Source organism: Cryptomeria japonica, chromosome 2, assembly GCF_030272615.1.
Source record: "Cryptomeria japonica chromosome 2, Sugi_1.0, whole genome shotgun sequence".
NCBI classification, from domain to species: domain Eukaryota; kingdom Viridiplantae; phylum Streptophyta; class Pinopsida; order Cupressales; family Cupressaceae; genus Cryptomeria; species Cryptomeria japonica.
Genome location: NC_081406.1, coordinates 275,858,454 through 276,002,632, shown reverse-complemented (window position 1 = coordinate 276,002,632; position 144,179 = coordinate 275,858,454). Strand labels below are relative to the sequence as shown.

Here is a 144,179-nt window from a genome sequence, read left to right as displayed (position 1 = left end):
AAGTCACCTGGTTGAATAAGGGACAACATGTGTTGGTAAATGAGCAAGTCTGAGTAGATTTCCACATTGGGGGATATGTAGATAGGATCCTATGTGACATCCTTCCTATGGATGCTTGCCACCTATTGTTTGGGTAGACCATGGCAATTTGACCAAAAAGCACAGCATGATGGGGAAAGAAACTCCTATTCTTTTAAGAAAGATGGATTAAGCTATCAGATTCAATCCCTCATTGAATAAGGAGAGAGCAGCAACAAAGTACCTAACATCTTGTTAGTGAATGAGAAAGAGTTCATAAAAACACTAGAAGAGGGTGAGGGAGTAGGATTTGCAAACATAGTGAAGCCTAAGGAAGAAAAGGTAGAAAAGAAAGTTGAGATACCATATGAGGTGCAGCAAATCCTTGATAACTTCAATCAAATAATCAGTGATGGTACACCTACAGCCTTACCACCTCCTAGGGCCATTAGCCATTAAATTGACTTCATACCTGGAGCCTCTTTGCCCAATAAGGTAGCCTACAAGATGACCTATGACCAAAACAAAGAGGTAGCAAGACAAATACAAGAACTCTTAGACCAAGGGCTGATTAGGAAAAGCATTAGTCCTTGTGCAGTACCTACAGTGTCAGCACCTAAGAAGGGTGGAACATGGAGACTTTGTATAGATTCCAGAGCCATAAACAAGATCACCATCAAATACAGATTTCCCATACCCGGGATAGAGGACTTGATGGATTGTTTGGGGGGTGCACAGTATTTTAGTAAGATTGATTTGAAGAGTGGCTACCATCAGATAAGAATCAAAGAGGGGGATGAGTGGAAGACAGCTTTCAAAACAAATGAGGGACTCTATGAGTGGCTAGTCATGCCTTTTGGACTCTCTAATGCTCCCAGCACATTCATGAGGCTCATGAATGAAGTTTTGCATAATTTCATTGGCAAATTTGTTGTAGTGTATTTAGATGATACTCTTATTTTCAGCAAGACTAAGGAAGAGCACTTACAGCATTTAGCCAATGTTTTGAAATAGTTATTTGATGAACAGCTAACCATTTATCTTGAAAAATGTGATTTTATGAAGCAAGAATTGGTCTATCTTGGTTTTGTTGTATCAGGAGGAAAACTGAAAATGGATCACTCAAAAGTGGCAGCAATAACCAGTTGGCTAACTCCTAAGACATCCAGTGATGTCAGAAGCTTCCATGGTTTGGCACAGTTTTACAGGAAATTCATCAGGGGATTCAGCGAGATTTGTGCTCCAATGTTGGACACCATAAAAGGGGGTGTAAAGGTAAAGTTTCAATGGTCAAGTGCAGCCAATAAGGGGTTTGAATTACTAAAAACTAAAGTAGCTACTCAACCAGTGCTCATTTTACCCAGTTTTGATAAGCTTTTTACTATTGAATGTGATGCTAGTAATATTGCAGTAGGAGATGTTTAAAGTCAAGAAAATAGACCAGTTGCATTCTTTAGTGAGAAATTGAATGATGCAAAGAAAAAGTACTCATCCTATGATTTAGAACTTTATGCATTAGTACAAGCACTTAGGAAATGGAGACACTATCTTCTTCCTAAAGAGTTTGTTGTATACACAGATAATCAAGCACTCAATTTCTTGAACTCACAGGATAAATTGAATCATAGGCATGTTAAATGGGTAGAATACTTGCAAGCTTACACTTTTACTCTTAAGCACAAGAAGGGTCAGTTGAATAAAGTAGCAGATGCTTTGAGTAGAAGGTTGTTAAATATTCATGCGATTCAAGTTCAGAGCATTGGTATTGATAGTTTCAAAGACATGCATCCTACTGATAATGATTTTGTTGAAGCTTATAAAGTTTGTCGAGATTTTGAGAATAACTTCCATGGTGCATATGCTGATTTCACTTTGCAAGATGGTTTGTTATTCAAGGGTGGATAGTTGTGTGTTCCAAAGGGTTCTATGAGAGAGAACTGTGTAGGGGGAAAAGCGAGACTAGGTTAACATGTCCTAATCCTACCCTTTGACACACATTACGGAATACGAAAGAGCCTAGAGGTATCACACAATTGGCTACTTCTTTTTGTGAAAGAGAGATCCATGGGCTACCTATTAGGGTTTCTATTCCTTTGTTGTAATTGAAAGATAAAATGATGCAAGTTCAATTCCTAACCTCAAAGTGCAAGTATGAACTAATAACAAAATTGCAGAATTGAAGTTAAACAGTGAAAAGCTGCAAACACAAGGACAAGACCAGAATGCAGATGCGTACCCAGAGTTAAAATCTGAGTGAAAATGTTCAGGACGAGGGCGCGGGCGCCACTGTCCTGATTTTGCTCCCGAAACTGCACCTGAAACTGCTATTTTGCAACCTGGAAAACTGTCGGAAATGTTGTCTGGCAGAAGGACCAGGGCACCCAGCGCCCCTGTCCCAGGGACCAGGGTGCCTAGCGCCCCTGTCCTAGCAGGACCAGGGCACCCCACGCCCCTGTCCTGGTCTTTTTCTCTGAAATCTAGTGTATGGTTCGGTCTCCGTCTGCTTCTTCCGGATCTGCAACTTGCAGCGTCGTCTTAATCCCGAAATCTGCACTTATATCTGAAAAGGTGTTTTGGGCGGCTATATAGGGTTTTGCCTTAGTCAAACCCCCACTTTGGTGATTTCCACCTCCACGAATAGCCAAGTTGTATTGTAAAAGTAATGTGTGTGCAGACCATGTGTGTGTGCAAGATCCTAAAATGCAAGTAAGCAAACTAGAGCAACCTAGAAAGTAAACCCTAATTGCTTGTAAATGATAATGTAAATGCTCCAAATCAAGATGTAAAGAGATCTAAAGAATGAATACAAGTGATATAATGAGGCTTATGCAAAGACATGAAAACAACATGAAATCATACCCAACCCCAAGGGAGGGGTACAAGCCAATCTTCAGTCAGTGATCCCTTATTGCTCTTCAATGCCTTCAAAGCCCTAAATGGATGAATGAAATTAATGAATGCTTGATAGATGGATGTTGAATGTTGTTGAAATCTTCAAAGATCTGCTCTTTCGCTGCATAGAAGGTCCCTGAAACCAAAATCTGGATCCTTTCAACTGAAGAAAGAGAGCTCTTATATATGAACCCTAGGTCTTAATTTCAACTCTAGGCCGAGTTAGAGATTGAATCTCCCGCCAATTTCTTGGGGTTAAGCTTTATTTTATGATTGGATCGCGCTCCTAAAATTTTGGGAAAAATGTCCGGGACCGTGTGCACTCCGGGCGCCATGGTCCTGACAACTTTTCACCAAATTTTTAGGGTCGTCGGATATGATGATTTTAGAGAGAATCCCGAAGTTACAGGTGATTTCGAGATGTTTTGACCCCCGAAATCAAGCCCCCAAGTTCAAAATAGGACCTAATTAGGGTTTTTGATTAAATGATGTATTGGAGGAATAAAATGAAAGGGGCACACTTTAATGAAAAGGCCCAACTTTATGGTGTGGAAGATGATGAAATAGAACCTTAGACCTAATTAATTTGATTAATTAAGTGCTAAAGGAGAAATGCAATGCAAAATGCCAAATGCGCCAAGGCGGGTGCTAAACTAGATGTGAAATTGTACTGCTTTAGCAAGTGCGTACAATTTACGACGCTACAAGAACCTCATTCAAGAGAAGCACAATGGGTGCTTAAGTGGACATTTTGGTCTCAACAAGACCTTAGAACTGGTTCAAAGGTTCTATTATTGGCCTAAAATGTAGAGAGACATCAAGAGGTATGTTGAGCAGTGCTTGGTATGCCAAAAAGCAAAAGGTAATTTCTCTAATGCTAGTTTATATCAGCCTCTTCCCATTCCATGTAGGCCTTGGGATTGCATTAGCATGGATTTTGTAGTAGGGTTACCTATGACTCAAGCAGCATTTGATAGCATCTGTGTAGTAGTTGATAGATTCAGCAATATGGCTCACTTTATTCCTAGTAAGACAACACATGATGCCAATCATATTGCTTATTTGTTTTTCAAAGAAGTTGTTAGAATTCATGGTTTGCCTACTAGCATTGTTTCAGATAGGGATGTTAAGTTTCTTGGTCATTTCTGGAAAACATTGTGGAAGAGATTGGGTACTAATCTCTCTTTTGGTTCAACTTATCATCCACAAACTAATGGCCAAACAAAAGTTGTGAATAGGTCTCTTGGAAACATGCATGGTGCTTGACAAAGGAATATGGGCAGAGTTGGGATCAGCTCATTCATCAAGCAGAATATGCCTACAATGACAATGTTAACCGGTCTATATGTAAAAGTCCATTTGAAGTAGTTTATGGTATGCATCCAAGGGGTATAATGGAGTTTAGGGATATCACTAACTTGCAGCATAAGAGTGGAACAGCATATGACATGGCTCACTCCATGAAGGAGGTTCATGAGCAAGTGAGACAAGCTCTCCAAGATACCTCTCAAAAAGTCAAGGCAAGAGTGGATGCTACAAAGAGAGATGTTCAGTTTGCCATAGGTGATGTGATGGTTCATTTGAATAAGGCAAGGCTGCAAAAGGGAGTTCCAAGCAAGCTTTAGATGAGGAGGATAGGCCCTTGCAAGATCTTGGCAAGTATAGGTCTAATGCTTACAAAATTGATTTGCCTACTAATGTTTCTTTGTCCCCCATTTTTAATGTTGCAGATCTGATTTCTTTCAAAGGGAAGCCACCTAAGGAGTCTCAAAGAGTTTTAGATGTTCCAAATCCCTTTCTGATCTATCTCTCCCTTCTCTTTCTTTTCCCCAAGCTGAACAGGTTCTAGACTCCAGAATTCTCAAAAACACAAGGAATCACACCTACATGGAGCATCTCATCAAATGGAAGGATTAGCCTACCTCAAAGGCCACTTGGGTACCCAAAGATGACTTTCAAAAAGTTGGCATTTCTTCTTCTTTTCTACCTCAAGGAGTCACATGACTTCTTTGTTTTGGGGGGAGTATGGTGCAGGAGCACCTAGTTGAGTAAAACTCTCATTTTTGAGTATTTAATGCTTTTATGTTTGTAAAGTCTTATTTTAGGTTGATTTTGTTGTTTTAGGTTGTTTTGGGTCACGTTTAGTGGTTTTGATCTCATTTTGGGCTCTAGAGATCAAGTTTTTCCTTTTAGGCCTTGAGTTGACAATTTTTGGCAAATATGTGAAAAATTGCCAAAAAGGTCTCCTAATGTCTTCAAGAGCATTGAAACATGATGGTTTAGTTTTTTTAAGCATTTCTAAGTTTTTTAGGCAAGTTGATAAGGCTAGGTTGTCAAAAATGCCTTTGTGAGCAAGAAAAGTTGTCATTTGGCTTGAAAAGTTGTCAAAATTATCGTTTTCTTGCAAACTGAAGTTATTGAAGCCTCATGTCTGTACTAGGGCTTTAAAACCAACTGGAGAAACTATATAAGGCCTCCCTTTTCCTTGGAAAGGGTTGGTGATTGTATTTACAAGTGAAACTTAATAGAAATCATGCTTTTTTGGCTTTTATGACTGTTTTTCCTTCCTTTTGAAGAGCAGTTCGTACTGTAGCTGTGCAAATCCGTACTGTACCTTTTTGGAAGTTGAAATTTTGATGTAATAAAGCTTCCTATGTAATTTTTTCATTGGTTTTTCATTTGCAAGGTGTTTGTACAAAAATATTTGTAAACTGGGAACCTGTTGCCCTGCCAGGGGTTTGGAGTTGTAAAATGCATCAACTTGATTGATCCAGGTTTGGGATCCCTCCAATGGATTCTTCCAAGTTAATTCATGTGTATATACTATACATATCTTTCATTTTGTGCCAGAGAGGTGTTTGGAATATGCAATTGAGTGAATACTAGGCAAATGTTTGTCATTTGGCTAGTAGCTTGAACAAAACTCAAAGTTTGCACTCAAAAATAATTTGGGTGAGCAAATGAATGTGACAAGGGCCTGGCAATTTGGCCAAGGGAATTGAGTATCCTCTTGGATGGCTAGGTTACCTTGTCCTTACTTAAATCTTTCTTATTTTGTAATCAAACAGTGAGTTCACTGTTTTCATGAATTGTATATGACAAAATGTCCATGGAATGCTTGAAGAGCATAATCCAAGCCTTGAATCTTGAAGGCAACATATTAGGAGGTGTGTTACATGTTTGAAGACCTCATTGAGGTGTTTTCCCAATTCCAAATTCTTCATTCTTGCAGGTCCCAAAGTGCAAATGCTGTTGACCGGTAAAAGGCAGAAAAAGGACAGTGATAGGGCAATTTACTGTTTTCTCACGTGCTTGCTGAGTGTTTGGCATTTTGAATGTAGGGAAGAAATAGAGGAAGGTTCCTTGTGATGTGGCAGAGATCCTAAGCCATTGTGGAGGATTGAAGAGTGGATTTGGAAGGACTTTCCAAAACTACTTGCTCCAAACCCTACCAAACCCTCCAAATATGCCACAAAAGGTGGACGGTCCTAAATTTGCACAAATAGTGGGTTAAACCTTGAAAATCGTTGAGAATAGACCTCCCTAAAATCATTCAAAACAATCTCCTAGGTGGAAATGCCCATCATTGGGGCTAGGTGAGGAAAAAAGGGCCAATTAGGCCTCCACAGGCTAGTAGCCCATTGTTGCATAACACACAAAAAGGACTATTTTTTTGTCAAATGCATGAACCCGATGGAAAAATGAAACTTGGGGCTTATGAAACATAATGAGAACAATCCAAGTAGTCCAACAAGTGTTACTTGGGACCCTTAGATAGTGTGCAGCCTCATCGGGGGGTAGGTGATCTTTGTTAGTGAATTTGAGCAAGCCAAGGGTTAAAGACCTCAAACAAAATTGTGAGCATTCAAAGGTGAGCAATACCACACTGCCCCTGCATTTCCATTTGGAAGACCCCTAGTTCACTCTAAAACCTAAGGTTGAAGGCCCTAAGAGCCAAGCATGAGGAAGTTAAGTTGGAAGGAACAAGCATTTTGAGTAGATATGTGGATGGGCGAGAGTCATCACCAAAAAGGGAGTTTATTAGGCAAGTAAACCATGGAGTACTTGGCATTACAACAACAAGATGGATTGATTAGTCATACACAACAAACTCTACAAGTCTTTGGCTAATAAATTGACCCTTATTGAACAAAATTAGCCTTGTGAGCACTTTCCTAACAAGCTCCCTACCAATCATTAGTCCTTGTGAATTACCTACAGTGTTGGCACCTAGGAAGGGTGGAACATGGAGACTTTGTATAGATTCTAGAGCCATAAACAAGATCACCATCAGATACAAATTTCCCATAGGATTTGATGGATTGTTTGGGGGGTGCACAGTATTTCAGTAAGATTGACTTGAAAAGTGGTTACCATCAGATAAGAATCAAAGAGGGTGATGAGTGGAAGATAGGTTTCAAAATGAATGAGGGTCTTTATGAGTGGCTTGTCATGCCATTTGGACTCTCTAATGCTCCTAGCACATTCATGAGACTCATGAATGAAGTTTTACATGATTTCATTGGCAAGTTTGTTGTTGTGTATTTAGATGATATTCTTATTTTCAATAAGACTAAGGAAGAGAATTTGAAGCATTTAGCTATTGTTTTGAGACAATTATGTGATGAACAGCTAACCATTAATCTAGAAAAATGTGATTTCTTGAAGCAAGAATTGGTCTATCTTGGTTTTGTTGTATCAGGAGGCAATCTGAAAATGGATCAATCTAAAGTTGCAGCAATAACCGGTTAGCCAACTCCTAGGACAGCCAGTGATGTCAGAAGCTTCCATGGTTTGGCACAATTTTACAAAAAATTCATCAAGGGATTCAGTGAGATTTGTGATCCAATCTTAGACACCATCAAAGGGGGTGTAAAGGTAAACTTTTAGTGGACAGATGCAGCCAATAAGGGGTTTGAATTATTGAAAACTAAAGTAGCTACTCAATCAGTGCTCATTTTACCCAGTTTTGATGAATTGTTTACTATTGAATGTGATGCTATTAATATTGATGTAGGAATTGTTTTAAGTCAGGAAAATAGACCAGTTGCATTCTTTAGTGAGAAGTTGAATGATGCCAAGAAAAAGTACTCCTCCTATGATTTAGAACTTTATGCATTAGTACAGGCACTTAGGAAATGGAGACACTATTTTCTTCCTAAAGAATTTGTTGTATACACAGATAATCAGGCACTAAGTTTCTTAAACTCACAGGATAAACTGAATCATAGGCATGTTAAATGGGTAGAATACTTGCAAGCTTACACTTTTACTCTTAAGCATAAGAAGGGTCAGTTGAATAAAGTAGCAGACGCTTTGAGTAGAAGGTTGTTAACTATTCATGAGATTAAAGTTCAAAGCATTGGTATTGATAGTTTTAAAGAGATGTATCCTATTGATGATGATTTTGCTGAAGCTTTTAAATTTTGTCAAGATTTTGAGAATAATTTCCATGGTGCATATGCTGATTTCACTTTGCAAGATGGTTTTTTATTCAGGGGTGGACAGCTATGTGTTCCAAAAGGTTCTATGAGGGAGAACCTCATTCAGGAGAAGCACAATGGGTGCTTAAGTGGACATTTCGGTCTCAACAAGACCTTAGAGCTAGTTCAAAGGTTCTATTATTGGCCTAAGATGCAAAAAGACATCAGGAGGTATGTTGAGAAGTGTTTGGTATGTCAAAAGGCAAAAGGTAATTCCTCCAATGTTGGTTTATATCATCCTCTTCCCATTCCACATAGGCCTTGGGATTGCATTAGCATGGATTTTGTGGTAGGATTACCTAGAACTCAAGCAAGATTTGATAGCATGTTTGTAGTAGTTGACAGATTTAGCAAAATGGCTCATTTTATTCCTTGCAAGGCAACACATGATGCAAGTCATATTGCTTACTTATTTTTCAAAGAAATTGTTAGAATACATGGTTTGCCTACTAGCATTGTTTCAAATAGGGATGTTAAGTTTCTTGGTCATTTCTGGAAAATATTGTGGAAGAGATTGGGTACTAATCTCTCTTTTGGTTCAACTTATCATCCACAAATTGATGGCCAAACCGAAGTTGTGAACAGGTCTCTTGGAAACATGCTTAGGTGCTTGACAAAGGAATATGGGCAGAGTTGGGATCAGCTCATTCATCAAGCAGAATATGCCTACAATGATAGTGTCAACCGGTCTACAAGTAAAATCCCTTTTAAAGTTGTTTATGGTATGCATCCAAGGGGTATAATGGAGTTGAGGGATATCACTAACTTGCAGCCTAAGAGTGGAACAGTAGATGACATGGCTCAATCCATGAAGGAGGTTCATGAGCAAGTGAGAAAAGCTCTTCAAGATACCTCCCAAAAAGTCAAGGCAAGAGTGGATGCTACAAAGAGAGATGTTCAGTTTTCCATAGGTGATTATGTGATGGTTCATTTGAACAAAGAAAGGCTAAAAAAGGGAGTTCCAAGCAAACTTCAGATGAGGAGAATAGGCCCTTGCAAAATATTGGCTAACTATGGGACTAATGCTTACAAAGTTGATTTGCCTACTGATGTTTCTTTGTCTACCATTTTTAATGCTGTAGATTTGATTGCTTTTAAAAGGGCAGCCACCTAAGGACATTCAAAGAGTTTCAAATGTTGCACAATCCCTTTCTGATCTATCTCTCCCTTCTCTTTCTATTCCCCAAGCAGAACAGGTTCTAGACTCCAGGATTCTCAAAAAGACAAGGAATCACACCTACATAGAGCATCTAATCAAATGGAAGGATAAGCCTATCTCAGAGGCCACATGGATACCTGAAGCTGACTTTCATAATTTCTACATCTCTTCTTCTTTGCTGCCTCAAGGAGTCACATGACTTCTTTGTTTTGGGGGGAGTGTGGTGCAGGAGCACCTAGTTGAGCAAAACTCTCCTTTTTGATTAATTTGTGATTTCATGTTTGTAATGTCTTGTGTCAAGTTTATAATATTTTTTTAGGTTGTTTTCTATCATTTTTAGTGGTTTTGATCTCATTTTGGGTTCAAGAGGTCAAGTTTTGCCTTTCAGGCTTTGAGTTGACATTTTTTGGCAAAAATGTGCAAAATTACCAAAAAGGTCTTCTAATGCTTTCCAAAGCATTGAAACATGTTTGATAAGTGTTTTTAAGCATGCCTAAGTTTTTTGGACAAGTTGATAAGGTTAGATTGTCAAAAATGTCTTTTGGAGCAAGAAATGTTGTCATTTGGGCTTGTAAAAGTTGTCATTTTTTTTACTTTTCTTGCAAAATGAAGTTGTGGAAGCCTCATGTCCATACTGGGCTTGATAAATAACTTTTTGGACTATAAAAAGACCTCTCTTTTCCTTGAAGAAGGTTGGTGATTGTACGAGCAATATTTTCTTAATAAAAATCATGACATTTTGGCTTTATTCACTGTTTTTTTCTCATTTGGTGTAACAGTCCATACTGTAGCTTCATAGTCCATATTGTACCTTTTGAAAGTGTGCATAGTAGTTATACAATTCTCTCCAAGTGATTGTAGTACCGGTTTCCTTTGGCATTTTGTTTGTACAAAATTATTTTACTTTTCTGTGCTCACTGCCCTATCAAGGGTTTGAAGTTCCAAAATGCCACCACTTGACTAATCCAGGTTTGGGATCCCACAATATGGATTTGGTCAAGTTGGTACTCATTTATATAATTTACATATGCTTTACTTTATGCCAAAATTGTGTTTGGAAGGACTTGAGTGAATACTATGCAAGTATTGATTACTCGGCTAGTAGCATGTTCAAAAACTCAAGATTTGCACCCAACGGTAATTTGGAGTGAACAAATGTATGAGGCAGAGGTCTGGACATATGGCCAAGGGTGTTCAACATCACCTTGGTTTGTTAGAGTATCTTTTTCCTATTAAACATTATCACTTTGTAAACAAAATAGTGAGTTCACTATTTTTGTGAATTGTATTTGTCAAATGCTCATGGAATGCTTCAAAAGCATCATCCAAGCCTTGTAACTGAGAAGGAAATGTAATAGGAAGATTCTCTAGTTTTTTTAAGACCTCATTTAGTTATATTTCCAATTCAAACTCTTCATTATGCAGGTCCAAAGAGGTGGCAACAGCTGATTGGTAAAAGGCAGCATTTTGACAGTGACAGTGGTATTCTACTTCCTTTCTCAGAGGTGTGCCAAGTTTTTGGCATTATGTTTGTAGGGAAGTAATAGGGGAAGGTTTTATTTGGTGTGGTAGAAGTCCTAAGCTAGTTTGGAGGCTTGATTAGTGGGGTTGGGAAGATTTCTCTATGTTCTTTGGTCTAAACCCTACCAAACCCTACAATTATGCCACAAATAGTGGACAATCCCCATTTTGCACTAACAGTGGCCTAAACCATGAAGATGCACTAGCATATACCTTAAAAATACCATCCAAATCAATTTTGTTGGAGGAGAGACCCATCGTAGAGCAGGACAAGCAAAAAATAATCAATTACCCCTCCTCGGCTAGTAGCCTTTTGACTGCATAACACACACTTTACAAGAACCCGATTGCAAGGAGGACTTTGGGTCTTAATAAACTTCATGATATCTTCACAAAACAATGAAATAAGCAACATATAGGCCCTTGGATAGTGTGTAGTCCCTTTTTGAGGTTTTGACCCTTGCTTGGTGTATTGAGCAAGCCAAGTCTATGGGCCTAAAACTAAGTTTGGTTGTCAAACTTGAACAAAACCTTGCTGCCCCTACATGTCCATATTGAAGACTCCTAATGCACTCTGAAACAAAGGTTTGAATGCAAAAAGAACAGGGTTTGAGAATGTGTAGATGGGTGGAGTGAGAAATTGGAGTGGGTTTGAGCATGGGTGTGAGCTATCACCAAAAAGGGAGGTTGTTGGTGAAGACTTGTAGAGAGACCTGACTATTGCAACCAATCTTGATATTGGCCAACATAAGGAGCAGACATAAACAATACTTTTGTTTCCTTTTATAACTTCTTGACCAAAATTGGCCTTTTGAGCACTTACCTAGCAATCTCCCTATCACCAGGGTTTCAAGACTTCAAATTGTAGAAATCCTTTGGGAGTAGACTTTAGTCTATCTCCTTCTGATTTCTTACTAACAAGTGTCATGAATTTGAGATGTCATATTAGGTGTATATAATTGGAAAGTTCCAAACTGTGATATAAAAGTAACAAAAAAATAAAAAGAAGTAGGAAACAAGGATCTCAGCGATATACAAAGGCTATCAAAATATTGGATGGAACAAGCCCAAATAGGTCTTAAACAATAGAAAAAAAATACAAACAAGGGAAGTGGATCAATTAAAACCAAGCTTCCAAACAAGACAATAGATGAGAGAGAGAGAGAGAGAGGACTACCAACATCCCATTTAAACAATCCCAAGTCAAGAGAGAGTTGACCTTTCATTCACAACACAAGTATGAATTTGGGAAGAAGAATAAGGAAGACCTTTCCTCCTATGAATAGTAATGAAATCAATACCATCATCCAAAGGCTCATTACAAGGGTAAGCATGAGGAGAATCCTCACAAAGGGGTTGTCAACACATGAAGAGAGAGAATCCACATGCTTATGATAATGTGTATCAAGGATGGTTCTCCCTGATGAGTCCAACACCACGATAAGAACAGTAAGGAGGGTTTGAAACCAAGGGCATGTCAATATGAAAGGAGAGAAGAAAATTTTTCACAATAGGGTCCAAGATAAGAGTCACACCAAAAGCAAGAGACATGTCATCAGCCTAGGAGGAATGATCTGATGAATCATCAAGAGTATGGATAGTTAATGGTCATCATTAGCATCCCCCTACAATGTAGCAAAGCCCTTACAACATGTTGCCCCCATATTTGGCATACCTAAAATTTGAATTTCAAATTGGTCCCAATGTTGAATGAAGGCCCAAATATGTGTCTATGCATAATAAGTGAGCACGTGATCCAAGGTCCTTACCAGTCAGAATATGAAAAATGGATGAATTTTGGAAATTACCAAGAATTGAGGGAAATCATTTGATAGGAAGGTTCTAAGTGTCATTTTGTATCATGTAGTCAACTTTCTCTTGAACCCAGTTCATATTTTACTATACATTAATCCTTCAAAATTTGGTGTCTATCGCCTAGAAATGATTAAAATGTCTCATTTTAGGATTCATCATGAGGATTAAATTATTTTGTTGGCTCTTTTCCCTACCATCGACGCGTGTTTCAAATTTCAGGATCTAAATCCCTACCATTTTGAAGATATGGTCATTTTTCTCAAGCTTGAGCACTAAATTTAAAATATTTAAATTATTTTTCAAATAAATAATTTAATATTTTAGATTATTTTAATATTTTGTTCATTTGAGGGAAAAAGTTGTCTAAAAATGTCATTTTCACTTCTCCTTTATTCTCCTCTGTGTTCGATGGTTTCTGGAGGTCAAGGTCATAGTCTTTGAAAGAAATAGTTGAAGATGCTCCATTTTTGAGCATTTTTAACCCATAATCATAAACTTTGAAAAAAAAAGGTTAGGAATGCTCTGTTTTCGAGCATTCTTAACCCATATTTATAACCTCTCACAAAAAGGTTAGGAATGATCCAAAATGGAGCATCTCTAACCTTATTTCCTAACCTTATGGGTCCGCTTTGTCAAGAAGGTTAGGAATGCTCTATTCTGGAGCATTCTTAACCTCCTCCATAAGAGTTATAAAAAAAATGCTTCAAACAGTCAATATGGACATTCATCAAAAAGATTTAAATGGCAGAGAGATTTCATTAGTTGTTGTCATTGCACTTTCTCTAGGAGAGGTTGATATGCATATCGTGGATATGGGAGGTTTGGTAAAAAACATCAATAGTTGATACTTGTTGAATAGAATGCACAGGCAAATCACAAAAAATGGAAGGAGCTGATTGCTAAAAGTACAAACAATGCACGTGATTTATTTGACAAAATTGTTTGAAGACGAGTTCAAGCTAGCAGAAAGTGAAACCATGGAAAAAAAATACCTAAAATCTTTGACAGAATGCATATTATAGAATGTGTGATGTGGAAGCATATAGTGACATGTGAATTTTTAGATTGAATGCCTCATTTAAATGTCATCTCAATGATTGGAATATAATGATTGTTTGATATGCGCAGACAAAATTGGAGGAATTGTCTTGTGAGTGTAAGAATGAGGTATTTCCATAGTCAAAGAAAAATAAAATTATTTATCAGCCACCGTAGTGCAGAGTTAGCAATTGCATCTGGCTTATTCCCATCATTTTGAACACCGACAATGTTATTGCAGAGATTATTAGTAATGCTAAATGAAACCGTCTAAAAATGATGCTTGTTGCACTATATAAGATGACCGATATATGGATGTCAATCATATGATATCGATGGGAGACCTTTGTCAGATATTATAGACATGCACACAAAATGTGAAAGAATAGATAATACACATGCCATGTTTGATGAATGAAGATTGTGGAAGCATCGCTAATACACATGCACGTGAACTGTTTGTAGAAATATAGAATATGGAATTATAGACAATGCCCATGAAGTGTTTGACAAAATACAGTGCTGCAAAATGTGGAAGCATAGACAAGGCACGCTAACAGTTTGACAGAATGCATCCAAGAGATGTCATCTCAACGAGTCAAATACAATGATTATGGGAGCACAAAATGAATTTTTGAAGTGGCTTTAGATGCTTTCAAACCAATGCAAGGAGCAATTTAAACTACCATCTCCCTAGAAAGCCAAAATAAGCATGAGTATTCATCAGAGCACAAAGAATAGAAGAAATTTGTTGACTTTCACTGGTGCAATAGCCATAAGAGACATGTACGTGAATAATGAGAGCATGACCAGCTTACATGCTAGTTCAAAGAGATCTCATCTCAGCGAATGCAATATTTGCAGAGAATATGCACAAAATAGATTTAACGACATCGCTGTCATTGTCACTGCACATGCAAAACATGGAAGTACTAATAAGTTTTCAGAAAAATTGACAAAAATGTCTCAAAGAAGTGTCCTCTCAAAGAATGAAATGAAAGGATTGAAGAACGTGCACAAAATGGATCGCACAAGGAAACTCTCAAAATTTAGTGGTGAATAAATATCTCTTTGTCAAGATGGTGGGAATGCATAAGAGATGGTTAAGCATGCAAATCTTCCAAGTAATTAAACTTTGACTTCATCTAGTTGAATTGAAAATCACTTTGTATTTATTCTGGAAGGCTTAGCAAGTTTGATGGACCACAACTCACTATTTAAGGGTGTGAGTGTGAGAAAATTTGGTTATGTCCAAACTCTTTTATGATGGTTAAAGATTATCCTTATAGATGAGTCATATCATGATGCAAATTTTAATGTACTAGCATTCCAACTTGTAAATTATGGCGCCTTCAAGAAAAGAATGAGAAGAACAAGCTCAAAGTCTCTAGAAACTACAATGTAAGTGGAAGTTGCGAAACCTAATGAATATTCAAGAGATTGTGTTGGTGAGTTTAATTTGAAGCATGATTAGATCCAAAACTCTAGTGAGAAGCCAAAATAAATGAACTTCATTAATGCATTGGTTCCAAAGGCGTAGATGTTTCAGTATGCAGCTACACTCCACAGTGTAAGTAGAGAGTTGATGATGAAAAAGTTACGAAGATAAAGATGCAGATGAAGACATGGAGGTTACCTCAGAAAAATCGACAATGAGTTATTTCTTCAATGTAATGGGTTTGAGATTCTTTTTTTTTTGTAAAAAGTGACTTATGTCACTTATTGTAACCAAAGGTTAGAAAGTTGACTTCTTCTGCAAATAAAAGTGGAAGTTGCTAACTCGTTGAAATTTACGCAAAAAATAGTTAGTTACTAACCCAGGATTGAAGTTGGTTATAAGGTAGTTACTTCTAGGACATTATAAAGGGTGGAAGGATAGATTGTAAAGGAGACTTTTTACAGAGGAGAAAACTCTGCTGGAATTCTAGGAGAAACTTGTAATGACATTTTGATTTGCACTATGTATAGAAAGTATTTTGGACTTGTATATTTCCAGAAGGATAATCAAGAATACGTCTTAGTTCATGTGTTCTAAATGTATTCATGTGTTATCATTGCTGATTTCTTGTATGTCAAATTGGTAGTCTTTTTATGCATATGTGATTTGTACAATTGATGTGATGAAGCACAAGCAACCTTTGGTATCTCAGTTTGAATGTGTTGAAGTGTCTTATCTCTCCATATGTTGAGCTTTGTCATTCTTCTTTATCATCATCTCATGGCTAAGCATATTACCTTATAAACTCCCCTTGTAATTTGTTGCTAATGTTGAGAAATCTCAATTGATGGTTGTATGTCTATTGTTGGGGTTTCTATCTTTATTTCTTTTTAGTTTTATGTTTTCTCCTTTATGTACTTTCAGGTTAAAAGTACACAATAATCCTAAATACCCCTATCATATGAGGGAGTTGCCCCTCTCAAATGCAGAGGAAGATTGTGGTTTCACTTCAATCTCTCCAACTGTTGGAACGTTTGTCACTGCTCATCAGGCAAACAGGGTCAGTTTCAAATAAACGACCGCACTGACAAATTTGTTTACCAATAGATTTCTTGGCGACTCTACTAGGGAGAGAAATACCAGTGTGCTTTGTTCCTCAGAATTTGTAAGGTACCTTCTTCAGAATGAAGGTTGGCGACTCTATCTGAAAGATCGAATTTAGAACAATGGTTTGGTACAAAGGAAAGTTGGAAAGTGACAGTGAAAGTGATGATGAAGACTATGTATATCAAAAGAAGAAAGTTCCTGATGAGCCCATACAAGTTGAATTCCTGAAGAACTTTTATGGTGGCATGTAATTTACTCTTGATAAGATTCATCCCGCTTTATGTCAAGTGTTACAAGATATTGAAGAAAATGATAGAAACGAGATCGATTTTCTTGCTTGTGATCATTTACCCAAGTCAACAATCAAGAAAGATGAAGACAAAAGTGATCTTTCTCCTGAACCAATTGCTCAACAGAATCAAAGTCTTGATAATCCCGAACAAGTCAACTTCTTGAAAAGTTTCTACTGTGGAAAGAAACTTGATTCTCATAAAATTAATCCTTCTTTACTCCAGACCCTGCAAAAGATTGAGGAAAAATATGGAAGAGAGAACCAAATTTTTGCTCATGATTGTATTCTTGAATCAACAATGGATAATAATGTCAATGCTCATTCTCCTCCACCTATTTCTCAACAAAATTAGATTATCAATGATTCACATATCAAGTTTTTGAAAAGCTTCTATGGAAATAGGAAACTTGATTTTGACAAAGTGCATCCTTCTCTGCTTCAAACATTACAAAAGATTGAACAAAAAGATGAGAATGAGAATCTTTTTCTCATTGATATGAATTCCTGTGAGAAAAGTAATGAAAGGGGCTTATTCGAATGTGTATATGCAGAAGAAGATAAATTCGCATCTACTTGTAAAGATACATGTCAAGAGAAAGATCTAAAGGTGAGTAAGATAGAGAAATAAAATTGCATCGGAAAAAGTCATGACCACTCTGAAGATTGTCATAGCAAAGAAAAAGTCTTCTATCAACTTGAAAACAAATATCTTGAAGATGATGAATCAAATTATTTTCAGACATGCATGCAGCCCAAGCTTGAAGAAGATGATGAAGAAAGAGCATCCCAAGATGAATCCCTTATAGTCTTCATTCCAACTTGGTGTCTCAATTCTTCTCATTCATCCATCACTAACAATTGAAGATGAAAACTTTTTCGAGGAAATGAAAGGTATGATACCTAATGGACAATATTGTACGGATGTGACCAATGGAGAAGCAACCCTATGTAAAATTTTGCAGACATATTCTTTATCTTCAACAATGGAGAATTTTACTGAATTTCTAGATCAGTCTCGAGTGAAAGAAGATGAACCATCAAGCATCCACTCTTTATCATACATGTCACCTGAGTATGAAGTTTTTAAATTCTATGAAGAGTGTGATGAAGAGGAATCATTGGGACAAGAGAACACAAAAGTAATACAGATGTCTATGAGCGGGTTGAAGATGAAATCTATGTATGTATATCAACAAATGTCCCTATCTTGATGGAATCACAATCTAAGTCTTATGGAACATTCGAGGTTCAAAGCAATCCTCCTTTTGAATCTTTAGATCAAGAAGACACCCCTATCAAAGAGGATAGCTTTGGGAACTGTACCAAGAATGCAGAGATAAATGAGGTAATGGATGATCTAATGAAGGAAGCTAATGAAGTTAATTCTCATAATGAAAGTATTCCAGATTGGTGTTTGAAGGCTTCAAATGATGACTTCTCCTATGGTGAAAGTGTGTGCCTCAATCCTTTATTTTCAAATGAGTGTATTTCTAAAGGTGATTTTCAAGTTGATATTCAAGAACGGGATTCGATGAATGTGTCAACTCAAGTTTCTTCACATTATAGATTATATGAAGGTTGTCCAATTCGTTGATTAATTTATTGCAAACCAGACTATCAGAGGGATCTTCAGATAGAGGATATAGGTATGCTTGAGAATATTCCACAAATTGCCAATAATGTTCAAAGTGGTACCCAAATATCTTTCAAGAGAGCCTGCAGATTTATGATGAGAGATGGTTGTTTGGTTCATTTCTCAAAGATATTTCTCATCTTATACATGTTGATCTTGCAAACCTGTTGAGATTACAGGAGTCACAGGGATGTTTGTCACTGTTCCGCAAAGGTGTCTATTTCTCTCAGCCCGTGAATGGTTTTGTATGATAATCGTGGAGAGCTTTGAGGTGGGCTTTGTCTACCATGTACATACTTTAGTTGGAGTCTTGTTGTGTTTGTCCCATTTTTGTTTTGTGTATGTTTTCTCCATCTTTTCCCTATGTTGTTTCCTCTTTTACTCTATTGCCCAATGAATAGTGTACTACCCTGCGAACCAGAGATTTTGGGTTCATCCTACGTCCTTTGCAGTCCTTGTCCCTAATCAAAGCCAATTGTTGCCCCCATATTTTGTATACCTAAAATTTGAATTTCAAATTGGTCCCAATGTTGAATGAAGGCCCAAATATGTGTCTATGCGTAATAAATGAGAACGTGATCCAAGGTCCTTACTAGTCAGAATATGAAAAATGGATGAATTTTGGAAATTACCAAGAATTGAGGGAAATAATTTGATAGGCGAGTTATAAGCATCATTTTGTATCATGTAGTCAACTTTCGCTTGAACCCAATTCATATTTTACTATATATTAATCCTTCAAATTTTGGTGTTTGTCACCTAGAAATGATTAAAATCTCTCATTTTAGGATTCGTCATGAGGATTAAATGATTTTTTTGGCTCTTTTCCCTACCATCAATGCGTGTTTAAAATTTGAGGATCTAACTCCCTACCATTTGGAAGATATGGTCATTTTTCTCAAGCCTAAGCATTAAATTTAAAACATCTAAATTATTTTTCAAATAAATAATTTAATAATTTAGATTATTTTAATATTTTGGTCATTTGAGGGAAAAAGTTGTCTAAAAATGTCATTTTCATTTCTCCTTTATTCTCCTCTATGGTCAATGGTTTCTGGAGGTCAAGGTCATAGTCTTTGAAAGAAATGGATGAAGATGCTCCATTTTCAAGCATTATTAACCCATAATCATAACCTCTGAGAAAAAAATAGTTAGGAATGCTCTGTTTTCGAGTATTCTTAACCCGTATTTATAACCTCTCACAAAAAGGTTAGGAATGCTCCAAAATGGAGCATCTCTAACCTTATTTCCTAACCTTGTGGGCCCACTTTGTCAAAAAGGTTAGAAATGCTTCGTTCTGGAGCACTCTTAATGTCCATAAGAGTTATTAAAAAAATGCTTCAAACAGCAGTATGGACATTCATCAAAAAGCTTTAAATGACAGAGAGATTTCATTAGTTGTTGTCATTACACTTGCTCTCGGAGAGGTTGATATGCATGCTGTGGATATGGGATGTTTGGTAAAAAACATCAACAGTTGATACTTGTTGAATAGAATGCATAGGCAAATCGCAGAAAATGGAAGGAGATGATTGCTAAAAGTACAGACAATGCACGTGATTTGTTTGACAAAATTGTTTGAAGAGGAGCTCAAGCTAGCATAAAGTGAAGCCATGGAAAAAAATACCTGAATTCTTTGACAGATTGCATATTATAGAACGTGTGATGTGGAAGAATATAGTGACATGTGAATTGTTTGAATGAATGTCTCATTTAAATGCCATCTCAATGATTGGAATATAATGATTGTTTAATATGTGTAGGCAAAATTGGAAGAATTGGTTTGTGAGTGTAAGAATGAGGTATTTCCATATTCAAAGAAAAATAAAATTATTTATCGACCACCGTAATGCAGAGTTAGCAATTGCATCTGGCTTATTCCCATCATTTTGAATATCGACAATGTTATTGCAGAGATTATTAGCGATGCTAAATGAAACTGTCTAAAAATGATGCTTGTTGCACTATATAAGATGACCGATATATGGACGTCGATCATAGCATATCAATTGGAGACTTTTGTCAGATATTATAGACATGCACACAAAATGTGAAAGCATAGATAATACACATGCCATGTTTGCAAAATGAAGATTGTGGAAGCATCGCTAATACACATGCATGTGAACTATTTGTAGAAATGCAGAATATGGAATTATAGACAATGCCCATGAAGTGTTTGACAAAATACGGTGTTGCAGAACGCAGAAGCATAGACAAGGCACGCTAACAGTTTGACAGAATGCATCCAAGAAATGTCATCTCAACGAGACGAATACAATAATTATGGGAGCACAAAATGAATTTTTGAAGTGGCTTTAAATGCTTTCAAACCAATGCAAGGAGCAATTTAAACTACCATCTCCCTAGAAAGCCAAAATAAGCATGAGTATTCATGAAAGCACAAAGAATAGAAGAAATTTATTGACTTTCACTGGTGCAATAGCCATAAGAGACATGTACACGAAATATGAGAGCATAACTAAGGCACGTGACCAGCTTACATGCTAGTTCAAAGAGATGTCATCTCAGCAAATACAATATTTGCAGAGAATATGAACAAAATAGATTTAATGGCATCGCTGCAGTTGTCACTGCACATGCAAAATGTGGAAGTACTAATAAGGTTTCAGTAAAAAAAAAATTGACAAAAATGTCTCAAAGAAGTGTCCTCTCAAAGAATGAAACGAAAGGATTGAAGAACGTGTACAGAATGGATCGCACATGGAAACTCTCAAAATTTATTGGTGAATAAATATCTCTTTGTCAAGATGGTGGGAATGCATAAGAGATGGTTAAGCATACAAATCTTCTGAATAATTAAAGTTTGACTTCATCTAGTTGAATTGAAAATCACTTTGTATTTATTCTGGAAGGCTTAGCAAGTTTGATGGACCACAACTCACTATTTAAGGGTGTGAGTGTGAGAAAATTTGGTTATGTCCAAACTCTTTTATGATGGTTAAAGATTATCCTTATAGATGAGTCATATCATGATGCAAATTTCAATGTACTATCATTCCAACTTGTAAATTATGGCGCTTTCAAGAAAAGAATGAGAAGGACAAGCTCAAAGTCTCTAGAAACTACAATGTAAGTGGAAGTTGTGACACCTAATGAATATTCAAGAGATTGTGTTGGTGAGTTTAATTTGAAGCATGATTAAATCCAAAACTTTAGTGAGAAGCCAATATGAATGAACTTCATTAATGCATTGGTTCCAAAGGCATAGATGTTTCAGTATGCAGCTACACTCCGCAATGTAAGCAGAGAGTTGATAATGAAAAAGTTACGAAGATAAAGATGTAGATGAAGACATGGAGGTCACCTCGGCAAAATCAACAACGAGTTATTTCTTCAATGTAATGGGTTTGAGATTCTTTTTTTTTGTAAAAAGTGACTTATGTCACTTATTGTAACCAAAGGTTAGAAAGTTGACTTCTTCTGTACATAAAAGTGTAAGTTGCTGACTCATTGAAATTTACGCAGAAACTAGTTAGTTACTAACCCAGGATTGAAGTTGGTTATAAGGTAGTTACTTATAGGACATTATAAAGGGTGGAAGGATAGATTGTAAAGGAGACTTTTTACAGAGGGGAAAACTTTGTTGGAATTCTAGGAGAAACTTGTAATGACATTTTGATTTGCACTATGTATAGAAATGATTTTGGACTTGTATATTTCCAAAAAGATAATGAAGAATACGTCTTAGTTTGTGTGTTCTAAATTTATTCATGTGTTATCATTGCTGATTTCTCGTATGTCAAATTGGTAGTCTTTTTATACATATGTGATTTGATGATGCACAAGCAACCTTTGGTATCTCAGTTTGAATGTGTTGAAGTATCTTATCTCTCTGTATGTTGAGATTTGTCTTTCTTCTTTATCATGATCTCATGGCTAAGAATATTACCTTATAAACTCCCCTTGTAATTTTTTGCTAATATTGAGAAATCTCAGTTGATGGTCGTATGTCTTTTGTTGGGGTTTCTATCTTTATTTCTTTTTAGTTTTATGTTTTCTCCTTTATGTACTTTCAGGTTAAAAGTACACAAAAATCCTAAATACCCCTATCATACAAGGGAGTTGCCCCTCTGAAACACAGAGGAAGATTGCGGTTTCACTTCAATCTCTCCAACTGTTGGAACGTTTGTCACTGCTCATCGGGCAAACAAGGTCAGTTTCAGATAAACGACCGCAGTGACAAATCTGTTTACCAACACAACCCAAGGGAGAAAAATCCATAGTTAGGTGATCAATGGAGAAGCACTAAGTACATCTAAAGGGGAGGCCCTCATAATCTAGAGGTTGAGCCAAAGGCCTATCCCCAACCGTCAAAACCACACTCATGAAGGGGCTTGGAGATGTCAATATCCACTCAAATGCAAGAAAATGTGGAGTATCCCATGAATGAAGTATTCTAGTCAACTTTCAAGAAGTGACCAATATAGTCATAACTGGCCTCTTAACAAGAAGGATCAAAAAACTTTAGAAGGAGGTTCAAAAGTCTCACATCATTGGACACACATTTAGTAGCTCAATAAGTGCATAAATGAGGTTGACCAAGGCTTAACAATAAAAATAGCATAGGGGAAGAGCTCAATCTTACCTACCACAAGAGGCTTGCATGAATATAACACCTATTTGTTAAGATCAAGAAGAGAAGGTCAAATATTGGAGAACTTGCATACCAAACTCCTATGTTGGTTGAAGTCCTCATTTTCCACCATATGTAGACCAGAAACCACCACTGGGGATGATTTGGCACAATTAAAAGCATAATTTTTATTCCTCAAATGGTGAGAAACTCTAAACCAACATCCTTAGCAAAGTTGTGTTCATTAACAATAGAATTCAACACCAGTAAAAACATCAACACCACTAGAAACAACAGTAGTAGATTGTGCACCAATAACAGCAACAAAAGAACCAGCAGTTGCACTAAAAACATGAAGCACACTTGCAGCAAAACAAACAATAATTGTACATGAAAAAAAGTCAAACAACATAATAGTTGATGTAGTAACAAGAAGAACACCCACAATGAACAAAACCTAGTAGCAGATGAAACAATGTCAAACAGTGCAGCAACAATAGATGTAGAGGAACCATTGATCTCTATGACATATAACAAATGAGTGATAGTAGAAGAGAGAGTAGGAGCAAGAGAGACCATTTCAAAACGTATTCAATGAATTTTATTCTCTTTATATGAGGTATATGTTTGCACAATTTTTAAGGCAAATATTAACAGAAAAATAACATTTTTTTATGACAATCTCTAAAAAGTATTGGCAAGCAATGAGATGATATATTATTCTCATGTTTGTCATTGAGGGTGGACTATCTAAAAACATTATGTGTGATAATTAATTGCACATATATCTTTTTTATTTGTTATTATTCTTTTTTTCTAATAAATATAGTCTTTGGATGTAGGCATGTAATAGTAAGTTGTAGGAAAATGTAATGTATTTATAAGAGCTTATTGACATAGTGGGCTACTATTGTAGGAAGGATTTCTACCATAAGAATTTGAAGGTAAGATATATATAATGACATAATTTAGATTTATTTGAATATTTTTGGAAAAATATGTTTAATGATAAATAGGTGTATTTGTTGTTCTATTGTAAATCTTTACATATGGAGGTAAAGCATTGTATGTTTTATAGTAGATTTTGTCAAATGAACTATATAACTAAAATATTTGAAATTTCCACATATTAACATTCAAAACATGTGCCTAGATACAAACTATGTTGAATATTATTTTTACTTTCCATTGTTTTAGGTCTACCTTATAGACCAATCATAGAGATATTCCATTGTTCTAGATATCCCTAAAGAGAGGTCTAGAAGGTGAAGTCAACATGTAAGGAAGAAAAAGGAATTGATCTACTATCATGTTGCAACAATGTCTTTGAATGATTCTAGGCTTTAAATGACAAATTGATTTAGTTGTTGAAATGTATATAACATAAGCATGTTTATTATTTGCCCAAAACTGATATTTTAAAATACAAAAAAAAATTATTAGTTTTCATGCAATTCTAAGAGTGTAAGGAGTGAAGGGGTTTTCCGAGTAATGTGCTCCAACTTTGTTTGTATAAAGTACCCAAGGAACCTTTAAATATGGATTCTACGATTTCTTTAAGAAATATTACTCAAATATTGCAAGAGCAAGGAATGTTACAAAGCACTATGCATTGATCTAGCAAGAGGATTAGCTTTTGTAGAGGTTATTATTAATTATTCTTGTTATCCTTTTGAGGTAGTAAAAGTGAGTGCAAACACAACTTGTATTTTCTAAAAGCTTATCTAATGGCATCCCAAAATTAGATAGAAAAAAATGAAGGTTATAAGCAGTCCTACAAATCACTAATAAAATGGTTCTTGTTTAGCTTAACTTGGAAAGTTTCAACTATAATATGAATATATTATTCCAACTTGAAGAGGCCATTTGGGGGTAGTCTTACATTGAAGGACTTTGAAATCTTCTTAATTGCAAGAATTTTGTCTTCTTGTGTAACAATGCCTCTTATGGATTATATTCAAGTTAAAGTTGTTTCATTGCTATCATCTCCTTTGAAGTCTTTAAAGTTTATGGATAACATGAGCTAGAAGAACAAATAAATATATTTTTGATTAAGTGAAAAGCAGGTTTTGAAGGGGCCCCGAAACCCTTTACATCAGATTAAAAAATAGATAAAGCATTGAAAGCCCAGCTAGAAAGAACAAAAAAAAAAAAAAATTAGGGACTGCCCCTAAAGACAGCAAGCAGCCCATTTAAAGAAAGGGCTAGTAAAACCAGCCCAAACAACCAACTACAAGGGCCCTCAAGATTTGCAATTGGCCTTGTGGGAACGAAGAGTCATATCAAACGAAGGATTGGACATCTTTGAATGCTTCCCCTTTATAGTAATCCATCCTTCTTCAACTTTAGTTGCCGCAACTGACCAATCCGTAGGGCCCAGCACTAATCTTTTCAGACTGAAAAAGGAGTGTCAGAAGAGGGGGCAACAACCGATGCAGGCACATGACAACCAGCAGGTGGAGCAAAATTTGTGCCAACACACGATGAAGCAACTGGCAAGGTAAGAGATAGCAATCTATTTTCAGTAGAGGGGATAACAGCAACCTGTACTACATCATCATTAACCTTAGAAGAACCCTTAGTGGCAACCGAAGAATCTTTCATTGTCAATAAAGAATCCGAACCAGCTAAAGAAGAAACCCCAGCATCTAAAGATTCTTTAGAAGTGTCCAGAGATTTCCTAACCATCTAATGCTAGCGAGAGGACCCTGACCACCATGAGGCCACATAATTTTTCTTCTCAAGCCCACAATTCTCAATCGCATGACCAGTTTTGAGGCATCGACAACACCTGAAAGGAATACCCTCATAATCCAAGGTTTGGACCCAGCTACCAAAAGAGGAGTTAATGGCGATCTCTGCTGGCAGACCCTTAGAAACATCTAGCTCAACCAGAATGTGAGCAAAAGTAGTATGATAAAGCCCATAGGAATCATTATCCACCATAATGGAGCTCCCAATAGCATCACCAATTTCCTCAAAGAGAGAATCAGCCCATAAGTGTAGAGGAAGGTAAGGGAGCCTTACCCAGACTAGAATTTTGTTGAACTTCTCTGAAAGGGGATTAAAATCAGAGTGCCAAGGTTTGGCCAAGAGCGGCATATTATCTTTCTCATAGAAAAAACTCACACAGAATTTTTCTTCTATCATTAGCATTCTCAAATTTAGCAACACAAAAACCTTTAGCCATAGGGAATATGTGAACTGTACCAGAAATGAGGGATCCCAGTGCTAGGAAATCCATTTATGCAACTTCGAGAGGCTAGGCCAAATACCCTTGAATCTACAGATAGCACTATGCTTCATGAAGACCTTCATATTGTTCTATATTTCATGTTCAGACTCCTTATTCGAATTAACAGAGACAGCATAGGAGAGAGGGATAAACCCTCTCCCAACCCCTCTGCATGAAGAAGAAGAGGGAACCCTATCAGATTTTCGAGTAGAGTCAGGGCAAGGGCCCCCATCGGCCACCAACGCCCAGGAAGGACCATTGGTAGCGGCCCGATCCGAGCCTGTGGGGAGATCATCAGCAAGGGAACGTGGAAGGGAGCAGGCAGGAGAACCAGCCATTTGCTGAGATTTCAAAATCTCCATCACGCGCGCAAGTTACCTGTAGGTGTTTAAATGTTGTTAGTTGAAATGCTTCTATAGAACAAATAAATATGTTGCATATTTTTAAGTTTAAACATTATTCCATTATTTTTCTTATCTCACCAATTTTTTATGTAGGTTGTAGTTTATAAAGGGCATTGGACCACTATGGGATCACTAAATTCCTTGTATTTTTTTCTTTTTCCTTAGTGTCTTTTATAGCTTAGCATGTTGCATTCTTCTTATATTCACAATTCACTTGTAAGCTCTATTATTTTTCTCTAATATGTGTGTCCTATGGTATAATAGAGTGAACTCATTAATAGCCCAATATTAATAATTTTCCTATGACAAACTAGCAAAGATAATACATGTGAATCAAGTATAATTGTTCTAATACTTATTTTCATCAACTATTCCCTAATCACTCACATAAATCTTAATAGTCCATAAGAATGTGTCAAATATAAGTTAAAATAAATAATTTGCTAGTTTTAATTCTCAATCCAAATCTAAAGTAGTAGGATATCAAATAGGTTACACGTTGATTATTCTATTGAATTGGAATGCTTGAAACATTAATATAATGTTGATTTCATTCATTATAGATGAATTCACTCTTAAGGTTATCATCTTACCTTTTCTTTTTTTGCATCGAGAAGTTTTCATTTACTTTTACAGACTCTTTGGACTTTATAATTTAAACAATTATAGAATTAATATTCTAACGAAATGGCATGGTTAAAACATTAGAATGAATTTATGCCCCTTTCACTTTCATTGCGAAATAATGTAATATTAGGGGCATTGGCTTACCTATAACAAGGGAAAAAATCAAACTTTTTGACTTTTCCTAATGTAGATTATCTTTAATTGCATGGATAATTATTATGTAAATTGGTGTGATTATATAAATTTTCTTGAGAAATTAATAAAATAAATGATATTTGTTTTTTAAAAAGTATTGCTTAATTATTTAATTATAATATATAGATTCTCGTTACAAATTCTATGATAAAGTTTGCATCCATTAAAAACATGGTGAGTTGTTGTACAAGCACATTATCCCTACACCAAAGCTAAATGTAGTACCCAATTTTAAATAGGTGTGAGTTTTATAGTAGAATATAATGATGGAATATTATGTGCTATCGAGATGAGTGTATAAGATCATGACAAATCAAATAATATCCTTATTAAAATACACTTCAATAATTTTATTATAAAATTGAGCAAGTTATTGAATGAGTTGTCTATACAATCTAGAGGAAAAAAAATTAATAAAAGTTGTAGAGAATTGAAAGAAAAAAAATTAATAAAAGTTGTAGAGAATTGAAAGAAGTTTGCGGACTTTGTTTTCAAAATTGAAGTTTAACATGAAAAAAAAATAGATATTTCAAGGTGGTGCTAAAAATACTTGAAAAAAATAAAGAATAGATATAATTTTAATCAAGACAAGTATGAACAAAAAAAAATTAAAAATTTTATAAATAAAAAATACGCAAACAAAAGTGACAGATTTTTGTGAAATAACTTTATAAATAAATAGAAGAGTCAATCTTTATGAGGGTCCAACCGCTCAACTATGAGGGCATCCCCTTCAGATGTCGAAATTGCTTCCAGACTAGGCATGTCGTTGCACAGTGTGAGTCGGATAAAAAGGAGAAAAGATTTGTTTCTTGGTGGAAGGGTGCCTCTTCTGAACACTACTTTGTTCGAAAGAAAAGCTTCTCCCAAGTGGTTGCTCAAGTTCCTCGGGCCGATGATGGTGATGGTAATGCGCCTCTGGCTGCTGCCTCTGTTGTGGCCCTTGTAAATGGAAGTTTTGCTTCGCCTCAGGTGTGTGTGGATGCTTCTTGTGGTGGTGGCATCTCGGCTGATCGGTTGAAGGATGTAGGATGCTCTTCAATGGTGGTTGACCTTCCCGCTTCCCGGATTGCTACTGGATATTTGTCTGTTCCTTCTGATTCTCAGATTTCTATTGTCCCTACCTCTCTGGATGATGCCATTGTTCCTCATTTTGGTGGGAGGTCCTCTATTCTGGACCCGTCTTCTTGGCAAAGCATTGCTACTAGGGTTGAGGAGGGATGGATTACTGTTAAAAGTAAGAAATCTAAATCGTCCCAGTCCTCTTTTGATATGACCCTTCGCTCCCACAAGTGTAGATCAAATCCTTGATTCGTCCTGGTTAAGTTGGGGTTGCTTGTTGGTCATTGGCTTTTGCAGCCCATTGTTTCTTGTTGGGGATCCTTCTTGCATTGTCCCCCATCTTTTGTATGGTTTTACCCTGTCTCATTTTTGTATTGTATCGTTGGGTGGACTTTAAGGTTTATCTTAAGGTTCGGGTTTTAGGTCCTTCCAAAACCTGTTTTGTAAAGGGTTTCAGGTCCCTTCAAAACTTGTTTTCCCTTAATCAAAAACTTTATAAATAAATAATTATTTATTATTATTAACTATTTTTCTTAAATATTAAGAAAAGACCAACGTATTTAAAAAATCATATACTAATAAACCCTATAGAATGCGATGCATTTTTCAAACTCATTGTTTCTCCTTTTAAGCCATCAATTTTAATTTTTTAATGTTGAATGTTGATTTATAATAGAATTTTTATTGGTTTATCATTGAACTTGTAATTGTACTTTTATTACAATGAAATATAATGTTTCTTCTTATTCTATTATGTAGATCATTTGCTAGTGAAATTTTATAACAATGGAATCTAAAGTGTGAAATATTTTTGGATCTATTTTGAACCCAACATGTTAGTAATCTATTATTGTTTTCTTTCAAAATTAATTTTGATTTAATCATACTAATTATGATTGATACTCTTTTACAATGAGTTCTTTGTGAAGAATGTTTATTATAATAAAAGAAAAAAAAATTCAATTTGGTATGAATATATTAAAATTCTCAATGTAAACATATAATTGAATTGAATTTTTAATAGCAATAACTAGTTTATCTATTATTTTAACTGATGGACTTTCTAATCTTCAAGTTTTTCTTTAATAAATATTAGGTAACTTCACAAGCAACCTCTAATACGATAAAGATTAAAAGATATTTTTATCTAGACTTATTTTAAATAACGTTTAAGAAACAAAACTTGGGCCACTATCAAGTATATCCAAAAGATCCAAATCATATTTTAAGCTACATCATACTTGTTTTGGAATAATCTTACGACATTTACTTGAAATATATAGCATTTTATCATGATAAAGAGAATTAGAACATTTATTTTTATCTTTCAAGAATTCTTACATGGAATTATACTATTTTTAGAAAAGTTTATATTAAAAATTTATAAAAGCTAAATGTATACCAAAAACAAAGCTATACATTCACAACGTTTTATGCTAGCATTAACAATGACTATCCAAAAGAAAAATTTGTCAAGATAACAACAAATACCAAGCATTTATAAGAAGATCGAAGAATAATTGATTATGTGAACCTCATCTATCCATAATACTTTACTAATACCTAGTATTAATATGTAATTGTCTTTTTTTCTTTCCTAATCACAAATCTTGCCCCAAGGCTCACTGTATGTGGTTTTGATGATGTCTTTATTGAGATGTATAAGCTTTTGATTTAAATTGTATATGATTTTTTGCTCAATGTTTGTCTTGTTAAATTTGTAAAGCAGTCTTGTCTTGTTGGATTAACCAACATTTAGTCAAACTATTCTTCTATCATATGGGCAACAGAATATCAAATAAAAGAAGAATTGACTTGTTTGCAACATTTGAAGAATGATGGTGCTTGTTCAAGTTTAAGAGGAACATATTCACACTTACACATATTTACTTTAAAATCACAATAGGTCAATGCAATACATGTACTCATTTACCTTTTCATTTACAAATGCAACAGAATTTTTTCTGCCTATGCAATATGAAGTAAAACTATATTCATATGCCCTTGTCTTTTAGAATGTTCATTTTCCCTAATATTTTCCACTATAATTTTCAGTATTTACTAACAATTGCACCTTGGTGTGCAATGGGTATGCCAAAGAGGGGTGGAATATCAATTAGGAAAAATTTTGGTCTATTTTTTGCATACAATTGTGTAGTACATGAGCTCAATTAGTAGGTTATTTAACAAATGACATTGTTTGTGCAACAATGGTATCAATGAAGAAGTGATTGATTCAAATCAATTATGCATCCACTTGCTTCATATCAATTATGTATCCACTTAAAGGTATCTAAACAAAACTGCAACAAAATTTATGAATCAGATAGATAATTAGGTTGCATTATCAATAGGCTCATGTTGTGTTTAGGAGAGAGAGAGAGAGAGAGAGAGAGAGAGAGAGAGAGAGAGAGAGAGAGAGAGAGAGAGAGAGAGAGAGAGAGAGAGAAGGGAAGAGAAAAACAAAGATAGACATATATGGGAAAAGAAACGGGGAGAGGAGTAGACAAATAGATAGATAGGAGAGAGAGAGAGAGAGAGAGAGAGAGAGAGAGAGAGAGAGAGAGAGGGTTCAATCTTGTTAAAGGTTTGGTTTCAATTTGCTATAGGGTTTGGGTTTAATTTCCTATAGGACCAAGGTTCAATTCAATTTATGATTCAACTTGGTTTAAAGTCAACATTAAATTTGTGTTAAGGTTCAATATGATTTAATCAAGTAGGGTTTATTTTTGTTTAGTATTAAGGAAAGGTTGAATTTTATTTAATGTTTATTTAAATATTAAAATATATTTTTTACATTATTTAAATTTATTATATTATAGTATTATATTTTTAAATTCTATTGCCACGTTAATATTATAAAAAATTTAATAGATATAATTACTTAGTAATTATTGTATTTAATTATGATATAATATAAAGTAAATTACATATAAAATTGCATTGGATATATACAACCATGATAAATGTTTATTTAATCAATTAAAAACCATTAATTATTATTTTATATAACTTCTCTCATTTATTCATAAAAGATTTATATAATACAAAAATGAAATCTTCTCTATTTTTTTTAAATAATTTTTATTATTATATTCATATTTATAAGTATAGAAGATTTTTAATATTTTATATAATTTCTCTCATTTATTCATAAAAGATTCTGTATAATAGAAAAAAAAAACTTTTCTAGATTTTTCTTAAATAATTATTTAAGTATAGAAGATATTTTTGATTTAATATTAATTTATTTCAAGTAACTAAATTATAGAAACATTATGGAATTGTGAATTAAAATATAAAGGCAACAAATAAAAATTTATTTATAAATATCTAAATACACTGTTGACATAATCTTAATTTATATAAAGTAATTAAATTATATAAACATCATGGAATTGAGGATTCAATATAAAGACCACAAATAGATATTTCAAGTTAATAATTTTGTTACTATATTAAATTTTATAAATATGAAAAGATTTTTAATAAAATCATAATTTATGAGTTTTGCTTGATTTCCCTATAAGAAATTAACAAAAAAAAAAAAGGTGACATAAAAATACCAAAATAATGAATGGTCATGAGATTTTGAATCATATTGCGCATTCCTATATCAATTGTAATCGTTAATTTCAAAAGTTAGACAATTGTGCCATAGGGAACGCATTCGACGTAATTAAAAGTTTATTATAAACACAATTATCCCCAAAAAAAATATTGTTAGCTTTATGAACTCCATGTTTACTAGAGTAATGATTTAACTCCAAACTAAACAAGAATTGGCATGGGTATGTAAATTTAACCTATTATATTTATAATTTTACGTGAACAATTTTAATTTAATAAAAAAAATTATTTTATAATATTTATGATCAAATTTTATGAATGATACACACAAGATCAATGATAATTGATAATTAATAATTTCACTTGATAAGTGAACAATACTAAGGCCCAATTCAAATTGGCAAATCATAGATGTAGTAATTTGAATATCAGTTATTCACCCATCATAGTAACTAATTTGAATATCACTTGTTCACCCATCATAGTAACTGAAAATTGCAATCCATTTCAAATTGAAGTTAAGATATTCATAGTAACAACTAGAATTTCATTCTACAAGTGACAAACATCAAGATAACAAAACTAAATTGCCAAAAAAATTATTCATAATTGTTCTTTCTTTCAAAATTAAATTGCCAAAAAAAATTATTCATAATTGTTCTTTCTTTCAACAGGAAGCCTAAAAATCAAAGTCATTATCATTTATAATTGCATATCTAGAAAACTCCTCATCATTGGAACTATTGGAAGGAAATTGATTTGTTTCCTCCAATCTCATTTGCACATCTTGGTCATCATCAATATTTTGTGTCTCCTCAATCTCACCATTTGGTTGGGCTCCACTTATGTGTCTTGCGATCAATCAAACACAAGGCATTATGCACTAAAAGAATCTTTTATGTTCTTGCAAAGGTTAAGTTCATTCCTCTTTAAAGAGTGGAAAAAACTATGGGGACCTCTCAATGGTAGAGAAACTAGAAACCTATGAGAGAAGATAAATGACTAGTTTGCATAATGATTGTAGAGGTTCATACATTGCATGTGTGCCAAAGCGTCCTTATTAATTCTTGTCAAAACCTTGTAGTCATCTCATTCTATGAACTTCGTCTACTAACTCTTATCATTGAAGCTTCATCTTAACTATATATGCTTTTTCAAGACCATGTGGTCGGTTGTCACCTTATAATTATTAATAGAATTTACCAAGTCTTCCCACATACCATTATAGATTCAAAACATATGCAACCGTATGCAAAGGTGTGTTCAACTCCTCCCACCTTTTTTGGATGATGGGGTGAATATGCTCATTATACACCCCTAGTGTGACGTCTCTCTCATTAATGAAAACCTTTATTTGGCCAAGAATGCTATCAATGTAATCATAAATGTCCCCAAGGATAGCACTATTAAAATCCCCAAATCTAATGATGGTGAAAATAGGTTGCATGAAATATGTGACGTATATCACACCAAAAAAAAAATCATTGATCATAGTCTTCACCCTCTTCCTCTACTCAATCTAACTATGAAAATAGGTTGCATAAAACTTGTGATGTATATCACATTCAACCAAAAAATATAATTGATCAAAGTCTCCTTTACCCTCTTCTCTACTCAACCTAAAACCTGCCTATTCGACTCTTATGTCATAACCTTAAGTTGTACTCGCTCTTGCAAACCAAGCATCCTCTCTAGTAGAACGAAATAGGAAGCAAATCGAGTCTCAACTAGTTTGAAGAATTGTTGATTTGCAAAGGTCTAAAACAATGTCAATAAGATGTGGTGATTGCAAAGGAATATTTGTACCTTCCCATCATCCTTCTCTACTTACTTCACCAAGTCAATGTTCATAGCATAAGCAAAACAAGAGGTCCATTAGATGTGCATGCATGTATTATTGTATTAGTAAAAATATGCATACTTTTGAGGACTAGCCTCCTCAATCACTTCTCTCAAGATCTAAAATTAAAACTTAGAATCCTTGAATTTTCTTCAGCAATCAATTGTCTACAAGAAGCCCACCAATGATGAAATATAATATTAACAAGTGAAATTCCCAAAGGGGGGGAGCACACAACCCCAACAATAGCCCTATGAGTACAAAAGCCATTACCAATAGGCCCAAGCCCTGGACCACTGAAAACATGGGAAGAAACCCCTTGACTCCATGTGAGCACTCCAACCAAAAGAAGCCAACTCAACAGGGTCATAGAACCTAAGCGACCACCCCAACACATGCACAAGTGTTAGAACAAGTGCCATAGAGGGTAGAAGGTTTAAAATCAACGCATGCAAAGGTGAGCGGGCATCGTTAGAAGCAAGAGAGGAAGACACCGCAATTCATATGCAACAAATACTATATTTTGGTGTGTTAACACCAAGATAAGCAACTCTCCATGGTTAACACGCTAGAGAGTGACCACATGAGGTTTGAACCTTGCTTACTAACTCTATAGGCAAGAAGTCCGACCATTTCACCAAGGGGTCTCTGCTAAGTTTTTGGTGTGTTAACACAAAGGTAAGCAATTTTTATTGTTGACATGGTAGAGAGCAACCCCATGAAGTTTGAACCTTGGTTGTTGACTCTAAAGTTATGAAGCCCCATCATTTCACCAAGGGGTCTCCCCCATGATGTAGTATTTGTTAATAGTGTCAAATCCATTCTATTTAATATTCCATGATTACAATATTTATGGAAAGGCATTTGCTACCACTATCAGATCCTATGTATGTGTACATGTATGTAAATATATTTGTGTATGTACGCATACACACTCGTGTATTTGTCTTTATGTGCGTACATATATAAACACATATATAATGTGCATAAAAAAATATAACTTCTAATGAACTTTGCCCATCCAAAGACTTTTTGAATCATTAAATAGCCTTTACTAGTTTTCAAAGGCAGATTTCTAGCAGTCTTCGAGTGTATCGAATTAGTTGGGTAGCCTTCCTTGTAAACGTCTCTTTTTTTACTTTATTTTTAGAGGGTATATGTTGTAGCATTTGTTACTAGTGCCAAATTTGTTCCATTTATTATTCTCTGTTTAAAATATATATGGCAAAGCATTTGCTAACACTATCAAGTCCACTCAATTTGTCACTCTATTTTTACAAGGTACGACATAACTTGCACCACGACTATGAAGTTCATTGAGTTTATTAGGTTGTTTTCTTTATTGCGTAGGCTTAGCTACATGCTTATAAATTGAGCACATGGTTAAGCCTACCCAATAAGTTAGACTATCCAATAAAATAGTAGTTATGAAATTGATGTTACACATGGTTAAACCTAGCCAATAAGGAGATGACCCAATAAACTCAACGGACTATATGAGGCAAGGGGGTGTTAATCCTACATAATCAATTTGATGGACTTCAAATATATGACCCAATAAGCTCAATTGACTATATGTGTGTGCGTGCGTGTCTGTGTGTGGGGCAAGGGGGTGTTAATCCTACTTGATAAACTTTGGACTTCAAATATATGACCCAATAAGCTCAATTAACTATATGCATGTGTTTGTGTGTTAATCCTACAGAATAAACTTGGACTTCAAATATATGACCCAATAAGCTCAATTGACTGTGTATATGTGTGGGTGTGTGTGTGTGTGTGCATGTGCGTCGCGCGTGTATGCGTGCGCGCGCTACGCGTGTGCGTGTGCATGAGCACGCTGCGCATGTGTGTGGTTGTGTATGGTTATACAATTAATACCACACATGGCCAAACCTAGCCAATAAAGAAGACAAGCCAATAAAATCAATGGATTGTGTGTGTATTAGTTATCTAGCTATTAACTTTATTTAACCAATAAACCAAACTTGAAAAACACTAGATTAATATTTTGCAAGCTGAATCATTTTAGTACTTATGTCTTATTTTCAATAAAAGCACTAGCCTCAACTCCACCTCAACCAACATTATGCTTTACAAGCTTATTTAATTACTAATTTTATTATATTTTCTAAGAATCAGACTTGAGCATGAAGTTGACACGTCTAAAACTAGACTAGACATTTAAAATGAAACAATAATTAACAACTAGAACATTTTTAAACATGTCCAATAAAATTAAATATCTACTATTTCAATTAAAATTAAGACTATATTAAAAAGCACTGCAGGAGAGGATCCACTCGTTGAGCATATTCCAATAGTTGTGATGCAATTTGTTGATTTAGTGTCCAATATTTTTAATAATATTGCACTAGCAGTTGCAAATTTAAAACTGTTGGTGTTGATCATAAGTACTCATAATTGAGTGAACTGTATTCCTTAGATCTAAAAAACAACAAATCATGTGATTCCACATCAGCACACCGATAAAATGTGACTAAGTGCACAACCACTAGTCTAACTTTTTGGGGGGCTTTTTAAACAACTCAACAAAAAGGATGTTAATGGGACATCATATTTGATGATGTAGACCTGAAACCTCGGTTATAAGCAGAGGACTTACCAAGAAAGCTGCTGTAAAAAATTGGTAATATTTTGAAATTGCCATATAGGATATTGAGAGGTGCAAAGTTAACATGCTCAGCTATCCTCTCCCCCAGGTGACGGCAACTTTTTAAAGGCATAGTTAGAAAATGAACATTTATACATCAACAACCCACTGCCACCATGCAAGTTACTGCTCCATGCTTTGTCAAGGATCTCCCATTACAAATGAAAACATGGGTTTGAATTGTGATCCACTGGTGGATGCTAATTATAAACATATAGCATAGTCTATAAAACAACCCAGTAAATAAGAATGAATAAATACCTTTTCCGCCAGAAATGAACTTTATTTTTACAACAAATTAACTAAACATGCACATGGGTAATAAACCTCAATGTAGCCATTCAACCTAGAATTTTGAAAATCTCTCTCAAGAATGTGTAACAAAATCTCTACTTATCTTAAATGTTACCATTCTGAACCTTAAGCATACCGGCATCAATGAGTGGCTGAAGCTCAGGTTTTGCCTTCTTTCTCACTTTCCTGTCTGCACTGTTCATGAGAGCAGAAACAACCTTTGCACTACAAAGACCAAATAAAATATAAGATGAGATCATTTTATTGTCTTTCCAATGCATTCATCTGACTACATATATCATTTAAATATGAATTATAGATGTGATTTTGAGCATAATCCTCACCTGTGACCTTGAGCCCACATCTTACACTTGCCCTTTAAGGCAACATCCCATAAAATAGATGCAAATGAGGGAGCATCAATGCCGTCGGGCACATGGGATTCCATAATTAACTTGCGTATTGTCCTGCTGGAATGGTATTGTATGAACACATGCTCATCAGCTTGCACTCCATCATTTACTACATGCTCATCAGCTTGCACTCCATCATTTACTTGAGGCAAAGCACCCACATCTGCTATAGCTCTGTGTAAAGAGGTCACAAAACCAGCAGCTTCCTTCCATAGAATACTTTCAGCACCACCAGTTGCTATCTGTGATCATAGATTTTACCCATTACTAATTAACTGTTGATTTTCAACGTAGATGTAAAACAACTTGAAACTACCAGCTATGCCTGTAGATTTAGCTCATTAACAGATAAAAGTTGAAGGAGGGGAACATTACAGTGCAACAGAAGATAATAACTCTAATTTTATAAATTTCCATCTTAAAAATGTTAAAAAAACATGAAGTATTCAATTAGGCAGTGATAAAGAGGAGTAACAAATGAATCCTTAAAATGTTAGTCAAATATTCTTTGTTGCACAATAATAAATAAAAAGGTAAACATTTTTTGTACTGTATCATGCTTTGGAGATCATAATTAGTGTAGTACAAAATGTTGATAGTCTCTGACTACAAAAGCAAAACTAGATGATAAATAACTCCTGTCTAGAAAAAATACTCACCAAATGACAATGAGATCTGAGTAGAGGGGTAACAAGTACTCTTCAGGTGTTCTCTGCTTGTACTAACAAAATCAACTTGCCTGCTACTAGTTATTATCACATAACCATTGGCATAACCAGTTTTACCAAGCCAAGAAAGACCTAATTAGGATGAATCGTAATTGGCTTAAAAGTTTAAAACAACAAGAAGAATGGTTTTTAGCAAGTGCAAATCACCCGCCATCATGGAGGGTCTTACAAGACCTAAGAATGGTGGTTACACCTACACAGTGGTCATCTATGGCAGAAAAAAAAGGATACATTTCTAAAATGGGCATACTGAAAGGTAGTACAAGCAAAGAGGACAATCTGAACATATGCATCAATCATTCAAGAGCGACACGGCTGTCCAGGGAAGAGGGGATTGTTTGAAAACTGCAGTTTCTTTCACCTGAGGCATACTATTGGTTATTTGAGAATCTAGTGAAACGGTATATATTGTTCCGTGAGGAACCATCTGAGAACATTTTCTGGTCATCTAGGGTTGTTTTGGGACAAGATAAAGGACTTTTTGTTGCCAAGTCTGTTTCAGCCTACCAAGCAACCTTCTAGTTATCTGAGTGCATCATTTCGTCATGCTAACTGTATGAGGGAGATTTTGCTAACTAATTTTCGGACTTCCAAACCACAAGCAAAGGCTAACCTTGCCAGTCAAATTTTAGCATTTGGAAAAAGACTTTGACAAAATGAAGTCTTCATATTTCACATTATTGTAAGAATTTTTCCTTTGTGCCATGGGACCTTGTTTCATACCACTATTTTTGGAGGCATTTAATCTTCTTTTTCCTCTCTTCACCTTTCATCCATTTCATAAATCTAGGGTGCCACTTCAAAAAGATAGAGGAACCAGAACCAACATATAATTCTTTGTTGGCATGATTTTTTCAATGAGTGCAGAGCATTTTTATTTTTCATAATTATGCCATTTTGTTTGTATTCCCACTTTGTTCCATAACAATTTATAGAGGGAAAACATGGTTACATTGCTGCAGCAGAGAAAACATTTTAGAAATTCGTCACATGTTCGCCTGGGTTTATCCCATATAAACCCACAGTGATTTTGAAAAACTCTGCTGGAACCCACTGCAAACCAAATCCGGACCCTGAACCCAAGCCAGACCAGACCGGGACCCGAGCTCAGCAGGGGCTGAACCAATAACATAGAAGAAACGTCTTCTTGATAGCCTTGTGTGGAGGATGAATGTTAAGTGTCAATGATAGGGGAAGTTGATTCCTCAGACTTGTCGCTTCATGCAATGATCACATCATGAATGTCAAATTCCAAAAGCCATAGTCTTTGACCCCATCAAGACCAAGCTTGAAAAACTCGGATTTTGCAATAACTCGGCAAGGCCAAAAAAATTTAAAAACTCGGGACTCGCCAAAACTCGGCAAAAAACTCGGCAAAACTCGGCAACTTTATCGAACATTTGAAAATACATTTTTTTTTTATATATAATTCAAAAACACACATTTACACCAAATTTGTATAACATATATGATTTCCATGATATATAAATCAAATTTTTTTGGTAATACATAGCAACAAATGCAAGTATCATAGCATAAACCAAAAACCAAGTGCAACATATGTATAAGAGTTCAATACATATCAACGTATCATAGTGACAGTCTCATAGAGTTATAGAGTCATAGACCACAAAACAAGAACCTCTGAAATTCTGATTACATATCAAGTTCAAAGTTTGGTATCAATGAAAATAAGAAATCATAAATTGCGTCTACGACTAAAGCTCAAAACAGATTGTGGCCGCTGGGTGGGTGGTGCTGAAGTAGTGGCAACATCCTCAACACTAACAGGTGCCTCTGCTGCATGATCAACCTCCTGCTCCTCCTCACGTGCTGCCACTTCCGCATCCCATTCCTCTCCTGCCCTCTCCAACTCACTCAGCTGCTCATTAGTAAGGAATGGATCCAAATCATTATCAACATCATCAGGAGAAGCAACCCATTCTGCTGCATATGGATCAATGTCATCCAAGTCAAGTGCTTCATGTGAATCTTGCCCTAGCACCTTCTTCTCATGTAATCGAATGTTGTACCGCACATAGACAAGATCATTCAAGCGTTGTTGAGTCAACCTATTGCGCTTTTTTGTGTGGATGTTCTCAAAAACACTCCAGTTGCGCTCACAACCAGAAGCACTACAAGGCTGTGATAATATGCGGATGGCAAGCTTTTGAAGATTAGGCGTTGTGGCACCATAATCTTCCCACCACAAATCTGCAAGGATACAAAATGTGATTTATAACTTGTAAAGATTTCAATAATCTTAAAGAGAGAAATAAATGGTAAAAATTAAACATATGTTTTTTTTTACCTGGTCGTAAGGTGGCTCTCCTACGTTTGCAATCAGGTGAAGAAAACAATTCCCCTAAAGCCTTCTTATAACTCTGCAACTCATCAAGTATCAGGTCTCAAAGGATCTCATCATCAACTAATCTCCGAATGCATGTGTCAAGGCCAATTCTAACCTCTGCATCTGCTCTGAAACTCGGAGAGTAAAAAAACTTGGGATTCAAGAAGTAGGCAGCAGCATGAATATGTTGGTGGAGTTGATGGTTCCACCTCCGATCAATTATGCGCCATATGGGTTCATACTTGGTCTTGTTTGACCCATACAAGTGTTGAATCGCCTCTTTGGCCTTATCCATGGCCTCATATAGATACCCCATGGAGTTATGATCCCCATCCACCATTCGTAGCACCCTCACCAACGGTTCCGACACCTAGATATAAAAAATCTAACAAAATCAGCAGATTGAAATATTAGAAAATTAAATAATAAATCAACAATTAAAGTTTCAAAACTTACATTGATGATCTCCTCCACTATCTTGGCAAAATTAGTATCAAAAATGGCAATCACAACCTTCTCTGCTTCAGGCTTTGTAGCATAAGGACTCCCCAACCATCTTTCACTCACGAACATCCGCTTCAGGTTGGGCAATGTAGCAAGTATGCTCTGCAAGGTGAGGAAATTGGTAGCAAAGCGTGTGACCCCCGACCGCACAAGATCCTTACCTTCAGTGTGCTCTCTCATAAGATTCAGGACCCATGTGTGATTGTAGATGTATTTGGTGATATTCCTTCCATCTTCAACCACTTTCTTTACCCAACTTAGTTTCCCTATGTCCTCAAGGAGCAAGTCAAGACAATGGGCAGCACAAGGGCTCCAAAATAATGTCGGATGTCTAGCCATTAGAAGTTTGCCGGCTGCCACATATGCAGCTGCATTATCAGTCACAACTTGGATGACATTCTGCACTCCCACATCCATCACCACTTCATCCAACATGTTGCACAAGGTCTCCGCATTCTTCACTTCATTGGAGGCATCAATTGATTTTAAAAATACTAACTGTCCTCCTGAAGCAACTAGAAAGTTGATGAGTGTCCTGTTCCTACCATCTGTCCATCCATCAGAAAGAATGGTGCAGCCATTCTTTTCCCAAATAGTCCTTTGCTCTTCCACTAATGCATGAGTGTTTTAGACCTCATCCTGCAATAACGGTCCACTTACCTCGTAACGGCTTGGGGATTTGAACCCCTTACTTGCCACAGTCAATGCGGTGACCAATTGGTCCCAAGATGGACTAGAAATAGCATTGAACGGAACATCGTTGTAGATAAAAAAATCTAGCACACGCCACCTTGGCTTGTTGGTGAGCCTCTTTATTCCATGCAGTGCCAAGCAATCCAGGTTGTGCACCAGGAGTGTTACATGGAATAAAGAAGTTTTCCATGTTGCTGTCCAAAGTTCCCTTTGCTCGTATCCGTGGCCCAAGGGAAGAACTAGATGTCCCCACATCTGTATGTGACCCCATGGAACTCAAATCTGCCCTTGGGGCTGCCATTGCCTCTGCTGTTCTCTTTTTTGTTGCCTTCCTTTGATCATATGCTTCAAGCGTTGCTATTGCATCTCTCGTAGCCTCTTCAGTACATTCCGTACAGCTTGTGGTATCTCGGCATTGAATTTTTGCAAGGTGATATTTGAACCTATTAATGCCACCTTTTACAATTTTTTTGCAATGGTTGCAAAAAACATCTCCTCGTTTTGGACCTGGTCTCCCATGTTTCCAACAAGGGTCTCTCTTTTTGCCACCAACTTTAACTGTAGAAGCTGAATCCATTTTCTTTCAAAAAGATGTGGAAAAGAACCTAGCAAAAGAGAGGCAACATTTAGAGATAAATAACATTGTTACCAAAAAAAATCACAAACATCCAAAAATTACAATGACTGTATAACTGTATTTTATTTACAGTCATCTATTAATAGATGACTCTCTAAAATTAAAATTTTTAATTGGTTGTGTATTTTTTTAAGTTTTTAACTTCAAATTTAAATTTAAATGAAATACTTTAATAGACATTGACATTACACAGTTGACAGTCATTTCAAATGACTATGAGTATTTCACAATTGACTGTGTAATACACAGTCATTAATTACAATGTACATTAATGATTAATGTATTACACAATCATCAGTCATTTGAAAATGACTATGTATTACACAGTCATTTCAAAATTTGAAAATGACTGTGTATTACATAGTCATCAGTCATTTGAAAATGACTGTGTATTACACAGTCATCAGTCATTTGAAATTTTGAAATGACTGTAATGACTGTGTATTACACAGTCATTTGAAAATGACTGTGTAATACACAGTCATTTCTCATTTGAAATGACTGTAATGACTGTGTATTACACAGTCATTTGGAAATGACTGTGTATTACACAGTCATTTCAAATGACTGATGACTGTGTAATACACAGTCATTTGAAAATGAATGTGTATTACACAGTCATTTGAAATGACTGTGACTGTGTAATGATGACTGTGTAATACACAATCATTTGAAATGACTGTGACTGTGTAATACACAATCATTTGAAAATTTGAAATGACTGTGTATTACACAGTCATTTGAAAATTGAAATGACTGTGACTGTGTAATACACTGTGACTGTGTAATGATGATTGTGTAATACACAGTCATTTGAAAATTTGAAATGACTGTGTATTACACAGTCATTTGAAAATTGAAATGACTGTGATTGTGTAATGATGACTGTGTAATACACAGTCATTTGAAAATTTGAAATGACTGTGTATTACACAGTCATTTGAAATGACTGTGACTGTGTAATACACAGTCATTTTCAAATGACTGTGTATTACACAGTCATTTCAAATGACTGATGACTGTGTAATACACAGTCATTTGAAATGACTGTAAATTGTAATTACTAATGATTGTGTATTACACAGTCATTTGAAATGACTAAGACTGTGTAATACACAGTCATTTTCAAATGACTGTGTATTACTAATGATTGTGTATTACACAGTCATTTGAAATGACTGTGACTGTGTAATACACAGTCATTTGAAATGACTAAGACTGTGTAATACACAGTCATTTTCAAATGACTGTGTATTACACAGTCTTAGTCATTCGAAATAAAACAATACAAAAAGATACCTGGTCGTGCGTGCAAATGCAAACAATACAGTCATTTTGACTATGTAATACACAGTCATTTCAAATGACTGTGTATTACACAGTCAAAATGACTATGTATTCGAAATAAAACAATACAAAAAGATACCTGGTCGTGCGTGCAAATGCAAACAATACAGTCATTTTGACTGTGTAATACACAGTCATTTCAAATGACTGTGTATTACACAGTCAAAATGACTGTGTATTCGAAATAAAACAATACAAAAAGGTACCTGGTCGTGCATGCAAATGCAAACCCTATGCAAATCGCGTGGCGTTTTTTGCCTTCCGGAGTCGCGCGAGCCGCGAAATGGAATAAAGACTTCGGTTTTTTTTTTTGCCTGCGACTTAAGTCGCGTTTTTCTCGCATTTTGTGCCGCGTTTCGGGCGGGTTTTGGCCATTAACGGCAATTATTTGCCAAAAAAATCGCGGCGAGTATATAAAAAAATCGCCCCGAGTATTTCCGCGATTAACTCGCGCGGCATTATGGATCGCGATTACTCGCGAGTTTTTGAATTGCTCGCCGAGTTTTGCAAGCTTGATCAAGATAACCCACAACAATGCAATGCTTGATTTGTGGTTACTTACTTTGCACTTTTCTGTAGATATGTGGGCCCAAGATCAAGATCCAAAAAACATTTCATGCTTAACTAACAATTATGAACACTCCAAGCATTTGATTGAAGCAATGCCTTTAAGGCTTTGCATGAAGTGTGATTTTGTATGTAGTTACCACAATTGACTGCCTCAACCCAGTACAATGTGAAGGGTTTACTTATAGATGTCTTTGTTTTATTGTCCTATTTTCTTGAAGCCTTCGTGTTGCAAGAGAATTCAGGCCTGCAGGGAATCATGTGTCAACAAAAAATCATTTCCTTGTCTATAGTGGTTCATAGCCAATTCTAAAGTGGTTCATAGCCAAGTGATGACTCCATCTTGAAGAAAGGCTGAATGGGTGTTCACATTTCAAATTTAGCGAAGATCCAAGTTATATCAAGTTATACAATTGCAGAATTCTGCCGAATAACAAGAAATGTGGAACTTTCCTAATTTCTTGGATGCCCCGATATTCCCACTAGATCCATGTTCTGGCAGACCTTTCTTATGCATCAAGATATATCTTATTTACCCTTGAATTTCCACCAATGTCCCTATCTAACCTGATTTTTCCACTAAAATGTCAAAAGTGGAACTTTCCTACACTTCAAGACATATACTGAACCCCTCTAAACTTCTGCCAGCATCCTCAAAGGAGAGTCAATAATGATGATGAGGCAATAAAGACAGTCAAACTTGCCAAGGAATCGCTACCTCATACAACCTTTTGCAGACGGGATCTACAGTCATAGGGCAGCAAAACATTTTTTTGTGGGTGCTTTGACCATTCAAATAGCCAGGTCACCAATGTGGTGTTTAAATATTGAGTTTCTATCTGCTGCTGCATGTAATTGTTTTGAGAATAAATTCTTGTAGAGCAGTATATTGAATGAAAGGAAAACTATCTGTGCAGTACATGCAATGAATTTCGTATATTTAAGTTGATATAGAAATTTCAATTTGTGGAATCAATGTTAAGATCACTGTTAGTCAAACTCTTTCAAATAAATTGCAAAAACGTAAACAGAACAGTAGACATGTAAAGTGTTTCAGAAAATGCCTGTTAAGCTTGTGTAAATTGCAAATTTGCTTAAAAATTTCCAAGTAGGTTTCTTACGAATGTGGATCAGAAAGGCATGAATACCAATGCATGTGAGGAGGCATTTATGAATGTAAACTGTGAAGCATTGTAATGCTTTGTACTCCTGTATAGTGACTTATTTACAATTAAATAAAGGATACTTCATTATTGTTTTTGAAATGTCATATTGCTACCTGATTCAGTAGTTTCTTGTAAACCCCTGAAACTTGACTTGCATTAAGTGGTAACAAAGCCTAGTCATGTCCTTGAGACTATGGAAGTGTTGAGAATAGGATCCTAAGGATATTGTAGGGAGATTGAAGAGCGAAGAACCTGCTACTGCAGAGGACCTGAGAACACATGGCATGCAGGGGCAGAAGGCCAATCCTGAGAGTTGGAGACATGGCATTTGTGGTAATGTTGAAGAGAATAAAAGCTAAATTACATGCTATGGAAAGAGCACAACGTAGAGGAATAACTCTAGAGGATGCGAGCGATGATGAAGAAGAAGTCCGTGAAGAAGCAAAAGAAATAGGAGATGAACATTGAAAAGAGGTTTCTAAGTGCCATGACCAGAATCGCCAACAAACCCTACATGGACTCCCCATCCTATAATAGCAACCTAGATCCAGAGGAATCAATTGATTGGATTTCAGAGATGGACAAGTATTTTGACTTGGAATCCATTGAGGATCCGAAGAGGGTAAAGCTTGCAGCTACAAAGCTGAAGGGACATGCATCTTTATGGTGGGGCAGAGGAAAGAAAAGGAGAAAACCAAAACCTGGGAGAGAATGGTCACAAAAGTGAAATAAAAGTTCTTACCAGCAGACCACCAAATTAACATGTTCAAAACGTTGGAAAACCTCAAAGAGGAGAAAAGTGTGCAAGAGTATACAGAGGAGTTATACAGACTAAACATCAGAGCTGGACACATTGAAGATGATGCTGAGAAGGTCTCCACGTATGTCAATGGCTTACATTTTTCAAGATGAGATTTGCATGGTAGGAATTAACAGTGTAGAAGAAGCCTATCAATTTGTATTGAAGGCAAAATAAAAGATACCTAGAAAACAAAATAGTTCTAGAGGAAAAGGCCAATCCTCAAGAGGTAGAGAACAATCCAATTTTGGATGCGGTTATCTGGATAAGCAAGGAGAAGCAAGTACTTCTCAAACTAGGACCCAAGGAGGTAGAAGAAGGGATGATTACTCCAAAGCACAGGAAATTTTGGAAGAGGGAGAGGATTTAGTGGAACATGTTTCCAGTGTGGATAGATTGGACATAAAAGAGTGTGGCTTCACCAAGATGTGAAGAACCTGAAGATCCTCATCCTTGATGTTGAGAAAAGTTCTTCTAAAACCAAAGGAAGTGCTAAGAGTGATGGTATGATGAAAGAATAAGAATCCGGTTAACTACTGAGAGGGGGGGGTGAATCAGTAGATAGAAAAACTGATACTAACTTCAACAATCTCAAAATCAATCTCTCAAAGTAAACTTAGAACTATCAATGCAATATCACTGTCAAGATAAAAACTCTCAAGATAAACCGGTTGACTGTTACACCAAACTAACAATAAACAACTTCAAACTCATAAACATCCAAATGTTTTTGCTGACATAAGTAAAACTTCATTTCACAATGCTTCCGGTTATCATGACTTATCAAAGTGGATTAAGTAGTTAAGGAAATAAACCATAAGAACATAACCACAAAAACATTCACCACTTGACACAATATTTTTGACGTGGAAACCCAAATGGGAAAAACCACAGTGAGATGAGACTCACAAGATAACTATCTGAACTCTTATGAAGTTTGCCATTTTAGGAGCCTAGCCTATTAAAACTTTACAAAAGTCCTGTTAAGAACAGATCCTATTAGGGACCACCCGGTTAAGGGATTGACTATAATGCCTTGTTAGAAGCAATACCCTGTAAGGAGTAACCTAGGTAGAGGATTTGAATAGCACCAAGCTTGTTAGAACTTACCCGATTAGGGGATTTCAATCTACTGTATTGTTAGAAAACAACAGGAGTTTGCTGATCTGTTTGAATAGCACTACACTTGCTTGTTGAGATCCTTTTCATGCTTCTATCTGCCTTTACTCAAACTGCAAATACATCATCCAGTTCGGCAACCACACACTCAACTAAAACTTTGTCAACTCTGAAACTAAACTACTCATCAACCTTATAAACAAACCAATTAGGTCGGTAACACAACAAAAACCTAATTCTCTCATAGAGATTACAAACAGGTCAGTTCAAGTATGACCGTTGGATTACATAGCAATCTATGCACATCAATCAAGAAAGCCTCAACCACTCCTTGATCACCGCTCCATCGAACTCAGTAACTCATCACACGCTTTGCATTACATGCAATTGTGTGGGGGAAAAAGTGACACTAAGCAAACATGCCCTAATCTCACTTTCAATCACACACTTGTGGAATACGAAAGAGCCTAGAGGTATCACACAATTGGCTACTTCTTTTTGTGGAAGAGAGAGCCACGGGCTACCTATTAGGATTTCTATTCCTTTGTTGCAAATGATAAATAGAATGATGCAAGTTCAACTATTAACCTTAAAGTGTAAGTATGAACTAGTAACTAGATTGCAAGATTGAGATTAAGTGATGAAAAGCTGTAAACACAAGGATAAAAGGAGAATGCAGATGTGTACCTGGGGTTAAAATATGAGTGGAAATGTTCGGGACGGGGGCGCGAGCGCCACTGTCCTGATTCTGCACCTGAAACTGTTGTTTTGCAACCTGAAAAGCTGTCAGAAAAATGCTGAAACTGCTATCTGATAGAAGGACCAAGGCGCCCAGCGCCCCTGTCCTGGCAAGACCAGGGCGCCCCATGCCCCTGTCCTGGTCTTTTTCTCTGCAATTTGGTGTGTTGTTCCGTCTCAGTCCGCTTCCGTCGGATCTGCAACTTGCGGCGTCGTCCGAATCCCGAAACCTGCACTTATATCTGAAAAGGTATGGTGGGAGGCTATATAGGGTTTTGCCTTAGTCAAACCCCCGCTTTGGTGGTTTCCACCTCCACGAATAGCCAAGTTGTATTGTAAAAGTAGTGTGTGCAGACCTTGTGTGTGTGCAAGATCCTAAAATGCAAGTAAGCAAACTAGAGCAACCTAGAAAGTAAACCCTAATTGCTTGTAAGTAAACCCTAATTGCTTGTACATGATAATGTAAGTGCTCCAAATCAAGATGTAAAGAGATCTAAAGCATAAAGACAAGTGATATAATGAGGCTTATGCAAAGACATGAAAACAACATGAAATCATACCCAACCCCAAGGGAGGGGTACAATCCAATCTTCAGTCGGTGATCCCCTATTGCTCTTCAATATCTTCAAAGCCCTAAATGGATGAATGAAATTGATGAATACTTGATGGATGGATGTTGAAAGTTGTTGAAGTCTTCAAAGATCTGCTCTTTCGCTGCATAGAAGGCCCTTGAAACCAAAAATCTCCTCCTTTCAAATGAAGAAAGAGAGCTCTTATATATGAAACCCTAGGTCTTAATTTCAACTTTTGGCCGACCTAGAGATTGAATCTCCCGCCAATATCTTGGGGTTAAGCTTTATTTTATGATTGGATCGCGCTCCTAAAATTTCGGGAAAAATGTCGGGGACCGTGTGCACTCCGAGCGCCATGGTCCTCTCCGGACGCCATGGTCCTGACAACTTTTCACCAAATTTTCAGGGCCGTCGAATATGATGATTTTAGAGAGAATCCTGAAGTTACAGCTGATTTTGAGATGTTTTGACCCCCGAAATCAAGCCCCCAAGTTCAAAATAGGACCTGATTAGGGTTTTTGATTAAATGATGTATTAGAGGAATAAAATGAAAGGGGCACACTTTAATGTAAAGGGCCCAACTTTATGATATGGAAGATGATGAAATAGGACCTTAGACCTAATTACTTTAATTAAGTGCTAAAGGGGAAATGCAATGAAAAATGAAAAATGCGCCAAGGCGGGTGCTAAACTAGGTGTGAAATTGTACCACCCTAGCAAGTGCGTACAATTTACGATGCTACAGCAATATACTTTCTCATTCCCTAGACAAAGACCGTTTCATCAATGCGCCAAAATCACTTTGAAACTCTCTTCATACAGTAATCATACGTGTCATAATCATTACCGCTCATCATCAGATCATAAACCAATATAACCAATTTACCAAACTTAATCGGTTAGGGTTTATCAAACCAACAGGTAGGGTTTGCCGGTTCAACTCTTCAATACATAGCAATATCGGTTCACTCCACAAATTCTTCCTACCAGTTACAGTTTCCTTCACTAGGTCTTCCTACCGGTTACAAAACATCATTACAACAATATCATTACCGATTAATTGACATCAATGACAACATAACATATCATTAATGCAATCTTCATGCAAATGCCAACAATCTCCCCCTTTGGCATTGATGGCAATACAAATATTAATACCATTGATTGTTCTGATTGTGAATAGGAATCCTGGTTTACATTACCAAGTATTCACCTTGTCTTCAGCTTGTCTCCCTTCTATCTGTCAACCATACAAATCACATAGTTCTTCTCCCCCTTTGACAGCAATGCCAAATTGAAAGTAAAACATGCAATGTCAAATTTCACTATTCAGGATCAACAACCTGCAACTTGATGCTCCCCCTGTGGAATAAATCCACTTCTACACCAATCCTGCTGTAAAATTCTGCAAGTAGCTCTGGGACTGATGTAATCTACATCATGCTCAACTAACCTCATGAAGGGGTACAACCCCTAGCTGACTTCTAAGATACTCAAAAGTAGTCTTAGGCAAAGGTTTAGTAAAGATATATGCAAGCTGCTCCTTGGTAAAAACATGCTCCAAGATCACATCTTTACTCTGCACTTTTTCCCTTAAGAAATGATACTTCAATTCAATACGCTTGGTTCGTGCATGCAAAACAGGGTTCTTGGAAATATTTATGGCACTTGTATTATCAAATAAGATCTTTACAGGTTCTGAAATCTTCATCTTTAAACCTTCCAAAATGTGCCTCATCCAGAAAGCTTGGGTACAGTTCATGTAAGATGCAACATACTCAGCTTCAGTAGTAGATTGTGATGTACAACTTTGCTTCTTACTACTCCATGAAACAAGTCTTCCTCCAAGAAAAAATACTCCACCGGTTGTGCTTTTCCTGTCATCAACATTCCCTACCAAATCTGCATCTGTGTACACCTTCAAGTCAAAGTTTCTTCCATATGGATACCATAGTCCATAGTCAACAGTACCTTTCAAATATCTAAAAATCCTCTTAGTTGCTATCAAATGTGTTTCCTTAGGATTCTTCTGGAATCTAGCAACTAGGCCAACTGCATGAGCTATATCCGGTCTGTTGTGAACAACATAGTGCAATTTTCCAATCATTGACCAGTATTCCTTCTCATCAACAGATGTGGATTCATCTTCCTTAGACAACTTACAACATGTAACCATTTGTGTCCCAACTGGTTTACAGTCACTCATACCAAATGTCTTCAAAACCTCTTTCACATAGTTAAACTATGTGATGAAAATACCATTCTTCATTTGTTGTATTTGCAAGCCTATGAAAAATTTTATTTCTCCCACTAGAGACATTTCGTACTCATTTTTCACTTCATCTGCAAAATCATTACTCATGTCATCATTACCTCCAAATATGATATCATCTACAAAAACTTCATTCAGCAGTATTTTATCTCCTTCAGATTTGAGATATATGTTGTTATCTTCACTGGTTCTCATAAAACCTATCTTCATCAAGATGTGTATGAAGCCTTTCATACCATGCTCTTGGTGCCTACTTTAATCCATATAAAGTCTTATGCAATCTCCATACCATGTCTTTCTCATCAGTCAGAGCATAACCATTTGGCTGCTCAATGTGTACTTCTTCCAGTATCCCATTCAAAAATGTTGACTTAACATCCATCTAGTATACCTTGAATTTCTTATGTGCTGCAAATGCAAGTAAAGTTCTGACACCTTCCAATCTTGCCACTGGTGCAAAAGTCTCACCATAATCTTCTCCTTCCTCTTGTACATAACCTTTGCAAACCAACCTAGCTTTGTTCCGAACTACAACACCCTCTTCATTCAACTTGTTCCTGAATACCCACTTAGTACCTATCACATTTTTATTTACCCGTCAGGGTACTAGGGTCCAAGTGTTGTTTTTCTCAATTTGATCTAGTTCCTCCTCCATAGCTTTAACCCAATAATCATCACCAAATGCTTCCTTAGCAGTTCTTGGTTCAATAATGGAGATCATGCAAGACTTCTCTCTGATTCTTCTTCTGGTAAGTACTCCAGCATCCTTATCTCCAATAATCTGCTCAGGATTGTGATTGAGTCTCACATATCTCGGAATAAAATGATCATTATCTTCAGGTTCATCTTCTTCATTATCATTATCTTCTTCTGAATTTATCTATTCCAGTTGAATTGGTACATCAGTATTTGCTTTACCGGTTTTAGGTTTCACAGTTTCTGGTTCCAAAAACAAAATGCAAGGATCTTCATCCTTTTTCTCCAAAAAGGTTTCCTCTGAGACTTCAAGATATTCATCCACTCGAACATCAGCACTCTCAGTAATTCTCTGTGTCAGGTTGTTAAAACACTTGTAGGCCTTCCTCTTGGTGGAATAACCAAGAAATATACCTTCATCACTTTTAGCCTCAAATTTGCTAACATAATCACCTCTCTTAAAAAAACATTTGCTACCAAATATCTTGAAATAACTAACATTAGGCGATCTTCCATACCAGTATTCAAAAGGGAATCTTGTCCTTACCTCTCTTTACCAGAATCCGATTCATACTGTAAACAATTGTGCTGACAGCTTCTCTCCAAAAAGTTTTCGCTACACCTTGTATCAACATCGTCCTAGCAGCTTCAACAACTGACCGGTTGTTTCTCTCTGCGATACCATTCTGTTGTGGTGTCCTCAGTGCAGAAAGTTGTTGTTTGATACCATTTTCTTCACAATATTTAGTGAATTCCTCAGAAGTAAATTCACTGCCTTGATCAATCCTCAAACACTTTATCTTCTTGCCACTCTCCTTCTCAGCTAAGGCCCTGAATGCCTTGAACTTACTGAAAGCTTCAGTCTTATCATTCAAGAATGTGACCACATCATCCTTGAGCAATCATCAATGAAGATCATAAAGTATCTGTCACCTTGAATACTTTTTGTCCTTGTTGGTCCACAAAGATTTGTATGAACCAAGTCTAACAGATGTTCCACTGAAAAAGATTTGCTCTTGAATGTTGAGGATGTCATCTTTCCCAACTGACATTCTTTACATAGAGCATTAACCGGTTTGTCCAACTGAGGCAAACCTCTCACTGTCTTGGACTTACTCACTTTAACAATGTTATCAAAGTTTATATGACAAAATCTCCTATGCCAAAGCCAACTATCATCTATCTTTGCAATTAAACAGTTGTTGACTTTAGGATTAAGGTGAAACAGGTTACCTTTAGTTTGCTTCCCGATTGCAATCAGTTCACCTTTGCTCCCATAGATTTTGCACATACCATTCTTAATATCCAATGGGTATCCTCTGTCATTGAGTTGTGTCACACTCAAAAGATTGTGCTTTAAACCTTCAACCCAATAGACATCATTTGCACTGCTCTTTCCATTAAGAGAAATAGTTCCCTTACCTTTAACCATGCAGGGTGAGTCATTACCAAATCTTACAACTCCGCCATCAAATTCCTTCAAAGAAATAAATTTGCTCCGATCACCGATCATGTGATGTGAACAACCACTATCAATGATCCAATCATCAGAGTTATCCATTCGAGATACTAATGCCTTCTGATCAAATATCTCCTCTTTAATGGCTACATACACAATATCTTCATTAGCATCACCATCAGATTCCTCATCAGTGATACCACCATCAACAGCAATAAGACAATCTCTTTTGCCTTTACCCTTATACTTCTTGAATTTCTCTCATTTGTGCTCATTATCACCATTAGGACAGTTAGCAGCTATGTGTCCAATCTTGTTGCATACAAAACATTTCAAAGGTAATTTACCTCTATATTTACCAGTACCTCTGGGCAACCACTTGGCCAACAATGCTTCAAGCTCAACTAAATTGTCTTCATCATCAGCTTCTCTGCTGGATCTAGATTCATAATTGTGACTAACATCTCTACTTTTTCTCACAAATGGGTTAGAAACAGAAGCTCTAAATGCAGACTCAGATTTCTGTACACTACCATCATAACCATTTAATTCAAAAGCAGTAAGCTTGCCAATGATGGAGTCAAGGGTTACCTTAGTTTTGTCAATAGACTTTAGCTCCCGAATGGCTGCAACTCGGATAGCGTAGACCGGTAGCAGGGTTCTCAGTACCTTACTGATCACTGTGGCATCTTCCACTTTACCTCCTGCACTCTTAATTTCACTGACTATCTCTTTTATCCTTTGACCATACTGCTGGATATTCTCACCTTCAGCCATCCGAATGTCATCAAACTTTCCTCTTAGACTCTCTTCTTTAGCAATCTTAACATGTTCATCACCGCTATAAATCTCTTCAAGTTTTTTCCATATATCATATGCAGTCTCTAGACCATGAACATCTACATACTCTGCATTAGACAAAGAACTGATAATAGCCTCTAATGCTTGATTGTTTTCTTGTTGCTCTTTCTTCTGATCATCAGTCATAGTCCCACTAGGTGCAACATATTGAACAACAATGTTCCCAGTATTGATTTCCAAGACACTTGATATAAATTTTCATTCTATCACTCCATATCCTGTAGTTCTCTCTATTAAACTTTGGACCTTCCTTCTTCATCATGTTCTACAAGATCTTTACCTCAAGTTGTTAGGCTTAGACCTTAGAGGACCTGATTTGCTCTCATAGCAATTGATGGTATGATGAAAGAATAAGAATCCGGTCAACTACTAAGAGGGGGGGGTGAATCAATAGATAGAAAAATTGATACTAACTTCACCAATCTCAAAATCAGTCTCTCAAAGTAAACTTAGAACTATCAATGCAATATCACTATCAAGATAAAAACTCTCAAGATAAACCGGTTGACTGTTACACCAAACTAACAGTAAACAACTTCAAACTCATAGACGTCCAATTGCTTTTGTTGACATAAGTAAAACTTCATTTCACAACGCTTCTGGTTATCATGACTTATCAAAGTGGATTAAGTAGTTAAGCAAATCAACCATAAGAACATAACCACAAAAACATTCACCACTTGACACTATTTTTGACGTGGAAACCCAAATGGAGAAAACCACGGTGAGATGAGACTCACAAGATAGCTATCTAAACTCTTCTGAAGTTCGCCCTGTTAGGAGCCTAGCCTGTTAAAGTTTTACAAAAGTCCTGTTAACAACAGATCCTGTTAAGGACCACCCGGTTAAGGGATTGACTATAATGCCTTGTTAGAAGCAATACCCTGTAAGGAGTAACCTCAGTAGAGGATTGGAATAGCACCAAGCTTATTAGGGCTTACCCGGTTAGAGGATTTCAATCTGCTGTAATTGTTAGAAAACAACAGGAGTTTTCTGATATGTTTGAATAACACTACACTTGCTTGTTCAGATCCTTTTCATGTTCCTATCTGCCTTTACTCAAACTGCAGATACATCATCCGGTTCGGCAACCACACACTCAACTAAAACTTTGCCAACTCTGAAACTAAACTACTCATCGACCTTATAAACAAATCAATTAGGTCGGTAACACAACAAAAACCTAATTCTCTCATAGAGAGAACAAACAAGTCAGTTCAAGTATGACCATTGGATTACATACCAATCTCTGCACATCAATCAAGAAAGCCTCAACCGCTCCTTGATCACCGCTCCATCGAACTCAATAACTCATCACGCGCTTTGCATTACATGCAATATACTTGCTCATTCCCTAGACAAAAACCGTTTCATCAACGCACCAAAATCACTTTGAAACTCTCTTCATACAGTAATCATACGTGTCATAATCATTACCGCTCATCATCAGATCATAAACCAATATAACCAATTGACCAAACTTAATCGGTTAGGGTTTATCAAACCAACAGGTAGGGTTTACCGGTTCAACTCTTCAATACATAGCAATACCGGTTCACTCCACAAATTCTTCCTACCGGTTACAGTTTCCTTCACTAGCTCTTCCTACCGGTTACAAAACATCATTACAACAATATCAACAATATTATTACCGATTAATTGACATCAATGACAACATAGCATATCATTAATGCAATCTTCATGCAAATGCCAACAAAGAGAACCAAAAGAGAGAATTAATTTGTTTAGAACCAAACGTAAGTTTGGAGGGAAATGTTGCAGAGTCGTTGTAGATAGTGGCAACATTGACAATTTAGTGTTAGAAAAGATGGTGAATAAACTGAAGTTGAAAAGGCTGAAACATCCAACTCCCTGCAAGATTTCCTGGCTACAAAAGGGAGATCAGTTGTTGGTAAGTGACCAATGCCTGGTTAATTTTCATACAGGTATTTATAAAGATGAGATAATATGAGAAATAATGCCAATGGATGTATGCCACCTTCTATCAGGCAGACCTTGGCACTATGATAGGCAAGCCATTCATGCTGGCAAGGCTAACTGTTATAACATAAAAAGGGATGGGAGAGAATATGTTTTGAATACAGTGAAGGATAAAGATGAGGAGGTAGAGAAAACTAAAAGAGTTTGCTTAGTTACTAGAAAACAAATCTTGAAAGGTACCAGCAAAAGGAAGATATGTTTTTCTTTCTTACCTAGACCTGTAAAGGTTAGGACAGTTGAGAAAGGGGAAGAAGTTTCCCTAGAGGTCCAAGAAATCTAGGATAAATTCGCTGAGATCCTGATGAAAGACTCGCCTGATGGATTATCACTAATAAGGAGCATAATTCATTGCATGGACTTGATACTGACTGCCAGCCTACCAAACAAGGCACCATACAAAATGACAGCCATTGAGAATGAAGAGGTAAACAAGCAAGTGCAAGATTTACTAGATAAGGGGCACATCAAAAAGAGTCTGAGTCCATGTGTTATACATGTTGTATCAGCACCAAAGAAAGATGGAGAATGAAGAATCTGCACTAATTCAAGAGCTATAAACAAGATTATTCATTAAGTATAAGTTTCCATTACCCCAAATGTGTGACTTGATGGATTGTTTGAGTGGAGCAAAGTACTTCTCTAAAATTGACTTGAAGAGTGGTTACCAATACCATCAAATCAGGACTAGAGAAGGTGATGAATGGAAAACAGCATTCAAGACCAAGGATGGATTATATCAAAGGCTGGTAATTCCATTTGGATTGATAAATGCGCCTAGCACTTTCATGAGATTAATGAATTAGATGTTGAATCCTTTCCTTGGCAAATTTGTTATTGTTTATTTGGATGCTAACTTATCTTTTAATAAAACAATAAAGGACACCTATTGCACATAAGCGTAGTATTCCAAAGGTTGAAAGAGGAAAAATATTGGTGAACCTAGACCTCATCTTGGATTCCGGAGGGGAATTTTTATCCACTTGAAACTTCACCCTGGCTGTGAGATATCTGCAAAACAATCAAACAAACTTAAGTCGAATTCTATACTTCTAGGCATAGTTTGTGAGTTTGGTGGCTAAGTAATATGTGGTTTTTACTTTCTTTTCAACACTTAGTCACAAAATGGGATTTTCCATATTTAATTATTCTGAAAATCTCTTGAAAATCACAATACTTAGGAAACTTAAGGTCTGATCCATTCAAACTCCTTTGAAAAGCAGAAAATAAGAAAGAGAAGAAGGGAGATCTGTTTCTTTTTATTCCTTCTCTTTAGAACTTTGAAGAAAAATCGGGTTGAAACCCTAATATTCTGCCTATGAAATCAACTATCACCTTCGAAGAATGAAGAAGAATGGGAAAATCAGAAGTTAATCACAGAAAATCAATGGGTTTATTCTCCAAACAGTCAAAACTCTTCAACACTCTGAGTTGAAATTTGTTGAAAAATGGTTGATAACTCAGAAATCTTCTGCAAAACACTACCAATCCTGCAAAATTCCTTCAAAACTTACTCTCAACCTGCAGAAGCCTTTCAAATTCAATCTCAACTTGCTCAGAAAGTTCGAACTTTATGTGTAAAAATGAGAGAATGAATAAGGTATTTGTATAAGAGTTCGAATTTCATATTTGGAAACACAATATCTTCTCCACAAATTTGTTTCTTTCAGTCTTTGCATGTTTCTATTTTCATGCTTAGTTCCTTGGTCATCATTCCTAAACTCGGAATCTTATCTTGCAACTTCAAATGCAACTTTCTAATTCGATTTTCAGTCCCAAACTCGAACTGATCTGCAGCATATCCTTCAAAAAAACTTTCTATTTTTGGCTCAAGTTCGAACTTCATGAAGATTGTGATGACACTGTTGAGTTATATTCTTTAACTTTCAAATCCTGGCAAGCGTCTTCCTTGGGCGGACTTTGTTTGACTTGTTTCAACCTCCATCAAAGATAGGGCGGACTTGAAGAGAGTTGGGAACCTTTCCCAAGGCGGACTTCAATTGCTCCTCTCCTTCTCCTCCTTGCACATGGCAGACTTTGTTTGACTTTCTTTCTCCATCATGGGGCAGACTTTTCTCTTCATGTGACCAAGGTAAGGGCAGACTTCATTAAGTTTACGCACCATACATCAAGGCGGACTTCATCTCACTCAAAGCAAGGTGGACTTTGTCTCATGCAAGGCGGACTTCATTTCTTGCTTGCACTTCAAAACCTTTCCATTTAGGGCGGACTTTATCATCCTTTAGGAACCATAGTCCTTGACCAAGGGCGGACCTTTTTACTTCCTTGCACCTCTACTCTCCACTCATGGCAGACTTTGTTCAACTTGGGAACCTTGGAGGGCGGACTTCATGGAGCTTGTGCACCTTTCTTCATGAGCGGGGAAGACCTTATCAACTTCTTGTACTTCAGCTTGTAGGGGAAGGGCGGACTTTGCTGAAGTTAGGCACCATAGACCTGCAGGTTAGGCAGACTTTCTTGATGTCATGCACCTTGATTTGAAGGAGGGCGGACTTCATGAAGATCAGGAAAAACTTGAAATCTCCATAACTTGTGTAAATTTTACCGGATTATCTTGAAATTTGAAAACTATACTTCATTCATCCATCGAATTCCTCAGGGTCCCTAAAATTACAGAGATTAGCTTTTTGGGTCAAAACTTGGATTTTAGAAGGAATTTGTCGATCATTTTAGTGTATCTCAGTGTCAACAGTGCAAACCCTAGATCCACTTTCTAAAAATAGAAAAAGCAAGGTTCCCTAAAAAATAGGAAAACTTTGCTTTTTCAAGCCATTTCGAAGATCATGCGCAAAATGCCAAAAACGAAACTTCCTAAAAAATAGGAAAAAAGCAAAAAAGCAAAACTTTCTAAAAGTTGTCCAAATTAGCTCAAATCAATTGCGATCTTCGTCCTTTGGGCTTTCTAGACACAATGACGATGTCTAGACTCTATTCTAACCGTGGCTTGCACACACTGACTCGTAATGTTCAAAACTCACGCCACTCAAAACTAACAAACTTGGCAATACTGATGCAAGAAGGTCACAAGGCGCTAACAAGACCCCTAGAAAGCAGGAAAAAGGGAGGGTCCCCATTTGCAATGGGGCGATGTGTGAAAAAGGTCTCAACAATTCTAAAGTGATATTTTTTGCAATCTTTTAAATCTTTGAAGTGGGATAAAATCAATTGAGCATTTCTAATCACACAAATTCAGTGGAGCTGTGCTATGGCCAAAAATTCAAAATTATTTACAAGGTTAAGTTATCCAACAAGTTTCATTAGTTTCTATCAAAAGTACACTATCATTTTGTAATATTTGCTTATTGAGTGACCTTGATATATCAGATCATGTAATGGACAGATTGATTAAGGACCCATAAGTTATTATGACGCGGTATCATTGGGATATGTGTTGGGACTACATTATGCACCATTGCTATTCAAGGCATGAGGCCAACCTATCCTTGTAAATTCCTAGGATCAGTAAATGTCACCTAGTTATACTCAAGGTGTATACCTCTTTGATCCACAACTTAAATATAGGAGAAGGCATCAAGTCTTTTGACTGCATTTGACATATTCAGCAGCAGGTTGATGTAAGAAGTGTCATGATAAACATCATGTGCTTCATCAGTTTTAGGTGTATGACATAAGTATGGTTGTATCTTCAAAAGGAGCAGCTTAAGTGTCCAAATAGAAAGCTCAAACCTTCAGGAATTGAGCCATACACCATCATAATACAAGTGGGTGAGAATGCATTTAAATTTGACATCCTACCTCAGGTTTCACCTAGTGTTCAATTTAAAACTCTTCTGCCCATGCCTTCCACCACTCCTGAACCCATCAAGTGTTAATTAGAATTTGTACAGCACATGGTTGATTCCCATCCATGCAACATCAGTGACTGGTGATCAGATTATTAATAGTAGAAACAAAAATCAAAGCAGACTCCACTCTTTTAAGTGGTTAAGGCATGGCGAAAGTGGTTTACTCGAAATAAAATTCAACAAAATTCCTCCACTTGGTACAAAAATTGGATACAATGGGGCCCATTGTTTCTAAAGGAAACAAATTATCCAGGGAGTAATTCAAGTCATCCAAATGGCAATGCCAATCAAAAGATTCAAAACTCAAAATTTTCAAAAATCCAATTTCTTTGATATTTTCTTTGTTTTCTTGTTGTGTATTTTCATGAATTAAGTGTTGATGGGTGGTTTGTAACCACACCAACACAAAATAAAGTTTTCCAACGGTCACTTTACCCTCTCTTGATCAAAGTCCAATGTATGCTAAGATAGCGACAAGTTCATACAATTGACTCCAAGGTTCCGATTATGCAATCAATGTGAACTCAGTTGGCTTGATGTGAAACACTGGTAATCCAAGGGGGGGGACTTATGCACACTTAAAGAAGATTCAGGCAGCGTTTAGGAAAACTACTCTAAATCTAAGAACTCAATAGATAGCAATGATTTGGGTGAGATCTACCATACTTCACTTCACCACTAGAAGAGAACTACATGAAGCGGGTGCAATCTTCAAAGGTTGTGTTTAAAAGATTTTAAACCATTGATGAACACCATCAAAGAACAATGTCCATCCCACGATTTAGATTAAGCGCACACATTAAATAGCTCAGTCCAACCTTGCACTGTTGATAAAAAATCATCTATCAACAAAAGGTATGAGCAAGCGATCTTCACCTTAAAACACTGCAATCAACCTTGTTCATCTAAATGCTTAAAATAAATCTAAGTGAGGAAAGTGAAACCATGCAAGCTAAAAAATTATACAAGTGTATACCATCAGAGAACAATATATCACCATTTATTACTTCAATAGCTTATCGCAACAATTTCACACCATCTCCCCCCTTTACAAATGAAGGGGTGACCCCATTTTATAGGCCTCCAAGACGAAAATGGACGGCCTACATTACAAACCGATCAACGGCTAAGATTAAACATGCAAAACCTCATTAGGGTTTGACCAAAAGATTCCAAGTTCATGACGCCACATAGTGGAAAAATACATTAATGATGCATCATGCCCATTATTAATTAATTGCTCTTTTCTTAAAATGGCACCCATAATGCATTAAATACCTCTTACATTCAAAAATCGCCCACTATGTAATAAATGCACCATCACCTCCAAATTCGCCCAACATGCAAATGACCCACCATCTCCTCATGGCGATTGCCATACAATGAATTAGTTGCCACTTAGCCAAACATTCTAGCAACGAATGCGCCACCATGACATCATGTGATCAAAAGACTCTTGTCCAAAATTGGACGACCATTATCTCGTTCATTAATGGCAAATGCAATGAATCTACTGATGACGGCCTCCAACTCTCCTACGGAGACACTTGACACATTCTCCAGCTTGAATTTTGGGCTTGTGCTTCACCCTGGCAACCATCCTAATCTTGTTGTATGGGTCAAAGAATGACCTTGCCGTATGGAATGTCAAGTGATAGAATAATAGTTCCTCTTCTAACTTTTCTGCCGCTACAAACGTCATACACATTTTTGTGTAATCTCCTACGATAATTGGAAATTCAATTGATAGCTTCTTCTTCTTCTTTTTGATTTTATCATAGGCGATCAACTACCTTGTCACCTCCAGTAGCACCATCTTATTCGTTGGATACCTTGGCAACCTATACGGCTGATTAGAAAACCCTTGGACCCAATGTAAGTGAATTTTGGTAACTGTATATACCAAGCTCCATACTTTATCAGCTTTCTAGCCTCCTGCAACAACCTTGTATGGAATCCACCTTGTAACAATCTAGTTAAATGCATGGTGAAGGTGTCGCTTACCAACTTGAAAGAAGTAGTGTTGTACAAGTGCAACTATGGATAGCACTCGTGAACCTTCAATTGGCCTAGTCCACATCCCATAGGTCACTTTCCTAGCAAGCCATTGAATTTCCCCATTCTTGCCAGCGAATAGATGACATATGAACTCATATAAAAAGATCGGGTCTACTTCTGCTTCAAATTCTTCAACTGTTCATGCAAGTTGTGACTAGTCAACCTTGCCCAATCTACAATTCCATCGCCTTCCATTACTTAACTAATGAAGAAAAACACCCAAGGTTCAAAGAAGAAGGCTTGTTGACATCCCATGATCCTACTCAGCATCAGCACAGGGTCGGCATACTCCTGCTTGAAGTCTATGCTAGTATTTTGCTTTGGCATCTTGGAAATGTGTCGCTTTGCTTTCTACATCCAAACTTCATTAATTATTCCAGCACATCTTTCAATGCCAGCATCAAATATCATTGTAGCTCTCTCTTTGGTTCTGTAAGTCATGGATTGGTATGCCGGAATTCCAAATGTCTCTCTGTTGACGTGTCTAAAGTCATATCGCTACAACTCTATCCGACCAACGCAAAATAGAATGATCTTGCTGAGTATCCTATCCTCTCTTGTATAAGGAAGCCCTAATGCTTCTTTTAATCAATCAAAGGGGATAACCTCAAAGTTCCAAATGTCAGTTCTTGACTGCGGGATAACCCAACGGTCGATGTGTTTTGCTGGGAGCACAAGGGGCTTTACGTTTGCAACAAGCTAGTCTGCATCCTACGATGTTGTGATTCTCAAGCTGCGAAATAAAAGCGAAAGAGAAGGGTTTAGGGATCCTAAGGACAGTGATAAGAATGACTAGTGTAGCAGGTAGACATATTTCCATTAACAGATTCTTGTTTCGCCAGAGACACCCTCACAACTAGACAAGAATAGTGCAATCTCCAAGGGATGAAGGATTTTCAGACCGGAGACACTCATTTAGGCACCCTATTCTAGCGCAGCCTAAGACGAAGACCTGCAGTTGAACTAAGCACAATTTGGGTTCAGACTAACCATGCACGATGACCTACAATCAGCAGGCCCCCAATGGTATGAACCTGAAATGCATCAAATACCCCTCCACATTTTGCCATTAAAATTGTTGAACTCTAATTAACCAACTGAAGGGAAACCATGCAAACAGATGAAAACAAAGACAACAAACACCATGATTCAATGTTCATATATTTGCTTCAGCTGCCATTACAACAATTTCTGCAGCAGTTCTATGCTACTCCTAATTTGAAAATTGCAACTACTTCTAACTCCTAAAATCTAACTAGAATCTAACTATCTAACAATAATCTAACCCTTTACAAAAGAAAGACCTCTGCCTTTTATAGATTTTACAAACTAAACCAGAGGCCAGGATTGACTACATCCAAGGGCTGCAATCTGCCTTCTAAAAAGTTTGGCAGCTTTAACCCACGCCCACTCAATTCTCAGTTATCCACCCAACCATAATTCCAACTACCTACAACTGTTTGGGTTTAATTCGGCCAATTTGGCAGCTAGACATAACTATCCACAACTAACCTGTTTCCCCTTTGTTTCAAAATATCTTGAACGGGACCCACAGGCAGCTTTACATTAAACAATCTCAGTTTTCAAAACTGAATTTCTGGAATTAAATCCAGTTGTGCATTTCTGAGAATGCATACACTTGTAGCATTCAGAGTGTTCTTTGTCTTCAATCTCGTTGGTGGACTTCAGCTTGTTGTCCGGTGGTGGCGCGTTTCTCCGTACTTCATTGCTTCGACCTTGAGCTCTGTGGTGTGTTCTACATTCTCGCTTTCGGCTTTAATCGCGATTAGCTATCCTTGACGTTTCAGGCTTTCTCGTGGTTCTTCCCGACGACGCCTTCGACCTATAAATAATCAATTTCCACTCCGGATTAACCATTTTTTAAAAATTAAATAAATTAATTTAACAAAAAAATTTAAATCTAAATGATGTCGGGCTTCTTCATTTTTAAACGCCTGATCCTTTGAAATGCAATCGACTACATTGGAAGGAATGTGCGATTTTGGAGAGTCGGTACTTGACGACTTTGAAGAGATTTCGTTCTGAGTTTAAATGTCCTCCTTTCATCACTTCGGGCAAAATAGGTGAAATTCGAGATTTATTTTAAATCACAATGTTTGCCCATTGCCAATTTCAGGTCGTAGAGGCCTTTTGCAAGATTTCGACTTTCAAGTTAAAGGCTCTCCTTTTGAATTTCGGGCCTAAGGAGCCTTTTGAGAGACTTTAATTTAAATGCCTAACTTGCTTGTTTAACGAAATTCGGCCATTTAGGAGGTTTTGCGTGATTTTAGCTTGCCCCTTTCAACTGAGGAATTTCGGGCTATTTGTCTAAAATGAGCGATTTATTCATGTTTTGCCTTTAGTCTTAAAAACTTCGGGCTTTTTGGCCATTTTGCACTAAAATGTGTGATTTTCCCTTTGACTTCAAGTGCCCCCTTAAGTGAAATTCAGGCCTTTGATTGAAAATGTGCGAGTTTTACGCTTTGCTTCATTTAGCTTCAAATGCCCCCCTCTATGGTCTAAAACTCGGGAGTTTAATGAGAATGTGTGAATCCTAGCTTAGACGCCCTTTAAGTTTGGAAAAAATTTCGGCCATTCCAACCATAACGAGCAAATTTGGTCTTTAGACTAAAACGCCTAACTTGACTTGCAAATGCGATTTTGTTTTACGAAGTTTAACACCCCATATCATTGAATGAATTTCGGGCCTTATAGGAGAAATGCGTGACTTTGGGCTTTGCCCTTGAATCGAACTTCGAGCATTTAGGCTTAGATTCGCTATTTTCTATCAAGTTGCCTTGCGATTTTACATTTTCCGCCAATGAGGTTATTTTGCGAGCTTATCACTTTTAGTCTTTTCACCTTTGATATCTTTGCTCAGTTTTGGCCTATGAAACCTATATGGCGCGATTTTGAACTTAACGTCCTTTTCTTGTTTTCGACCTTTGAGGTGAAATGGCGAACTTCTTTCATTTTCGTTCAAATGCCCTTTCATGGCAATTTCGGGCTAATTGATGATTTTTGAGGTCTTTGTGTTTTTCGACCCTAGAGGCCGATTTGAGAGTTTTTAAGTAGTTTTTCGGCCTAAATGGCCAGAATGTGCAATTTTCTCCCTTTCGGCCCACTACTCCATTTTGAGAGATTTTCGCCAAAACCACCCTTTGCAAGAAATTCGGGCCTTCGGGAGGAATTGCACGATTTGGGGTTGCTTGTAGACCTCGCGATTTTCACCTTAAATGCAAGTTCGATGTTTTGGTTACAAATGTGAGAATCACGATTTGCGGAAAGAAGAGAAAGTCTAAGTTTCTCATTTCGCATTGGCACTTTGACTGGAAGATTTTGGACTCCTGCCCTTTGGCACCCATCTTGGTATATTTTGAGGAGTCCTCAAAATCTAATTTCACTAAACTCGGCTTACAAAGATCATCGACAAAAAGGTGGGTTTCATTTTGCCGAGATTGACCTTCGTGATTGTTTTCGGCAAACAATGGGGCAATTTCATGGATTTTTGCAGCTTTTGCAAATGCAATTTCAAACATGGGCCTTCTTCTCTCCTTCCTTCACGCAAGGCGAACACAGCAGGGGTCCCCTATCACAGAGATGGGGTGGGGTGTGTGATATGCACAACACTCTCCAATTGCTTCAGCTGTCAAGTTGGCTAGGAGCTTGCCATCCGATGCCAAAATTGCTCTTCTCTCAGCATCATAATGCTTTTCACATTCCATGATCAGCTCCGGGCATTGGATGGCTAGAGGGAAACAGATGGCCGCAACAATCCTGCTCTTGACAACCCTAGTAGCAATGGTTGATGGAGCACGTCTAGCCATTCCAAAAACTCTATTTCGGAATTCTCCCAACTGGAAAGTCCCTAAGTTTGTGTCATTGATTTCCTTCCACTTTGAAATAATCTTTGATTCTGGAAGGAATCCTTTTAGTTCATTCTTGATTTGTTGCAACTTTGTTGGATTCTGCCATTCCTACAAAACAAAATAAATAACATTAAAATCATCATAAAGGGATTTAAAAAAATCGATGAAGAAAGAATTCCAGCCTGTGAATTCCAATCTTGGAATAAAATAAAACCTCCAATAACCAGAACTTCTGGAAAAAATAATAAATTCTTCGCTTATGACTTTTCTCCACATCTCTCTAACTTCAACTTTCTCCAATAACCGTTGTGAGAAATGAATTCCAATTCTCCATTTAAATAGAATTCTTCCACTAAGCTGCTAAGTTGGCGAAGGGTTAAAATTGGCAAGTGCGTTGATTTTTTTTAATCATGTGTCATGTTTCCTTTGACAACTCGCCATGCAAATGGGTCCCGCCATCAATGTGGAGTTCAAAAAATGGAAATTTCTAAAAACTCTTGAGTTGTCATAAATGCAGAATATTCACTTTGCATGTCGCCAACTCATTAATTGCTAAAAATCTTTCCATTTTGGTCACACAAAAGATATCTTGAACGATTTTTTTCCTTAAGAGAAATTTATCGATTTTCTCCACTTGTACAGAAATCCTGTTCATCTAGAATTTCAGGAGAGAGAAAATTCTTGTAGAGAGAATTTTTATCTTGAAGGAGTTTTTTCCATGTTCTTGTGCACATCTTGCTCTAAAGGAGATTTTTTAGTCGATCAATCACTTTTCCAACTTTTGAGGAATTTATCCCATCTTTCCTTACCCTGACTTGGCACCCATTCCTCATTTGATATGCACTTTGGATCAGGATGAAGGAATTTGACAAACATAGAAATTCTTCTTTGCCTTAGACATTTTTACTCATCATCTAGATTTCTTTGCCATTTTTGAAATGAAGAGGATTTTTCGTTCCTTTGAAGATTTTTCGTGTTTTTTCCACTTTAGGAAAGAACTCTATACTTAGCCACTTTTTCTAATCACTTGTCTGCTTTTTAAACCTTCCGGATTCTAACATGGATTTTCAAGAATGCTCTGCCTTCAGTGTCCTGACCACTACCTGAGATGGACCTGCCAAATATAGACTTACTAAAAATAGACGTATTTCAAAACATCAAATTAGGGCAAATTGGGACAGGGTGACACTTAGTAAAAATAAAAACTACTAATAATAGTAAGTTTGATTTTTGGCAAAATTAGGCCACTCCGGAATGCAGTGAAACTTACTAAAACTAGTAAGTGCTCAAAATTCGCTCAAATTTCACTGGTAGCTTCCTTGAAGAGTCCTGACTTCATTGCAACACTCTGATTTTCCAAAACCCTAAGGAAATGACCTCAAATCTAAGTATGAAGGGCAAAACCCTAAAATAGACAAAACAGGCTCCAAACTTGGTCAAATTTGCTCAAAACACTTGCAAACCAAGAAGACCGAAGGGATTGATGTGAAAAGACCCAAACAACCAAAACCAAAAGACCAAGAGGACCTAAAAAGTAGGGGGTCCCCATGGGGTGATGTGTGATTAGGTCACAACACTAAGCTTTCCAATGGATTTCCAAAATTTTAGGCTATGGTCAAAATGTTACTATCCCAACACGTATCACCACCAAAATAGTACCAAACCAACTATTTATTTATGATTACAACTTATTTATTATCATTCAAGAATCCATTTCAACTTACAAGGACACATGTCACCCCTTAAGGCTTGACACTTTGATTCTCAAGGAAAACTCTTCATTTAATATATTCAGTAACTTTTCAATTTCTGCATAGTATAGTTGTAAAATAGATGGATTCAAAATAATAGATAGTTGAAGGCATCCATATCTCCCATATAACATTCCTCTTGTATACCCTCACTTTTGTAGTAAAATCCTATTGTTAAGCAATTTCAGATTTTAAAATTTTCAATTCAACACTGTTCAATTTCCATTTGTAGCAGATAAACTCCATTACTGATCTGTTGCCCCTGAATTCCAACTTTAATTCAAATCAGTTACTTTAAGACTTAGAGATGACCGAGCTATAAATTATATCTCCGAGGCTGCTATAGAGACAATAGCTATATGCAGTGGGGAGCATTTATAAATATTGCAGCAATGCTTAAAAAGTATATCTAAAGAGACTACAAATGCATCATTCTTTGTATTGCGACTCGTAACTCCTAGGTAAGCTCTCATGGAGCATGTTTCTGCCTTTTTATAATTTAACATGGAAAAAGCAGATAAGGGATTTGAAATGGAGTAAATTCAGTAAACTTGTGACTTGGGAAAAATTTTGAAATCATTTGCAGGATTAAATTGTCTAACAAAGCTCATTACTTTCTATCAAAAGTATATTATATCATTTTGTATTATTCGTTTATCGAATGAACAGTACTGGATTGTGTTATGGGTATAGGGTTTTAGAACCTAATAAGTTATCGTGTGGTAATATCCTTGGGATTTGTGTTGACCCTACATAGTGGATCATTTATATGGGCTTATGTTACGATACCATCGATATATGGGACACAAGGCCAACTTATCCTTGTAATTGGTTAGGGTTAGTAAATATCACCTACTTATACCTGGGTTCTATACCTCATTAATCATCCAATTTTAAAAAATACTATTCTTGTCATAGATAGCTTGGAACCTCCACATTAATCTCTCGTGTTCGTCATTGCCTGGTGAAGATTGGCTTTTTTTGTTTGATCCTAATATGTGTTCCATTCTACCCATTGGCAAGCATTCCATACCATTCCATGACCACACATACGCATATTCACATATATCTATAGACTAATGATGCAAGACATAAGATCATGACATAGTTCCAATGCATAAACGCCAGTTGGTGCAGCTAGCAGTTCTTCAATTAGCACACAAAATAATGAAATTATGTATCAAAGACAAAAGTCAATGGTGTAGATATCACCTCAAAGATAATGTCTTTCCCGTACTGAGATCGTAAAAGTTCTCCTACATTTTGGTTACACATTTCTATAAGTTTCTGCAAAACAAATGAGGCAAAAAAATGCATATTTATTATATACTCAATTCCCATTTTCCAGTAATGTCATTAAACCATCAACAAAGATAAAGAAACGTATTATGCACAAAGATAAAAATCATATTTTATTATCTTCCAAAACTGATCTAACCTGAGCCAAACCACTCTTGATTAATAGTTCAAATCTTCTTGTGTAAGGATCCTTCCTGCTTGTTTTCTCCAAACTATTGTTCTCTTCTACATCCACTTCGATTTTGTCCTCCATTTTCTGACTTTGGTCATTCTCATCATTGCTGGGAATGGGGTTAACTGTTTCTGAAGGCCTTGTTTGATGTCCAGAATCTTCAATATGCCCATGTTTGGATAATTCTTCCTGCAATAAAGTAGACATTTTTTTCCATCAATAGAAAAAATATAATACATTTTTTCATGCTGTTTGCATATAAATAACCATAGGTGCTTTCAAATATTGATCACTCCAAGCAAAGAATTGCAAAAATAAATAGAGTTTAGGTAGCATTATATTCAAAGTAGGCTACGGACTAGGACAAGAGAAGTGCCTCAGTACTAGTTGAAAGAGAAGTGATTGTCAATCTTAGAGTCGCCAAAACATCAGGAGGAAAGTAGCGACGTGCATTTGGACAAAGAAGATGCAGAAGTGGACGCTGCCCGTACTGTCATTGCAAAGAATTATATATGTTAAATTTTCAGAAAATATTATATGCTCCCCTCCAGTAACATTCCTCAGCCTTTCTGAAAGCACAAAAAATCCTGGATGCTCTTGTTTTTAGAAAGAAAGGTGAGTACAATATGCAAGATGAAAATTACCTTATCCAATGCCAACTCCTTTAGATTTTTTTCAATCGCACGAATTATGACCTGCAAAAGTATAGCTCCTAAAAGACATTAAAGAATTGAAGCCCACAAAGCCATGTTGAAATGCTAGGAACACAGTTTCAAACAAGACAATGAGCTCAAACCTAACCTTATTAACAACACTGGTGTCATCAACAAAACTCAGAATGCACATTAGAACCTGCAACAGAGCAATTATCAAATGTCATCCAACAAAGAACAGCATAAGAAATCGCTAATTCAGAAACATACATTTTGCACACAGATAAAATATGCCAATATGATACGAGCTGTTACACTAAGTAGTCTTTTTATTATTTCTCAGCATTAGACCACATTAATTAAATATTTAATTTCTCACCCAAATTGCAAAAAGAATTGAAACTTAATCAAAATCAAGCTCTGATCACATTAGAATGGTACTGAAGATGTAGGATGATGATCAAAACGAACCAAGTAACTTAACCCCAGGAATCTGAAGACATTTCTAAAAGTGTCATAGTGATCCATAACACCAACTAAGCTCAATGCCACAAAGAAAAACCCAAATATAGTGAACCTACATCCTCCAAGAAATTTGGAGTTCTCCCAGCACAGCTAGAGCTTACAAGAAAACTCAGAAACTAGCCAAAAGCTCACAAAACAATATTGCTAAAAATGGGCACAATACGGTCCTCCCTACCTAGAATCTTTAGATAAAGAGCAGCCTCTTACTCATCTAAAATTATAAGCTGGTTGAGTTTGCTAGAGCTTGCTGGCTTGGTGGGGCATTGAGGACCTTTCATTCTGTTGATTGGTGAAGATTTCTTCCTTTTATAAACTTTATGAGAGGTTTGGAGTGCAAAACTTTCCATTCGTAGAATTGAAGATCTCTCTTTATAGATTTTTATAAGAGTTTTTTGTTGCTTCTTAAGCTTTATGGATTTATATTTCCAGCCTTCAGAAAGCAAGTTGATATGACCCAAGTTTAATACACTTGATACATATATATGGATCTGCCATAAACTAGACTTGTCAGAATGAAACCTGTGCTGCTGAAATCATTTCCTTCATTGCCCAAGGTCACTTTTTAAAAGTTCCAACCAAACACAGGATCCTGCTTATGTGCATCCAACTGGAAATAACAATAACTCTACAACTTGTAACTTTTTGTATGTGCTCTTTCCCATTGTGCAGTCATTTTGTTATTCGAGTGAAAGGGATATTAAAGTTCCCTACAAGGCAAAATAATATTGATATTGTCAATGTCTTCAGGCATTCATCACTTGATAAGTTGATTTACTTTAATCTGAGTATTTATAGTCCACCTTGGCCATAACACTACATGATCATGAGGGATATAAACACAGGATCCTGCTTATGTGCATCCAACTGGAAATAACAATAACTGTACAAGTTGTAACTTTTTGTATTAAAGTTCCCTACAAGGCAACATAATATTGATTTTGTCAATGTCTTCAGGCATTCATCACTTGATAAGTTGATTTACTTTAATCTGAGTATTTATAGTCCACCTTGGCCATAACACTACATGATCATGAGGGATATTGGGATCTTGAACCTTGTTGTGGGATGCCATTAAGCCAACAGTATATTGATGGATAGCCTCGTAATTAATTTCATTGTTAATCCAAGCAAAAGTACTAACCAAATATGGGAATACAACAGCTTCACACAATAAACAAGGGCATATATTGACTACCAATTGCTTCACATGCTTCGATAAATTATTTTTCAATGACAATGTTTGGCAGGCATAGGAAACCTGATGATTATAAATAATGAGTGAAGGTCTTAGTTTGGCATGTATTTCTAAATCCAACAAATAACCTACTTTTTCTCGGATTTCCATCATTCATTCAAATCAAGCCCTTGATTAGCTTATCTGATTATTCTATTAGATCAAAGATAGCCCCTGCAACCCATATTTTTATCTCTTTATCAAGTTGAGGCAACTAGTACAATTGATAATTTAAGGCAATCTATTAAAACTTTATAAATTTGTAAGGGTTTCGGGTTTCGACCATTTAGATTTTGCTGACAGAGCTCAACCTGTTGGTCACATTAACTAAGATTTTCAAGAAAACAAATTTTGAATATCAAACATATTAAATTCAAATTTAGAAGGAAGAGGATCCTCACCACACTGCCATATTCATCACAAGCAATCTTTACAGCATGTCCTTTCATTCCCTTGACAATCCTCTTCCTTTCCTGAAAAAGAAGTAGGAATTAGTTTGATGTCAAAAATATGCACACATAAAGAGCCGAAGATCAGCCACCACAGCACTAAACTATTATATAGATGATAAAATAAAGAGAAAATAGAGTTTTATTGTAAATACTATTTCAACTCTATATTGCATATCATGATTACAGTTTTGCTTTAGTCAACATAGAAATTAAGACAACAGAAGACAAAAGATGACAAACCTTAGCATTGCCATGTATAACACAAGTAGCTCCAACCTTTGAACCATCTCTTGTATGGATTATTCGTACAAGAAGTGGTCCCGAAAGTTGCTGAATCACATCTGTCACAGATGTCTTTACATCAAAGTTATAAATCAGTTGTTGGAGAAATCATTACCATTTTGTGAGTGCAAATTCAATATTTTTCATATTTACAATGAGATAACAGAATTCTTTAGCTTTACCTTGTCTGCTATACTCATGTATTCCATCAAACCTCTATGAACAATAGAGTGATCAACAATTCCTTTCTCAAGAATAGGCTGTAATGCCAAGGTCATGTGTTCCAAAACTGCATTTTTTTTTGACGGAAGTTCACCAGATAAAAAATCAGCTAATCTGCAACCAGCATATAGAAAATTAGTATTACAGTCACTTTGTCAAATAAGAGACAAATAAATTCACTTAGTCAAACAATGTCATGCTCAGAAAGTTGTTGACAAAGAGTGGCATATAGATATCACTTGTTCCCACAAAGACGCCTAAGTAATGAAAATGGAAAAAGAGCATATCAGTTATGAATTTACAGTACATGAATAAATTTAAATCCTAGAAATATGAACAAGCTGTCCTGTACTCAGAATTGGAGACTATTAAAATCACATCATTCATTACTTAATTTGTTCCTGACTGGTCTTGAGTGACTATGGTGCAGAGACAGAGCTTAGTAAGATTGATGCCAAGATCACCATCAATGGAACCAACAAGATGAACATTTTAAAATCAATCAAACTAAAACTTATGCAGATATAGACATATTCATATGTTATCCTAATGCACGTCATATGCATCTAGCTTACAGCTAAAATAGAAGAGAATTGAAGTTCTTTGTGTTCCAAAGCACAAGAACTTGATGTGATTAGTATCCTATCTATAAATAAAAGGATAGACCTGCTGGCTATATTCAACTAGATTTTAATTAATTCAATGACCCAATAGAGCCATGGGCATGAACCATTCGTGTGTATCTAGTTCATGCAAGTAAAGTTAGGTTTTTTACTTTGATATGCTTTTAGGTGTAACGGAAGCTTCTCAATCTGTTGTACATCATTGATTACCCCTTGCAATATCCCCTTAATGAGGATGACATCCTCATCAAACGTTACCATTACATTTGGCATCCACTCCAAATATGTTCCAATCTCTTCTTTCAAACAAGCGCAGAGTATTGGATTGCATAGTCCAACCTTTGTAAGGTTTCAAAACTCATGAACTAAATTATTAATCTAATTCTTATGATAAACAGGGACACATCCCCAGGATTTTCTGCCCATGTCCATGTACCGGGGATGTCACGGAGATGGGGAAAGATCGGGGGCATTTCCTAAGATCTGACACTGTAAACAATACAAGTTTTGAACAATTTATTTGGGTTTCAATGAAAGTATATAGATTAACTATCCACAAGAATGCATCCAACGTTTGAAAACATGACTATTGTTGTGTTTTAAGAATTTTATAATGTATATGTCAATATGATGAATGATTCTATTATGTATATATATTTTTATATAGATGTCCCCTTTGACATCCCCTGCCATCCCCAAAAATGGCCTCAAAAAATCTCATCCCCACATCCTGCATCCTGAAAACTTGGTGGAACATAGTCTAATTCATACTTTCAAAAGGTTCCCTCTTGTATAAATTGTATGCATGACATTATAATTTATCACTCTGGGAGTCCATTCATAAATATGTAATGCCACAATATATTAAAGCTACATCAGGAGTTCATTATAAAGACATAAGCATAAATGATAATTTTCCACTTGCAAGAACAAGATTAACAGATATCAAGCTCTTTAAGAATATAAGATGGCCCACCAAAGCAGCACTTTTGCAATACGAGAGCTTGAGGGAAGGAACATATAAACTCTACTTAATACTCACTACCATCAAGCAATACTCAAAAAGGAGAAGAATAGAAAGGAAGGCCACACAGAGATAGGAAGCAAAAGCAATGTGTAACTAAGGTGGGACCCACAAAACAGCATAAATGGCGTCCAGACTCAAAAAGAGCAATGTGTTGCATATTTTGACATTGATCTCAAAAGATAATTGTCAAGGCTTTTGAAAAGAGAATTGGAATGAAATACTACTTAAGCTGCTGATTATTCATCAGATTTTGGTTGAATAATTGGCTACTTGGTTGAGCTGCTTAGGTGTATGGTTGAGCTACCTAGTTGTCTAGTTGAGCTGCTTGCTAGCTTGGTTGAGTTGCTTACTTGGTTGAGCTGCCTGGCAGGCCGCCCGGTTGAGCTTCTTGGCTGTTAGTTTGAGCTGACTGTGTGTAAACTTCACCTTTCTTTGTGCCAAGTCAGATTATATGTCATGTCATCCTTTGAATATTCAAGGGATCGATTTCTTTGGAGTTCAAATGTGATAGCTACTTTGATTAAGCTTTTATCCACAAATTATTACTTGGCGTTTTTCCTTGGAATAAAGTCATTCGTTTTAAAGTGTGATGGTAAGCGGTTCAGAAATGGATGGATGGTAGCTATATTTAGTGTGCGTTTTTCTATATGGGTCCGATGGGTTCAGAAATTTATTCTTGGCATCTCTTTGGAACAATTTGTTTGATTTATTTGACCACGTTCTCTTCAGTAATGGCTTTTGTGATTAAGGGCGGCTTCAGTTTCCTTGAAGCAAGTCTATTCTTGGTGTTTTTGGTCAGTGAGAAAACATGATCATAAAGCATAGAGTATCGTGGCTGTTCTCAGTGGGCAGAAGTTTAACGGAAACTGAAATTTGTTCAGGGAATCTCTCACAATATGATCTATTGGAATGAATGGTGGGGGCCCTCCTTCATATGCTGGGTGAAGATGTGTGCTCTAATTGACACACTGGTTAAAGTCATGGGTAGAAGACAAGGAAAAATGGTGGCGTTAAAATGATTGAAACAGGTTGTGGTCGTTTTTTTATGGAATTGGTAATAAAGGCTGGTCATTGATGACAGCCAAAAAGATAGTGACAGAAAAACATCACTAATATCGTGAGTTATTTCTGTGATAGATTAAAAAAATGTGATCCTACATGGTGTATGGGATGTATTCATTTTAATGACTTGACTACAAAAAATCGTGGACGAGAACTGTTATGATATTCATGCTACAGTTTTTAAAAAGAAGGGTGGATTGAATATGAGAGAAGTTTTTTTTTTCTTTAATTGAAGGACATCTAAGGAGAACACACAATTAGCGCATACTTAGAGAATAATTCAGTGAGTGACGAAAATGGCAAAGAAGCTTGATGTAAAAAGGAAAGGAGACTTCAGCAAAATCTCTTAAAGGAGGTGTTCGAATCAGAATTTGTGTTCTGGAGATTTAATATTCTGTTTGTGTTCTTGGTGTGAGTAAGTTTGGTTAATTTAGCAGCACCATTCTATTTATTCATTTCTGAGCATGGAACCTCTTGCTTTAGATGTGAATTTTCCTGGCTTTGGCATGGGCTCCTATTCTTCTTGGCAAAGTTTCATTCACTCATGTGGGGTCATCTTCACCTAGTGTGCCTCCCTTCCACCCTTTGTGTGGATAGTTGCAGATTGGAAAGACCAAACAAGGTGTTTTCCCCCGACAACCGTCACGTAACCACCGACCCTTAACACACGTAACATTCTAATTACAATATGACATAATTACCCGACAACACAAGGTGCATAATGTATATTTTCTACTTATAGCACATACTGTTTCAGAATTATAAATGTAATCAATGAGCATTCTGTAATGACTGAAATGAAGTAATTACCAATCAGATCTGTTCATGAAATTCTATTCTTGTTTATCATTATTTTATCTGTACCAGTGGAGTTCTATTGCTAGAACTATTGTAGATCTTGAGAAACAGTTTTCAAGCAAACTGTTTGACAAAATTACTCTCAGGGGAAAGGTGAAATATTGGGCTAAAATTCATAAGGGTTATTTTCATTCCATAAGTCAAAGAACATCATAAAAGTAGCATAAATCACACTTCCTGAATCTATGCTAAGGTGGGCATGAGTAATAATGGTGGATCGCATCTCATCCATCAGGTCTCTTGCTAAATTCAATGGTTGTAGATTCCCCTTCCTTTTAATGTGAACCATAAATATTAGGTAATTAGTCATTCTGGAAGGGGGCACATTATAGAAAAAATTAGCTTCATTCTCAGCATTTCTACACAGATATTGGTCCCAATTCTCTTGATAGTGTTCAGCATATTCTATGGACATCTAATACTGCTATTGGATTTCTCATACTTCATCTTTCTCTCAGCTGCAAGAAAACCCTTCCTGTTCACAAGATTCTTGTTGAGATTGATTGTACTCTATAGGCATCTGGTGTTCAAGTTGGAGTCCTGAGAACTCCTTGTCACCCTTAACAATAAGAGATGAGTTTATGGTTCTGCATTATCTGTGAGTTGTCTTCTTATGCATTTTTTATTTTCCTTGCTGAGCTTTCCTCTTGCCAATCTAGTGTCGCACTTCTTTTATTTTGTATGCACCTTTCTAGACCCTTAGCCCCTTCTGTCCCTTTTCCCTGTGAATGTCAGTGTTCACTAGTGTTAGAATAGATTAGAAAAAAGACAACCTTCTCCAAAGATTGCTCAGGTGGTGAAGCTGGCTCAAGCTTCCCATGGTTGTTACCAGTGTCATTTTCAAGCCTGAACAATTTCAAGCATGTCCAGTACGACTTCATTTTCAAGATTTTGGTTAGAAATCTTGAAAAAATACATTTTGAAGCAAAGGATACGTCAACAACTAATCCAAAAAAATTTACAGTTCAAATTCATGCTAAGTTCCCTTTTGTCTTGCTTGTCTAAAACCCACTTGTCCTCAACCTACAACTTTGTTGAGCTTTCAAGGCAGACTGGCCTTTATTTTGTGTAAATAAGTATATCTGCACTATAGCCTGCAACTTTTCTCATGTTTTGTGACATTATTGGCAATAACGTATCACTTAAGTGGAGACTCCTTTAGAAAGAAGTAATCAGGCACCAGTACTGACCATATGTGATTGCATAGTTAATTAACTTTCTAGCAAGGAATCCCAAGTCATCAATCCAATTGACATCCACATGGAGGTATTTATTATTAGGCAAGATAGGTGACAGTTTCTGATCAATCATTTCACTATTGAAATTAAAGGAAGGTTGTGGAACCAAACATGGATTAGCATGGTGCCATACATCCAAAAGCCCAAGAAAAATCAATCACCGACACGTTCAAATCCTATTTATCTTAGCAAAACGGAAAAAAGTTAAAACATATAAATTTAAGTTTTGTGTTTCACCACTAATCAACAAGAACATTAGATCTTGTTCGAAAAAAAAACAATGACTATCTGAAATTTCATCAGTTTGCAAGACAACTTAAATGCAGTTCATGTGATTCAATCATAAGATCCTTAAGATTTATCTACTTACTAAGTTTCACAATATCTAGTAAATGATAAGTTATTATGCTGGGAAAAATCAATGGAAAAAAATCATATTTCTCTCTCTGCAGAATTGCAGACTTAGGTTGTCCTTATGCAGTTTTTAGCAAGACTGCAAGACATCCTAGAACCCTGGTTTGTTCTTCCTTGGCAGGATAACAAACTCTGTTAGCATATGGGCAATCATGACCTAATTAATCCTGCACTCAACAAAATACAAACAACTAGGCTCAAAAATTTATTTGCACTTAAACAATTGTTACCTAAGTGCTTTTCAAGCCCATAGATCTAATGGAAAGCAAAGACGACAGGAAGCAAACTTCTTAAGAACATTCAGAATTGTTGCTCAACTAGAGCCTAACCCTGCAAGTTGACTAGATGCGAAGGAAAACCTTCAAACTTCCCCAACAGTTGTGTACTCATAACCCAATTGCTCCCTAACCCCACAACCCTGAGCTTTTCTTTGTTGGAAAAGATAACACCCATCACGTGCAGTTATTGTCTAGCAACATGTAGTCTCCACAACTCCACTAAAAAAATCAAAAAGAAAGCTATTAATAAATACACATGCATGAAAATATTTTAACTTGGCTGTCCATTTCATTTGAACAATTGTATTTTACATCTCCTCTCTGCAAAAGCATTTTTTCAGCCGCTTTTGTTCTCTCTCTGCTACATTAGCCACACACCTACAAGCTCATTCCTACCTAGATTTGTTGCACATGTCCACTCTCTGCAAGCCATTTCAATAGAGGTTGTTGATACATACAATGAGAGTTTTTCAAGTTGCTCAAACTCTGTCAACCTTGTGGGCATATTTCCAAGTACCCTACAACTGACATCCGAACCTTTCTGTTCTTCCCACCTCACTAATAGTGCTAAAAAGAACTAGGCTTTCATAATTTGTGTAATTGTTTACATTTTCTTACTGTGAACCCTAGAAATCCCTTTTCTTTCAAAACATAGGAGAAGGTCAAAGCTTTGTGTTATTCTTACAAATTGCATAGGTCTTGCCACAGCTCCACCCTAATGTCATTGTCAGGATTTTGGGTTTTCAAGCAATGGTACAAAAATATTGACTTGCATTTCATCTACAGATCCCCACCGATCCTACTGCTATGACTTGTGGACTCTTCCAGCAGCTATGCAGTAGCTGCTCAACTACAACTCAACCCCACATCCCCACCTTTGTATACATCGGTTGGAGAGATATACTTTGTAAACACAATTGCAGCCACTACTCACCTACTCCCAAAAATTGCAACTCTGGTATTCAAATCAATTGAATTTGTAATCTTTCTAACTTCTAAGCATCTTTGCAAGAGACTGCCATCTACGAAACTGCTTGCCAACCCTACAACTCTATTAGATGCAATTTTGGAAAGCTCTCTCCATGCACTGCTCATTTGAAAGTCTGCCGCATGATTTTTCCCTTTCCCAAGCACTTTCAAACCCTCCAAACTAATCTGCAAATGAGAAGGAAGTTTGCGTGGCCCATTGGAGCTCACTCATGACATCCCCTAAGTCCAAACAGATGAAATACAAATTTAAGGAGGTCAAGCCCCTTCCAAGATTACCTGCACGCTTGTAGAAATCTCTTATACATATTTGAGGCATGTGGACATGGAAGAACTTCTTAACAGGATGAATGATGCAGAAATGAGAGTTCCCGTAGCTACACATGTTGCTGCAAGCAGTATAATATAGGTTTTTGCTTTCTATATTTCATTGCAGTCTCTAGAATTAGTCATTGCATGTGCCCAACACTGATTTTGGAAGCAGGCAGATTGTAAGTTCAACAAATGGGGTGATTTTGAACATCATGCCTGACAGTACAGAGGAGTTGTTAGAAATATTGATACATGAAACCGATGCTAAACAAACAATTAATTCTTCAAAGGAGCATTTTGATAAAGACCCTGACAAATATATGAGAATTCTGAATAAGAGCTGATTGAAGAAATTAAAAATATATGTAACAAGAATGCCCAAGATACTCCACAGAAGTGATTTCAAGAAGAGAAGAGTGACATAATTACTTTGATAAACAAATTTCTTGGGAATCCACATGCAAAAGAGTTTCATCCTTGGATGTTCCACTTCACAATGATCATCCTAGAGAATAAACATCATATTGATTGGGGCGGCTTGATTAGCAAACACCTGAACAATCAACCATGTGAAGTCTTGCAAGCAAATCATTTCTATGACTTCCTATCTTGTATATTCACCTGCAAAAAAGGAAGTATTTCCAAGGCTGCAAAGGATTGGATGCATGGTCAAGAGACTGCAAACTTGTCAGGTCATACTAGAAAATTTTCAATCTTGCAAGTTGGAGATAATACAAATAAAGGGATGTGAGAATAAAATTCAATTATTATGAATCATAAAATTTGCTGAAATGGTTTAATAAATTATGATCTGAGTTGTTTGACATTCAATGGTTCAATTCATTGAAGGCATTCGAACACAATTCAATATTTTTTTTATAGAAATCATACTAAAGGAAGAACTTATTTCCTCAAAGCCAAAAAGCTTAGCTTCAGACATAATCTAGGTATGGGTAGCATTCTACATATTAAATACTTAGGTGTATCAGGGCAAAAAATTATTAGCTTCCCTGCATGCACTTATTGCAGGGTAGCTATGTTTTGTATTCTTGGGTCTGACTTTAGAACTTGGTACTAGGAAGTCAGAAATACCATAGTCAATATGTACTAACAGTTATTTTCAGTTAATCAGTTTGCCTCTAAATTGAAACAGGGAAAGTTTAGTATACGACATTATATTAATTGTAATTCAAATAATATCACTGTTTAAATGATATTTCAAAAAAAAGTTGCAGTTTCGAATCATACCTGCCTTTGCCCTTTGGTATTATACCCTTGAATAGCCGAAATTCTGCAGAGTAAATTTCTGAGAGGAGGTCTTGTTTTTGAGTTGCATTTCCCAACTTATATGCATGTTCTACAACTGAACACAAAACATTTTCATTAAAAGCTCCATATGACAAAAAGGTTGTTAAGAATTCACCTGATACCTGTAATCAACTCATTTTTTTTGGATTACTGGTAAAAATTTTGCATCTATGGTAATTAAGAAGAATGATTGCTGAGACTCAAGAGATAAATAAACAATTTGACTGAATGAATAATGTCCTTTGCATGAAGAATTTCTTTTTGTAATTCAATTCATTTCAAACTAAAAACCAATAAAAGACAACAGAAAGCATGGATAAACTTAATAACAAAAGATGAGAGAATATGATTAACCAAAGGAAGAATAAAGAAGTGAATAAAGATGATACTGATATTACAGAAAAACAAAGAAAAACAACCTATACGGGAAATATAAGTAGGAACATGAATAAAAAGAAGAGAGACATCCAATGAGTATTCCCTTGTTAATATAAAACATGAATTGAAACAAATGTAAGAAAAGACAAATATATGGCTATTTACTGTTAAATGAGAACTCTTTCTCTATGTCAATTAGATGAAAACATACCAGCAGATCCAACTGGATGGCGAAGAAAAGATGCAACATGCCCATGAAGAGAAGATATCATTCCTTGCCGTTGCTCCTTATTCGCTGTTTATTGAAGCATAAACATCATATAAATTCCCGAGGACAAATAGTACCTTCTCAAGGGCTGAACAGCAAACTCCACTTAATTCCTACTGATCACACCAGTAAACAAGAAAAATCCAAATAAATCGAGTATACCATGATCTAACATTTTTGTCACGAGATGGACAGCATATGTATTGCATGCCAGTTTCAGAAAATGTGGACGCAGTTCCTCATACACAGTGTCCCTTTCTGCAGGCTGACAATACTTGACACATGTCTGGTTCAAAGACACAATCAAACCAAGAAACAACAAAACTCAGTTAAAAAAAATGGGAGTTCTAATTTTGAAGATTAACACTGCAACCTACTCATTTATGTGAATGCTATACCTGTAAGACACGAGAAGAAACGTGAGATCCAGCAATATCTGGAATTTTTCCTTTCATTTTGCTCAGAGTCTCTGATATCAACCTTATGCAAAGAAGAAAATGAAGTTAACTTGAAATAGATTAACTATATTTTAAGACAGCCATTTCAAAAAAAAAGGGAAGAAAAATTTACTTGGAACGTTCTTCAAGTTCAATATTCCTCTGCCTCATCTTCTCCCATGATGCAACAAGTTCCTGCAATAACAGATGTAGATTTTATAAGAAATCATGTTACAAGGCTGCTAGAATAGCAATTTCTTAGTCAGAATTTCATCCTAAGTTAAAAGATTCATGTTCAAGTTTGGCAGAGAAAAAATTCAAAACAAGTTCATTAATTGATAAAATGCAGGAAAAAAATTGTTATAAATTCAAATAATATAAATATAAATATATATATAATTGATAATGGCATAGTGTGATGGTTAAATCGTGGTGTTGTGATTCAACCACCAAGGTTTGAACCCCTACAAGGGTATCATTGCTAAGTATTCATGTTAGAGATGAGATCTCCCATTTGTGGCCTCACTAGTTCATAGCTCTAGTCAAAAGCATTTATCCACAATTATATATATATATATGGCATCCCGTCTACAGACACCTCTTTTGATGCGCTCTGAAGCAAACTGTTTTGAGAACACCCTCATCGAGATATGACTGTTACAAATGGTACGCAAGAAAATATTCGGGCGATCTATAGAAATCTTGCAAAGCCTGATCCGGAGGTTGGTCTCAGGATTCTCGAGTTGAAGAGACAATTATTATGAAAAGTTGCCAAAGATAGCCTTCGGCTATAAAAGCCGAGCATGCAGCCAAAAGGTGTAAACATTCCAGGGTAGAGAATGGTAGGGTCAGTACCTGAGGAGTTGGATGTTGTGATTATCAATGTTACTCGGAAACGTGTTTACACCCCAAAGGAACACATTCCGGAAACGGAAATGGTTTTGGGGACGGGGGTACGGCTGGAAACGTTTCCAAGCTGTCCCCGATCTAGCAAAATTTTCGGAAACCGTCCCAGAAACTTGGAAACGGTCAACTTTTTCGTTGGAGACCATTGACCATCCCCGAGACAACTGGGGACACCCAAGCCCTCCCCCGACCGTCCCGAGGACGGACAGCCGTTTTCAGCAGCCAAGGCATTTACAAAAACAATTTTTTTTATAAAATTTATTTTTTAATTGCAGCAATATTTATTATTAAATTTTTTATTTTAATGAAAGCAATAGAATAAATATCGCTGCAATAAATCAAAAGATGATAATTTAACATTCCAAATTTGAATTTCTTAATGTTATATTCATATAGATCTGATTAAGTAAAATTAGTCTTTAACTTTCTAATAGTCGCTATCAAGAGATGCAACCTATCATCTTAACGACACATTTCCTATCAGACATAATACTTGATCAGCATATAAATACCTTCCCTTCCATTCCTATGGATTGACTTAATTTGTATTTGTAATTGAAATAACTCTTCTCTTTCCATGTAGATAGATAATTAGTATTACTAACTGCCTAACATGGGAAATGCAAAGTTCACTTTGAGGGTGGTTTGCAAGGCATAATTTTGTTCCCTTCTACTTTTAAGGATTCTTCACATTTCATGCACTTTTAACCCACCTTGCTGTATTTTTTGGAGGCCTGATCGCAAAGAAATGAAATAAGACACCTTTACCTAGTCAGCATTATTTGTGTGTGTTCTACTTGCATACTACACACAAATGCTTCCTTGGTTTTGTGTTTTGAGTGAGCTCATCTTTGTTTCCTATTAACTACACCAATACCAGACCTATGCATATTGCATACGAATAAAATGGAACATATAGATGCTATTGAAATTTGAACTCTCATTTGATTCATTTGATCATGATGCTATCCTATGTTCTTAATCTTATTCTATGATGATTCGATTTGATTCGTTTGATGTTATGTTCTTAGTTCTATGATAATTAGATGAATGATCATTGATTCAATGATTTTAGATTTAGAATCTAGATTCTGATTTATAAATGTTATTATGTTGCTATGATGAATGTTTACTATGTTACAATGTTATATAAATTTCAGATTTCCATATATATATAAGTTACTAGTTCGGGTTCGGGAGCGGTTTCAATGACGCGAACCTGATTCGTGGGTTAGGAGAAAAAAAAATTGCCTTTTGGGTTCATGGGTTGGGTTCGTCTGTACATATACATACATACATACATACATAAATATACATATACATCTACATATGCATATACATAAATCTACATATATATATATATATATATATATATATATATATATATATATATATATATATATATATATATATATATATACATGTGTATGTATATATACATACATATATATATACATATTATATGTAAAAAATTAAAGAAATATTCAGAATTATAAAACTAAATACATTTAATAGTATGCTACTTATTCATTGATCAATGTGTGACGAAAACACAACAATAGAAGGGGTGCTTTTAGGGTTTTTACATATATATATGTATATATATGTATGTATGTATGTATGTATGTATGTATACATATATGTATGTATGAGTGTATGTATATATAAATACATACATATATACATACATGCATGTATATATATACATATTATATGTAAAAAATTAAAGAAATATTGAGAATTATAAAACTAAATACATTTAATAGTGTAATATCAAAAATTACACCTTGTACAATTCAGCACAATAAATGGTGCCTTTCTCCACATCATCGGAGGTCGTGTACCGCCGCGTTTGTCTTTTTACCCACCTAGATCACTTCGTCAGCTCCAGACTGGAATCTTACCAACTCTGTCGACTTGTCACACTCAAGACACTAGCGCGGCACGGAGATGTCCACGCAACACGCTAGCGTCCCGTGAATATGACGGTCCGTAGGTGGCCGTTTGAGCGTTACGTCTGTGCCTGGAAGGAATCATAGCGTATCTGCATGCGCCCACCGACGTTGATTTACCTTCCAAGGCCTATATATCTCCCATTTGAAGGCATTTTAAAGAATTCTAGATCATTTTCTTGCAAGCGGAAGCTTTTGGCAATCTTCTTGAGCGATATTCACAGATTTTCCAGCATCTTGAGGACCACCATTGTTGCAGTCTCTCGAACAGCTAACAGTGTTGTTTTCACAAGTCTTGGAAGGGGAGTTCACTGGCTTTCCTTGATTTGTTTGCATATTCATAATCCTTTATTGCAGTCTATCTGTTATTTCAATCGTGTTTCTTCCATCTTTATCAGTCCATTTCCCCATTGCTATTATCTAGGTTGTCCGTGGAGGTAGAAACGCCAAAATGGGGGTCTGACTGAGGCAGACTCCAAAACACAACCCCCAACATTTTCCTTCTTGCTTGTGTGCAAGTTTATAATCGTGGGAAGGCAATCATCTTGCGGGAGGTTTCAATCGTGGAACGGGTGTAAGCTTCCCTCATCTTTTCTCACTTTATTTTAGTACATCACATTATGTACTATTGATTTAGTTTATTATTGTATCACTCGTGTAGTAGTTTTATTATACCTATCACTCTCGTACAGCCTCTATATTTCATCCATATAGGATGACAACACACTACGCTGGTGTCCCAATTCCACATGTTCGTCTCGAAGACAAAGACTCAACAAAGTCGTCTGCGAGTCTCGTTTGTAGTCTGTTAGCTTAGTTTTGCATTTTCATCCCCTAGCTCACCCTTAGCGCCAGTTTAAGTGAGGTACTGGAGGGCCAATTTGTTCTCTAGGATTCATCATCCTTGAGGTAACAAATTTCCTCCACTGCATTTTGGTGAACCTGATGTGAACCAATTGCATTGTTACTTTCTTTAGTCTTCATTTCTTAACAGCACTCAAAATCTAAGGCAATGTAAAAAGAGAAAGAAAGAAAAAAAAAACATAATCACATCTCAACCTTGAAACAAACCTCAAAACACTTGTCTTTATTCCAAAGTGCTATTGACTTGTGACATCCTAGTAGTGTAATCGAAGTGTTGTGAAGCTTGTCCATGAGCTTTACCACCCAGACTGCCACGGGAGTTGTTGTGAGAAGGACTGCTAGAAAGAGCATTCCTACGAATAGCTACAGTCTTCCTAGGCCGAGTCCAATGTTTAACGATCAGCTTCCCGACCCAAATGATTTCTTGGCTTCTCACCCTCTTAAGACCATTTTGACAGGGGGTCCTTCTCCACCTGATTCACAATCCAACTCTCAAAACAATTCTCCAAGGAATTCTCCTCCATCTTCCCCTCCTGTTGTTGATCATTATTATGTTGTTACCATTAATTTTGAACAAATTAGCATGCTAGAGCATAACTGGAAATGTTGTAAGCACTCTAAGAGATATGTTGATCGCAGATAGAAGAGGCCTGGAGATGCTGAGGGCATTATCTATGATTGTCAAGAACCACGTGCCTTTGGCTGGTGCCTCTCCCCAAGATGTCCAATCCAACACTTGTGGTTCTCAGATTGGTGTTGACATACTTGGTTCGATGGTACACATGGTTGATCCTGGACCCACTATTCCTAGCATCAATGCCTCATCCACTCCCTTGGGTTACACAGGTATGTCTAGTAGCTCGACCTCTGCCTCCACTGCAACTCATATCTCTACGGTTAGCACTAGTACTACATCGGTCGAAGCACTAGTCCTCTTGGAGGTGTCGGTGAAGGTGGTGGCACATATAGCACACCTCCACCCCCTCTGCCCTCTAATCCTGTCTTGAACACTATCTTGCAGAACATGGGGCAGCTACAGTTACAGCTTACAAACCTGGCCTCAGCTTCCGGTCAATCGTTTGAGCCTACATATTATAGGAAGAGTCCCCTTGACATCACTATCCTGAATACCATCCTTCCTCCCGTGGCTAAATCATTGAAGTTCGACAGGTTCAACGATGATGGGGACCCTAATGTGCACATTGACTCTTTCATGACCATGTGCAATGATTACCACAACCTGGACTTTGTATTGCTTAAATTGTTCTCACGGTCCCTTAAGGGAACCACGTTAGAGTGGTCTATCTCCTTACTAGATCATTCTATCTGTACCTTTGACCAGCTTATGGATCTGTTTCTTAAGTGATTTCAGGTTAACATTGACAGCAGGGTCACTATCGTTGATCTTGTTCACTGCAAGCAAAAACCCAACGAGAAAGTCATGGACTTTATCTCGAGATATCAGTCAAACTCAATCAGGATCCCCTTTGCCCTGTCGGATAGTGATTTACAGAAGATGTTCATTGGCAACCTGCAGCCGGCATTGACGGAGAAGCATTAGATTTACACCTCAAAATATATGGTCTTGCAGGCATTGATAAAAAAGACATGGTGCACTTTTTGTTGGAAATTGAAGAGGAGTTAAAGAATCTCACCAATTTTGAGCCTCAAGGAGACTGTAATGATTCTAATTTATCATACTATTTCAAAGTTGGTTTCCTCCAAGTTCAGAATCTCGTCAATTTTGAGCCTCAAGGAGACTGTAATGATCCTCATTTATTGTACTATTTCAAAGTTGGTTTCCTCTAAGTTTTGTTCTGGGATTTTTTAAGTGACTGTATGATATATAAATCATGGTTTGCTTGACTATCAACAATTAACAATGATTTGGAATGAGGTGATTGTATTTATTTAGCTTCTGCTGAGATTTGGAAACCGTGGAGAAGTAAGCAAAGAAGAAATTTGTGTTACGCTTTAATCATTACTGGGACTGGTTTTAGCTCGCCTAGGGACCGTCCTCAAAGGGTGTGTATTGGATCATAGGCTGACAAACAACTTTACCCAGTCCCGTCCGTACATGTTGAAAGCGCTGAAATCTGTTCTAGGTTTCGATGGAATAGAGGACAATGACCTACTTCAATCTCCTGCTTCTATGGTAATAGATTTCAAGGCGAAATTAGTTAGGGAGTTTAAAATCCCTTCATGTTCACAAGGCTTCGACTGTTGCAACCTGCAGCTATAGAGTCAACAGACATGTATTATTATTCATATCTCTGTGGTGTGACAGATCATGCCTTTTCATTGCAATCCTTGGTAACTAATGATGCTTACATAGGTACATCACTTACATTTCACAGCATTGTTTCTATTTTGCTCTATTTGTGCTTTCAATTAACAACTGATAGATAGATTAAATGTTATGAATTCCTTTCTCATCCTTTAATGCACAAAGAGAAAATTGCGTAACTTGTTGGAGACACCTGAGTAGTTTTTTGGTTAAAACCCCTATTTATTCAAATGAGATTAGAAGTTGTAATTTATGGCTACATATAGAAATTTTATGTGTCAATTAGTAACTAAAATCATTTCTCAAGTTTTCAATATTTTTTCTTCAAATTTGTGTTTCCTTTAAATTCATGATTGACCATGACAATGATGAAACTAAAATGAAATGAAAAAATCACACCTCCATTTGATATGATGACATTGTAAGCAAAAATCACTCTTCAATTCTTCACCTTTTAACTCGAGAAAATTAAATATTGATGTCTTAGAAAACCCTTCCCTTCAGACTGAGATAGGTCCCTAGACTTTCAATTAAACAGACCAATCAAGCAATAACTCTTCCGATCTCATTATTGAAGGGGAATCAAGGTTTAGGATTTCAGAATCCAAAACAAAATGACTATCCAATGCTATAATCTCAAATGCCAAGCTTAATATATATATATATATATATATATATCAAATTAGGATTATGCTTATATTGATTAAATAAATATGTATCTTGAGAAAGAAATCTCTCAACGCATTTTATTAAAACAAAGAGACACCTCGCAAATGATATCTTTCTTTTTATTTACAATTATGGCTAGGATTAGAGGTATAGTTCAATTAGGGTTAGGCTTAGGGTTCAAATAGGGTTACAATTATGTATAGGGTTTGGAATAAGGTTTCATTTAGGTTTCAATTACAATTAAACGTGACTAAAACAAAATAAATTAGTCACCTCTAGAATGATCTCTCAATGTTTTTTACATATATTTCTCTAAAGATAGGTATGCTAATACTTTTCTTTTTTTGGTGCCTAGAGTATCCCCAATCCCTACAACCCCAGCCCAATGTTTCCACGTTAGGGCAAGCCTGGGGTGAGACTAGTCCCTGGAGGGTAAATCCACAGCCCACAAGCAATTTAGTTTTATTTTTATAATATGTGTCAATTGCTGTTTAGTTTTTGTTAACATGTTCACACCATCAAACTCCATCCTTGTTACCACTATAGTTATGCTGAAAAATAATTGAATGATCTTGAATAATCGGATGAATTAATTACGAATATACAACCATATATAAAGGAATTACAAGACAGTGTTCTAAAAAGAACGACCCATTAAACTAAAGCTTCAACATGAAGCTAAAATGCTTAAAACACTAAATAAAGCTATAAAGCTAAACACTAAAAAGAAAACTATGTGTTCTTATAAAAGAAGCAATAGTTGCACTTAAAAGACTAAACGAACTAAAAAGCTAAATAAGTCGACAACTAAGATGATGAACTAAAAAGCTAAATGACTAGAACTAAATAACCATTAATAGAACCACTAAAAAGGTAACTGACTAAAAGAATTAATTATTCTAATACCCTCTCTTAATGGTCATTGTATCAACTAAGTACCCAACAAAAGACACTACATGTCTTTTGATCACAAACGCAAGAACACTCTGTTGCTGTGGAGACCCTCCCATAATCTGCAAAGTGTTAATGACCAAGAAGAGTACTAAGCACTATTTGCTCCAGCAACTCCAAAACAGACTACAAGATACCACAGTAGTAGATGTTCACCCCAGCAACTCCAAGTGCGACCCAAAATAGACCACAACAAAGCACGATTTTTATGGAAAAACTGTCAAACCTTGAAAATAGGAACCCTCCAAAAGAGAATTCATGATTTTTGTGGAGAAAATCGAAAAACCAATAAATTTGAGGTTACAAATCATCGTTTTTGTGGAAAAAATCGCGGCGGACAAAAAAACATTGCAAAAACAACAGGAATCATAGGTTGTCACTGAAAGCTACTACAGACAAACACCCCCCCGTTGCGATTTTAAAAATCGTGAAAAAACCCTTCGCTAAAACCTCGAACTCAGCTGCAAAATTTCCAGGCAGACCTGCAAAAACCTCTTGAACCAAAAAACCCACAAATGGGAGCGTGAAAACCAAAGAAGAAATCCCACATAAAAAAAACTTCACAAAATTACAAAATCTGACCAAAACGCTAGCGCTCGCAATTTTCTCTCCAATTCAGATTTTTTTCATAAAAAAAACTCTTAAAAAATATTTGGAAATAATATTCAAGCAAAGAGGCTACAAAATTTTTATTAAGAAATTCGCCAAACTCTAAAAAATCCCATCGACACGCATTGATACCATGAAAAATAATTGAATAATCGGATGAATTAATTATGAAAAAACAACTATAATTACAAGACGGTGTTCTAAACAGAACAAACCATTAAACTAAAGCTTCAACATGAAGCTAAAATGCTTAAAATGCTAAATAAAGCTAAAAAGCTAAACACTAAAAAGCAAACTATACGTTCTTATAAAAGAAGCAATAGTTGCACTTAAAAGACTAAACAAACTAAAAAGCTAAATAAGTCGACAACTAAGATGACGAACTAAAAAGCTAAATGACTAACTAAATGACCATCAATAGAACCACTACAAAGGTAATTGACTAAAAGAATTAATTATTCTAATATATGCCTCTCGACAGAATTAATTTATTAATAAACCCTCCTAAGCACAATGCATTAATGCTAACCAGCAAACTTTGGACAGCCAACAAAATGTCAATGAAGCTAGGTCCCACTAATATACACAGCAAAACAATAGTTAGCAAAACATAATGTAAATGTCATACACAACACTGTCATTGCAGCTGATGAATATGCAGAAATCCAATCCATCCACCAAATCCATAACACTATTGTTGAATTCATCCACCCACCACATGTAAACACTCACACCAATACATAAATATGTTAGCAGCATTATGAAGGCCTACTTAACAGCATCATAGCCCAAGGACAACTCACCCACTATAACATGTTAGTGTAGGCTTTAATTTTCCTAGTGAACACTGAATATTTATTTTCCTATTATCTAAGTTTTGCCTACACTTTTTAATTAAGCTTGCTTAGGTTAATAAAGTGAATACTAGTGTGAGTGTTGTGACGTGTCTAATTCTAACACAATATCAAAGCATTTGATGTTAAGATAGATCTTAAACTTCCATATTTGAGAGATTTAGGGGATGGGAGGGAATATCAACTTGCATACAAGTTTCCTAAAAACCCAATATTCTCCTCTTATATCTTCAAATGATCTAGAAAATTAAAAAAATCACAGAAAACTTTTTTAAGCTCTATTATTTGCACTTGAGTTTTCTAAAATCTTGGTGATTGCAGCTTTTCAATAATTCTTGTAATTTCAAATGCTCCATAGTGTTTAGAGGGCATGCAAAAGTTAAGATCGACTTTCATTTCATTAAAATCAAATATTGGAAAGCTGGTTTGTCAATGGTAGCTTGAACACTCATCAAGCATGCTTTTCATTTTCAGAGCATTTTGAGCCCAAACAAACCCTACAATTGCATCATAAGACCCCAAAAACCCTACTTCCATGCTTTTCATTTTCAGAGCATTTTGAGCCCAAACAAACCCTACAATTGCATCATAAGGCCCCAAAAACCCTACTTCCATATAAAATTTGTCAATTTTAGTGCAGAGCAAATTTGAGACAAAAACAATTTTGCCTAGCAAAGTCGTATGGCCCTACGTACAATCACAATTTAATAAACAAAAAAACCAAGGTTTTGGGCTAGCCACCAATAATGGTCCACAACCTCTAGTCCTACAACTAGTGGCAGTTCTTGACTGCACCATCTTTCCAGCATCATCCAAGCCACCAAAACTAGTTTTTTCCCAAGGCAATTTTGAGTTTATAGTAACTTGTTTTGGAAAACAAACACAATTTTCCAACATTTTGATGGTGGTTTTGAAAACACGATAGCATTTAAAAATGTTCTTGTAAAATCTTCATTTTTTCGATTAACGACATCATATTGTTAGTAGTTTCTGGATTTGATTGTGTGAGATTTTTGACCATCAACGTTTCAAATCACACTCTGTGATTCATCATTGGGATGCAAGAGAGCTCAAGGAGTTGTAAACGTTGATGGATCATGGAGAACGTTGATGGATCATGGAGTGTGATTCGAAACATTCATGATCCATCAACGTTGATGGTCAAAAAATCTCTCACAATCAAATCTAGAAACTACTAACAATATTTGAATGGATTGTGGAAATCTTATGGCTTTAACGACATCATGTTGACGTCAACATTTCCTGTCCCAACTCTAGAACCCTCTCCTATGCAGTTTTAATTTTGGCAATCCACCTTTGGGAGGCTCGTTATCAAACATATGGAGGCATTTTTTAGTGATGTTTTTTTAATTTGGTAAAGAATTATGTACTCTTTGAAGTGGTGGCAATGGTTTGCTGATTTGATGTTCTAGTTTTTCAAAAATTTAGGTTTCTTACAGATTTTGCAGCATAGTTTTTGTTTTAAGACCTTCTAAGGGCCATCTTTTGCGTATTAGGACTCCTTTTTGGGTCTTGTTGTGACGTTTTCACACATCGCCCCACTGCAAATGGGGACCCCCTACTTTTTAGGCCCTCTCAAACTTTTGGTTTTGGATTGTTAGATCTTTTCGCAGCAGTCTCGTTAGTCTCCTCATTTGCAAGTGTTTGGGGGTCAATTTGATCAAGTTTGCAGCTCGTTTGAGCAAATTTGGCCAAGTCTGGAGCATGTTCTGTCCGTTTAAGGGTTTCGCCCTTCAGACTTGGATTTGAGGCCTTTCCTTTAGGGTTTTGAAAAAATTGAGTGTTGCAATGGAATCAGGACCCTTTAAGGAACCTCTGCGTGAAGTTTGAGCGAATTCCGAGTAACTTTGTATTTTTAGAAAGTTCCTATTTTTTTAGGGGTTTCACTGCCTCCCGGATTGGTCTAGTTTTGCCAAAAATCAAACTTACTATTTTTAGCAATTTCTATTTTTTGAAAGTTTCTATTTTTAGTAAGTGTCTTTGCGTCCTGTTTTGCCCTAATCCTAACATTTTGAAACACTTTCTATTTTTGGAAAGTCTATTTTTGGTAGGATCTTCACAGGTAGACACTAAAGACTGAGCATTCCTGAACATTTCTAAATCCAGAAAATTTGAAAAAGCAAGCTAAGTGATCAAAAAATGGCTAAGTATGGACGCCCATTACAGAATTGGAAAGCATCAAAATATCCTCTAAGTTTGCCAAAGCACTTCAATTCCAAATATGGCATCTTGAATCTAAAAATGATCGAAGAATGGCTACGAATGGCTAAGTCTAGATGAAACACCAAGTAAAAATCCATCACCAGAGCATTGCATCCAAATACATGGCAATGCCAAATTTATGTGTTGGAAGAATTCCTCCACAAAACACCTTCCTGCAAGTGCATGAAATGGCGCCCAAGGAGAAGCTAGAGCACTCAAGGAAGGGGGTACTGGAAGGCACATGAAAATCACACCACCCTACAGGTGCATGAAATGGCGCCCAAGGAGAAGCTGGAGCGCTCAAGGAAGGGGGTGCTGGAAGGTTGCCCAAACAACACACCTTCCTGCAAGTGGGTCTTCTAGCGCCCCAGTGCACAAATGGGCGCCAAATGGGGGGGATGCTGGAAGGTTGCCAAGGCATGCACCTTCCTGCCAGTCAATGATTTAGTGCCCAAGTCAAGTGATGGGCGCCAAAGTAAGGATGTCATGGAAGGTTGCCAAAATGATGAATTCCTCCACCTTAGTGATTCAGCACCCAAGTCAGGAGTCAGGCGCCAAATGAGGGATGCCAAGGAAGGCAAGCAAGTGAGTCAAGTTCCTCCATGAAGGTCAAATAGCGCCCAAGGTCAAGACAATCTAGCGCCCACGCCCACGTTGAATTGAAGGAAGAAAATTGAAAAACTTGAAAATTTCCTCCATGATGGCAATCTAGCGCCCAAGTGTGTGGAATGGCACCAAAACAAGGAAGGGAAAGAATTTCCTTCCAAAGAAGAATTCCTTCACAACATGAATTCCACGTTGTTACATCCCACTTGTGCCCTAGTTGATTTTGTGCAGTATTTACATCTTGATACATGTTAACCCTAGTGCATTTTGATATGCTCGTATGATGTATAATGTGCCTAGTTTTATGCTTTAAATGATGGATTTGTTCAGATGATTATGCAAATGTGAATAATGATAATTATGTTTTCTATGCTAAATTGATGTACTTTGATTTAGTAAATTGATGAATAGCAGTTAACAATATGATATCATGTTTCACTTTTATCAAGATTTATTAATTGTCAGAAATAGACAAGATTGGATCTAACCAATTTCCGTGGGCCAAGTGTGTGCAGGAGATCGTCGTCCTCCACTAAAGGAGGGAAAGTATCATCAAGTCGGGAGGTGAAAGGAAGGAAGAACTCAATGTCGTTTGGAAACCCTAGCCTAAGCCAGGTAAACCTAGGTTGATCTTGTCGGACCTTGTTAGCCAGTGCGTTAGGTAACCTGGTAGGTCGGTACATAGAATCTAAGGTTTGTTGCTTCTTGAAATAATTATTAATTATTATTAATAAATTATTTCGTTAATTATTAATTAAGTTGACTGGACTGATGTTACTTTTAGTGTATAGGTATATATATATGTATATATACGTTACAAAAATATCCTATACGAGTACCTGGGTACGGTAGTACGTGTACCTGGTCGTATACGTACTACCGCAGTCAGGTATACGTAGGATGTATGGGGCACATATATATAAATAAGTATATTTAAATCAATTAATAATTTGCGTGACAAGGTTTATGGTAATTAAATAAATTAATATTTTTGCCAACTTTAATTGGCAACTCAATTATGCAAGTGAAGGTTATGTGAGGGGGAGATATGAAATTAACCTCTCCTATAGTTGCTAGTTAATTGGCTTGGAATATTTTAATAAAACCAAGAGGGAAATAAGTTTTTAATAAAATCATTTTGCATCGCTCCACCTTACCTTATGATTTTATCAGGCATGAAGGAGGTATTAATTATAAAAAAATAAAGGAGATTAAAACGATTTTTATTTCTCAACCTTGATATAATTTTTATTGAGCATTTTGGGAGGAAAGAAGATATTTTCATTTTCTTCACGCATTATTCACGTGAAGGGGTCGAAGCTTCTCTTGGAAGCCAAAAATGCAAATCACATGAGGGAATAGGCATGCCCTGCATGACTCCTTGGGGGTTTTTGATAATCCTGCCTGGTATTTGGGCGTAGGATTGAGACTGCATGGTATATAAAAACCGAAAGGAAATGAGAGGAGATACATGTTTTGGCTGGCTTTTGGAAAACGGCGGAGGGTAAGGGTTGTTGTGCATTTTTCTGCCATTATCAGCACTGTTATTTCACACTTCTGAGGTCTTCAGCTGGTTTACTTCTTTTCTCAAGTCATTCTATCTCCCAGACCTGCAATTTCCTCTTCCTCTTTTAGTTATTTGGTTTCTCGAATAGAATCTAGAAGGAAGAAATGTAGATATGAGTCTGTGGTTGTTAAGTACAGAAAGTCTAAAAATATTTCATGGAATTCTTATGGGTTAGAAACCCTTATGCATTGTTATGAAACATAATGTTGTTATTTCAGTTCTTAGTAAATAATTTTCAGTTCGAAATTAGTCCATAGAATTTTGAGAGGGGTTTCAGGTAGCTGAAAATGAAATATGCAAGGAGGTATTTTTGCATACATATTTGTGTATATATTCCTTTTTGCATACATATTTGTGTATATAAATGGGAATATATACACAAATATGTATGTAAGGATGCCTGCAGGTCTGGAACTTATCATTATGCCCTTTAAAACATGTTGAACAGAGAGGAAAAGAATTTAAAACACATACCTCTCTTTGATGAGCATTAAACTTGTATAAAAATAAATAAAAAATAAAAAAAATACAGGCCTATTCTCTGCAGAACTGTTATAATAATCAGATTCATACACCGTTAGGTATATTAAGGAAGGAAGGAACGAATGTCATTACTGTTATATATGTTGTAAGTAGAAGCGTGACTTTAAGAGAGCAATTTATTTTGAAAAGGCAACATATCTCTATTACGATAAATCTGCTGTCACCTTCCTAAAACAAGGAAATTAAATCGTCAACAACCTTGATAGAACAACCGATACTAAACAGCAAACTGTGGGTTAATTTATAGACTCACTTGTAAATCACAGTTAAACTACAGTTTGGAACAAATCTTACCGCAGAAATCTCTGCTCTTTACGAAATTTAAAGACAGTATAACACGAAGGATAAGGCCATTGTTAATTTACGACTAAAGTAAACTAAGCCTTAAACCTTAGAAACCAAGAGTACTCATTGTGTCTGCAAGGGAGCGGATGCAGGTGCACGTATGTACCATACTTGGGCATATACGGCAAGTATGTACCAGTGTGATAATAACCAGTACTACTTGCCGTATACGCTAAGGTAACCATACTCATGTGTACATGTATACGTTTCCTGGCATACACTGGTAAGTATATTCCAACATAATGGTGCGGATCTGTATCATTCCTAGGGAGAGAGTTCTTTTCCGAGACAACCTAAAGAGGATTTGACCTCTAACCAAGCTTCCAAAACTTTTTAAACTAAGATGATAAGACAGCACTTAGATAAACTTGTTTTATTAAGATCAACCTCTCTAGTGTTAGGAAATTTATCCGTACCCTAGCCTAGGAAGGCAGTGGGTGGAAGAGCGCAATTGTACATGATGCAGTAGCATCATCATCGAGAGGTTACTCCCAAGTGGCTGGACAGCAGAGGCATGTCCAGCAGGTTAAAATCCATACTTAGGATTTGAACGTACAATTGGCGACTCCTATGCTCCTATTTCCTAAGCCAGGGGTTCAGTTGAAACCTATTGAAAACATAGTAGTTATGCGAGGAAGAAATGGTTGATAACACTTGAAATACTGATACCATAACTATTGAACGCTAACCTCAAGATGGTCCTTAGATTTACTTTCGAGTTCAAATGAACTCCTTAACCCAGACTTTTGCCGAGAAGGGTGAGATCATTGATAGCGCGAAAACTCGTGCTTACAGTGTAAAACCTTGGCCAAGGTGGTGTTGCATAATGCATGCACTAGTCTGATCTTTAACACCAGATACACCCTTAGTCAGAGCGTCATACTAGTAGGGAGTTACCCTTAGTGTATGACTGACTTAGTGTGTAGGTCCTAACACCAAGTCTCAGATGGCATTGAGTTCTCGTATTCCTTTACCTCTCTATGAAGGGTCGGGCCAGTCCAGAAGCGAGGGACTAGATAGTCCGTGGTTGGGCAGAAAAGCGCCCTAATGATACTTTCCCTCCTCACCAGTATCATGACAGAGTTTGAAGTTCAGAATTTAGCATCAGTTGAAAAGTACTCTCTAAACCCTATCCCTTTAATTTCATGCAAGTTATTTATTTTTTAAATCTTAAATGTATGCTTAATGTCTGGTTCAATATGCTTAACATTTCAATTACCGTTATTCATGATCCTGTTTTTAAAAAAAAAAAAGATTCTTCTTGCCATGTTTATGTTTCTGTTAACGGCTATATTTGCAACAGTTAGTTTATTTGAATTTAAATTTCTTTTAAAAATTTAGTATGTTACACACGCCCACGTTGAATTGAAGGTAAAAAAAAATTCTAAGGCAATGAAGGAATCAAGGATGAATTGAACAAGAAAATTCCCCCTAGGAAAAATTTTGAAAAATCCATTTTCAGGCATCAAAACGCGTCCGAATTTCAAAAAAAAAATCAGATTTGGCTAAGTGGCAAAATTCTCTCCTAAACCCTAGAGTTCAAAATTGAAAAAATCCCTAAAAAATAGGAGTTGTGGGAAATCGATGAAAAAGCTTCCCTGGAACAAGACGAAATCAAAACACACAAGAAATTATTTTCAAGTAAAGTTTTCTCTCCCCAAGAGTTTTCTCTCTCCAAGGGTTTCTCGCCAAGTGGCAGTTAGATCAACGCATGTTGAGTCAATGGAGTGTCTTTTTTGCATGCAGCCATCACATTTAAGGCATTATGGTCGATTCCTTTTGCATGCAGCCGTCGCATGTGGAGATGGTGGTGCATTTATGGCATCATGGGCGATTTTGTATGGAAGCACATTTATTGCATTTATGATGTATTGGGTGAATTTGATGAAAATGATGCATTTCATGCACAAGTGGATGCCATTTTAGGCATGCAAGAATTAATTGTAAGTTGGTGTAATGGGCATTCAATGAATATTCCCACCTTGTTGCATCATGTGTGGGAATCTTTTAGGGTAAACCCTAATTAGTGTTTGCATGTAATCTTGGCCTAAGGCCTACTTAAAGGGGTGATCCGCCTCATTTGAAAGAGAGGGAGATTTGTATGAAATTGTTGCGATAAGTTTTGAGATAATAACAATGAAACATTGTTCTCTGATGGTGTCCACTTAAGTTATTTTTCCAAATCTGCATGGTTTCACCTTCCTCACTTAGAGTAGTAGTATAGTGCTTTAATTTCAATGGAGAATGTAATGGTGTTTGATGAATTTCCATGGTTCATACTTTTTCGATCTTGTTGATTATAAGTTGCAGTGTAAAGTTAGTCTGCACCACCAAATTTGTGCTAAGTTCAATTGCGAATAGTTGTTTGGATTGGGTCATGTTGGATATTTAGATGCACTTTCTCAATGTGAAAAACTTTCAACATCTTCAGAAGATTGCACCGGTTCCTGCAGAGTTGTAGTCAAACTTAGTGAAGCAGAGCTTGGTTTATTTGGAATTTGTCCACTAAAGCATTATCTATTGATATCACTGCCCTTAGGAGTAGATTTTGATCCTTCTAACCATTTCCCCTTTAAATTTCGATACATTCCAATTTAGTTCATTTGAAGTAGAAGCATCACAAAATTGCTATATCCAATGATGAAGTTCCAGCCACAACAAAGAAATGAAAGAACGATTCAAATGTAAGTCCCCTTGGATTACCAGCAATCACATCTGCCAACTGAGTCACATTCGTTGCATATAGGAACCTTGGAGTCGATTGTCTGAACTTACTGCAATCTTAGCATACAATCATACTTTGATCAAGAGAGAGTGAAGTGACCGTTAGACAACTTTATTTTGTGTTAGGCGTTGTCATAAAAAACACGTCAACAAGTCTTACTTTTCCAAAGTGCATATTTTTTGGTATGATCTACATTGGTGCTCTCAAATTGATCTCATATTGTACCAGAATTTTAGTTTCAATATTTTGGCCATTTTGGGGACCTATAAAAGTCTGAAAATTTATAATTGCATTGTAAATTGTACTAATTGTAAAGTGCCACATGTTGTACTCATTGGGGGGTCATTTCAACAACTAGCAACAAATAGTGCACTTATGTTGTCTATTTTTAAAAAAAAGTTTTATGTGTTTCTTGCTTTATTGCATCATGGGTCAAAGTTCAATTCCTTTACTCACACCATACAACTATTTTGAGTGAAAATAAATAATGGTAATCTACTTAATAAAGATTGGTTTGTATAGAATAACAATGGATTAGAACTTGAACCTACTTTGAACATACTTTGCTTGCATAAAAACCTTGGTTTAACAAATGTGATGAAGCCTCTAGAACATTGTGTTTGCCTATATCTCCCAATCTCCTTTTTCATGTTGAATCTTTGAATTCACCAAATGAAATCTAGACTAAATTCAAAAGTTTGTTTGAGACTCAAGATTCTATGAGAAGCCATCAAGTGGAAAAAGGGCTCATTACATCACAGCCTCTTACATATGTGTTTGCATCCCTAAACAAAGTAAGCCACCATAATCATAATAGCATTACTTTCCTAGCTGTTCCATCTCTAAAGTTAGGCACTCCTCAAGTTCTTTCATATACCTCCCTTGAAATATCATTTTTTCATGTTCTAGCATTGCCCTAGTTAGTTTTTGTCTTTTCCAATAATGTGTGATTCTCCTTCAACTAAAACATATGGAAAGGACCTTCGCATCAATCTATTCTTCTCTTTTGAACTTCCTTCAAGGAATTCTCCTATTGATAGTCATTGGTCCACATCACTTAGTTCCTAGGGTACCACAATTACCCTAAACAAATTTGCGCCAAGCATTTCATCTTTAAATTGGAGTAAAGAGTATCTGAACTTATTAAGGCATACATCATTGCCAAATTCTCTCTCTCTCTCTCTCTCTCTAGTTGTATAATTGTCCAAACTATGATAGTTTCCTACTAGTAAATACTAAATGGTGGTTTCTATTTTCTCTTGGTTGTGCCAATACTACACCTATTAAAGTAACAATGGCATCTACATGTACATGGAAAGATAGTTTTCAATCAAGAAATAAAAGACGGTTGATTCTACAATCTCGGCCTTCAATGTATATCCTAAGAATGTTTGACCTCTATATTAGTCTTTGGTTGGGAAGTTTGGTATAATCACAACCTTTAGAGGGTTCGCCATCATACCTTCTTTGCATATAACATGCCCTACTAGGGTAGCACAAAGGTGCAATTCTTCAAATTTAGGGCTGTATGGAGGCTTTTGCACCCTTCCAACAGTAATTTTAGCTCTTGTACATGAATACTAAAAGATCATTGTTCAAGCCAAAAGGCATCACAATGTACATGACCGAACCCTATTCTATGGAAAAAATTGTTTTCAGCTGGTCTTTCTCTTGTATTTTTTCTTGGCAATAGCCTAAAAACCCATTGGTGAAAGAGCAAATCTCTGTTTCGGCCACTAATTCAAAAATCTCTTTTGAGAATGTTGTAGGAAAAGGATCATGCATACAAGGTTTTCAATTCCCTACAATCAATGCAAATTCTTATTTCTCCTATGTTTTTATGTTGGATGACCCTTGGACTTACCTACTCTAAACCTTCTAGTTTTGTGATTCCACCAACCAACATATTGTCCAACTCCTATTTTACTTTCATATTTACATTGGGATTAAGATGGTAAAGTCTTTTTATTGATATGGTTTGTTCCCTCCTTTAATTGTATCCTCATTACTTTGGCCTCATATTTTACACCTTTGAAATCAATAACAATTTTGGGGAAAAGGATCTCATAATCTTTAAATACCTCTACTATTGCTGTAATGTCCCTTCTCAAATGACAGACCACGGGATGTCAAATTCTAGCCTGTCATATTCCTTAGGCTAGAATAAATAATTAATAAAGGGAATAATTGAAATATGGCCAAAAAGCTAAAGTACAATGAATAAATATTATGATTATTCATTATGACTAATAAAGGGGCCATATTAAGTCATAAGTTTTTATTTCTAGGCAGATTCATCAAGAGGGCTATTTATTATTTAATGAAGTTGTATTTATTCTTCTAAGTCGCTTAGAAGGAAGCTTCTAGAGACATCGACTGCTTTTCTTGGCTGGAGTTTTTAATAAAAGGATCGATTGGGGTTGAGGATTATTATTGATTAATTATTTTATCTTATCAAGGTCTTGTGGAGCTCTGCAAATTCTGATTACAGGACAAAACCCCTGTGTCTCAGGCTGGACATAGCCCCAGGCTTGTGTTTAGCGATTCTCACAGTATTCACCTACAATTGGGAGCAGCAATTCATAGCATCCATCACTATCACTGTGTTTGGAGGAGACATTTCCAGCAATCAGCATTCAAAATCAATGCCAAATATAAGAGGGATCTTGGGCGGCAGAATTCTGGAGCTTAATTGAATCGAACTGATAACAGCAGCCTTCATTGTCTTGCTTTTCCCCCATCGCTGCAATCAACCTCACTGCTGTTAGCTGTTCTTGAAGGGAAGATAATATCAAGAGTTTCAGATTGGGTATGAGACATTACATCAATGAGATCTCTGAAAATTTGATACATGCAGATTAGAAAAGCAGGTTGTAATTGCTGTCTATTGTTCCTGTACACAATAATAATACTATGCATATAAAGTTTGAGAAAATTAAAGAAAAATGTTAGTTAAACTGTTGCATGCATTCAATTTCCAATAATTAGAGAAAAATTCGATTTCTTTGAAGAAAAACAATAAAATTTCATACTTTTCAAGGGCAAATCTTAGTTAGAATATTACAATTGCAAGACTTCTTTCTCTCCCTAATAATTATTAATTCTTATCATCTTAGATGTTCCATCTCTTGCCATGTTTTCTTCTCTTATTCTCAATGGTTGGTAGAAATAGTGAGACTTATCTAGATTATGTGTTATTAATTATTTTTCTCCTTCCTCAACGTCCACTTCCAAGTTTTTTGAATCCTCCTCATTTTCAAAGATTTCCATCATCTCCATTTTATAAATATTTCTTGTGGGGTATTGGATCCATCTCATTCATCCATTCTACTGATTTCCATTACCCCTATTTTTCTTGTGGTACTTATGTCTCTTATTTTTCCAAATTTTCCCTTTACTCCTAGAATAAGGTAATAATTTGTTTCATCCTCAAAAAAACATTATGTAAGTGTTTACTCGAGTTAGCAAACTGGAAAGTTCTAAAAAAAACTTTTATCTATTGAAATCCGATAGCTAGAATTGGATTATAAGTGCAAATTAAATAAACATATATATGAGCAAATTACCACCATTGGGCTGGGCCCAAAATTGTATTAACGTAACTTGTAAAAGCATCTAAATCGGGCCTCATTAAGCGCTAAAGGCTATAAATATAACATGTTTGTAATCTGGAACCAAATTGGGCGCTAAAGTGAAATATGAATGTAATTTAAAATAGAGTCTTGGCCGACTTGGAGAAAAATGTAAAGATGAATCTTGTATATAACAAGATTCATCTTAGTTTCAAATCATTCAATCACAAGCAAAATCCATTCTCAAGCGAATTCTTCTTCAAGCATTTCAGCGACTTCCTACAGCGAATTTGTCATCTGGTCTTCTAGCTGAGCGAAGTGGTCTTCTGGCACAGCGAAAGCTTGGAGAACTTATAACCATTGTGCTGAGCGACTTCCAGTCATCTGAGACGGCGATCTCTATTCCTTGCAAGACTGAAACTCGCAAACACAATCTGGACCTGTACTACAGCAATTTGTCTTGGAAGAATTTTGCCCTAGTTGGATGACTAAATCAGATAAGTAATCTGATCTAAATTGATTCTTGTAATTTACTCATGAATAGAAAGGTTGATCTGGATCTTTGATGCTGGGTTTTTCCTCCAAGATGGAGGTTTTCCCAAGGTATCTTTGGTGTTCTTTGTGTTATGAGTATGTTAATTCATTTACTTTATGTTAATTAATCAAATCTGATCACTAAATTAACATTATCATCATTCAATTTGTTGTTTTTGCCTTTTTTTCCTAGTATAAAAACAAAGTTTAACAATTGTTGCCAATGTCTAATAAAATCGTTGCACTCAAAGTGTCTCATCAAATTCTCTTTTGTCATCCATATTTCAATGCAATGTTGAATATTTTCCTCTAGGTCAATTGTACCATTGTATTCTCTATAGCATCCCACTCCCCTTCCTCCTCCATATATCTATTTTTTATCAATATAGTTAGTGCTTTCCAAGTAGGAATGTAAGGCTTGTGGTTTTGCCACCATCTTGCCCCACTACACACAAGGGTGTCATCTAATGCTTCCCTTCTAAGGTCCTCTATGGTAAATGTTCTCTCTACCCCAAAGTAGAAAGGTAGCTTAATGTGAGATATTCCCCTTGTAATGTGGTGTATTCTAAGGATTGATGGTGTAGTAAGTCCCTTTTCCTAGTGTTTTCAATGATTTGTAATTGCAATATAATTTTGTCTTTTACAATGCTTTCATGCACAAGTTTATAGACTCTCTTAACGCTATAGACCTTCCTAGCTCCAAAGACTCTTCTACTCTAACTCTGGTTCATTGAGAAGCCATGTTTCTATCCAATCCTCACTATCAATACTACCATAGTGGCTACTATCTATTCAAATTTCTCCTTTTGTGTTTGTGTTTTCATCTATTTCTTTCTTAGGGATTCTACCTAGGGAGCACAAGCCCTTGTAATCTTCTTCATCATCGCATACTCTTCTTGTGCTATTACTTCCACATATGTGCCACTCATATCTATAGATAAAGGAATATGTGCTACCTTATCCTCTCCATGAAATATCAATTCTTCCTTCTAGGAGTCAATACCCCATTAGAATTAACTAACCGTTCTAACTTTAGCATGACATTAAATGCATCAGAAGGTTCTTTCATCTCTATAACCTCAAAGTCTACCCTTCTTTTTGACCCTAACAAATTTACCTCAATGTTCCTATGATAGTCATAGGGTGTCTCATGTAATACAAGTCTTCTGAAAGCCACCCAAACTTGCCTAGGCATTATACTTATGTTTGCCCCCAAATCTACCAATACCTTCCTCATCCATCTATCATTCACGATGGGGTATTTTTGCCATTTTGTAGATGTCCTAGCTGCTCTTCTAACTTTTGCATTGTATCAACCTCTCTACACATGTTCCGCTATTTTGGTAAACTATCTTGAATTTTCAATAATTTTCTCTTCCTCTACAAAGGTATAGCTAACTCCTTCAAAACCAAGAATTCTCTTTTGGAAAAGAATTTATTGCAGCAATCTTTCTCCTTTTCTTCTCTAATAAACTCTTTTTTTTTTCAACTACAAGGTCATGGCCTCTTTTTGTAGGAAAGTCTTCTGCATCCTCTTCCACTAAATCCTTTGTGATCAATTCATTCTTTGTGGTGCTTATTCCATTTCTTGTGATTACAACCACCTTGTTCTACTTCTTATATTCTATTATGGATTACCTCCAAAATAACTTTCCTCTCCAATTATTCTTCTTTTGTTAACAGATTTCCGTCTTCCTTCATTTTGTTTTATAACTCTTCTCTACCATTGTCAAGCAATTAAGTAGTTTTCTTTAGGTACTCTTATAATTACTTTGGCCCCTTTTGATACATTGGTATGAATAATTCTTCACTCTTAGTAATTTTTTGGCCATTCTTATCAAATAGCACTATCATTGGGTAACTAAAGGAATCATGGGTAAAATGCCCACAAAATCAATGATTCCTTCTTTTCTTCCCTACACTCATTGTTGTCGTGACCTATCTCATCACATTTGTAGCATGTAATTTCCTCTATTCTCTCCCCTTGACTTTTACCTTTGTTGTGTTCTCCTCTAAAGTGATTACAGTAATTTGTGCTTTCTAAAGTCATTAAAATCATCGCTATAGCTGGGAGATGATCTATTATCTTGTAACGTCCCCTTCCTAGGTGACAGGCAATTGAGCAGGGATTGGCCTATCATCTGGTTTCTGTAGGCTAGTGGAGTGTAGAGGGAACCCATTCAGGAGTCATGGAGCCTTGCAATGGGCTTTGTGAGCTGATTCGAACGTTCAGACGACAATTCCTACTTTTTAGGGAGGTCTCCTATTTTTAAGCAGAAGTGGCAGTAAACTGGTTGACCATCTGGACGACAATTCCTACTTTGAGAGAGGTTCCTACTTTTTAGGGCGAGTTCCTATTTTTTAGGAGGAATTGCCAATCAGCCTGCAAGGGTTCAGTCGTCAGCAGTGATCATAGCACTTCAGACGGAATTCCAATATGAGCCCCGGATCTCATTTTATTAATAAATAAGGAAATATTTTAATATTTCCTAAGTTTGGATTTAATAAAATAATAATAAAGTGATATTATAATCACTTTATGGGGAAATAAGTTATAATAGTTCATTGGCCCTCTTACCTACGCGTTTTAGCAAATATTATTATAATAATGAGGGGGCCAAATTAAAATAATGATGGAGGCCCCTTGTGGTTCGTTTTTCATAAGGAGGCATAAATAAAATAAAGTTATTTTATTAAGAAAAGGGGAGATGAAACCCTAATTCAAAATTAGGGTTAAAGCTGAAATAAAAAGTGAATTTGACAATCATTTTGGCATGGAGTTATTTGTTTTTTGAGAGAATATTATCTTCTACAGGTCTGCAACGAGTTTGGCAGAGTTTTGGAGCAAATTTGGAGACGGAAACCTCCAAATTTCAGGTGTAGGACAAAAACCCTCACATCTATCAACAAATCGATCTTCATTGGAGGCTCTTTTCAGGTCACTGGGACCAAATTTCAAGAGCAAATCTTAGTATAACAGCAGCACAGGGGTTTGAATTTCATATCAGAGCAATAAAGTTACCATTTCCAGCAAGATTTTTCATTCCCCAAGCCGGTCATACATTTCCCAGCCTGGCCGTACCATTTCAGCTTGCTTGGGGTTTCAATAAAATAAAATAAGGGGTTTTGCAGCAATATTTTTGTTCAAATTTCATTGTTAGCAGCAAATACAAAGAAGTTAATGGTTATTTTGGAGAAATAAGGTCATTTGTGATCAACATATTCAGTAATACAGGGAAATACTTCATTCCTGGAGGGCTACTGCTGGCAAGAAATCAGATTTCCATCTGGGTCTGCTTAATTCTTCCCCAATTGTTTATGGTAATTCATTTCAGAGTCAATAAGTCTTTTGGAGCTAATTCCACACTCTGGGAGCTCCCACGTCAGCATGTATTGAAGTTCACTCAAATAAGGAGGCTCAACCAAGCAAGCTCAAGACTCCTGGTAGTAATAAAATTAGAGTTCTAATTTTTCAATATTCAGAATTTCAGATCATAGCAGTTAAGTTACCATTTCAGCTTGCCTGGGGTTTCTAAGCTGAAATGGTACAGCCAGGGTGGGAAATGTACGGCCAGCTTGGGGAATGAAAAATATTGCTGGAAACGGTAACTTTACTGCTCTGATCTGAAATTCAAACCCATGTGCTGCTGTTATACTAAGATTTGCTCTTGAAATTTGGTCTCAATGACCTAAAAAGAGCCTCCAATGAAGATCAATTTGCTGATAGACGTGAGGGTTTTTGTCCTACACCTGAAATTTGGAGGTTTTCGCCCCAAATTTGCTCCAAAACTCTACCAAACTTGTTGCAGACCTGTAGAAAGATAATATTCTCTCAAAAAACAAACAACTCCATGCCAAAAGGATTGTCAAATTCACTTTTTATTTCAGCTTTAACCCTAATTTCAAATTAGGGTTTCATCTCCCCTTTTATTAATAAAATAACTTTATTTTATTTATGCCTCCTTATGAAAAACGAACCACAAGCGGCCTCCACAATTATTTTAATTTGGCCCCCTCATTATTATAATAATATTTGCTAAAACACCTAGGTAAGAGGGCCAATGAATTATTATCTTATTTCCCCATAAAGTGATTTTAATATCACTTTATTATTATTTTATCAAATCCAAAAATAGAAAATATTAAAATATTTCCTTATTTATTAATAAAATGAGATCCGGGGCTCAGATTGGAATTTCGTCTGAAGTGCTATGATCACTGTTGACGACTGAACCCCTGCAGGCTAACTGGCAGTCAATTCCTCCTAAAAAATAGGAACCTCACTCAAAGTGCCAGAAACTGTCTGAGAGGCTCCTATTCAACTTCGTGGTCCCCTAAACTAGTTAACTGCCAATTCTCCCTAAAAATAGGAGGCCTCCCTAAAAAGTAGGAACTGTCCTCTAAACATATGAATCAGCTCACAAAGCCCCCTGCAAGGCTCCATGACTCCTAAATGGGTTCCCTCTTCACTCCACTAGCCTACGGAAACCAAATGATAGGCCAATCCCTGCTCAACTGCCTGTCACTTAGGAAGGGGACATTACATATCTAGGATTTGGGGTGTTGCATTTTGAATCGTATTAATGTTGTAATGATCTCTCCATTTTGATTGGTAGTATCCAAAATTTTGTCTATACAAAGCTCCTTGTGCCAAACCTTTGGCTCTTGCTACACCCCTATGAAACGGCTTATTATCTTTGTATCTATGATATCACTAGGGTTGATGTTCTTCTTCATCTCTTGAATAGAATAGTAATGAAGAGCGATCATCTATTTGTTGGTCATCCCATTCTTTGAAATGTCACAAAAGAACTATTTATCCTCATTGCACATTCCACAACGATCATTATTAATATTGCGGCTCTATTCTCCCCCTCCATGACAAGAAACTCATTTCTTAGACATTGTTCAATCAAGTGATATGTGCACCAAATCTGCTTTCTTTTGCCAAATATCATGTCTTAGATTGCTCTCACACCTTGTTAAAATCTCTTGCTCAATCTTCAATAGCTTCAATTCTAGGTTTAACTTCTCTATTTTTACAATTTTCTTATTTTGAAGTCTCCCTCCTAGGTTGTGCATCATTCTTGATGCTAATTCTACTACTTTTGCATAGGTCTCAAAAAATCTCCCATCTAATGAATCTCTAATTGTAGGTAGAAATTTAAGGACAAAGCATTCCACTTTTTTTGTTTATCTAATACAAGTTCCTCAAATATCCTTCCATGCTCCCCCAACTTTCTAGGCAAGGACAGTAGGGGACGGTAGGACATGTTTCCAATACAGGTGTACTTTTTGGCCATTTTTTAGGGGAAGGCTATTAAAAAAAAATTATAAATTATAAATTATAAGGAAATTTCAAATATTCATATGATAATGTTTGATATAGCATTCATCATAGACATTATAAAACCTTTGTGAGCATGGGTAATTGAATAGGAATTGTGATGTTCTTTATATGTACATATGAGCATGAGTCAATAAAGACACTATATACTCAAGTGAGGGATTTGGTATTAAATTTTTCCTAAAGCCTTCAAGATTGCATGTTTTGTTGTCAAACTCATTAACAAAGGGGAATGGTTAGGCAAAAAAAAAATTGATTATGTTCTTGTTTGAACTTATATGAGATTGTTCCATGAGTTGTCTGTGCAAATACATTTTCGCATTACGAAAATGGCATTTCCTGCCAACTATGACTCATATTCAACAATCTAATGACTATAGCATGCCAACTTTGTCTATGGCAATCCTTGTATAGTAAACAAGTTCTCCAATGTATGAGATAAGATCATCCTTAATTATGATTTTGATTGTGAAGATGTAGAGATTTATAATAGGGGATATGTATTTTGTAGATTTTGTGATTATGATTCATCATTGATCTATTACTTGGTTAGACTTATAGCTTCATAGCGGTTTGGGCACAATGCCCACAACGAGTTCTAAGGGCAGCGCCCCTTGCGAGCATCTGGGGGCAATGCCCCTCATGGGGTCCCAAGGCAACACCCTTGGCGCATTCTCTGTTGCAATATAGGGCAGGGCCAAGGGGTAAAGACCATGCCAGTAAGCCCAAATTAACACCTTTGAAACCACATAGACCTTCATAAAAAACATCATTTTCGTATTTTTAATAGATCCTAGTGGACATGTCATAAACCAAACAAACATCTAAAGGTTTTAAGTTTTTATTAAAACGTGACTAAAATTGTCCTTATGTTACGTAACGGCTAGCTGTCCCCGAGACAAATGGGGGACATTTGGACATCCACTAACCATCCCCTAATGTACCTTGCAATTTTTTTTAGGTCCCTGAGACATTTCCAAAATTTGGCACAGAAAGGGGAAAGGAGGGGACGTTTCCTAGGCGTCCCCAAGTCCCTAAAACATACCCTATAGGAGACAAGGGTAACAAGACAAGGGATGCATCCCCGAGGAGATCTAGCATTCTTACAATTGATCAAATTCCTTTACAATTTGTCCTTTCTTTTGCACCTTGTCTAGCATTTTACTTACACTTTTCAAGGGGACTTTTGATGGGTGAAAATTACTTAAGAAACCTTGTTTAATTCTAGTCATTCCTTGTTAGAATATGAGCATACTTTCATATACCATTTTAGGGCTTCATCTCTAAGAGATCCAAAAATAATATGACTTAGTTTGATTCTCTTTTACTCCACTTCTCATCCACATAGATTTTAGGATAAAGATAGTTTGGTGGCTTCTTTTGTATCCTTACCGAAAAATTGGCAATTTGATATGGTGTTGGTCCCTTGTTTTGGTGATTGGCACGTCGGATTTGTCATTATTCGTTGAGGTTTCTTCTTTATTTTGTTTCCTATCATTATTTTCTATCCTTAGATCCTTGGGCTCTCTCTCCTTAAAACACTCAACCCTTCTACTACACTTAGTAGTTTCCCACTATTTTACTAATTTCCTTATCCTACATTTATCTCCAGGGAATTATGTCTCATAGAACTCTTTCCTTAATAACACTTCACACAAGATTGTGAACTCTTTTCTTTTTACTTCTTCCTTTGTTTGAAATGACTCACTAAATATATCCTCACTTAAAACCCTTCTTGTCTTAAACAGCACAGGAAAGACTCCTAATTTGGGAGGTTCATCTCTTCATGGTATCGCTTCCCTTTTGGGGATAGTGTTTTAAATAACTTTTTGTTAGTTAATGACATCTCATTAAATAATATAGAATTCTCCCATCCTTCTCCAAACATCTCAATTGTGTCGATGGCTAATGAACATACCCTCTAATTCCTCTTTCTATACACCCCTCTCTCCCTCAATTTCTAATTATCCATCATCTTTGTTTTTTGCAATCCCACACTTTTGCATACCACTTTTCTAAGAATAGACATTGAATTCCAAAGGTTTTAGTTTTGTAATTAGATTTAATTAATCCTAAACCTGCTATCAGTGGTAATCTTCATATTTGAGCAATTCAATTCAAAGTAAGATTGTTGAATCAAAATCTCAAATGGCAAAGCACCCTACTTCCAACCATTGGCTTAGCACTACAACTCCTAAGCGCCCCTTTCAATGTCTTCATGAATGCATCATACATTTCATCCACTAATATGCACTAGAATGCACAGCATTGAGACTTGGACTCAGCAGACCCAATTTAGGCTCAAAATGAGACTAGGGAAAAATGACAAATTTTGCATAAATTTTGCAAATTAAATAAGAAAAACTCAATCAAAGTCACCAAAAAGCTGACTAAAACCACACAAAATAGAGTCCTCCATGCTAGAGGACCATGTTTTTCTTGTGGATTAAAAAATGAGGGAGTGAAAGAAGTATTATAGGTTGAAATTATTTTCTTCTTTATCATTATATGTCTTTTTGTTTAGTGATAAGTCCATTGAGGCAAGTCCACCAGATAGATGGATCAAAGTTCACTGGGCTTGGGACACAGCAAACTTAGCTAAGACTCACTAAGTCTCAAATCAATGTTAGAACCAAAGTCTTGTATTGGTAATAGCCTTCAAGTTCCTTTCGACTCTCCCTTCTTTCTATTGAACCTTGAAGCACTTTCATGAATAAGCAAAATATGAGAGAGGGATAGAAGTAATGCTGCTTTCAATTATTTCCTTCTTTATTATTGCATGTCTTTTTGTTGAATAATAAGTCCACTGAGACAACCAAATTGACCAAAGCTCACTGGGCTTAGGACTCAGCAAGTTTAGCCTAGACTCATTGTGTTTCAAAATACTATTAGAACCAAAGTTCTTATGTTGGTGATAGACTTCATTGGTTCTTTTGGGCTGTCCCTTCTTTCAATGCAGGCTTCAATCCCTTTGATGAATAAGTGAAAAATGAGGGAGAGAAGTACTGCAGCTTAAAATTATGTTCTTTATTATTGCATGCCTTTTGTTGAGTGATAAGTCCACCGAGGCAAGTCCCCTAGATTGACCAAATCTCACTAGGCTTGGACTCAACGAGTTTAGCTAAGACTCGTTGAGGCTCAAAATAATGTTAGAACCAAAAGTTCTTGTGTTGGTGATAGCCCATTTTTCCTTTGGGTGCTCCCTTCTTTCTATGGGAACTCCAAGACCTTTCATGAATAAGCGAAATATGAGAGATGGAGAGAAGTATTGAAGCTTAAAATTACTTTCTTAACTATTGCATGTCTTTTTGTTGAGTGATAAGTCCACTGAGGCAAGTCCACCAGATTGACCAAAGCTCACTGGCCTTAGGACTCAGCAAGTTTATCTGAGACTCACTGAGTCTCAAAATAATGTTAGAACCAAAGTTCTTATGTTGGTGATAGATTTCCTCGGTTCCTTTGGGCTCTCCCTTCTTTCTATGGAAGCTTTGAGCTCTTTCATGAATAAGTGAAAAATGAGGGAGGGAGAGAAGTATTGCAGTGTCATGTCCCCACCTATCAACAACTTCTTATACCCAGGAAGAAAACAGAATAAATAAATCAAGAGATGCCATTAATCAGAAAATCGTCTCATTTATGAGACTTTACCATTTTCTGTAGAAGCCAAAGATTATGAGATGGATAAGACATCAATTATGCAGTAATTAACTACGAATAATAATGAACAATGTTTACCTAAGGAACAGCCATTAAAATGCAGCAGTATATTGTAAAGTGTGATGTTATTAGAAGGGAGTGATGATTGGTATACACAACATTCAAATCATGATAAACAACAATTGAGTAAACATTGATTAAGCATTTAAGAAGCAATTAATAAACAAATAAGGCAGCGGTTGGTTTTGTTTAGGAAGAGGCATTTTTATGAAAGGTGGTGACCATCTTCTAAGGACAGAAAACTCCAATAGTTATCAATCTTGAAACAAAACGTAGAGATATAAAGGTAGAAGAATCTGTGTGAAGAAGGCATTGAAGTAGAAAGATAAACAGTGGTTAAAAAACCAATAATCACCATCTCAGCAGTATCGAATTAAGACGACAGTCTGTATATATTAGTCTGAGTATTTGGTATAAATAATAATATGTGGCATTCTGATTATGTTGAACTAGTACCGTTTTCTACGGATATGGAATAGGCATAGCATTTGGATAATACATGATTACTGTTATATATATATATATATATATATATATATATATATATATATATATATATATATATATATATATATATATATATATATATATATATATATATATATATATATATATATATATGTATATTTAGATATGTTATTATTCTTGTTACTGTGTAATCACCGCATAATAAAATAAATAAATTGATTCCTTTAAAGTTTCATCCAATCTGCTATCTCATTTTGGAGGGGAGACATGGTACATACAAAGGACTGCCAGCAGCTAGAGCCAGTAGAGACACACCAAGTGGGGCTGGGAGGCAAGAATGGAGGTAGTCATTCCATGCTCTTCGGCTGGGTGGAACAGCTCAAGGTGCCTTGTATGGTCTCCCAACTGGTGCTCCCTAATGATGATGAGTTGATTGGATAGAACTTCAAAGGGAATTCCATATGTACATCTTGGATGTTACAATAGTAAATCTGAATTCTATTTGTTTAATATTGGTTCATATGTGAAATTAACCTGGTTGCAGGCCCTACATCAGGATACTGAGATAACAATTTCCATTCCCAAGCATTATTCAAACCCTAATTGAAGAATTTTAGAGCAAATTAGGTTAAGTCCCAGTAGGGGGCATTACATGCAGCTTAAAATTATTTTCTTCTTTATCACTGTATGTCTTTTGTTGAGTGATAAGTCCATTGAGGCAATTCCCCTAGATTGACTGGAGTTCACTAGGCATGAGACTCGACAAGTTTAGCTAAGACTCACTAAGTCTCAAAATAATGTTAGAACCAAAGTTCATATGTTGGTGATAGCCTTTATTGGTTCCTTTGGGCTCTCCCCTCTTTTTATGGAGCCTTCATGCCCTTTCATGAAGAAGCGTCAAGAAACAGCATCTTATCATAGAGTTAATATAAAAATGAAGGAACCCTCCTTAAAACTTTGATTGTCTTTATTGTAAATAAATGGTAGAAAGGGTGAGTCATACAACTGAAATGTTACCCCAACCCCATCTTCTTTATAATTAAGAGTGTGTTCGATTGTTTCTCCAAAAAATATATAGTATAAAGTATAAACATAATGAATGGCAAATTTTGTCCTGTCCCCTTTTCTAATTGAGGACTCATTTCTTTATTTCTTGTGGGCTAAGGGGATAAAGTTAAGAAGATAATGTAATAATAAAATTTTAAGTTGGTCCAGATAACGTTATTTTAAGACACTATAAAAGGACAAATTAAATACTATTATGTTAACAACACAACTGTCTAAATAGGACATTCTAAGGCCCTATGTAACATTTTATTAAAAAAAAAATTTGAACACTTTTGAAGGAAATTTTTTGAGGGAAAAGAAAATTCAAATTTAAAGAGCCAAAAGGGAGCTTATAAAAGAAACAGAATTGCTCAAAGGAAATCATTTATTGTTTATGAAATAAAAAACCCCATATTATCTGCTAGCTTGGGAACTTGTATTCATCTATTTCTTCTAAGGATGAAACTCTTGGAGTGTGGAAATTTGGAGGACAAAAACCCTCTTGTTCTTTGAGACAGTTTCATCCAAGAATAGCAGTTGAGCTGACAAAATTATATAGTGTTTTTCTTGTTTCCAGTTGGTGTATAAGTTCCATGCGTTTGCATTTCAGTGTGACGTGTTTATTTCAGCATTTCAGTGCCCCTACAGTACCCTATCATCATCCGATTTTACCAGCATATAAGGCTTGAGTTTTTATTATCAAATAAAAGTAAAACGCTGCTGTTCCAATATTTTTGTTTTTCAATATTTCTATATCCCTATGAATTTGTTGTTCCAAAATATCGATGTGATTGTTGCTACGTTGCATTGATTATCCAGCAGTTTATATCAGATTTCAGTATTTACATATGTGTTGGTTTAGTTTTACTCATTTATATTCTTGCATCTATATTTGGTGCTGCCATTTGACAGTGGTTTATATTCAGCTATTTCTAGTTTGACTCATGTTGGATTTGTGTGTGTAATGTCCCTATTAGGAGGCTGTCAATTCTCAAAGAGCAACATATATTACTACCTAGTACATTACATTAATATAATTGATTATTATTCTGTATATATATATATATAATGATAAAGAATTATCAGTACTGTGGCAGCAAACATAGTGATCGGACCAGAATAACCTGCAGTCCCTTTCTCTTAATTCCTTTTCAATGCCTTTTCCAAATGATTTGCCCTTCCTCTTATATCTTCAAACGAGGAGAAGACACACCTTTTCATTGAGTCTATTGCATTTGCAAGGGTTGCAACCCTTCATACTTAATTGCTACCCTGCTGTGTTATTTCTTTACTAATATTCTTGATTAATCACTGCCCATAAGGTAATCGCTGCATATAATATGATTGTAATCGCTATATACAAATATCTTTTATTTTAGTTTATTACCTTATGTGGATCGCTATTAATCATATGAATCGCTGCCCTTATTATTACGCCATTGACTTCAAAGCTTGCTTTCCATAACGACCACCTTTGTATAGTTGATTATTCAGCTATCAGAATAAAACGAGTACTGGATGTGTTTTCGTCATGCACCCTTTTTTTCATGAGCGATTAATATGTATTTGTATTTGCCTTGTACTTAGTTGCCAATGTATGGCTGGCCAGAATTAACCTTCATTAGTTGCAATGCTTTTCACATTTGTCTTATTTATCTTATAATCTTTGGAAAATCATTAAGTCTTATAAATAAGACGATTTTCTGAGCAATGATAATATATTTATATATACATTCTTTAATTTTATTTATGATTATGTTAATGAATATTATTATTATATTTTATTTAACTAAATTCATTGTGACATGATCGGGGGAATCACAGTGTGTGAGCTGTTCATCATTATGTGTAAGGATTTCAATAGTAATCATTAGTATTAGACACTGCTGTTCAGATAGGAATCTCAAAAATTGCATAGTTCATAAAAATATTATAAAGGGATATTATGAAGTTAAAGGCTGTACATCACAAAAAAAAAAATAATAAATCTTACTTTCTGAAGATCATAATGAGGTTTTCGCTTTCTCTTGCGGTTCTCTGTGAGCTCCTGCAACCAACAACATAATATATGAGGCCATAAAATCCCATCTATTGCTTTAAACTAGAAATCCCCAGGGGGCTGATATGTTTAAGACAAATTCTAGTGAAAATCAAAGAAAAATTTGATGAAACATTCCCAGATATAGCTAATATTTTTCATTTTTAGTTTTTACTGTTTTTTACTTTCAATTAACAGATAATTTAAACAATTTTACAGAAACACAACGGAAGTAATACTTCAACCCACCGAATCATAAGTCATAAACTTATATTTTAGAATAGATTCTCCATATATTGAACCGTGAAAACAAATTTGACTGAATTTAACATTTAATATCAAAACAAACGTTGCTGAAACTTAACCCAGAATGGTTATATTAAATTGTTTCGAGCAGATACTATAACAAAGAGTAGCACATATTTCAAAATGAACTTAACTGACATTTAACAATTTGTATCAAAGAATGTTATAACAAAATTAAACAAGGTACCTGTACAACAATACTACTAAATTTTACTATAGCTTGCACTTTTCGTATTAGAGTAAACCCTACAGAACTTTATTTCAAGGTAAAACTGAAAGGGATTCATCTATGCTGCTAAAATCTGTCCTCGTTAAGCAAACAATTTTACTGAAGTCATAAAGTTTCAGTAAATTTGTATCAGAGTAAAAGCTACTATTACAAAGTGTACTGTACCGATTTCAAACCTTCATATCAAACAAATGTTAATGAAGTTTAACCAGGTAATAGTAAAACAATATTGTCGTAAATCTTACTGAAATTTAAAGCAAAAATCGCAGGAACTTATACTAATTACTGAAACATACAGCAAAATTAGCTGATTTCTACTTAAACTTGACCAGGTGTAATTGATATTTCAAATTAAAATTTTCTGACATTGCACCTTTCCATACAAGCGGATAATACCTAAATATAATCCATTATAAGTTTTACTGAAATTCGCCCTAATATATCTGGACAAACCTCGCAGAATTTGAACTTGTGGTATTATTTATTGCAATTCAACTAAATAATGACCTAAAGCTAGAACAAATAAGGCATAAAATGCCCACCCCTACCTTCCATTTTTTACGGTCCTGCTTAGTTGCATTAGCGTCTGGCACCATGGTCGTCTTGTCGCTGGGGATTTTAGGACGCTCGGCATGGGCAAGGTGCTTATTTTTGGACTTGTCAAACTTTGGCTTCAAAGATTTGGTCTCAAACTTTGGCTTCAAAGGTTTGGTGCTACCCTTCTTAACAGGCTTATTATAATCATTTCCTTCTGTTTTTGAATGCTTCATCTTTTTCGCAGGCGATGTGTTGGTCTTCCAGTCATTTCTAAATGTTTTGCCGGCATCGGAATTGCCATCAGAAACACTCTTACGCTTCTTGGATTTGTGAGGAGCGTCAGCCGCCATTGTTCGGTCTGTGTCTCTGCTACTGGTTACGTTAAACCCTAAACCCTTTGATATCAAGCAAAGCTTGGGAAAAAAGGTAAGGCTAATCAGAAAATGCACGATTCGTGCGTTGAGGTTCTGAAGTATACGATGCTAAAGTTTTGCTTTAGTGAGAATTAGTTAAAATATTTATGCTGTGGGCTAGGCACTATTTTTTTTTTTGTGTAACAATTTTTATTTTATTTTTTGTAAAATAAAAAATTAATTAGTATTATTATTACTAATGAATGTTACTTTAGTGGTTTGTTATTGTTTTTTTTTCTTTTCTTCTTTCAAATAGTTGAATTTTAGTTTTCCATGGTTGGGTTGAATTTTCATGGGTTCATTTATTATTTTTAATTGGTGTTTTTTTTTTTTTTCTTTCAAATAGTTGAATTTTAGTTTTCCATGGTTGGGTTGAATTTTAGTGGGTGCATTTAATATTTTTAGTTGATAAAAAATAAGAGATATTGTAAGTGATATGTTAATATATATTATTTATTTAGAAAAAATTATCACACTTGTATTTAAAGAAATTTATGTAAAGGATTTTGAAAGGTATCATTTTGAGGTGTCTATTTTATTATATTTTATTAATTCATTTAATTTGATTTGAAGCATAAGTGAACTCTAACTCAAACCTTTTATCTAATTGTAATCTTAATTTAGCTCTAATCTTAATTTTTCATGTTATAGCATTTGTTGTGGTCTAGATAGCAAGCATGGATGTTTCTAGATCATATTAATTATAGATCGTATTAAAGTGTCAAAGAAACATTATGAAGACTATCATTTAGAATCAAACGTGAAATTAAAAGCACATTATATGTATTTGTATGTACAAAATGGTATGTTTTTTAAAATAGTGACAATTTTATTAAAGATGTATATGCTAGTAGGATTGGGAGATGGAACATGGAAGAAAAATAGATTATATTATTTTAAAGATAAATTACATAAAATAATGTAAGTGGAAATTTGGTTTTATAATAAATGATATTAATGAAAAATTAGTATATTTTGTTTAATGAAAGAGGTTACTCATGTGGTTTAATTAGACTTTCGATTCCATTATGATTGAGGGTTTATTCTAGGAGCATCATGATCCTTGTCTGGAAAAAACATGGTTATGGTAGAAGCAAGTTTATGATTCAAATCCTTTTGTGGGCAAACTATAACTTTTTGTTCAAGATCATCCATACAAAATAAAAACTGCAATAAGTTGCTCAATGAGTAGATAAGGAAAATTACCTTGACTAAACAGCTTGTCAACTTTATCTCAAAGAAATTGAAAATTTGTAGCAAAAATTAAAGCAATTTTCGTACCTCAAATCTTGCACATAATATTGTTTATTTTAAATTTTAATTTGATTATTTAAAATAATATTTATAATTTGTCACGTATTAATATAATCTGACAAAACAAATAACCATAAAATGTCATAAGTGTAGAATGCACAAAGTAACATATCTTGCAATAATAAATGTGTTAGTGTATTATCAACTTGTATAGATAATGAAGAGATGAATATTAATGTTAGAGGTGTGTTGATTGTGATTAAATGTATACATATGATTATACCCTTTATCATTTATATTGTTTATCACTAGCAATGAACCAAAGAATTTGAAATTATAACTTGTAAATATTAACAAAATAACATGAATGCCAAAAATAATAAAAGAATCGTCCACTTAACCTTGAATTTAGTTGCCAAATTGAACATTTTTAGAAAAAGAAAAAAGAAAATAAACTTTAATTCTAAGTGAAGGAAGTGAATAATAAATATTTTCTATTAGAACATTTAACATAAAAATTACTTTTAATATCCAAAAAAAATCCTAACAAAGATACATTGTTGGTGAAAGGAATAGTGTCACATATTATTAAGCCAAACTACAAAACCAATCTACAATCTATGATTCTAAAATTGAGACTTTTTTAAATCACCCAAACGCTTTCACAACCTAAGAAGCAACAAAATGGATGTTGCAAGAAACAAAGGAAGAGGGCAAGTATACACTATTAGGGTAATTGAGCATGATGGAAATGTCCTTCAATATATTGTAGATTCATATATATACATAGAGATATCTAGTCTATGGAAGATGTATTATATATTTAATCTAACCATACAAGATTTAACATTGAAATTTCAATATTCAAGTCATTAACAAAAAAGAGGTGATCATGGGGCAATCATGATTAGGAAAAGGTAATTCTCTACCTAGATCTAAAGTTTTGTTTGTGGCAAAATATGATTCTTTCAGTCACAACAAGTCTCTTTGTCTAGTAGAGGATGAGAAGCCATTATTTAGAGAAAGAGGGGGTGGCATCAGAAATAAACAAAGCCATTAGGATTTTCAATTCCTCAATAATGTATATTTTAAATAATATAATAGTTGTAGTAGTGTTATAATCCCAATATCATATATTTCTAAGTATAATATATTAATCACGTGTGGCCTAATTAACCCTAACATAAATATTAATTAATACATTAATCCCTATATGTCCCTACAAAGTAAGCCTATAAATAAGGATGAAACTCTATTCCATATCATCATATCATCTATTGAATTCATATATTGTTATTTAATTATTTGAGGTCATCCCCTCGAAGTGGTCAACAATAATTCTAATGTTTGCATTAATTTTTTTTAAAATATCCTAACAAGTGGTATTAGAGTTGTGATTTAGACCAACATTTTTGTTTCCATAATATCTCCTAAACTAATGTTAATTTGGATATAATCTTTTCTAGGTTTTAGAGTGTATTAAATAACCTCACAAAAAATCAAATTGTGAAGCTACATTTTCAAAAAGCTAATAATATTTTATTATTTACATTAATTTGCTCTAAAGTCTAAACTTTTTAAAAATTTATTTTTTGGAAAGCTTATAAAAAAAAGGTAGGGTTTGTTCTTTGTAACTTGCTATCAAGCATAAAACAATTGCTTTAATTTAATGGTCAAAGTTTAGTCAATTTTTTTATTAAAATTACTCTATAGGTTGTAATTTTTGGAATTATTTTTAAAAAAATTACATTTTTTAAAACCTTATCAAACATTAGGTAGGGTTATTTATTTAAATTTCATTATTATACGTAAAATATATTTCTTAATTTAATGGACATCAATTTCTCTCACACTATCTATACATTCCTACCTCAATAAATATTATTACAAAATTTAATTTTTTGGAAAGCTTATAAAAAAAAAGGTAGGTTTCTTCTTTGTAACTTGCTATTAAGCATAAAGCAAGTGCTTTAATGGTCAAAGTCTAGTCAACATTTTTATTAAATTTATTCTATAGGTTGGAATTTTTGGATTTTTTTTTTTAAAAACTATATTTTTGAAAACCTTATCAAACATTACGTATGGTTATTTATTTAAATTTTATTGTTATACATAAATATATTTCCCAATATAATGATCAAATATTGGTCTAAACTTAAACATCAAATTCTCTCACATCATCTATACATTCTTACCTTAATAAATATTAAAATAAAAATATAATTTAAGCAATGTCATTTTTAGGATTAAAGGACCTTTTTATGCAAACAAAATCTAAGGACCCATTTGTTGAACACACCCAGATGTTGAGAGGGGGGTGAATCAACATTAATTCAAACTTAAACATCCATTACCAATTTAAACAGTAAATCAGATCTGCTAAAATAAAGAACATAAACAAAGAATGCACCACACAAGAACACGAAAACTTTTACGTGGAAAACCCAATAAGGGAAAAACCACAATAAGAGTTAACTCACCCAATATGAAACAAATATTACAATGTGTGTTTAAGGGCTCAATGCCCAAAGAAACTCACTGCTCCCAGAAAGGACTTAATAGAGCAAGATACAATGAAACACAGACCTGTTGAAGAGACTCACTATCTAGAAGTAGAATACATGAAAAGTATAATGAAAATATACAAACGAAATATTGTAGAAGAAGCATATGAAATATATGTTGATGTTGCAATCCTCTTTGTAACACAATTACTCTATCATGTTAATTTTTCATAGTTCATACGCATATGATACATCACCAAATCATTTCATTCCTCACACTTCATTTACAAATGATCTATCTTTCCTTATATACACTCTACAGTACCTCAAAACATCAATTAGGTTTTATCCAATAAGACCTATCAACAACTAAAATGTGTGACCCAGTCTAGGTTAGCTTCAAACACATGTAGCATGAACAAAATTAGGTTGCAAATCAACCCAAACCATACACAAACTCAATCAAATCAGATAAGATAGGTTAGGATCAACTGTAAATTAAGGAACTCAAACTGTTGGCCCAAATATCAACACCACTATCAAAATTGTTAACTATTTGCCTTTACACCACTAGGGAGAAACCAAAATCATCGTGCACACCAAGATGAAGGCAATGAAGACCATGTGCAACCTCTTATAGTCATCTCCAAAAGAAATAATCATCAAGTGTTGGTGCAAGTAGAGAGACCCACTAAACTAATAGAAACAAGGCAAACCGATCTAAATGATACACTCCAACACAATCAATATTTTACTATGGTGCACAAAAACATCTGCAACTCATATCACTACACCCTTATACCTTCTTGAACATGTTCCCAATTCTACACAAGCATACCAATCATAGTGTGGAGGAATGCAAAGCATTCTAATGAGCAACTGAGATACATTACATTGTTAAATTGTAATCCAGAGAACAAATACTTATAACTCTTACTACAAAAATGGCTATAATTGAATTTCAGGAAGTAGACTCCTTACACATTAATAATTTAACTCCAAAGCCACACAACCAGATCATGTAATGTAGAAGAATGTGAATCAAAATGCCATATCACATACTTAGAAAAATATATTGTCAATGCCTTAGATAAATTTTCTAGTCATACAACTAAGACCAGAAGCATTGAAATCCTTCATCCAACTCCTCAAAACATAAAGAAATTAATCAAGATGATTGCATTCCTCACCCAAAGTATAAAACATATGTAACAATGTGTTATCATACATATACCATACATTCACACAATATACTACCATGATGATCTTCTAAACTATCTCCAATCATGTTGATCACATATCAAACCATCTCTCTCACACATATCTTTGTCAAATATGTTGATCCCAAACATTTATCATCCTCTTCAATATTTCTTAGTCTTTTCAATAGTAACAATCCTTTTATATACAAGTATACTATATTGACATCAATGACAACACCATGTTGCACATATTGCAAACAATCTCCCCTTTTGTCATTGATGGCAATCCACATATTTATGTACAACTATGTTCTTCCTTTATCCAGGTACATACTCCCCTTTTGACAAAACAACCAAATGTACACTCTCCCCACTTTAACATCAAGGAAAAAGGGCATTGTAGAGTCCTAAATTATACTCCTTACAATTTTTTCCTCATTTGGGCACTCACCTTGGAATTCATGTCTCGAGGCCTGATTGAAGTCCTGATTCTGCTCACACCATGCAAATAACTCATTTTTTTCATCATGCACCCTTTCTCCCCCAACTTCAGGTGTCCCTGATTGGTCAAGACCAGGGCACTGACGCTTTGGTCCTCCCAATTAGGACCTTTTTTGGGGGCCCTCACAATGGTCATTCAATTTGAGTGAGAACCTAGATCCCATGTAGGTTCATGTCAGAAAATTAATAAATGTTTTTCGACAAGCATGCATAAAAGGAGGTCTACCCCTCACATTTTGACATCAATTCAAATTCATATCCACTCAAGAAAGAAAATTTGAGATCTACATTCAAGTGAGCAAGCAATTGGTCATCTTTCAAGCATTGGACCAGAAGCAAGGTCAAGATCCAAGCATTGGAGTTGACATTCATGTTCTATGATTATGAAGACTACATGAAGCCCTAATTCCTTGTGGAGACAAACAAAACTCCATAAAAAGGTGTAACATTAGTGTTTCAAATATTATTCAGTATTTCCCTCAAAAGGAAATCATTTCCATTCTAGCAATTCAATTACATTTCATTTCTATTTCATGGTTAATTCTAAAATTGGGGTTTGACCTAAGGCAAACCCCTAATCCCAACATTTTTCCCTTCTCTATTGTGCGCAAGAACAAGTATGGAGTTGTGATTTTTAGGATCGGCTTTATTCATAGAGATGAATAGGTTCCCCTTTAGATAGCGAAAAGTTTGGAGGACCAAAGCGATAGGCATTCTAGTCCCAAAAAGTCAGGATGACCATTTGGGAATAGATTCGAGCACTCACATATTAATCAGATCTAGGTTTGTGGCTCGATCCAATGAATGTAGCTCATTGTTTATGCGTTCTTACTTCAATTTCAACATATTTACCCTAATTTCAACATTTTCACAATTCAACTTAAAAGAGGGTATCAATCCTTAATCTAGTGAATCCAATAGAAATTCTCAACCCTATCCTTGTTGATTTGAGGCTATATCTATTGGGTTCACTCCTCTTTAACGTGGTGGTCTCTAAGAAAAATATTAGTGATTTTACTGCATCATTACATGAAACCCTAATATTTTCACCATTACATTTTGGCGAACTCAACGTCTTGCACTTTATTTTTCTTATTTATGTTCTCATATTTGAGTGTTTGTGCACTTCAAATTCAAATTTACATTTACAAGTTTAATTTTTAATTGAATTATAAAAATTTAGAGGTTAAATTCACAAAAATCCTAATTTCAAATTCTAAAATTGAGTTTGTGGGTTGTCTAATTTGGATTAATTATTTTAGATCTGATTATTCATTCAAATTTTTCATCCTAGATCTAATTTTCAATTGAATTACATAAATTTAGTGGTTGAATTTACAAAAACTCTAAATTATAATTCTAAAATTTACTTGTGGGTTGCATAATGTTTCAAATCATTTTTCAGATCTGATCTTTATGATATGATATGCTATGATCTAGATGCATTTATCTTTCAAATTCACAAATCAAATTGCTTAAAATTTCGTATTGTTTAATCACAATTTCAATTTTTAAATTCAAATTTCCCTCCTTTATGCATGAGTTTTACTGCCATTAGTCCTACCTACATTATTCCCATGAGAAGAAGTTTTTATAATTAAGGCTTCCCAAGTTTTAATTACTAAAGATATGGAGCCTAATTTGGACAACTTATTTCACGAGAATGTTGGTGGTTCCTCTAATCCAACAAACAACGTCATTTATCTCATTCCTTTCCTTATTCTCATGATGTGGATGAATCATTAACTAGAGTTTTCATTGATTAATTGGAAATGATTGACAATAAATTTGAAAATCTTCAATAATGGATGGGTCAACAATACCCAGAAAGTGAAGCAATCCAATTGATTGGAGGATTTAAAAGAATGGTTCAAAGTGATAAATTTGGTGTTGATTTGTTGTGTGGCCTTGCTTGTATTGTTGACACTAATATCATGCCTATGAAAAGTTGTATTGAAGTCCTTGGTTACACTCAAGCTCCTAGTCAAGTCAATCACTCTATTCCTATGCCTACATCCTTGCCTAGTGTGCCTACATTCACATCTTCTATCATGACTACTTCCACACAAAATGTTAATCCTACATATGTTAGTCAATGGGGCAACTTTATTAATCAAAATTCTTTTATACCTCCTTCCATGAGTTTTCCATTTGTGACCCAATAATTTCCCATACATACAGATCATAGTGTTCCACCTCCTTACTCTCAACCTCCACCTACATACAATAATGTTACTCCTCCATCCCAATCCAATATTTCCAATTTCAATACATACATCAAAACAACCATCAACAACCTAGCACAAATTGTGTCATCTTTACGACAACAACTAGCTTCCATTACCCAGTCCAAGTTTAATGTGCCCATATTTAATGTAGCGATCCCATTATTCGATGACATTTTCCATTTTGTCCCTCCTAAACATGTGGAAATCCCTCAATGGGAGCTTTATAATGAAAAACATGGTTCCTTGAATCATGTAAAAATATTTCAAACTTTGTGTAGTGATTTTGCCCATGATCAAAGACTTTTGACTGAATTGTTTACTCAAACTTTTAGGGACAAAGCTTTACAATGGTGTTTTTCTTTGCCTCCTTATTCTATTACATAATTTCAAAAATAAGCTAATGCTTTCATTCAACAATTTCACAATAATTTTGGTCCTAAAATTACTTTGACTGATTTGATTTATTGTAAGCAAGGTGTTAAAGAAAAAGTGACTGATTTTATTGGTAGATATAAACATTTGTATTCTTTAATTGCTTATCCTATGCTTGATCAAGATGTTCAAAGAATTTTTATTTTATAATCTACAAAAAGACATTAGAGATAAGATTCTCTTTTATGAGTTTTCTTCCTTTACGTAGTTGTGTGTAGTACTTCATAATTATTAGCTTCAAGTGAGTCGATTTGGATCATCTCCTTCAATGGCTCTGGTTGAGAAGAATGAAAGTGCTCAACAATCTTTTGTGAGTTTTAAACTGAACAAGGGATACATCATGTTCAATGACAACATCAATACATAGGTAGCAATTGCAACATCAAGTGTGCCTCCTTTATCCAAATACTTTAGAAAAGAATTTACACCTCTTTCTGAATCTTTGCATAGTATTATGACACAATTGTTTTCAAATAAGAATGTGATGAAACTTCCTCCCATCAAACCAATTGATATTTCCAAACCTTTGCTACTCTATCATGATCCCAAAGCCTTTTGCCAATATCCTCATCAACCCGATCATGACACTAAAAAGTGTTATTCTTTAAGGAGTAGAATTCAAGACTTTATTGGTAACAATACCATATATGTAGTTGGTGTGAATGACAAAGGAAATAAATCTGTAGCCCCTCCTAATCAAAACATTCAAATCTTTACTAATCCTTTGCCTTCCCATTCTACTAATGTGGTTGAGTCGAAGCATCTTGATTTTTCTCCAGATGAACTTGGCCTTGAGTCTAACAATGTGGTGAATCTTGTTGATAAATCTACACCTCATAAGGACCTATGCATTACATTTGATCCTAGTGAGACTATTGATGCACCTGATGGCCCACTATATATCACTGTGAAGATAAAAGAGAAACTCTCATGAGGGGTAGTCATTGATCCAACGTGTATGGTGAATGCGATCACTGAAGAATATCTTTATACTTGACAATTGCATCAAGTAACATATGATAAATCTGATGTAGTGGTTAAGGTGTATGATGGTTTCACTTGCCCTACTATTGGTTCTATTACTCTTCATGTTGAGGTTGGTACTAAGTTCTTAGATGTCATTTTTTCTAACAATCCTATGTCAAATTAATTTCGTGTGAAGTTGGGACATGTTTGGCTCTCTTCCATGACAGTGATCCCTTCTACTATTCATAAATGCTTAAAATTTCCTCATAATGATAAAATTACAACAATTAATCATAACATGCATAACCCATGGTGAGGCATGGAGATGATAATCTTGATTACTTCTGGCCTAAACAGTTTGAACCTATTGAGCCTCAAAGTGATGCTCTTTTTCAATCTTATCAAAAGGGGAAGAATGAGATGATCTTATCTTTGAGTAAGCCTAGAGATCCTAGAGCTATTCCTCATCCTCATGATGGACCCAGTCTCCTTTCTACACCCTTTATTCCTCCTTTATATGCTACAGTCTCGCCTCCTACATCTTACAAAGGAAAGCATCCAACATCTCCTATCTTTCAACCTAGTAGATCTTCTCACATTCCTCCTACTTTTAAGGAAGAGAATAAATCTATTTCCATTGATCCTAAACCTTCACAACTCTTGGCTAAAACTAAAAGAAGTCGTTATGTGAGAGAACATCGACATATACGTCATGCTAAGGCTTGTGAACTTTCTACTCAACCTATTTCCTCTCTAAAGACACCAAATGTTGACATGATCCCATTTGTCCAATCTTCACCTAACTCTAAGGATGAAGTTCAACCTAAATCTCCAAGATTAAAGATGCTTAAGAAAAGTGACGATTCATGTTCAATTCATGTTAAAGATCTTATTTTTATTAATCTTGATGAATAAATGGATGAAAATAATGTTCATGCTAACAATTTTGATGCCAGTGATTCTAATGATGAATATGAGCTTGTTGATGTTGACAATGATTTATCTAAACAATTTTCAAAAGCATTAATCCTAGCTCCTAGTAACAAAAAAAGTGACTCATCATTAAAGCATGGTCCTTGTTTGGAACTTGCAGTAGCTCCATCTACCATGCTCAAAGTTTCTCCTCTTGCATCTTGTCCACCTTCCCAAAATAATGTTCAACAAGATTGGGAGACAGATGATTTGCTTTATTAGCTTCATTTGTGTCATATTCTCTCTCTCTCTCTCTCTCTCTCTCTCTCTCTCTCTCTCTCTCTCTCTCTCTCTCTCTCTCTCTCTCTCTCTCTCTCTCTCTCTCTCTCTCTCTCTCTCTCTCTCTCTCTCTCTCTCTCTCTCGCCCATTTGTAACATTCCTCTATTTTTTTCTCAATTCTTCTATTTGTTATCCCTAGTTCTGTCGACTTGAGGATGATGCAAAGCATTGAGATCTCTTTTGGTCTCTTCCATGTTGACTCAAAAGACACATGTGCCCTTCTTCTATTGTGGTTCTACTTCCATTGAGGGATGAGGTCAATTCAATACAAATGTATTTTATGATATACATTATTTATCATAAGAGCATACTAGAACCCTAGAGTTAGTAGAACCCTTATGTGTTTTGTCTTTAGTGGTCATTATCCTTTGATTTGTCCTTTCTTGGGGGCATATCATTGTGGTAATGTGCTTGTCTTTGGATGCATGCTACCTTAAACAAATTTCTCGCGGTAAGGCGTATGCAATCGCTTTAACGTGGGGGCATGCACTCTACTCAATGCTTTATTTTTTTGCACACACTATCACATGTTTTGATACTCAAGTTACTTTGCAAACTAAGCCTTTTGCTTTGTAATTTTGGTATTTTTCTCTCTCTCCTTCTCCTATGATGTCCCTTTTATCTTAATGTTGAAGTAGTAAGATCCTAAATTCCATTGAGGGCTTGGTGTGTCTTACCTCTTTAATGTCTTGATGAATGTTTTCAATGTAAACCTTTGTACTTTACCAAGAGTATGCTCAGTCTCATACTCCCACTAAAGTGGGGGATAAATGTAGCGTCGTAAATGGTACTTGTATACACATAAAATTGGCTATGAGCAATTAAATAAATATTTTATATTTATTTAATAATTATTCTTCTATTAAATAGTTAATTTGAAAAGATTAATTTATTTAATTCATTTCATGTCCTTCTATTAATTAATTTAATTGAAACAGTTTATTAATTAATTCATTATATATTTTTCTTCTAATCATTTAATTAAATATCTAAATATTTAATTATTCCTTTATCTACTATCCTATAGTCTTATTAATTAAATAATTTCTTAAATTACTTAATCCCTTTTCCAACTCACCTTTCCATCTCTACTTCATCTCCACTTTGCCAATTCATCCATCATGTGGCTAAGTTAATTCAACAAAATTAATTAAAATTAAATCATTTATTAGCCACTTATCTCCAACTTCCAAAATAAATGAAATATTGTGTACGTACACATATTTCCTAACCTTCTTCTATATTCTCTCCAACGTCCCTATATCTTAGGAGGACTTGAGTCCACTTGTCCTCTCATTCCTACATCTTCTCCAACTATCCTATATCCTCTCAAGTCTTCAACTTAGTCAAGGTGAGATGAGTGACACTTGTCTTATCCTTCCCCCTTTCTCTCAACCTTCAACCTCTTGCTCATAGCCATCCAATTTACAAGATTCAATCATGACCGTTGAGCTCTGTCACCTAAGCTCATGCACTCAAAATCTATAAAAAGAGGTCTCCTAAGCCATTTTGAAACTAATAGCTAATCTTACAGTTATTCTAGGAGTTTTTGTCTTGCATCTGTGAGTTTGAGTTTGAAGCAATTAGCAAATTTAGAATTTTTATCATAGCTTAATATCATGTTAGCTTAAATCATTTGCATATTCATCTCACAGTGTCAATTAACTATTAGTCCATTCTTCATATGCCATCTTGGAAGCTACCAGTGCTTGTTTGAGAGCAAATCATCTGCAACTAGGAATAGTGGAGCTAGGACACAATGAGACATAAATCATGAAGGTATAATCTCTTTTATTTACTTTTATTTCATGTGGTTTCATTGGTTGAAGTTAAATATTTCACGTAGCTTTCTTTTATATTATATGATCTATTAACAAGTTTTAGGTCAATTCTCTGGAGTTCAACTTTAGCCTCAATAGTACTCCCTTACAATTTTGTTCTCATTTGGGCTCTCACTTTGGCATTTGTGTCCCAAGGCCCAATCAAAGCTTTGATTCTACTCACACCATGCAAATAACTCATTTTTTTCATCATGCATCCTTTCTCCCCCAACTTCCTGTGTCCCTGATTGGTTAAGACCAGGGCACTAGCGCTCTGGTCCTCCCAATCAAGACCTATTTTGGGGCCCTCACAATAGTCGTTCAATTTGAGCGGGAACCGAGACCCCGTGCCAGCTCATGTCGGAAAATTAATTTGTTTTTTGAGAAGCATGTATTAAAGGAGTTCTATCCCTCTCATTTTGACATCAATTCAAATTCATATCCACTCAAGAGAGCAAAATTGAGTTCTACATTCAAGTGAGCAAGCAATCAGTCTTCTTTTAAGCATTGGAGTAGAAGTAAGGTCAAGATTCAAGCATTGGAGTTGACATTCATGTTCTATGTTTATGAAGACTACATGAAACCCTAATTCCTTATAGAGACAAACAAAACTCCATAAAATGTATAACATTAGTGTTTGAGACATTATTCAGGATTTCCCTCAAAAGGAAATCATTTCCATTACAACAATTCAGTTACATTTTATTTATATTTCATGGTAATTCCAAAATCGGGGTTCGACCTAAGGCAAACCCCTAATCCCAACTATTTGCCCTTCTCTACTGTGTGTAGGAACAAGTACAAAGCTACGACTTTCAAGATTGACTTTATTCACATAGACAAATAGGTTCCCCTTTGGATGACAAATTTTGTAGAGAACCATAGTGACAGGTATTTTGGTCCCCAAAAATTACGATGACCTTCTGGGAACATATCCGAGCACTAACATAGTACTCAGATCTAGGTTTGTGGCTCGATCTGATGACTGTAGCTCACTGTTTATGCGCTTTTACTTAAATTTCAATATATTTACCCTATTTTTTGCATTTTCACAATTCAACTTAAAAGAGGGTATCAATACTTAATATGGTGAGCCCAACAAAAATTCTTAGCCCTATCCTTGTTGATTTGAGGCTAGACCTATTGGGTTCACCCCTCTTTAATGTGGTGGTCTCTAAGAAAAATATTAGTGGTTTTACTACATCATTGGGTGAAACCCTAATATTTTCACCATTATAGGCATAGTGTCTCCTACTTATGACAACCAAAAATATTGCATATACTCCCTCTAACTAAATGAACTCATTACAAAATTATCCCCCTTAAATGGAGATCTCTCAAAACTGATACTATGTGCATGAAGTCTTCAACAAGAATAAAAATTGATATTGTAGGCTTTGCATAACTATACAACCACAAAATTTTCTCATCTATGAAGTTGCAACTCCCTTAGAAGGTGGAATACCTTTATACATTACCTCAAGGTGGGATAATGTTGCATCTCAATATTCCTTTGTTGAGGAAATAATTTGATTCTAGCATTCAAATTGTATAAATAGGTCCTCAACCACATCTACATTGTCAATTACGAGTTCATTCTACCTTTTCTACTTCACCTAATATCTTGGATAGAGAAGCCAACCTCAAATTCATTGGTTCTCTCAATAGGTTGTATTGTTTTTTTTTCCCTCTCTTTGGTACTATAGTAGAGATAGCTGAAAATGAAGATTTTCAACTTGAGCTCTAGTGGATCCATCATTGTCCTTTGACAAGTCATGTGCTCTAACCAATTAAAATATTTGTGACTCAATAGAGTCAATCTAATTTTTAATTCTCTTTGTTGAATCAAGGCACCTTAAAAAATAATTGACAAAGAGCAGTTTCCTTATCAACACAATCCTTAAACTCCTTTATGTTGTCTTGCAATTTATTATGTGCATTGGCACACCGGTCAAATGCTTTAGCCTTTCATATGTAATTCAACTTTATTACTACCTCTTGTTCTTCCTTCTACTCAATATATGATAAATGATCCTTAAAATAATCCATTAGAAACTTAAACTTATATTCCAAAGGCATAGATGAATCTATGCTTACCTCAAAAAGACCCTACTAAATAGTCTTTGCAATATCATCAATCAACCATGTCTTCTTCAAATGATCCTACAAAATTTATTTTCTTGCTAATGTATTTAAGATGTCACCAAGCTATCACTTATGAAGGGGAGAAAAGTTTGATAGGTCAACTTTCCCTTCATGAGTAGGAATTTGTAGCAATTATGGTGTCACCATAGGGTGGAATTGGGTCTATAGTCTTAATAGGTCCTTAAATTAATTAGAGATGTAGAACCCTGACCTATATCCATAGAAGCCTCTTTCTTCTTTATTATCTTCTTTGTTGAATCATAAACCTTCTCAAGATTGTCCTCTTCCTTTTGATCAACATCTCCACTCATTGTATTCTCTTCCACACCTACTTCTCTTATATTCTCCAAAATGTTTTGTTCTTCATCTTGACTATTGTTCCCCAAAGAAGGGACATTAACTTCACCTTATTCTCCCGCATCTTGTGCACCTATATCAATCTTCTTTGGAGGAGAAATATCATTATCCTTCTTAGCATCATCATTATGCTCATCACTACCCAACTCTACCAAAGGAACATCAAAGGTTGACACATCAAATTCATGTGTTGAAACATCAGGAATATCCTCCAAATCAGTGTCACTTGGAGGAGCTTAATCTTTAGAAATCACCTCAACACTCTTCACCTTTTCAAGAATAATGGTTTTCCTTTGTTCTCTCTCTCTCTCTCTCTCTCTCTCTCTCTCTCTCTCTCTCCGCGTCCTCTCTATGTCATATTTATCCTTCACCATTAAGGTATGTACCCTTTTCTCATTATGAAGCTCTTATGCTTGCATTTGTGATAATTTAACTCTTCCCTCATGAGTAAGAGATGCTCCTTTGTTCAATCCTTGTTACCTCATCTTAGCTTCTTTCAAAACTACCTCTTGTCCTCCAGCACCTAGTGCATCTTCAAGGCTCACTAGAAGTTGATCACCAATTTCGCTTAGAGTTGTATTAAATGTCATCAAGTACATCACTATAGCCTTTTCAATTGTGGTTTTTTCATCCAAAGTCATCTCATCATATAGTTATGTTGTCTTCTTTAGTGCTCGATGTTTTATAATTGCATTGAATCTGTCATTCAACTATAGAGGCTCATGTTCCTGTACATCCTTAGTTTTATTTGTTTTCTTTACTTTTCACTTTTCTTTACCTCTTACTTTGGGGCTCTCCTCTTCTTATCCTTGTCTTGTTCTCTTTTCTCTTATCTTTAGGAGTGATCTTTTCTCTTTTTTCCTATTGCTTTGTCCTTTGTTTCTTCTTCTTAACATGAGCCTTAATTTTTAACAGGGCCTTGACAATAATCCTTCTCCTGCTAGGTGGAGTTTGAATAGTTCCAAAAGGCTTGGGAAGTGTTTCATTACCAGTGGCAAACCTACTTGTTCTTCTTATTCCCTAAGGTGATTATGGGGTATCAACGAGAGCTTATGATGCCTCAACAATACTTCTAGATGGTATCCCTAACATCTCCTCCAACCTTGCCTTTGTCTTCTCAAATATATCATCAACCTTCTTCTTCATAATTTTGTTAGTAATCTCCTCATATGTCCCAAATATCTTAGCATTGGGATCCTTGGGCTTGCTGACTAAGATGTTAGCATAGGCAATGCATTCAAGTCTTGAGACCTCATAGGGTATTTTGGGAACCTTGTTGTTCTAGGCTTAATGACCTCCATATAGCTGACTAAGATGTCAACATAGGCAATCCATTTAGGTTTGAAGACCTCATATGGCATTTTGGGAACCATGCAGTTCTAGGCTCAATAGCCTCAATATAGCAATTGTCTTTTGCCAACCATGAAGTTGATAACTTCTTTATATCTTTCAACTACCTGTGCAAGTATCCTATATCTTTCTTCCATGTCACTCTAGAAAATTTTGAAGATACCCAATATGAAACATCACAATTTTTGCTATCTAAAAGCTATGCATATGGTTCCTAATCTATTCTGCAACAGGAATATCCCTTCTCTAGACCATATTTTTCAACCAAGATAATTCCTTCATAAAATAAAACATCAAGAAGATAATAAGAGATCCATACTTGTAGTTATGTTTGGTCTCCTTTGTCTTGTGTAGGTTATCCATCAATTGCTGTTACAAGAACTCACAAAGATCAAAATCATTCCCTTCTTTTACCATTTTATATGCAACATGAATTGCAGTGGTGATAGTAGAGCCCTCTATGTTAGTGAAGTATATTTTGTAAGAAATCGCCATTTTAGCATGCTTGACCCCTATGCTAGTGATATCATCTTCTATAAGAGTTCTCTTATCAAACTTTTCTTTGGTAAGTCTGGTAACCTCATCATTCTTTATAGACTTCAACGTCGGCACTATTCTGACGGAGCACAATCTGAACACTTCTCTTATAACATCTTTTGTGATTTTTTAAGGTTAGTAAACACAAATAAACTCCTCATGGATGTGGCTTAACATAATCCAGATCCATTCTTCTTCGTAGAACATTGGAAAAAAAATTATATGCATAATTTCTTCTCCTCTATGTTGGCATAATTTCTTTTTCCCTTCTCAACTCTTTACCACTCTCAAATGCATCAAATGAGATTAAAAAATGGTCAAGTGATGTTTGAGTACTCTTCCCATCTTCCCTAGAAAATCCACATTTAATGCATTTAGGTTTTAGAAGCTTTTATCTATTTTTTGAAATCAAAGCTTAATAAAACACTTAGTAAACCTCCGCAAAGATATAATTTACTCCAAAAATTTGATCAAATATACTGATATCATTAGCTAATTGTATTCATGTCATCACTATCTTATATGTTGAAGATTTCAACACCTTATGCTTCTCAAGGGTCTGAGAAGTCTGCAACTGTAACTCCCCCTAAACATATATCTATTCTTTTTAGTTTCTGAAAGAACTATCTGCACCACCTTGAGATACAAATCTATCCTTCACCTGAATTCTTTCCTTATTTTTCCAAATTTTATCCATTTCCTTCTTCATCTAAATTGGGGTCAACCTTCTTTTGTGGAGCAAAAGATTTAATATTCTTTTGTTTACAAAACCTAGCAACATGTCATGGTTTATTGCATATATAACGTGTAGTACCATATTGTTGTGGACCATTTCCACCTCTTCTCATATTAGATTTACAATCAATAGTCTTATGACCAAACTTGTTGCATGTGTAATAGTAACCATAAAAGGATTGAGAAGTCATAGCATTGATCTTATTTGTGAAACCATTCCTCATTACTTTTCTTTTGTATTCATTAACCTTCTGACCAAATTTATTGCAAGTATAGCACTGACCATTAAATGATTGATAGTTCATAGTATTGTACCTTGGAGCCCTAAATAAATTCATCCCCATTCTACTCCTACATTTGACAACCTTATATCCAACCTTATTGCAAGAATAGTAGTTACCATTAAAAGATTGAGAGTACGTAGTTTGAGCAATTTGATTAAAAGCTGACCTTCTAAAGTTCTTCTTCTTGTTTCAGATGTATGTAAAAAATTTCCTATTCCCTTTTGTCTTATTGGATTCAACATGTGCATTTTAGTTTCTCTTTTCATTATCACCTTCAATCTTAGAACTTTCTCCCTTCTCAAAAGCAAGGCCACACTTATATTTTTGTTGTTTTGGATAGTTGAGTACCTCATCAAGGAGGTCACTTCCACCTTTGAGTTTCAAACCTTTCTCTATTTGTTCTTTTGCACCATCTAATTCTTTTCTTAAAGAAAAATATCTTCGTCAAGTTTGGTGCATTCAATAGATGTATTATGAAGCTTAGTCTCCAAACAAACAATAGTCTTATTGTCTTCTTCAACTTAAATTTTTAGGTTAACTATGTTATCCTTTGCTTTCTTGATTTTATTATCACATTCCTTGCTACCTTCATTCTTAGTTTTTGTTAGAATATTTAATCTTTACTTGGTTTAGGTTTATTTGTATTTAATTTAGGATATTCCTTTGGAATCCCTACATGTAATTTGTCCTATAGTACATGTGGGAGGACAAGTCATTTCTTTTATTTTTATTTATTAAGAAATATTAGATTTCCTCCTTAAGAGGATGTGGACACATGACACACACATTTTATGAATGGTGGCATTCATAGATTTGGGAGTTACTTTGTAACTCCTCTCCTCATCTCAATTTAAGAGGTGTATCCTCTTTCATTTCTTCTTAATGACATTATTGTAAAGAGCTTCTTGCGCTCTCTTTCTCTCTCTCATTTTAGGCATTGCCTCATTCATAATAACACAAGGGGTTTTTCTTTGCTTTTCCCCTTTCAAAAGTTCTCGTGCCTCCTTCATATTTGGGTGATTGCTCCAAGGTTTATGCATTTCTCTTGATAACATTTACTTCATCAATAAACTTACTTGGATTTTGTTTTACATTCCTTGCTCTTGTATTTCCTTTCATGGTATCAAAGCAGGTTCTAATCCTTGTTTCAAGTTGAGATTGATGAGGGTTACCATTTTGTGGAGCTCACTTTTCTTGGAGGCATTTTTATTTTTAGAGAAGAGAAGAAGGTTGTTCTTCAACATTTTGTTGTGCAGGTTATGATTTAAGTTTTTTTTTTTTTTTCAAACTTGTTAACAAGTTTGCATGTAGGTTTAATCTTTTTAAATTTTAGTTTAAAGATTTATTTTTCAAACCTTGGAAGGCTTGCCGCCAAAGTTTTCTTTCCGGTTTGAGTTGTGGTTTTGAAAGGCTTGCCACCAAACCCATTTTGTATAACTTGTTTTGGAAGGCTTGTCGCCAAGACATTCTCTATTTTATTTGTAAGCTCATCTTAAAACTTTCAATAAGTTCTTTGATTTGTTTGGAGGTTTTTGATAAAAACAAATTTCATATTGTTACTGCATTTAATCTCTACATACTAAATATCTCTAGTTTTTATATTATAATCACCAGTTTGTGTATTGTAGGATGTTTTTACGAGAAGTTTAACATTCTATCGTAGTCTATATCGAATCCTTTAAATGCTAACAATTCTCTGTCATGTGTTTCAACTTCTTCTCTCTATCTTTGTCTGTATATTGCATTCAATTAGTTGCATATCACATTATAACTTACATAATTTGATTTATGCATTATGTTTGTTGTATTTGTTTGCATTGTTAAACTTTAATCCATCTAAGCCTGTGCAGATCATCCCAATTTGCTCCTCCCATAATATCTCATTGAATGAGTGTCACATAACATCTTTGCCTCTGTCTTTAACGAGCCTCTGTATCTACATGCATTGAATCTAATTATCATTTCTTGTCTTTACATTCTTTGACAGTTATTAATTATTGCTTCGACCACCTAGTTTACGTTTTCATGCATTAAAAAAAGTTTCATCTTTAAAACGCTTAACTTCTAATTCACTCACGCATCTTAAAAGTTTAGGAAAAAAATGGTTTACTAAGTTTGTTTTATATATTAAAAGTTTAAAAAGTTTATTCTAAATATTAAAAAGTTAAGCTAAGCTTTTTCCATTTTCTTTCACATGTGTAATAAAGTCTAAATAGTTATAAAGTTTTTAATATATTAATATAAGTTTAATTTTTTCATATATATATAATTTTTTTTTAAGTATAAAGTTTTTTACGAATTTTATTTTATTTTTATTTAATTTTTTAGTAAAGATTTGAAATAACTTTTCTTTTAAAATTTTGATTACTTTTATTTATTTATTAATAAGTGTTATCCAAGGGGGATAACTCCTGTACATTACATACCTCATTACATATGATAGTTTTAAACAGACCAACCAAAGCCTAACCATCCCTAAACAACTACCTTACTATACTTATATCCCTAAATAATGGACTATAGTAGCCGTATTCTCTCCAATTTCAACAACCTAGACCGCAGCAGCAGCAGAAAGCCAATTATCCTCAGACTTGAGTAGCTTTCGGAATGGGCCCATATTCCTGTTTCTAACCCCTGTTCTATACACTTCCCATGCTTCCATAATGAAATTTCTTTTCCTTTCCTTAGCCTCTTTAGCTTGGACCCTCTCCTCCTCATCATCATCTGATCCATCATCCTCTTCTGAATCCGAGGAAATATAGTTCGAGCATTTGAAATAGATCCCTATCGCACTTGTCCAATAATTTGTATCCACCTCCATCATTGCATTTGCAATGGCTGGTCCATCACAGGCTCGAACAAACCCGTCAATCAGCTGAATACACAGTTCCTTAGATCCCAGAATATCGATCATCAGACACAAAATGGCTTCATAGACAAAGCCATCACACCAATGGTGATCGCCTCCCAGCACCTCATTTGTTACCCTCCACCCGCATTGGAAGTTATTTCATCTGTATTAAACAACCTTCGACACTGAGCACGAGTGGTTTCCTCATAGCACATACAACTTAGACCAAACTGATGTACCATTGTTGCCCCCGCTGAAATGTATCTATATTCTCTGCTCATGTGCCATTCCATTTATAAAAGAAATCATGTTTCTAGATCATTCTTCTTTCACTCGCTTTCTTCTTCCCAATGCCGAAGCAACAGGCATCTTGTGAAGCAAAGTCCTTTGGCGGCAACTTACCATATCCAAATAGGCCATCAAATCCATCCTTCCAAAATGAGTTTCAGTCCACTCATCCTTCGATCTATTGATTTCTATCTTCCCCATAATATCTTAACCTGACATCTCTCTGCCAAGACTAGATAGTCATGTACATTACACAGGCACCTATCCAATTCCTTTACTACTCTTTTTTCTAAAAATATCATAATCTTCTTTCACAATCCTACTTATGTCTCCCATCCATCCATGTGTTTTGATTACCTCTACTCCTTTTCCCACATTGATCCCTTCATTTGCCAGATAATCCACAGCTCGGTTTGCTTCACGATATACATGTGTTATCTTGTATAGTTGTAATCGATTTAAATTTTGTTTTATGTCGACCAAATAGCGTTGTAACTTCCAATTGGGTGTTGCTTCTTTTTCGATTGCATTAATAATTAATTGTGAATCACCTTCAATTTCCACATTGATATATCCTTGGTCTGCACAAAATTTAACACCCCTAACCATGGCAATGCTTCTGCCTCATTGTTGGTGGCTACACCCATATTGCCTGCTATACTTCCCAAAATAATTCCATCTTCATTCCTTATTATGCTTCCATAGTCTGCAACTCCGGGGTTACCTTTAGCTGCCCCATCAAAATTGAGCTTGCACCATCCCGTCATTGGAGGTTCCCAGAAGGCATTCGCCCTTTTTACCTATTTTGATACCACATTAATGTTAGGTGGGATTAGCGAGTTCCATTCCATCTGTATTTTTTTGTCCCAATCATTAATGTATTCAATTCTTCTATTATAAGCCTTTGTATTTGCCACCTCACATATACTGAGTTTTATTTTTTCAATGACTTTTTCCAATGTATTTTCCTTTCCCTCAAAGATTCTTCTATTTCTTTCTTTCCAAATCTGCCAAATTACCATTGATGGCCCAATAATCCACAAAGAGCCCCAAAGAGATTTCTGATACAAAATTACTTATTAGTGAAATTTGATTCATTTTTTTATTGAAGAAAATTATTTTTTTGTCTATTATTAAAAGGGGGTAAAAAAATTTTCTAATCATTGTTTTGCAATCATGTCTACTTTAATTCTGAAAATTAAATTATATAGTTCTAATTATCATTCATGGAAAATACATATTTCTTTTATTTTTCGTTTCAAGCACCTTTTGGATGTTGCTACTAATAAAAGTTCAAAGCCCGCTACAACTGCTCCTCAAGCTAACCAAGACAGATGGAAGGCTCAAAATGAGGAAGCACTTGGTTTAATTGGTATTTCAATGGTTCCCGATTTGTATGTTCTCATTGACAATTGTATAAAAGCTTATGAAGCTTGGGAAATTTTAAAGAACACTTATGATAGCTCAAATGAATCTCGAAAGATTCAACTTCAAGATCAACTTGAAGACCTTAGGTATACGGATTTTAAAAGCATGGATGAATTATTATTAAAGTTTGATTCTATTAATGGTCAATTAACTCGTTTAGGAGTTACACTAGCTAATATACGTTTAATTCATCTTATTCTTAAAAAACGTCTTCCTCATCCATTTCAACAATTTATTACTAGTATTCATGCTCAACTTGCTATTCCTAGTTTAACTACTCAATTAACTTATGATATTTTTCGTAATTTATTACATCAAGAGGAAGCTTAATTAATTCATTTTGGTACTCTTAAAAGTAGTGAACATGCTTTTATGTCTAAAAATCAAAATCATAATAATCATTTTAAATCCAATAATAATAATAATAATAATAATCATAATAATTATTATTCTAATAATAAATTTCATTCTCAATCCTATAATAACAATTATAATAATAATCAAAAGAATAATTATTCTAAGAGGCCCCATTTTACATATTGTGGTAAGGATGGTCATGTGACTAATAATTGTTTTAAGAAGCAAAATGGTAAAAAGCCCATGGACCAAAATAATCAACAACATAAACCTCATTATAAGAAAGGTAATAATAATGGTAATTCATCTCATCGTGTATTTACATGTACTTATAATGTTTCTCAACCGCTTGAGTGGATTATTGATTCTAGTTCATCTCAGCATGTTACTTCTCATAAAAGAATGCTTTGAATCTTTGCATCTTGATACTTCCAATATTCCTATTCAATTAGCTAATAATCATAGTTGCAAAGTTGAAGCTATTCATGATGTGAATGCCCCTAATGGGAAATTACATGATGTTCTTTATGTTCTTGAATTAAAAGCAAATTTACTTTCAGTTCCTAAACTTTGTCAAGATTATAAGATCAACTTTTATAGGGGCATGTCTTATATCATTGATCAAAAAACCAATCATGTTATTGCTACTGTTAAAATGGATACTGATATTTTATTCAAGCTCTATGAATTTGCTCCTACAAAGTATTCCTTGCTTACTACTGTTGATTTTACTATATGGCATGAAAGACTTGGCCATCTCAATTCTGATTATATTTCATTGATGCAAAACAAAATATGGTTGATGGATTGTCTACTAAGGATCAAATGCTTGACATGTTTACTGAATTTCATATGTTTGTAGAAAGGCAGACTGGTTCTAAAATTAAGTTTCTTCATACTAACAATGGAAGAGAATATGTCAATAATACATTTAATGTTTATTTGAAATCTTTTGGAATTAAAGATGAGCTTATCATTCCTTATACACCACAACAAAATGGTGTGGCAAAATGGAAGCATATGACCATTGTGGAAATGGCAAGATGTTTATTGCATGCAAAAAATATGGATTACAAGTTTTGGGCTGAAGCTATGGCTTGTGCAACTTATTTAATTAATAGAACACCTACCAAATCCTTAAAGGATAAAACTCCCGAAGAAGCTTGGTCTGGTAGAAAGCCCAATTCGCAGAATTTAAGAATTTTTGGTTCCACAACTTATGTTCACAAACCTAAGGAGAAAGACAAAAATTAGATGCTAAATCTTCTCCTTTTATTTTTGTTGGTTATGATGAAATACTAAAGGTTATAGAGTTTAAATTCCTATTACTAACAAGGTAAAAGTTGCAAGTGATGTTTGTATTGCAGAAAAAGGCATTCATGATTGTTCTAAAGTGAAGGATGATGAACTTTCTCAAAGCAAAGTTGTGCTTGTGGAGGACCAACCTCCTTCTCTTAACCCTACTCCTAATGCATATCTTTATATTCCTTCTAGTGATAGTGATGATGACAATAATAACTCTACTCCTCATTACTCTTCTTCTAGTGATGAATCCATTACTTCTAAAAGAAGACCTAAATGGTTTAAATCTTTAATTCAAGATAGTGATGAATACTTAGCTAGAATGGATAGACTTCAAGCTAGAAGAGTTATTTATTTTAATTATGCTTTAATGTCTACTATTATGAATTCTAATGATCCTCAAACATTTGATCAAGCTAAAAATCAACCACATTGGCAAAAAGCAATGAAGGAAGAATGTGATACTTTAATTTCTAACCAAACTTGGGATTTAGTTCCCTTGCCTCATGGTAAAAATCTTGTTTCTTGCAAGTGGCTTTATAAAACTAAATTGAATGCTAATAATCAAGTTAGTAAATTTAAAGCTAGACTTCTTGCTAGAGGTTTTTCACAAGTAGAAGGATTGGATTATAATGAAACATTTGCTCATGTTGCTAAAATGCCTACAATTAAACTTATGCTTGCTTTAGCTTCTAGAATGAATTGGCCTATTCACCAAATGGATTTTAAAAGTGCTTTTCTTAATGGTGATTTACATGAGGAAATTTATATGTCTCAACCTCCTGGTTTTGTTAAGGAAGGTAATGAATATTTAGTTTGCAAGTTAAAGAAATCAATTTATGGTTTGAAGCAATCTCCTAGGGAATGATATTCTAAGATTAATGCATTCTTTCTTTCTCAAGGTTTCATTAGAAGTAAAAATGATCCAAAATTGTATATTAAACATAGTGAAGATGACATTGTGATTAATATTTTATATGTAGATGATTTAATTCTAACTTCAAGTTCCAATAATTTGATTTCTGAAATTAAGTTTCAACTCAATAAAAAATTTCAAATGACTGATTTAGGAATTTTACATTATTTTTTGGGAATGCAAATTTGGCAAACAAGTAATGGTATTTTTCTATCTCAAAGTAAATATGCTCAAAATCTTTTAGACAAGTTTAAAATGAATGATGCTAACCATGTTTCAATTCCTATTGAATTAGGCACTAAGTTAATGCTTGATATGAAAACCCCACTTGTTGATCCTACTTTGTATAGACAATTAGTTGGAAGTTTGAATTATTTAACTCTTACTAGGCTAGATATTGCTTATAGTGTTGGTTTGGTTTAAAGATTCATGTCTAAACCTCAACACACACACTTTAAAGTTGCTAGAAGAATTTTAAGATATATTTGTAATGTCGCCAAAATGTAATGGTGGGTGAAAAATGTGTGAATGAGAGATCAAGAGGAAACTACCCTTTCCCTCCAAGGAGAGATGAGAGTTTCACTATGGATTTCCCTTCAAAAACTTTTCACGCATTACATTGGAAGAGGGGAGGAAAATTCACTAGATTCAACCTCCAAAGCAGAAGATAGAATTATGAATGAAATGAGAATGATAAGTTAATCCCCTCTTCCTATTTGAAATGGAAAGGAATTGATTGAATTATGTATAGAGGCTAAGTGCAAAAGTGACAAAGAACTGATTATAACTTGAGATTGGAGTATGGGATGAAGTCGTGCACCTGGATCTGACAGTAATATGTTGAGACGATGTCTCCCTTCGAATTTGAGGAAAAGTTGCCCAGACCGTGGCGGGAATGTACATGATCCTCCTAAAAATCCGTGAAACAAAAAGGGTTTTTCCACCTCTGCAAATGGAGTCCAAATCCGAAAGTACAACTGCGCACCTGCAACCTACACACATAAAAGAGAGGAAAAGGGGTTGGGATTGGGGGTTTTCCTTCAGGTCAAACCCCAGTTTTGGAATTAACCAAGTAATGAAAGAAAGTACTTGCAAGTAAATGTAAATGAAAGACTGAAATGTAAATCACCTCAAGGGAGGTTGTGATAGAAATGATGATAGAAATGCTTGTGTGGAATTCAATGTTGGAATCAATCTCCTCTTCAATGGTTGAATCCTTGACTTGAATGCAACACCTAGCCTTGAAAGGAGACTTGAGAATGCTTAATTCTATAAAGGAATGCTTGAATTCTCTTGAATGCTTGATCTCATGTAAACTTCCTACTCATCCAACTTATCCAAATGAGAGGGAAAATGCAACTTAAGTACTTGTCAATTAGGGTTAATGAAATTGATTTTTGTCATAGGCCGACATCGAGGAAGTTTTCCCGCTCACTACACAACCTTCAATGCAAGCTTAGGAAAGGTTCTTGCCCCAAAATAGGGCAGGGACAGGGGCACCACGCCCTTGTCCTGCCCCTTTCTCTAGGGTAGAGTACTGACAAGGTGGTGCGAAGGCCAAGGGAGAAGCAGATTCCAAGGGTTGAGCAATCTCTGGTCTCCGATCAGGCTAGGGGATTCAATTTTGCATGCGTGAGGACCCTAATGCAGTCAAAAATTACTAGGGTCACAATTTTATGACACTACAATATTAAAGGAACTATTAATGTAGGTTTTTTTTATGATGCAAATTCTGATTTTACTTTAAAAGGTTTTACTGATTCCGATCTAGGTGGAGATCCCAATGATGGTAAATCTACTTGTGGTTATTGTTTTTTTGTTGGTTCAGGAGCAATTTCTTGGAATAGTAAAAAGAAACAATCTACCTCTCTTGGATCCACTGAAGCTGGGTGCAAAGGATGCACTAATTCTTCCAAAGAAGCCTTGTGGCTTAGAATACTACTTGAATATTTTGGTCTACCTCAACACAAACCAATTCCATTGTATTGTGACAACAAAAGTGCCATTGCCTTGGATAAAAATCCTATTTTTTATGCAAGGACAAAACACATTGCTCTCCAACACCACTTTATTAGAGAACAAATTTAAGACAAGCAAGTTTCACTCCTCTATTGCAAGGGAGAAGACCAAGTTGCAAATTCCAAGCCACTTTATAAAGAGAAGTTCCAATTTCATTGTAAAAATCTTGGTTTGCAACCTGTTGAAGAGTTTGATGTAAACTCCCCAAGTAAAGCTTAAGGAGGGGTGTTAGAATATTTAATCTTTACTTGGCTTAGGTTTATTTGTATTTAGTTTAGGATATTCCTTTGGAATCCCTACATGTAATTTGTCCTCTAGTGCATGTGTGAGGACAAGTCATTTCTTTTATTTTCCTTTATTAAGGAATATTAGATTTCCTCCTTAAGAGGATGTGGACACATACATTTTATGAATGGTGGCATTCATAGATTTGGGAGTTACTTTGTAACTCCTCTCCTCATCTCTATTTAAGAGATGTATCCTCTTTCATTTCTTCTTAATGATATTATTGTAAAGAGATTCTCTCTCTCTCTCTCTCTCTCTCTAGGCATTGCCTCATTCATAATAACACAAGGGTTTTTTTTTGCTTTTCCCCTTTCAAAAGTTCTTGTGCCTCCTTCTTTATATTTGGGTGATTGCTTCTGCATTTCTCTTGGTAACATTTACTTCATCAATAAACTTGGATTTTGTTTTTCTTTCCTTGCTCTTGTATTTCCTTTCAGTTTTCAATTTAACAATTTCATATTTTTCACTTTGAGTTTGTCTTTTCATTCCTTTCCTTCTTCAATTTGAGCT

At 35.5% G+C, this 144,179-nt stretch overlaps 1 protein-coding gene across 2 annotated transcripts; it reads right to left on the bottom strand.

The window, feature by feature from the left end:
• Positions 1–36,178: 36,178 nt before the first annotated feature.
• LOC131030493 (pumilio homolog 24) lies at positions 36,179–116,731 on the bottom strand. 2 transcript variants are annotated; one of them, XM_057961333.2, is made up of 17 exons: positions 116,255–116,731; positions 115,127–115,180; positions 81,481–81,542; positions 81,309–81,390; positions 81,073–81,196; positions 80,854–80,937; positions 80,205–80,319; positions 72,118–72,271; positions 71,894–72,007; positions 71,603–71,674; positions 69,591–69,641; positions 69,434–69,484; positions 69,166–69,279; positions 68,757–68,978; positions 68,531–68,605; positions 37,239–37,549; positions 36,179–37,119 (listed from the first exon to the last, which is right to left on the bottom strand). In XM_057961333.2, the coding sequence occupies exons 1-17, from the start codon at positions 116,591–116,593 to the stop codon at positions 36,999–37,001; spliced, it is 2,145 nt and encodes a 714-aa protein (XP_057817316.2). In that variant the 5' UTR covers positions 116,594–116,731; the 3' UTR covers positions 36,179–36,998. The 2 variants fall into 2 exon arrangements, with proteins under 2 accessions (XP_057817316.2, XP_057817317.2); XM_057961334.2 differs by lacking the exon at positions 68,531–68,605.
• Between the last annotated feature and the right edge of the window lie 27,448 nt (positions 116,732–144,179).

Coding starts and splice junctions, on each gene's coding strand:
- LOC131030493 (XM_057961333.2), bottom strand. CDS start 116,593: ATGGCGGCTGACGCTCCTCACAAATCCAAGAAGCGTAAGAGTGTTTCT. Junction 80,320..80,853: donor CCATCCAGTTGGATCTGCTG/GTATGTTTTCAT, acceptor TTTTGTGTTCAG/TTGTAGAACATGCATATAAG. Junction 68,606..68,756: donor TCAAGAGTGGTTTGGCTCAG/GTTAGATCAGTT, acceptor TTTGTTTTGCAG/AAACTTATAGAAATGTGTAA.